This window comes from Carassius carassius, chromosome 2 (assembly GCF_963082965.1).
Source record: "Carassius carassius chromosome 2, fCarCar2.1, whole genome shotgun sequence".
In the NCBI taxonomy this organism is placed as follows: domain Eukaryota; kingdom Metazoa; phylum Chordata; class Actinopteri; order Cypriniformes; family Cyprinidae; genus Carassius; species Carassius carassius.
Genome location: NC_081756.1, coordinates 16,881,965 through 17,026,143, shown reverse-complemented (window position 1 = coordinate 17,026,143; position 144,179 = coordinate 16,881,965). Strand labels below are relative to the sequence as shown.

The 144,179-nt window shown below is 39.6% G+C and overlaps 1 protein-coding gene across 1 annotated transcript; it reads right to left on the bottom strand.

Annotated features, from left to right (window-relative positions):
* Positions 1-51,209: 51,209 nt before the first annotated feature.
* LOC132095415 (uncharacterized) lies at positions 51,210-126,021 on the bottom strand. The gene is made up of 3 exons (XM_059500385.1): positions 125,446-126,021; positions 125,205-125,364; positions 51,210-51,405 (listed from the first exon to the last, which is right to left on the bottom strand). Exons 1-3 carry the CDS (start codon positions 125,816-125,818, stop codon positions 51,210-51,212), a joined length of 729 nt encoding a protein of 242 aa, XP_059356368.1. The 5' UTR covers positions 125,819-126,021.
* Positions 126,022-144,179: the final 18,158 nt, after the last annotated feature.

The following is a 144,179-nucleotide window of genomic DNA, read 5'->3' as shown; positions in this document are numbered from 1 at the left end:
GACAGAAAAACGGTTGGTGCACCCAGGCGCATGGTCCAATCAGAGTCTCATCTTCCATTCCCTTTAAGAGCCATTTGGGCTCGGAATTTGGCAAGTGCAGGGATAGGCAACTCCGGTCCTGTAGGGCCACTATCCTGCAGAGTTTAGCTTCAGCCCTCATAAAAACTCACCTGCCTGTATCTATCTAGTAATTCCAAAAACACTGATTGCCTTGTTCCGGTGTGTTTAATTAGGGTTGGAGCTAAACTCTGCAGGGCAGTGGCCCTCCAGGACCAAAGTTGCCTATCCCTGGCATACCTCACACGATACATATGGGAAACATAGGAACAATTGAATACAGTTTTTTTAGGTTACACCAAGTGCAAAACAGCGGTATTTGGAGAAGCTCTAAGGCATCCAAAATATCGACCCATACAAGCTCCCTGCTGCGGCCGGGACCTGAGAGACCTGGACCAGGACGCACACATATGGACATTCTGAATTATCTTGTTTTTGGTGTAAGTTACTACACAATGCAGGAGTTTAAAAGCCACAAGTCTTTGGAAAGTTACGAGGCTTTCTGCTGTGGCTGGGTCCATCTCAAGCCTCCAGGTGGTGAAAACAGCATTGTACTGGCCAAAGTAAGTTTATTTACATGCGTTTTAGCGTGTTGTAATTAGACACTTCTTGACCAAAACGACAAAGTAACTTAAATAACTGCAACTGTTTCGTAAGCACTAGATTGTAACAATATGTTCAGTGTACACAAACGTTTCCAACATGTTTTGATGTAGGCTAAAGCTGTGTATGTTTAGTTATAATTTGATTTTAGCCCAAGGACACATATTGTACCAGGTTTTTGTGTTGGGCGTTGGGGGCTGCAAAGTGGACAAACCAGCTCTAAGTTAGCTAGGGTAGTTAAATGTGTGATTGCAAGATGTAAATGTCCTGGTTAGATTAAAGCCATTAACAGCGTGAATGCAAGGTGATTTACACCGTAAACAAGATAATTCACAATGTCCATATGTGTGCATGGAGGGAATGGTCCAGGTCTCTGTGCCGCTTCAGGGAGCTCGTATGGGTCGATATTTTGGATGCCTGAGAGCTTCTCCAAACACAGCTGTTTTGCGGTTTGTGTGTTTGTTCCTGTAAGGTCCCCTTTCTTTCGCCTTATCTTTTTGCAATGCTTTACTTTCTTCCTTTTCTTTCTTGTATTCGTAGATCCATCTCTGTTCCGCCGACATAATAAATGCGCAAAATTAAAGAGCTCTGGAATGTTTAGTCGCACCTCTGTGAAGTTCTGAAGGAGTTGCCCCTGGCAACCGATAGCGTGTTCTACCATCATGGCCGACTGGCTCAGACCCCGGCACGTGACTCCTCACTCTCAATAGCCTAATTCTGATACATGTGATGACTATCCATTATGACATGTAGGCATATATATATATATATATATATTAATTAGCCTACAAAATGTTTTTTGTGCATTGCAATCCTTTAATTGTTAATATTTGGCATGTTTGTGTGCTGCTGTGCGTCCCTGTGTTTAATAAGCAGCGTGTATGTGCGTTGCGGACCCGCCTATACTAACACGCTCTTTAAATAACAAAGAAAAAACATTGCGCCAGACTTTAGACCAGGTTTGAGGTGGTATATGGCGCAGTCTATTTTCAGCTCCTTAAAATAGCAATGCGTCTGAACACAGCTCTTTTTTAGACAAGCATGCCCATGGGCGCACAAATGGGCACAAATGCATTTGCTAATTAAACAATGTGGCGCTGGATGGGAAAATGCGAACGGTGCCAGACTGAAACTAGCAAACACACTTGCGCTGCGCCTTTCGTCGCATTGCGCCCGGTGTATGATAGGGCCCAGTGAGTGCAAGCTAGATTAAAGTGATTTTAATGTTTTGAATATGGATATTTTTCTTACAAAAATGCTTTGATTCGCTACAGGAGGCCTTTGTTCACCCCCCGAATCCGCGTGAGACACTTTTTTTTATGGAAGGGCGCTTTTTATTTCATGTCTTTTGGACTGAAGCAATGCAAATCCCGCTGATTATAATGATTGAGCTTAAAAGATCAAAGACAATTTTTTATATAACTGAACCTTTTTAAGTGTACTTAAAGAGATTATGCTTTCATATGTTTTTTAACACATAAATACAATTAAAATTAAATTTTTAATCATGTTTTAATTATCTTTTGCCACGCTTTTAAGAAGTACACTTATTTTGATGTTGACTAACATACTAAAGCACTTGTAAAATACTTGATTACAATTTCAAATGTAGTCTGTTATTCAATTTTACAATTAAAGCTACTTTAATTTTTTTCTACCTTGAAATTCTGATGGTATATTCTGATTTTTCTCTTGCATGCTCCTCCCAAACGTCTGACGTTTAAATGATCTAAATTTGGTGAGAGGATACTAAATTCTGCGAAAATGTTGGATTGCCTTATGGCTATCCACTGTACTCGAGGGTGCTGCTATGGTTTCTGGGCCCCCTGAACAGCACATTGACTTGGGTCCCCTTGGCTAAGATATTATATTAAATACAACTAACTGTATTAGATTTTTCATTTAATTAATTAAATAACATGCAGGTCCTGGAAAACATTACTTTCAGTTGACATTTAGGTATATTAAAGTATTTATATCTGTAATAAGTATGCTGAAGTGTACATTTTTCACAAGGCTACAAACATCATTAATTGTTGCATTAGCATTATTTTATAAGTATTTACAAAAAAATCATAAAGTTATAAAGTTAAATTTTAATAACTGACATGCAGTATATACAAGTATTTGGTCCAACATTTTAGAACAGTTGGCTTTACTTTTCTTTAGATAAAATAAGCTAAGTCTATGAAATTGTAATGAAATAAGAACAAAACAACAGTTTAGCGATATTAAAGATAGGTAAAAATGAGGTTATTTCAACACAACATGCAAACAAAGCATAATTTGTACGCTTGAAAACCTAGGTAATTAGATTTACCCAAATTCAGGATGTTTGGTGGTCTGAAATGTTTGTTTGATCATATCAACAGTTAGCTTAAAATAGACAGCCTTCTTGCCAGTTCCTAGTTTGCTTGGCCGCTTGATTTTAGTGGACAACAGTTCATTTAGAGGTTATCTTTGCTGTTGGTCAGTGACATGGAAGCATACACAATCAGCCAAACTCCGCTAGGGAACGGAATAAACGATAGAGCTTTTTCTGTTTTATCCACTCCTTCTGCAGTCTTTCATCAGCACTGAGTGTCGAGAAAACAGCTTGATCTATCAGTTTAAACGATTACGCTGCACTAAACAAAGGCTGCTAATTGGTCTTTAAGGGACAAAACTACCCTCAGCAACAGCCAAAGTGAACAGAGAGACAGAACTATACATGGTAAAGCCTCACAGTACAACGCTGCGCTTTATCAAGGGCAACATTCCAATGAATTATGCATTATGCTTCAATATGAGTGGGCATGAGAAAAGGAGCCAGACAGCTCCTCTGAATCACAGATGCCAAGAGCCATTACTTTATGTATAAAGTATATGTCTAATAATTATCTCATGTCTCATATCTCATGCCTCTCTACACAACGAAAATAATGATGCTGAACTGAGGGGTTGAATCTGCAATTGGAGGAGAGAGATCTACAGTTAAGATTAGTTCTGGAGATTCAGATCAAAAAAACACAGCATGAGTCGTCCACTCTTGTGAACCAGAGGCAAACATGTTCTACAAGTCCCCAAAGCCTCTGTCCAACAATACCTCCTTGTATATTTAAAGGATTGCTTCACCCAAAAATCTAAACTGTGTCATTATTTTATTTTATTATTATTTATTTTAGTTACTATAATATCCAAATTACTTTTTCAAATAAGTAATGCATATTTCAAATAATTTACTAACCAATACCTCTCCCTTTCCATAATCCCTGATATGTCATAGCATACTTAAAAACAATAGAATACACAGTTGTTCAGAATAACTTCTAATGTATCTCCCAGTGTATGAAAATGCATGGAAGTAGGTAATATTTAGATTTCATACTTTTATCACAGCCAACTGTGTGTGTGGTTGTGTGTGTGTGTGTGTGTGAGTGTGTAAGTGTGTCTATGTATCAAGTCTTCTGAATTCAGTATCTACTAGAATACAGTAGCTTGCTATGGCCAACGAACACAGATTTGTTGTTTACTTGATATGTGATCTCTGAAATGGACTGCAAAATTTGTATGGACTACAAATATGGCGTCATTACTAGCATGTGCCTATGGTGGTTTCTGAAGCTTGACAGACATGATTCCTATGAACTGTCATGTGGAAAAGAGAAGTGTGAAGGTTCTTTAAAAAAATATTCAGTGTATGTTTTACAGAAGAAAACAAAACAACAACAACAACAGCATTCCGGTTTGGAATAACATGAGGGTGAGTAAATAATGGCAGAATTTAGATTTTTGTTGAACACTTTAAAAGCCTGAGGTTGTGATGGTTGAAGAATGGGGGTCAGATGCAAAGCCAGACTAGGCAGCAGAAAAAACACTTTCATGAAACACTGTGAACAAATGGGATTTAACACACAAGAGGCACTGATGGCCTATTAATTCCGCTTTGGCCTGTTTCCAGACTGAGGCAGCCTTGCTCCTAATTCATGGCTAATTTCTATCAGAGGTATCAGGAGACCTTTTTTTTCTCCCTCTCCATCCAGGAAGGATGCATCCGCATAACTTTAATGGATTCATTTGAAGGCTTGGGCACGGAGACATTGATTGGCCTGCCTCAGAGGGTCCTGTCGCCAGTCGCTTGACATAGGCAGCAAATGAAATGTGACCTCGGGTAAACAGGACTGAGCCACCAGGCCCCTGCATAATCCATTAGCACAAAACCTTTTCCAATCTCATTTAATTAATGAAGTGATTTGAAAAAGGGTTGCAATTACCAATGCTTGCATATGAAAAAAAGGGCACAATATCACAGAAAAAAATATCAAATGAGGCATAAAGGCACGGCGCCTGACACATAACAGTATGTACTTTAATCAAGTATTGAACTCAACGCTGAATGTCAAATCCTAGTTTCTGAAGCAATCCTAAGTGCAATATAAGTGGTAGTGAACAACCACAGTTAATGGATTTCAACATTTAGGTAGAAAGATAGAAAGTAAAAGATGTCCGTGTTCTGCTTCAGACAGGCATCTTGAATTAAGAACTAATGATTACTTTCAGAAAATAGTTTGTATTTTGGTATCAGCTACTAAGAGCCATCATGAAAAAAGCCCACAAAACAACCTTGAACAAACTCAGATTCACTGTTTTCCCCCTTCTGTGTTTTGTCAATGTCAACAAAAACAGTCAAAACTGTACTGCAGGTGCATGTGTTCCACCACTTATTCCTCCAAAGTGCATTCATCTATTTATTTTCAATTAATAATTTATGATGCAACACACAAAGCTATGCAAATGAACACTTTAATTTTAATGAGTTTTTAATGACCGAACTAAGAATTAGCAGCCGTTGTGATGTGCATGTAATTTGCTCTGAGTGGATTTTCAGCACTTCGGCACATTTTAAAATTCAGCCAATAACTACACACACAGAGCCACATCCTTGGACTTACAGCAGCAAGGCTGTCAAAACAGCAAAACATCTTTTCAGTGCATGACAAGTAGCGGTACAGAGCACAAACATAACCCAATAAGCAGGCCCCTCCTGTGAAATGACTTTGCATATAACAACTCCAGACAATAGGAAAGTCCGACCGCAGTGTTGAACATGTTGTAACGATTCCCATCGCTCAGGGAAAAGAGAAGGAGAGGGAGAAAAAAAAGGCCTGGTGCTGTTGGACCCAAATGGCATTTGATAATGGCTTTTTTCAGCAAACCCAAAAGACATTGTTAAGATTTACATTTTCAAATATATGCTGACCTTTTTCCCCCTCCTCTCCTCAGTTGGCTTGTCATCAGGCTGTAATTGAATCGATATATTTCCTGATCAGGCCTGAGATTGAATAAGGTCACAAGAAGCCATGTGTGGACATTAAAAATCATTATTCTACTCAAATTGAGCAGAGATGGCATAGACCATTCAGGGTTCAAAATGAAATTCTATTAGAGTCTATTACACTTTTACAATTATAGAGACATTCCAATATTACATTGGGAAATGAAGTCATAATAAAAAGCCCAGGGGTGTATTACAAAGAAATGACCGTACTATTTTTCTACTTTGAATCCTTATTAAATTGATGAAGAGAACTTGGTGACTTTCCGGTCACTGATAAGTGACCTTGTTCATGAAAAATAGAGGAGTCCATTTCAACAGCTACCTTATTTTTTTCCCATAGAGGTCCAAATGTGTTCCCCCTTCGAATTACTCTCGTTAGGTCCTGAACTGACAAACTTCTGTTCAGACGCAAGAGGAATGTCAGCATTTATATTGATTCTCCTTACAGGCACAATCCAGTTCTATTATTTGCTGCCAGGAACAATTATGTTTTCAATTACGTTTAATTAAACATTTAATTTCGGTAAAGAAATGCCAGAACCATATTGCTTCATGGACTTCTCTTAGTTGCTTAAAGGCTAATTGAATAGGAAAAGCACAATCGGTATAATGGAAGACAATGAGGAAATCGTGTTAGAGTGGCTCAACAGAAGAAAATTAAATAACAAATGTCAACAGCCAACTTTAGTTTCAACTTAAAATGAATGTCTATTGTTATCAAAGCTGACTTATTTAGATAAAATTCCACTTTAATTAGTTAGCATATTGAAATTAATCATTCTTTATCAGTAATCAACTTATCAGCTTCAGTTAAGAGAAATGAGCCCACTGAAAATGACTCCAGACTGCAGTGCTGCATGTTTTTAAAAGGAGGATCAGTACTTTGTGTTTGCTGGCTTCAAATGTGGAGTAGTAACATAAAATTGTTTAATATCTACAAATAGGCAAAAGTGAAGACTGTCTCCATCTCACTTGTTTTCACAGTGGTGCACCACTGTAAGTAATGTTCTTCTGGTCAATTAGTTGTGATGGTCACAAAGTCTGCAGTGTTCTCACGCTCCTTAAACCCAATTAAATGATGGAGAACAGAGAAATACAAGCCACATCAATGACATGGTTCTGCAACCATTATTGCCACCGCAAATGGGGCTTTCATCTTAGGTGGAAAAAAGCCATAGAGAATGTTTCGGTAGTCAGCCATTTCGGGCTTAACTCCTCAGAAAGCAAGGAATGCTAATGAAAAGAACATTTACACCTTCCTCCTCCACCCACAACTTCTTGAGGTTTTTCTACTTTCTTTTATCTGGGAGCATAAAAACCTCAGACTGGAACGTTTATGAAATACATAATGACAATCTGAATCAGTGGGTGGCTCCAATCTACAAGGATTAGTGGTTTTGATGTATTTCAATACGGGAAGGCGCGTACTTGTCGCCTTATTAAGAGCTTCAGAAGTCATCACTGAAGAAATGAGAGGGGAGGGCTTGGTGCACTCTTCCATGGCTCTCACCAAGCAAATTAGGTCCTGCGATAATCTATTCATGATGGAAAAAAAAGACAAGTAGAAGACACTCATACCGTCAAGTCTTTGGGGGGTGTGGGTGGTGGGGATGGGTGGAGGTCATGTCTCCTCACTTGTTTTTTTAACCTCAAGTGCCTTTTATCTCTTCTTCGTCCTGCCACATACCCATGATTTATTTTGTACATCAAACAACACTTCCTGTGCTATAGGGAGAATATACGAACTGTAGCTGCTCTGCTGATATTTGAGCGAACCTCATTTGCCTTTTTCAAACAATAATGAACTGAATATCAATATGCGAGTGTTCTGTATTTGTCATTACATTACAGTGACATTTTACACAAGATAAAACACCAGTCATGAGGAAGTTCCAGTTAACGTTTAGTACTGGGTTTTGTGGAGTCTGGAGTGAATCACATTACACTGTACTCGTTCAAAGCAGTCACCTACTTGGTAACAATAGCACATCTTCACTCACAGCTGGAGTGTTTAAGAGTTTCTCAGCTATGCTTCTACCATCTGACCCTCAACTTCACAGGAGAGCAACCAGCGATGTATGTCGTTTTTCCCTTTATGGAGCTCCTGCATTGGTGCAGATGAAATGAAAAACAGATTAGTAACCAGCCAGTGCCAGGAGGAGGTTTGGCTTGTTGCAATTGAGTTATGGGGTCTTTTCACACCTAATGAAACAAATTTTTGTACTGCTGCTGATTACATAGCTCAAATCACCAAACAGGACAATCTAGCAGCCACAGCTGAAAAACACTTGATTTTAATTACAACCGAGTAATTAGTAACCAAAAGGAGGTGGGGATATCAAATGTTACTCAAGATCAAGATTCTTTGACTTTGAACTGAATACATCGTTTACTTTTCAGCCTTTTTCCACATACTCTCATGAAAACATATGAGGGCATGTATGATATCATTGGATTTTGCCATGTCATATGAATTATTGCATGTTTTTCAGAGCATTTTTAAAAAGTTGAATGGTATCACAGGATTTTACATACTGTGGTGGTAAAACGCTCTCATGAGAACTTGAACTAATTTGTATGATATGGCAAATTCCAATGATACTGTTCGACTTTGACTGGGAAGAAAAACTAAAAAGTGTTTTTTTTTTTTTTTCTCCTAAAATTACAAACTTAATTTATTATTATTATTATTATTATTATGTACAGCTAAATTCATAACGTTTCATATTAATTAATTTGACTTCTAATGTTGTCCCTTTTAGCTAAGATAAAATATGATTTTACTTGGTTAATTTTACTTAATTCTGTGTTGTACCATTTAAATATGCAATGTAATGGAAGTAGCAACAAATGTTTTCTTCCATAATGTGACATTCATCGAGTAAAACAGATCATCAAAAAAAAAAAAAAGATGAAGGGCCAAGACTTCTATCCATCCATTTTTTTTTATTAAACATATGTAATAAGATATATAATACGCATTTAGAAAACAGATAGAGTTAATTCTCTTTTCATGCTAACTTTAAGACATGAACTCCAAGCAGAGGAGAGTAGTACCAGAGAGAGTAGAGACCAAAGGCTGAAGAATAAAGAGCTGGATTATATTTACAAATTGAACACATGATGTATGTCAAACAACGCAGTCACCGGAGCATGCAATTAAGACTACATCAGTGTCTCATTCATTATTTGATAATCAAGCCTAATCACTTTAACCTTCACTACAGGGCCTTTATCACAAGACACATCATATTTCTTTGGAAAATCATATTTAGCCAAGGCAAGGAATCATTTCCTGTCACTTTGTTCAATTAAATTTCAAAGCAAAACATGTCCTTTCAGGTGTAGATTGTTCAGTGAGATGTTCTGTCATCAGATCTTCTGCTCTCTGGAAATGTGACACATTAAATAGAAGGATAATGAGGTGGGTGGCCTGATGCACAAGCTCTCTGTATATAATGATGTTTCCAGAAATCTATCCATTGCTCCTGAACTGTAATTAAACTTTCACAGAATCGCTTGCTTCAACAGTTTCTCCAAACCCGTGTCAAGTACTTATCACATCATTGATTTGTCTTGTGCTGCCTCAAGCCTCGTGAGCCGTGAGCTCACATTTCCTGAAGCCTATACTGCATTTCGCAATATGTCGTTAAATCTTTGGCATAGGATTCGGGAAATGTAGAAACATTACACGTGCACACAGTGATAAACAAACATGTAAGCCATTTCAACATAATTGTTTATTGTATCAACCTGTGCTATTTTTTAATTTTAGAAAGATGTGTTTGTTCTGAACGGAAACTATGTGTTTTGCTTTTATACAATGGTTCAGTAAACAAGACATTAGTATTGTGTAAAGTCTCTAAGCAACATACAGTGGATTTAGTTTCTGAATGAATCAGTGTTGTTAAAGGAATTTTTGAGTTAATGATTTAATCACTCACTTATAAAATTATTTATTTCTTGAATTAGTGTTTTTGAACAAATCAGTTAAGTGAATGATTTAATGACTCACCAGGACATTCACTGATCTAATTTCTGAAAGAATCAGTGTTTTTGAAACATAAATGTAATAAATGTTAATATTTTATTTTAAAGACATTTGTGTGTACTTAAATCATAAAGAGTTTCGGTCACCACTTGATGGCGATCCAAACAAGTCGAAGCTAAACCAGTTGAGAATCACTGCACCATACAATGGAGCTTTTAGAACAGTCCAGTTGTACTAGCCAATTATCTCTTTTCAGGTCTCCCCCCCAAACTCTTTTTTCCCTGCTCCAGGTTCCAGTTCTTCCAAGTGCATGCACTGCTTTTCTTTGCTCTTTCATTTGAATTTGACCCCTACTTTCCGTACTTCCGAGTTGGCTTCATTAAATGCCTCTCTGCTTCTCTCTCCACACACATGCTCTCTCTCTCTCTCTCACTTAATGGGGAGAAACATTACAAAAGGTAAAGCTTCTAGTGAGGAATTCTCAGTGGAGAAGGTGACCCCAACTTTGGGAAGAGAAAGAACCTGAGAATAATAGCAAATGAAGCCAGGGCCGCATTAATGGACCAGTGTTGGCACAGAGTTCCGAGGGGCTTCCTAATCTGACTGACATGTATATTAATACTAAGCACTTTTATTGAATCAGAGAAAGAAGGAGAAATATGAATATTCATCCTCATTTATATTTCAAGGCATTTCCAATCCTACGGGAGGCCGGTGCTGGTTTTTTACCAATTTCCATTCCCATTACAGAAATGACAGCTTTCACTCCTGGGCCTTAACAGAGGTCTGGCCCGGTGCACTGGAGGTCCGGCGAGGAGGGAGACGGCGCCTGTTCCCAGCTGTCCACAAACACTCATTAACAGAGGAAAATATCCAATGGAATCTCTGTGAGAATTTTTAATCAAACAAAGGCCCTGCTAATTAGGCAGCTGATGGGGCATGGAGAGCACAAGGACGAATTCTTTAAACAAAGGACTGGAAACTTTAGGAGCTTTAATTACTCGGGCAAAGAGTTCATTTCTGAACTGGAGAGCACATCATTCCACTAATGAGACCAAGTGGCAGCACATATTAGTGAGAAGTAATGTGGAAAGTTCAATTATATTGTGCTTTTGGAGCTCCCCCTGACACCCCACGCACCCTCCCGCTCCTCCCTTCGTACGCGCATACGTGTTAGACAAAGATCCAGCTTGGGAGAAGTGGAAAGGGGGTGGACACATAATGACTGGCACCGGGTCTCCATTCTTCACATGTAGTTTGGCAGGCTTGATCGTCTTAATTGCCCATTAGAATGTTCTCCTCTTTGAAAATGAATATCATTACAGTCTCTGGTTTGGTCTCCACTGGAGACAAAGACTTATTACAATTTGTCATTCAATACTTGCTGCATGCATGTGGAATTCTAAATACACAATGGATGACTAATTTGCTGTAACTGGGCCCCAGAAAGTTATAAGAGAGAGAGAGATAATTAAGGTGCCCTCATTATTGAAAAACGAAATTATCTTTTTTATTCTACTCCGAGAGCAAATATCTATTATGAAACGAAATAAATTTGTCTCCAAGATACAGCAAACATTGGAAAACAAATCATGGGTTTCTACGCAAAACGGCTCCTTATAAAACATCACTAATGAAACCTCAAAGCTATGCACACTATGACTATTACTACTGGGAAATGTGGGCTAATGACATGTGTGTGCTCTCACTCGTCCTGTAAATACATTAAATGTGTGGTGTCATAAGGTGCAGGCAAACCACAAATTAGGACTACTTCTTGAACCATAAAACTAATACTGAACTTTTTCCATATAATCGCCTGGTAAGGATATGGGAACGGAAAAGAGTTTGACACACACAGTAATGCTTTATCCTGTTTATTTACAAAAACTAGATTCAAAGAGTGCCATGGTTCTACCATGTTTTTATTGAACATGCACAATGGTACTAACTTTTTATGTGCCTTGCAGTAGCTTCCTATGTAAATGCCATCATACTTGAATCCTGGCATACAACAGGTTGTGCGTACATAACATGCACTACTGTTCAAAAAGTGGGGTAACTGAGATTTATTTTCATTTCAAATAAATGCTCTTCTTTAATCAAATAATCCTGAAAAAATGATCACAGTTTCCAAAAAACTATTAAGCAGCAGAACTCTTTTCGAAATAATAATAAGGATAATAAGAAGTGATAATAATAAGACATAATCCTTCAGATCAAAATAGTAGAATGATTTATGCAGGATCTTGTTACACTGAAGACTGGAGTAATGGCTGCTGAAAATTCAGCTTTTCCTTCACAGGAATACCTAAATTTCAATTTAAAAACATTAAAATAGAAAAAAATATTTTAAATTGTAATAAAATGTCAGTATATAACTTTAATTTTTTTGTTCAAATAAATGTAGCCTTGGTGATTATAAGAGACTGAAACCAACCCCAGCCCTAGTGTTTTGCTCCATAAAATAACACATGCATATAAATACAGAGAATGGCAATTTGAACATTTCCCAAACATCAAATAACTGATAACATAAACATTTAAATCATTACATAAACATACAAATAATGCAATAATAATATAAGGGATACTTAACCAAACATTTAGCATGGTGTTAGCAATGCTGAGGCCTTGAGTTTAATTCCCGGAGAATCATGAACTGATAAAATATTCCCAGAGTGCAATGTAAGTCACTTTGGATAGTGTCTGCCAAATGAATCTAAGTTTTTTTTTATTTTTATAAAGTTATTTACAATAATCAAATCATGAAGTGAAATCAAGTGTTTCAGTGTGTGCAGCAAATAATGGAGAATTAAAATCTAATAATGTTTAGCTTAAAGGGTAATATAATGCATCCTTCACCTGTGTAAAAGAACACCTTCCAAATGTCCAAAGCACCCACTGCATTAGAAAAGCCCTACATACCAATTATGGCATGCAGCAAGTAAATTCTCCGTGAAATAAACGGCTAATGGAAAATAGAGGAGTGCCAGCATATTCCTGACAGCGAACAGGGCTGCAGCTGAAGAAGAGCTAGTGGCCTGGTGAAGCATAGAGGGCTGGCCTTGCCTGTGGGCTTAATGTCAGTCCTAGCACAAACGAGGGTGTATGACTAACAGATCCCTACTTTCATTGTCAGGTTTCTCTTCATTTTCCCAAGAGAAGTCTTTTGTGGGAGTAATTCCCTTGCTTTCTATGTTGGAGCAGTTCTCTTCCCTCACTGACCTCTTCTCTAATGATGTCATGTCCCTATGAAGGAAGGTCTGACTGTTAATGCCAGCTGGCAAACTACACTCATTTTCAAGCTCTTTCTTGGGGTCAGTCAAGATTCGGTCTCATTTCCACACTGTCTGCTGTACTTTTCTAATAGCTCTCGGCAGTATGGACAAATGAGAACTTTGGTTTCATTATTACATTTGTTTCGAATCTATTCAGCTCTGCGTGAAATAATAATCTAACCATTTTTGTTGTTTGTCTAAAATAAACATTTCAATATTTCAATGTAAAAAACTGGCTCAAGTTGTCCACTCACTCCCTCTATAGCTTCCAGGGCCCAATGAGAATAGTCTGATCAGAGAGGACTGAGTGGGGCAGCCATATTGATTTTCCTCCCAGGGGTACTGTCTAGCTCATGTGCTTGTTTCTTTTCACCCCTCGCACTTGCTTTATCTACAAGGAGTCAGATCGATAGAGACGCTTCTTTACTCACTTGTTCCACCTTTATAAAAACACATTTCTGTTTTAAACCCCCTTAAGCGCTCCATTGAATTGAGCCTTCATCATTCCTCCAGTGGTTCAAATAATTTGGGTTTGAATGACTGACGTGTTTAATTGGGCACAGTTACTGAAGAGAGTAAGTCCTGATAAGTATATTTGTCGAGGGGTGTCAAAAACTACAGGAAATATCTTAAGCATATCAGCCAAAATTCAGGACTGAAGAACTGACTCCCTTTCAGTATATGAATATGAAATTAATTGGCCACACTCCACAAAAACTTGTGTTGTAATCACAGGAAGAGGAATTTACCTAATTGTAATTTAAAGAAATTCAACACGCCATAAATGCATTCTGGAAAATGTAGTCCATCCATCCATCTTCGAACTAAAAGACTTAAAACACACACAAACACACACACACACACACACACACACACACACACACACACACACACACACACACACACACACACAAAACGTGGCCACCATTTAAAGTTTGTCCTTTTGCCTTGCTTTTGCAATAAAAACTACTTTTTAACTATAATACATATGTGTACTTCCTTATTAATAAAATTTAGCATCCTATTTGGTACTTAAATTCAAATTCAGGAGCTAAACTGGAATTTAAAAAGCATTCTCAACTAAATTCTGCACAAGAGTTTTTTTTATTTTTTTATGCAAGACTTCTGTGCTGCAGTGGGCTGCAAATGTGTGAAAAGTGAATGTGAACACCATACAAAGTCTTTAGCATTACACCCACTAACATGATTTATGTCTGCAATTTTGGATCATTACTTAATAATTAGGAGGTTTAAATTCTTGTTAAATGTCAGCATGGCTGTATTTTATTAAATCTACCCACAGATGGTAAAATTTACACATTCACATCAGAATTCAGTCTTTATGCATGCAGTGAAATATGGTCTGCTTTAATAAGTATTTTTACTTGTTCCTCGACTGTGAGGCCTGAAAGTTTGCTTTGTTTACAAAGCTTCAAATACTCTCCTTTTCCTCGCCCCGCTGGCTCTGTTTAGCTTTCTACACATCGAAGGCTTGGTGCTGATACACCCGTTTTCTGACAGGGGGTCCTCTACTTTGAATTAAAAGGCTCTGATTGATAAGGCAGTTGAAGGTAAATCTGCTCCCGCTAATTGTCTTTCAAATGCCCTCATTAATCAAAGCCGAGCCATTGCTGTGATGGCCGGCCCTGTCAGCCTCTCCTCGTCTGGACGCTAACCTCCCAGCATGATGCCTGCCTCCTCCCTTCTCTCCACATGAAGCCTTGCACAGCAGAGGATCATGGGCCGTTGGTCACGCACCTGCCTTCAGCAGAGACAGGTGCTGACCGCCCCTCTGCCACATTTGCCCCTGAGACCAATTTAACAAGCACTTAAAAAATTCATGGCTTTGAGAAAGGGGGAAATGGGGGCAACACATGATAACAGGAATAAACACATTTAATTAGCTCCTTATATACATTATTTATTTATCTACCTGCACTCTGATTAATTCATGTACTGTTTGCGTTTCACAAAGGAGAGAGAGAGGGGCTTTTTTGGTATTCACGGCATCTGTTGGGATGCATTTGTAGTATGCTTTGCAGAGTGCTCTCTCTCCCCCTGATTGTGGTTTGGGGGGCTGGTCCTGCACCTCCTTTACTGTCGTCCTGGGATGTGTGTGTCAGATGTGGGAAGAGCATTGGAAAGGGGGAGTCAGGGGGGATTTAGCAACTCAGCCCCACAATGAAACGGCTAGGTGGATTAGAGTTTAATGTATGCGATGTGCAGAGCTTTACATAGGCTTGTTTGTGAATTTCTTGACAGGTAGTGACTCCCCCAGTTTTCTTTGAGAGTGGGACATACATTTTCATGGAGCTGCTAATCAAAGTGAAGTAGTGGCAAGTGACGGGTGCCACACAATTTGCCCAATCAAAGAGAGAGAGATAAAAGTCTGTGCTCTTCTCTATATTTCTCTACACTGATGATGACTCTAACCCGGCCATCTTCCATCCTTTCCCTGCATTTACTACATCCGATATATACCTTCTCTCATGGTACACAGTTGTCTGCCATTTTGAGGATGTCACAGGTTACAGTCCACCATAAATATGGAAAGTAGCATACAGTCTTGACCAAATATCTTCCATTTAATCAAGACACAACGTTTATAGTTATCCTCTAAACAACTTCTTCTCAATGTCTGTGAGTCCCAATCCTAACTTTTTGCCTGAATCCCTGAGTGTCCTTGGTGCTGTCTGCACAGACATACTATCATCTGATCAAGTGCTCCTCTCCAGCCCAGGCTCTTGATGGAGGGGGAATCAGTGGTAAGGTGGGAGTTTTGCTGAGAGGGCTTGGAGTGACACGTACACTCACGCCCGCTCCCCTCTGTAATCCCTGACTCCTGAAGACCTCCAGACGCCCTCCTCTCATAATGACATGGCTATCAAACCCAATTGCTGTGGCTCAGACTCAAGGCAGTGCATTAAATGCCTTAGCGTCTGATTGCTTCTTCAGAATCAAGTGTCTGTGTACTAACTGTCATTTCCGCAGCATTCATGGCCTTTTGGAGCACTAAGGAAAGCTGACCACTAACTCCCCTATCTTGCTTATGTGCATGATACCCCTCCCCAAATAATAATCCCCATAATATAAATTTTTGTGTATTTGTGTTTTTGCTGTCAAAGTAGCATGAACGTGTCAGCACTTCCAGAGACCTGAGTTGTAGTCCCAACTAGATTCAAGATTCAAGATTTTTATTCGTCACATACAAAATTATATATCGCATATATAACCAGCAGTGAAATGTGAGTCAGGTCCGCTCCATGGACAGTGCAATTATTAAAGAAAACAACACAGATGAAAATATACATAAATATAGCTATGTAAGAATTAAATAAAAGTAAACAATAAAAATATAAGAATAAAATATAAAAAAAAAATGTATATTGTAGAATTAAATATAGAACGCAAGATAATGTGCATGAAAGTAAACTGTAGTCTTAAATATTAAAATACACAGGGATGTACAATGTGCATATGGGCATTATACTGTAGTCTTAAATATTAAGATACACAGGAATGTACAACAGGCAAATGTGCAAACAGGTTGACACTGTCAGTGTGTCAGTGTGAGGTAGTGAATGATGAATATCTTACTGATAAAGTGAACATTAAGTGGAGACATGAAGATGTTAAGAGGCTGGTTTTGAGTTTAAGAGCCTGATGGCCTGAGACTCTCGGTTTTAGTCATCAGGCTACGGAAGCGCTTACCAGATGGCAGCAAAGTGAAAAGATGGTTACTGGGGTGGATGGAGTCTTTGATGATTTTAGCAGCTCTGCTTCTGCAGCGTTTGAGATAGATGATAGATGTCCTGGTCTAATGGTCCTTCCTGATCCTGTTTCCATATCTTTTCTTGAAGTGTCCAATAAAAATAAAGGCAAAAACAGTTAGTCTTAAATATTTCAAATCATAGACCCCAAAATAAATTTGACTACTGTACATTACATACAACAAAGATATAAATGGATTGCAAGGATCACAAAGTCCTTTGTTCAGTGAATTATTGACTGCAAAGAGTGTAAAAACATAATTTTAATGTTGAATTTAAGGACAATTTATAGACTTTTGGCACTTGTAAAATCTGTTGAGGGCCACTGCTAATCCACAATTATCTTTGTAAAAGCTCCACATTTTGCTAGTAATCTGTTATATTTGGAAACATTTACAGTATGTCCTCAAGTGAAAATATGTTTTGTAGAGTTCATGAAGTTTTAAACAGACTTGGGATGGTGAAAACTTTCCTGTGTGTGTGTTTGTGTGTAAGATGGAGTGCAGTGTCAGGGTTTGGGCACGGGGTGAAAAACGGCTGTACTTACAGTGTAATCATGAACGCTGTCAGGCTCATCTACAGTGTGTGTGTGTGTAGAGGGAGACTTATGGAGATGAAGCAGGGCCGATGGGAAGATCTCTCCACCTGGATATTTATTAACCATGGTGCTGACAGTAATGAGCACTGAACAGGTGGGCTTGGACACACAGATCACAAAGTTGGGCATCGACGAGGAGGGGGGCAGAACAGAGACAATGGCAGATAGTGGAAAGAAGTTCGACCCCTTGCTGCTACAATGAGAATGAGTGCCGGGAATGAGCGTACACCCACATGCTTCAGCATTCACGGTCAAACTTAGAAACACAGACGCGTAGCGCTGCCTGTTCGGCTTTGTTCTCCCTGCACACATACACATGAACACCTGGTGCAATTAGGCAAATGTGGAGGGGAAAAATAAAAACAGTGCACTGCTCTATATAAATCACATTATGACCAAAAACATGCTATTTATGTCTGACTATATTCATAATGTATGATGCACTCGAAGACAACCCATATACACATTTGAACTGGAGGGACTGTGGATAACAAATGCGTGCTGTGTCTTGGCATATATTTCAAATAGACTGCGAGTCATTTTTGGTGTGAAGCCTCTGTGTCAGTCCAATCAGATCGTACAGAAGTCGCACGGCGAGTCGAGAGCAAATGAGATTCAGCGAATCGCCTCTGACACACCTGGAGGGGAAGATGTCATAAACAGATAATCATTACCTACAAAACTGCTGAAGCCGACACGCAGAGAAAAAAACAAACAATAACAACAATAAAACAAATGCACTCTGCCGCCCAGGTGACAAGGCCGTCTAACATTCATTCCTAATAATGAGACCTCCAAAATATGGAACCTGGACGTCGTATTAATCTGAGTCAGGATTTTCGTAATGGGATGTGGCTTGGGGACAAGCCAGAGAGCACCAATTTCAGTTTGGCGAGCAGCTGAGCTTGTCTTATTTAGATCTGAGTGAGGCTAATCAGCTGTGTCACTTAATGCAGAACAGCGGTGCACTACAAAGGAAACGACGGAGGCTTCCGCCAACCCGAGGTACATCTGCAGAGGAGGAAAAATGGAACTAGGAGGTGTGAGTGCACCAATGATTCTGATGTTGAATGAAGGCACCCTTAACAGGATCTTGACATTTAGACCCAGTGTGGGCTTAGAAGGCAAAAGAAATTGAAGACCATGTAAGACTCTCCGAGGAGCCAGATCTGGCTGTGAGTGACGGAATGACACTGACAGGACTCGGCTAAATGGCACATGGATGAATCTATCTAACAAATCCAAAGTCCCTCATGAACATCCCATCTGATGTTATTATGTTAAATAGCCATTAGGAAAGTGGATGGTTAAGGTAAAACTACAGATTTGTGGCCACTTCAGATATCCTTATCAGCTGACAAACCCCAATATGAATCATGGGTTGAGGATCATGAATCAAGCACTTAATGAGGTAGACATGACCGGTTTTAATTACCTATCACTCAAAGTTAAGAAAGCAAAGGTGTCTTATCATGTTACAGCCTAGAAATTCTCCTTTCTTTTCACACTGCACTCAAACCCAGGTTATAATCTTTTTAAACCCTGCTTTTAAAAGGACAACCCACCTAAAAAAAATGAAAATTCTGTCATCATTTACTCACCCTCATGTTATTCCAAATCTGCATGACTTTATTTGTTCTGTGGAACATAAAAGAGATAATGATGACAGAATTTTCATTTTGGGTTAACTAACTTTTTGATAAATCACATTTTACTTTTGCAAAAACAACTTTTTTTCATAACTTAAAATCATACCTTAACAATGTGTCTCTAGACCTTGTGATTTGTTTGTTTCCATTGACCTGTGTAATTAGTTTTAAAATGCAAAAACACGTCCTGTGTGAATGGTCCCACAATATAATGTCAACTCTTTAGCAATATAAACAAAATATAAAGTCATAAACTGATCAGCTCGTGTGTCATTAAATATTCATGTGTTTTGCACAATCACAGAAACCTTTACAACAGGAGACTGTTTTTTCTTTCTTACAGTTATGGTCTGAAAAATCTAGAACAAACTGGATGCTACAGTTAGGAATATATAAATCAATTTGATGTGCAAGACCATAATAATAAGATATTTTGACTGATTTTGTCAATACAAGGAAAGTTAATGGAGTTTAAAACAACACTACATACCTTTCAACACAATATATAAATTGCTGAAATTATAAGTTTGAAATGACATAACTGATGATAGAATTTTCATTTTTGGGTGAACTATCACTTTAAGTGTGAATAGAGAAGTGCTACAGAATTTTTTGTCCTGTTGCAGTGCTGTAGCTTCTCTATTAACTCACCTGTCTGATTGTTAGAACCACTCCACAAGCTTCAGGCACAGAACATTGCTCTCATTGGCCATGAAGTAAGTCGGACTTATTCCCCATCAAGCCATCAATAATGAATGACCCTGAGCAGATAGGAACCTGCCAAGTCTCTCTAACTGTACTGGAACCTGTGCTAGTGCCCTTAAGGGAAATCAAATACTCCACACACTTGCACACAAAAAACACATAATGAGGGTCTACTGGGTGTGTGGACACTAATCCTGAATAACACTTATAGTCAGTGCGTTACAAATGCTCTTAAATTACCACTAAATGAATTAAATTTTTTGGCATGAAATACTGGCTATACTTTGCAATAAGACAACTGCTCATGATGGAAAGCAGAAATTGTTGCCACATGATTACAATCCTCTTGCAATTTTTATTTTTTAAATAACTATCACAATATTTGAGGATTAAAGTTTGGTAATTTGCTGCAATGTCAAGTCTCGCTCCTGGAATTACATGCCCTTTATGTGAAAATGCCTTCTGTTATTAGCGCTTTAGCTTAGGACAGTGTGTGGTGGCACAATACTACTCCTTTAATCTTATCTCTGTGCCTTTACACAAGGACTGTACATCTGCAATCTAAATAAAATAGCAGCTAATATCAAAGTAAAGCTGACTAGCCTAATCTTTTAAATTAAAAAAGCTCATCCTCAGCATCACAGATGGGTGGTATTGGCTGCCTCAGCTAGTGTAGAATGAATCTTTAAGCATGTGGTATCGCTCAGATTAATTAGGTTTAAACTGTACATTAAACATAAATCTATATTAACACAGCGATGCTGTGCATCTTTCATGCTGTCCAAAAGCAACAAAGAAGTCAAGAAAGTAGTGTATGCTCCCTTAGTCCCTCCACTACGCTCCATAATACATGATGGACCCATCTAAAGCACTTAAAAACATATAGTAATTTGAGTGACAAAGCTCTCATCTATTTTTCAGCCACACACACTTCAGCGGGCTACCAAAAGAGACTGAGTGAGTAATCACTCCAGAGCTGCAGTCATAATTAGAAGTGTTGCTGGCCAATACAGCCTTGGATCCCTTCGCATATTAGCCTCATTTTGAGCTTGTGTATGTGAAAGTGAAAAAGAGAGAGGGAGGGAGAAATAGAGAGAGAAAGTACTCAGGTCATTTAGTTGAGTAACTTGCCCATTGCTTCATTGCCCACTAATCTCATGCATTCATGAAAGCCAATAAAATGTATGTGTGCATGTATTTCTTTTGAATTTGTATTTGGTCAAATTAAAATGTTTACATTTGATAATTAATTTGCATAGTTAGTGAACGTTACAGCATTAGTAATTTGACACATGAAGAACTGGGTCATGGAGCACATGGGGATGGACAACACACAAAAAACAGTCCACGGATGTGACATTGTGGCCCCCCAAAAAACAAAAAACAAACAAACAAACAAAAAAAAAACGTAGAATATTAGAAGAGGATTAATACAGAGGAGAACTTAGTCAAAACTGAGTAGAAAATTGCTCTAATGCTTTTCTAATGCTTCTTCACATTTGATAGTTTTAAGGAGTTTCTGATCTAAAAAAATGACCTATTGCTACAAAAGGAACAGAGTCATTACTCCAATTGTCCTGTTGATAGCTCAGATCCTGAGGCACTCTGATCACACTGCAGCGGCTCCTCAGCGATTCAAAAATGCATTATTAAAAATACTTTCATGCACTTTGCAGCATCTGCTGGAGCTTTCAGCATATAATCCAGTCATGTTATAGAATTGTATTGAGCAACTGTCAAATGAATTTGCCTAATGCAGCTTCAAAATGTATTCTGTCACTAATAATTGCCCACTTGCCAGCTGTTTGTCAGCCTTCCTCTTTGTTGTGTCACGATGAGAGGGATTCAAGCTTTAAATTAGTGCTTTGCGTGCTGTTTGCCCATAAAATATTTTCTGACAGCGCGGCACTGCATGATGCATCGTTCTCGCACTTAAAACAGCTAAAGTCGGACAACTGTCTGATGCAGTCTTAAAAAAACTTAACTTTTAAACCCATTAAGTGTTTGATATGCAAGTTTCCTCAAGGGCCATTCCTGGTGCATATGCAGACATTTTGGCTACAGAATAGAGCACTGTCCTGCTTTGAACAGAAGGTTGTCTTGTTCACACCCCCCCCCCCCCCTCTCTCTATTGATTTCTTTGGTCTTTTAATTTAGAACTTTCACTTACTATTGGTCCACGCCCGGGAGAAGAAGTCCATCTGCATATTCAGCTGTTAATGCAACAATCAGGTCCAATTAAAAATGCATAAGCTTCTTGACTGTTGCAGATAGGAGCCTTATTGGTCATTAGATAATAAGGATTGATAAAAGTTAAAGGGCACAATGTTAAAAATGGTCAGATCGATCAGAGAGCACCTTAATAATGAAAGTGGGGGCCTGAGGGACGAGAGCCATGGATCATTTTGACAAAGGGGCCTCCGATGGCTGATGAGACAGAGCGGGGACAATTAATCCCTCGAAGCTTCCATGTAGCAAATAAAGTAGTTGCAGCTCATTATTGGCTGACCTTCCTAAACAGCCTTGAGAGCACAGGTGACCTACGGGAGCTGACGAGTTTAAACCTCTGGCTGAAGGTGTGGAGAACATGGAGTGAAAAAGAGAGCCCTGGAGTAAGAAAGAATAGTAAAGTTGCAGACAACTGCACCTGAACCAGTTTAAAACAAAAATGCAATAGAGAATCAAGTTGAACTGAACCAGCATACAAGACTACAAGTCTGAATTTTAGCACCAAAAATATACAAGAATTTATCTTGGTTAGTTGTTTAGATGCCAAGCAATACATTCAAATAACCAAGTGTTGTTGTTTTTTAAGATAATTCTGAAAATCTGGAATCAGACTCACTATGAATATTTTCAGAATGAGTCTGGGACCATATTCTCAAACTTGGATTTAAATTTTGGTTTTAAATGTATTCAGCTGCAGTTTCTTCAGGGGTCATACTGTACGGGGTACATATGCAGACCTTTTTGCTTCAGAACAGAGCACTATCCTGCTTTAAACAAAATGTATTTTTGCTAAGTTCATGTTAACTATAGTAGTTAACTACTGTAAACCTATTACCTTTTTTTGTAACCTATTAAAGAAATAAAATACAAGATGATTTATTTTAAAGGTATATATATATATATATATATATATATACACATCTAACATTGCTATGTGGCAGATGTTATATATATACATATATATATATATATATAAACACACACACACACACACACACACACACACACACACACACACACACACACACACACACACACACACATACTGTATATACAGAGAGAGAGAAATATTCTCCTCACACACAGTCTAAGGTTGTTGTACATTAAATTATATATATTGTAAAGCAATCGTAATTTTTTGTGTCCTTGGCATTAAAATGTTTGAAAACACCTAAGTTTAAAGAGTTGACAGAATGACTCATGTGCCCCTGGGTGTGATTATTCAGAGGGAGAGGTGAGGAAAGTAGATACATGATGTTGGTTTATGGAGGGAACAGGAGTCATTATGCTACAACAAGAACTCGTTCAGCTCGTCTTCATTTACCAAAGCCCTGATCACCGCTCTCAAAGCATCATCCGTACAAACTGCAGCCCATTCACACAATCAAACTGATGAGTGAGTGCATACAACTATCTTCCCAATTAATCTTGGCGCCGAGCTGTGTTGTGAAAAGAGAGTGGGTCACTATATCTCTCCCAGCAAAACCTCCCCCGGGCGACAGTCTGGGGCAAAAACACGGACAGTATCACCAGCCCATATTAGGATTTCTTTGGGATCTGTGATTCATTGTGGAGACTTTGGTTATTTTAATTGTGATGATTTTGGCTCACATTTAAAGAAAAACCCACCAATTCAATATCTCAACAAATTAGAATACTTCATAAGACCAGTAAAAAAAAAAAAAAAAAAACATTTTTAGTGAATTGTTGGCCTTCTGGAAATTATGTTCATTTACATGGAGGCTGGAGGTGGCATGGAGGTGATCAGTTTGTGGCACTGCTAAGGTGGTATGAAAGCCCATTTCTCTGCATTTTTTGGTCTCTTGTTTCTCATTTTCCTCTTGACAATACCCCATACATTCTCAATGGGATTCAGGTCTGGTCAGTGAAGCACACCAACACCATGGTCATTTAACCAACTTTTGGTGCTTTTGGCAGTGTGGGCAGGTGCCAAATCCTGCTGGTCAACAGGAGAAAGCATGAAGTGCTCCAAAATTTCTTGGTAAACAGGGGCAGTGACTTTGGTTTTCAAAAAACACAATGGACCAACACCAGCAGATGACATTGCACCCTAAATCATCACATACTGTGGAAACTTAACACTGGACTTCAAGCAACTTGGGCTATGAGCTTCCCCACCCTTCCTCCAGACTCTATGATCTTATAGTTTCCAAATGAAATACAAAACTTGCTATTATCTAAAAAGAGGACATTGGACCACTGGGCAACAGTTCAGTTCTTCTTCTCCTTAGCCCAGGTAAGACGCCTCTGACGTTGTCTGTGGTTCAGCAAATTCCTTGACACGTCTGTGTGTGGTGGCTCTTGATGCCTTTACCTCAGCCTCAGTGCATTCCTTGTAAAGTTCACTCAAATTCTTGAATCGATTTTGCTTGACAGTCCTCATAAGGCTGCGGTTCTCTCGGTTAGTTGTGTATCTTTTTCTTCCACTCTTTTTCCTTCCACTCAACTTTCTGTTAACATGCTTAGATACAGTACTCTTTGAACAGCCTGTTTCTGTTTTCCAAACAGCTTCTTTGGCAATGAATGTTTATGGCTTACCCTCCTTGTGAAGGGTGTCTCAATGAGTGTCTTCTGGACAACTGTAAGATCAGCAGTCTTCCCCATGATTGTGTAGCCTAGTAAACCAAACTGAGAGACCATTTTAAAGGCTCAGGAAACCTTTGCAGGTGTTTTGAGTTGATTAGCTGATTGGCATGTCACCATATTCTAATTTGTTGATATAGTGAATTGGTGTTTTTTTTTTTTAATATGAGCCAAAATTATTACAATTAAAAGAACCAAAGACTTAAACTACTTCAGTCTGTGTGCATTGAATTTATTTAATACACAAGTTTCACAATATGAGTTACTGAAATGAACTTTTCCATGACATTCTAATTTACTGAGATGCACCTGTATATGCACACAGTCTGGACGCTGGCTCTAGCACAGAGTAGCACCACACAGTGGCTGAAAAGATGTTATTCAGAGAAAAGCCTATTATCTCCTGCAGGAGCCTCACTTTATTACACCATTATTTGGCGATTGTCTCTTCATGCTACAATGCCCAGAAACTTTAGATGCAATATTATGTGAAATCTGCAGGTTTTATGGCTATTCTATGGTCACCAGGGCATATTATTCTCTTTATATCACACAGTTACATATTTTGTGCTTAAATATAGGACATGCAAAAAACAAAAAAGTCTCTGAAATGCATTAGCACTCCTCACGCTCTTAACCATTAGCATATGTCATTGCATCATCAACAAGAGATATCAATTATTGTCCATTAGAATTAGCATAAAACCTGCCATTGATCTCATACAATCAATCACCATATAAATATAGCTACATTGTGAGAATGTACAAGTGCTAATTAATCCTTTTGATTAGTATTAGGTTACGCTGTGAAAGTGCTGAAATACTGAAGGTCAACCTGCCATTTTGATACAGGGGATGAATTTTTTATTTATTTTTGGGGGGGGGGGGGATGTCATGATTTGAATTAAGATTGTCAGATTGGCTGTAAGCTTGAATTGGTGGGCATGAGTGTCTTGTATGACCTTTTCAGGGAATTGTCATTTTCCGCCCTTGTGATGCCACCACGGCTCAGCGGCAGAGAGGGCCCGTTTCTCGCTGTGTAATTTGTACTGGGTGTTACTGTTCACACTGCACTAGCTCTAGTGATTCAGATGCACAGACCTCAATGTATCTGCAGAGCACCAGGCTGCAACTGCGGAATAACGAGAAAAGAACCGGCACTGGAGATACACTCCATGCTCCGCAGCCTGCGAGAGAGGCTCTGCCAATGACTTTGGCTGCATCTCTGTTTACTTCTGATGTGTAGGGCTGTACATTCCCAGAGTCAGTGGCATGCGTCATAGTAGGAAAGTGTATTCAAAGGTTTATCGATCAGAGAGTGCACATGGAACCCTTTATGACAAGAGGTGGTCACATTACGTTGATCCTGGAAAACCTGAACAAAGCCAGACTGCTGTAAAGAAGTGCTGCTGGGAAAAGTAAAAGAACTTGAAGTTTTTAAAAAGTATTGCATTTTCCCGGTAAGTCTGATATGTATTTGTTATTTTCTTTAATCACTTCTGAGGAAAAAATAAATAAACAAAAAAACTTTGTACATAAGAGCATTGCAAAAAGAGCTTATTAATTTCAAAGTTGGCCCATTTAAAACCCTACTGGCATACAAAACATTTAGGTAATGCTTCATGCTGGAAATTAGACCAGACCGAGCTTGTGAAAAGCCACTAAGATTAATCAAATAATTTATTCTGTTGGCAAAAAGAGTCTTCTTTCATGGCCAACATTATTCAATGATAAACCAGTAATGGAGACAACATTTGCTTTGGCAAAAATCGAGGGGTCAATTTATAATGTGAGCCATCAGACTGATAATCATTCTTTGCTCATTATTAGAGACCAATTTAATGTTAATTCAAAACAGTCGAGGCTCAGAAGCTGCTGGTTCAACCTTTCTCCACAGTAGTTGCCATATTACCTCTGAAACAATATTATCACTGAAAATCTTTCTTTTAAAGTGGTCATATGATGTTACTAAAAAGAACATAATTTTGTGTATTTGGTGTAATGAAATATGTTTATGTGATTTAAGTTAAGTTTAAAAACTAATTTTCCACATAATGTACATTATTGTTGCTCCTCTATGCCCAGCCTTCTGAAATGCACCAATTTTTACAAAGCTCATTATCCTAAAAAGTGAGGTATGCTCTGATTGGCCAGCTATCCAATGTGTTATGATTGGCTGAATACGTCAAGCGTGTGATGGCAATGTTATGCCGCTTACCATACTGTGATGCCGTGTCCCTGTGTAACGAGACAAAAACAATAAAACCCTTTACAAACAAGTGTTGTAAATACAGCTTAACCACTGATTTCTAAATGTGTCCTCTTTTGGAAGGCCAAACAAAGTATTTTCGCTTTCACAACGAAACACACAGTGTCTCAACGACATAGTGTCGGAGGCAACAATACTACAGCAAGAATAGAAGTTACGCCTTCTTTCTTAGCATAAACATTTGGGTAGATACATGGCAGCTTGTTTAAACAAGGCATTTTAGGAAAGCATGGACGAGTCTTAACTTTTAAATAGAATATCTCTTTGGATTTGAGAGTTTAGTCTTTGCAACCTTAGGGTTCTTTTCTATGCACGAACAGCTTGTAACACTCCAAAGAGAAAGGAAAACTTGAAATTGCATCATATGGCCCCTTTAAAACCCCCTGTGATCGTCACCTCTTTCCCACTGTGTTGGCAGTTCCTCCTCACTCAAGACCTCTCATGTCTCATCTTCTCACATTTAACACGGTTAAATGTCTATGCTAATGTACTGGGACTAATTAATTCCTGTTTGCTTTTTTAACCTCTTTTTTCTTGAGATGAGTTTAAAAAACATTATAAAAAATGTGTGAAAAGTTTGTGGTATATATGTGGAGAAAATCCACAGAGAGCAGGTCTTTGTATTTGTGCGTGTGTGTTTGGTCTGATGGGCATACAGAGTGCCACATCAGTGCTGCCCGTTCACAATTGTCAAGAACATAATCATGTTGTGCTCCTTTTATCTTTGTGGCTTTATCAGCCTCTCTATTGGCTGACGGGGGAACTGATCCTGGACAGTCATGTGCGACTAGACTGTGTGCGTGTGTCTGCTTGTGCATGTGTGTGTAATTAAAAGCTGTCATCCAGAACCACAGTCCTCCTCTCCATTAAAACAACTCATCAGATGGCACTCAGATAAACTGCCAGTAGGGTAGTGAATGAGTGAGTGTGTGTGTGTGTGTGTGTGTGTGTGTGTGACAGAGGAAATGGTTGTGCGCTTAGGAGCAGAGAATAGAATCATTTAAATTCTTCTGAATTTGATGGAAAAATATTTAGGAAACAGAACTGCAATTCTGTAATAATTTCAATAATAATTCTAAAACAACAAAGAACAAAAAAGCAACATTTAATACAATACCACTGACAAAAACCATGCAAATGCGTGTGGTGCTGCTCATGCAGGAGCCGGAGTTCTGACGTAGAACCTGGATGCGCTGTGCCTTGTCTTTGTAAACATGTTTTTATGAAGATTTTGATAGAGAGGATGACTTGCGATTTATTTTGCCCAGCCTTACTTATCTGAACCAGATTATACAGACGAACTAAGAGAGATGGACGTTCAATGTCAGAACATCGGCTTCTGCGTCAGCAGCATCACACACATGCATAGTGGTACTCTCATTAACATGCTGACTGACATGGAAGAGAAGAAATAATAATAAATAAAATGAATAATAATTAAAATCAGTCATATTTTTGTTTTCTTTCATGTCATCACAAAAGCCATGTAATCACAAATATGACTTTACTGGTCACACTTTTTGTTTGCACTGAATAGTAATTAATGCAGAGAACAATTTCAGCCAAATGAATGTGCAAGGACTGTAAATAAGTTAATCTCATAGAATTCATTCAGTTCTGGTACTTTGTATTTCTGGTATTTTTTTTTTTTTTTTTTTTTTAAAATAGGTTCTTGTTTCCCAGTCCTAGTTAGCTATTTAGAAAATGACAGACACAAAGAAACAATTAGTATTAGAATTGAGTATAATAACACTACTTTACTACAGTGGTGGCAAAACCATATATTTCAATGAGCTTGACAAGTCCTTTTATCATCTTAACACTGGGTGTGAATACATGCAAAAGTAAACAGCTAGAACATCTAAAATCACCAGTGGGCTAAAATACAATAAATGAAATGCACTTCTCAGAAAGTGTCCTTGAGAAACATTTCTCATAATCCTTCTATCTGGTGATGTAGGTCATGAGCAGGTGGTATGTTTAGAGCGCCTAGAGAAGGATTTCCAATAATGTTGTAATTTCTTGTGCAGATGGAAGTAGTGATCCAAGTAAGTTTGGCTCAAGAAGCAATTGCACTTGATTTTTTTTTAATGATGTTGAGCATTTGCTCACGACAGGAGAGTTGCCGTATGAGCTTCTTCCACCAACGGTCTGCCATAGAGGGAGAAATCTTTGGAAATTAATTAGAGGCAAATCCCTTCTTGCTGTTGAAGTGTGGCATTTAAATGCATTGTCCTTGTAGCTTGTGTAATGCCACCTTTCAACAACGGTTCTCTCATTCCATTTTTGCTCTGTCTCACTTACTCGAATGCTCTCTCTCTGCATTGGCTGGATAATGCTCCCTAATCCATCCTGGCAACTCCAGCCCCTGTTTTCGAGCAGAAGTCAGCCTCTAATTGCCTGGCATTATTAGGTACTTTACTTGTAAATTTGCAGAAGAGGAACATTGCTCTTCTGCATCCAAGCAGTAAATTATCCAATTTCACTTTATCTCCAACAAATGTTAGTTTCTAACGCCCCCACAGCACCCCCCCAAGTCGTTCACACCCTCACTACAAACAGCCTTTTAATTTCCCCTTCTTTCTCTTTCTCACAAGCTGATTTGTGCATTAAAAATTTAGAGTATTTCTAGTTATTTATTAAAAAAAATAAAAGGAATCAATACCGACAGAGCTGATGGTAAATATTCTATGACAACAGAACTATTGCATTTAACCTCTCAATAGGGCAGTCTGACTGAGAGAGGATATCAATAATGCAGGATCACGAGATACATTACAACCAATGTCCATTATTAGATTGGCTTTAAATATGAGGCAACTTCAAACCATACACAGTGGGAGTTTATGCTGCATTAACCTAAAAAAAAAAAAAACATTAGCTGAGTCAAAACATAAAGAATGCCCCTGAATTATTTATGGGGGTGGAAACATATTCCTACCACAAGAACTGGCTAAATCCAAGCAAGACTGATTACTCTTGTTTACATCTCTCTCTGCAATAGAAAGATTTCAACTGTTTCTTGTATCACACTAAAAAGATCATTCAGTACATTTCTTAATTCGTCTTAAACATAAAGGTTCTTTATTGGCATCTATGGTTCCATAAAGAACTTAACGTACACGGAACCTTTCCATTATATATATATAAAAGGTTCCTTATAATGGAATAAAGGTTATTTATATATTCTTCACACAAATAAAAACTAATGGGTCTTTCAAGAACGGTTAACTGAAAGGATCTTTAGGGAACCAAGAAATGTTTCTTCTGTAGCAGCACTAAAAAAATTAAAAAAAAACTTTTGGAAGTATATATTTCACAAAATATTAAAATTGCAATATTTCAATTTGAGAGTAATTTTAATTTGTTTTCTTGTATAGTAATAGTAAATATTATTAAATAGTACTCATTTTTTACTTTATCTACAAGAAATGTTTCCAACTAAATTTGCTTGCTCTATTCTTTATTTTCTTCCTGTTTGACAGCCAGTCAATTTTCTTGACAACATGTAAATAATCAAATAATAATAAATAAATAAAAATTTAAGCATCTGATCTTGATATAAGCATATTTCCAAAAGTCTAATACAACCTCTTTATTTTTTTTCTAAATAAAACTTTAAATGAAAACACATATGTGCATGATATCACATCAAGCCTACATACGGCACTGCATAACAGGAATAACAACAACAACAAAAAAAAACCAAACCAATCTGATGTGTCCTCAGTGTCCTCAGCACTGGAGATGAAACTTAACCCAATACGAAACAAAATGAAAACAACAATGGACATCCACCCCCAACTCAACTTGTACACATCTCCCTCTTTCTGTCCTCATACCCAATAAGGCCAATGCACAGCATTGCATGTTGTAAGCCATCTCTGTCAGTAAAGCACAAATCACAATGTTTCATCAGCCTGTGTCTCTCTCTATACCCTCCATAACTAAGTGAGCAGGCCTGCCATGCTGGCTCGCAGCTCTGTGTCTGAGAGATAAATGAAATGCAGATGATTGAAAAATGATACGATATACAAAAGGAAGTGTCATGTGGCTTTTGCATCCTCCTTGCTCACTGGCTTGTGGCATGCCTTGGGCGGGATGAGTGGCCGACCCGAGTTACACAGATGCTCGTTAGCTCTACATGTGTTTTGCTGACAGCGAGTGTCTGACTGACGAGAGGGAAAGGAAAGGGGGTCTTGTAACATCTTCTAACATCGAGGGCTCATCCTGAGAAAGGAAAAAAAAGTCTGTCTCTCTCTGTCTTTGCAAGTTTGCATGTGTGAGAGAGAAAGTATGTGGCTGTGTGTGCCAAACAGGTGACAGACTATCATCACAGACTGCACCGTACACCTCTAGCTGTTCCCCAGTTGCACATTTGGTCAGTGAGATGTTTATATTGATCGAAGTCACAGGGCTAACCATCGCCAGGGGAAAGCCTGGGGCAGCTGCCTTCACGGATGCTAACACTTTACTTTCACATAAATTAGTGTATTTTAGTATTTGAAGAAGTGACAGTACACAGAGTGAGGCATCAGTGAGATCAAAGGAATGCCTTCTCCCTTGCTTTCTTCAGTAAAAAGGTTTTCATTTTCATAAATTGGAAATATATGAAGGAAATGTTTTCCTTGTAATCATTAGAGAAGAGACAGTTCTCTGCATCTTATGGAGTTATCATTTAAGAGCTTTGCCTGCACTCTTAAAAATAAGGCTGCTTTATTATTTATTGGCACCTGTGCTTCTATGAAGAACTTTGATTATCCATGGAACCTTTATAAAAATGTTCTACACACAAAGAAAATATGGTTCTTTTAAGAACTTTGAGGAACCCAAAATAGTTGTTCTGTGGCAACACTGCTAGATATTTTCACTCATTTGAGTGTGACGACAGCTACGTTTGAACCCTGGTGAGTATAAATGATTTACTCACCCTCATGTCATACCAAACCAGATGTTTTATCTTCACACAGAATAAAAGGTGAATTTTTTAAACAATATTTAGTAACATTTTTATAATGGTAGTGAATTAGAACTGGAGCTGTCAAGCTTCAAAAATAAAGCAATCCTAAAAATAAAATAATCATAAAAGTGGCCCATATCACTTCTGCAGTATAAGGTGAACATATATTTGTTAATTTTTTTCTCTCTCTTCCCATCCGATGGTGTCATAACTATTGTGACCAGTCAGTGAGCTAAACTAGAGAAACATATCGGTCTAAGCGAATCATTCAGACAGGTTTTGTGAAATGGATCAACTGATTCTTTGAAAAGAAACAATGATTCATTCACAACATTGCTCCTATTCCCATGAGTGCACCAAGAAGAGTTAGCACAGAATCTATTTATTTATTTGTTTGTTTGTTTAAATTAAATTTCAGCCTATTCCTCACACAAAGTTATACAAATACATATTTTAGTCTCAATTTTACTAAATTAAAATGAGGGAACTAATGAATAAAACATGGCCACAAATGAATACGTCATTAGAACAAATTCATAATTTGAGGCCACAATATAATTTTCTTTTCTTAGACAGTTTGAAAAGGCATGAGTAAATAATAACTAACAATAATATTTTCATTTTCAGGTGAACTGATATTGTCAAAAAACTTTCAAAAGAAAGTTTGAAAAGAAAGAAAATGGAATTTAAGTGAGTTACAGACCCCTGTTTCTATTAGAGCAATAAATGAATATACATTCTCAGTTACAGTGAAACCTGGCATTTCATATGACCTCTGACCCGACAGGAATTAGTAGAAGCTGCTAATTAACATGGCAGCCTCTATTTATATTCTTTGTTGGCACTCTGCAGTGGCAACCTAGATAACAGCACTCAAGCCAGAGCTGTGACATGTAAAAGCTCTTTACGTAAAACATCAGAAATGCTCTGGCTGAAAAATACTCTTCTAAATACATAAATGAATAAATAAATAAAATGAAGAGTGGGCCCATTTCTCATCTTTTTGTGGCAGCTTAGATGCATACTGGCAGTAAGAGTATAAAAGCGCGTGTCAGGGGGGTGGGGGTGGTGTGTTTGTATGAGGGTTATGTTGAAATGTTTACTCTAATGGAGGCCATAATGAGTGCATACAGCGCAGCGCTCTGGCTCCGATAGGGGGCTGCGTGCCAGCAGGGCTTTAAAAGAAGGGCCCAAAGCTTTGGGCACTTGGCACGCCGTCTCTTCCCGCAATCTCCCAGCACACTGGGAGTGAAGGAACGGTGAGAACCTGCAGATAACTAGCCATGAAATCTGTCATCACATGCCTTTGATAACTCATCTACTACAATTTACTGTTTTTAACCCCCAACCTCAGATGCAGTAAATAAACATGATTTGCTCTTTCATAATCTTTCCCCTCCATTTCAACTCCCCCCCACCCACCTCCATCTCTCTGCTGCTATCAGGGGTCCAGACCATTTATCAGCAATGTCTTTCAAAATAAAATGGTTCCAACGATGTTCTCTAATCATTCCCTCGCTGCAACCCTGAATCCTTTTTGTGAATAAAAAAAGGGAAAAATCACACATTAGATCATCAAGTATCTAGTTGTTTGGCCATTTCCTGAAATGAATTAAAAGCTTTTTTCCCACATAACTCCAGCCAACATTGTCTCTGTGTGTACATTTAAATGGGTTTATTTAAATGAAGAGAGAGAGAGAGAGAAAGAGAGAGAGAGAGAGAGAGAGAGAGAGAGAGAGAGAGAGAGAGAGAGAGAGTTCAATTTGAATCTGTCAGTGGCTTCTTGGATTGCCGGGCACTGATGAAATAGCACATGCTGTCTTGTTGTTATTTAAAAGCAGTTGTAATCCATCTGAAAGGGGCTGTGATATAATCCATAAAATTGTTCCTCCCTTACAGCCATAATACAGAGAAAAAAATATGTATATTGAGGCTATGTAGCCTGGTGATTTAGTAATTATCTTTATTTTACCCTGGCACATTTTACCATAGATTAATTGAAGCCTTATCTGCTCCAAGTGGCAGGTCACTTACCTCAATGAACCACAATACAGTTTATCTTAATCATCACCCTCTGCTAGCTTTAACCATGGCCCGTATGAATCCGGAAAGATTATTTCGCACCAAAATCACCAACACAAACAGCAAGGTTATTACACTGTTCCCCAAGATAAAACTTTACGGTGGGGTGATTGTGTAAAATTTGTGCACAAGCTGACAAGAAGACTGTTTGCCGTTTGCTTCCTTGACACAGACAAGGCTGTTAAACGTGAAAGGAAATCGGTGAAAAGATTATCGTGATGTGTGAAATGGGAAAAGACATCTGAAAATGCCACTTAGCAGGAGACTGTCAACACCCTTCACAAGTATTCTTTCTGTCGCACACTGCTAAAGAAAGATTCCCGGAGTAAATCAGACATTGTAGATCTATTCCAGAACCTAGTGAACTACCTTACTGTCTCCACAGGAAGCTACATTTTAATGTCATGTAATCTTAAAAGTAACAAATTTGCAATGCTCTACAAAACTTTGCACACCACGTAACTATAAAAACTGATAGCAAACACAAATATTAAGTAAAATAGTCAGCTTGTAATTATAATATTTATAATAAAAAATAAAAATAAATAAATAAATAAACATAGCAGGCAAATGAACTGTTTATTGGTATATAATTAAAATATAATTAGCATTATATATTTATAAAATTATTAATATAAAAATAAACATTTCCGGTGCATGCTATATATATATATATATATATAATACAAGTATTTTATAGTTATATATTATATTTTTGTTGCAATTAATATAATATTTTAAATAAATATTAAACATAATATGATATAATAATATATAACAATTATTAAAATGTTATTTCTTAAAAATTACATTACATTTAAAAAAAAACAAATATTACATGAAATAGAAAATATTTTTTTTTACTAATCAAAGAAATGCTCCACGGATTAGTACAGCCCTATATGCATTACACTTTCATGCTCTTTTATGTAATAAAGGGCCAAAACTGATTTTGGGTTGTTAAAAAGGTCTGACTTTTACCTCATCTGAGAACTAAACACTGGCCAGAGAGTACAGCTGTGATGCATTTTTGAATTAACCACGCCAAATGTACTCCTTAATGGGCAACAGGCCAAAAGCTTCACCCTTAGAGTAATACCTCCAACAGTCCCATAAATCCACCATCTGACAGCAGCTGTATGTGTATGTACCTACACTATCCGACCTCTGACATAAGATTAATCACAGGCCTCCTATAAAAACAATGGGTGAGCGAGTGGTGTCCTAAACTCTCTGAAGCTGTAATTTACTACCTCTCCAATCACTCCCTACTGTCACTCTGATACAAGAGCGGAGTCGCCCATTTCATATAGGCCTACTACCTGATAATGTATCAAACTGAAAAGTTCTCATTGTTGCACAACACGCTACGTACACTGTCACCCATGTCATTTGTTAAGTCTCTTTCATTCCATACTGAGTTCAAATCCTTTCCCCTGACTATTATCTGGAGTGTGAGCATTTGAAGTGTAGTTGTAATCATTATGTATCTGATACTGTAGGTAGCACCAATGCTTTGCCACTTAGGGGGAATTTTTCTTTTTGCAATCCGCAGACACACAATTGCTTCAGACTACACAAACCACACCATTTTCTCTAACTGATATGCTGCGCTCATGCCCTGATGCACTAACGACAGAGTAACAGAGACGTTTCATCGGTCGAGTCTAATTTACGGATATCTGTGTGAGCTCGAAGGCTCAAGGCGACCTGTCCCGTGTCTTATGGGGGAATTGAAGTATGCATACCATGCAGACTTCAGCAGTGGGGTCGGGATAAGATTGGGCTGGGGGAGTGGTGAGCCAGCATGCCCCGTTTGTTCTCTGCTTCCTCTCTCATGTAGTGTGGGCTGATTGGGAGGAAAAGCTGAAATTGCTTTCACCGGGGCCTGGGCCGTCCGCTCCTGCAGCAGGCAATGATAACTAACAATGCCCTCAGGACCTAGTTAAAGCTGCATCACACATGCTGCAAAAGCACTTTAATGTGGCAGCATTAAGAAGCCGTCAGCTAGTCTGGAGCAAAGGAAAACCGGCTTGAATTCATAGCTGATCATGAAAACATTTGTTATAGTCACGTATAAACCAAACTTGTCCATGCTAAACATGACTCTTTTTTTCCGTGTTCGCTGATGTAGAATGAGTTTAGATGATGACAGCGAGATGTTTCTCTCTTCATGCCGTCACTCAGGTAGTGATGACCTAAATCATGTAATGTGGGAGAGTGGAGTGTCCTGTCCACATGCATATGATCAGCAGAGGTATGACAGAGACACCCTCAGGGAAAAGTGTGCTGTGGCTAGATTTACATTCTAACTATATGACTTAATATTTTTGCTAATTAGACCTGGATGCACATTCCCTCATGAGACATGCTTTTTTCCTATTTCTTTAATGAACTATTCACATTACCACAGTGTGTATGAGCACATCTGTGTATGTTTGCGCGCAAGCACGCATACATTTGTTTACCCATGCATGCAATTTGCTGTGTTTATTATGCTGAGGTCTTGTTTAATGGTTCTAATTTTGTGGTTTCAATGAATATTCAACAGGAACCAAGAGGAGCATGTTTCCGTAATAGACTTACAAGCAAGGTTGAGGATGCTTTTAAAAGAGATTACAATTGCACAATCCCACAGTTCTTCATTTCATAACAAATAACAGTAAGTTACCTCACCTGACTGTGTTACAGTGCTGTTATGATCCGCCCACATCCATTTCAATTAACACCATGCTAAAAAGAGGTCGCCATGCTGCCATATAACAGATGAACATTATAATTGGCAAGAGCTATCCATACTAAGGATGTAAACTGTCCATGTTATGCCTATCATGTTGAACAGAACATGCAGAAGTTTATTCATATTTCTGAGGAAACAAATCCTTCTTGTTACACTTATGTATTTATTTGATGATACATTTTTTCAGGTTCTTTGAGATGAATAGAGTGTTCAGTATTTATTTGAAATAGAAAACTTCTGTAACATTATAAATGTCTTCACTTTACCTTCAGTGTATATATATATATACACACACACTGAACAAAATTATAAATGCAACACTTTTTTTTAAACATAATTTATTTTGGGTAAATCTAACAGGTAATCTTTGGTCTTTATTCAATTAATCTATTTCTTCCAAGCAAGATCGTTTTTATTCCTCTTTCTGTAAAAGTATGAAGAAGTATCATACAGCTCCGGGTATCCACATACAGCGACAATGACTTTTGTCCTCCGTTGTTGTTTCCAGGGGGGCAGGGTTTCATATTTTATTGAAGCATCCCCGGGCTCCGCCATTGGCTAGTGGACCCCCACCTGCTGTTAGCATTCCATTGACTTCCATTCATTTTGGTGTCACTTTGACAGCGAATAACTTAACATCTGAGGCGTTTAAAGAATCCATTTGTTCATTTATTATTTCTAAAGAAACTCAAAAATGTATAAAAGGCTCCATTACCTTGTATCTTACATTGTGGCCCCGTAGAAGCAGTTTTTGTAAAAATAGGCTACCGATTGCATCATAACCTGCGACTCTCTGTCACACAGTAGAGAAATTACCGTATGGACAGGAGGAGAAGCTCGCAGGCAATCTTTTACTGTCTATGAGGCTATCGGGTGGACGTGGAGGCATAAAGTCTAGGGAGAAGCCAATAGAGTGTCCATAAAAGCAATGGGACAAAATTATTCAACAACGTCTGCAAGATTCGGTGGGTGATTCAGATTTCTCTTGGCACAGCGATTAGAAGACTTACAATTGTCAGACAGGTTGCTCACATGACATTTACGTCATCAAGCTCAGTTTGAGTCTGTGCAGTAACTTGCGCTTAACACTTCATTTGCATCTGGTGTGAATGCACCATTAGTGTTTTTATTAATGCCATTTATGGAAATCACATTTCCTATTTAGGGGAAGTCGTGGCCTGATGGTTAGAGAGTCTGACTCGTAACCGAAAGGTTGTGGGACTCATACTGGTAGGGATTGTAGGTGGGGGGAGTGAATGTATAGTGCTCTTTCACCTTCAATACCACTACTGAGGTGCCCTTGAGTAAGGCACTGAACTCTAACTGCTCCCTTGGCGCCGCAGCAAAAAATGGCTGCCCACTGCTCCGGATGTGTGTTCACAATGTGTGTGAGTTCACTGCTGTGTGTGCTGTATGGTCTTCCTCCAGACCTTGACTTCCAAATGATTTGCTAAATTTACTTTCATCTGAAAAGAGGACTTTGGACCACTGAGCAACAGTCCAGTTCTTTTTCTCCTTACCCCAGGTGAAACACTTCTGACATTTTTTCTGGTTCAGGTGTGGCTTGGTTCTAGCAATGTGACAGCTGTAGCTCTTTTCCTGAAAACGTCTGAGTGTGGTGACTCTTGATGAGCTGACTCCGGCTTCAGTCCACTCCTTGTGAAGCTCTCCCTAGTTCTCGAATCTGTTTTTCCTGACAATCTTCCCAAGGCTGTGGTCATCCATGTTGCTTGTGCACCTTTTCCTACCACACTTTTTCCTTCCAGTCTACTTTCTATGCATATATTTTGATACAGCACTCTGTGAACAGCCAGTCCTTTCAGCAGTGACCTTCTTTGGCTTACCCTCTTTGTGGAGGGTGTTGATGATTGTCTTCTGGACAACTGTCAAGTCAGTAGTCTTTCCCATAATTGTGGTTGCATGTTTTAAACTAGTCCAAGAGGTACCCAGTATTTATACTCAAAATTAATCAAACTAATCAAGCTCAAAATTGAATATTCAAATTTTTTGAGATACAGAATTTTTATTTTTCCTAAGCTGTAAGTCGTATCAGAATAAAAAAATAAATAAATATTGAATTATTTCAGTATGTGTGCAATGAATCTAGAATATAAGAATTAAATTACCAAAAAATAAAGACCTTTTCCATGATATTGTAATTTTAGGAGTTGCACCTGTAATTCCAAGTATGGGTTACCACTTGGTCACGTCACTTTCACTTATTTTTTTGTTGATAAAACACATAGCACTAGTCAACTAAATGAATGTAACATGGCAAAGATTAATGCACTTTTGGAAGTTGACAGTAAGAGAAATGTCATTTTGGAATTTCTGTGGTCTAATGTGATAATTTTGTTCATGTTCGTGTTCATGATGAAATTAAATTGTATTGCTCTAATATAGTTATAGCATATTGATTCAATGGATTTATTGCATTTTGGGAAAAAATAATAAAGTTTTATAATAAATCTTTGAAAAATCTAAACCTGGATTTTAAATTTTAATGTTATTATAACCATAGCACAGAAACTGCACTTGTTAAAATTACAAAAGACCTGCTTCTTGCGTCAGATCAAGGCTGCATCTTATTTCTAGTTTTACTTGATCTTAGTGCTGCGACACCATAGATCATGACATACTCATACATCGATTACAAAACTATACAGGTATTCAAGGGCAGGCTCTAAGATGGTTTAGATCCTACCTGTCTGATCGCTACCATTTTGTTTACTTAAACGGGGAGTCATCTCATTTATCATCAGTAAAATATGGAGTGCCACAAGGATCCGTTCTAGGTCCCCTTCTATTTTCAATATATATGTTGCCCCTTGGTAATATTATTAGAAAATACGGAATTAGCTTCCACTGTTATGCTGATGATACTCAGCTATATATCTCAATGAGACCAGATGAAACCTCTGAATTATCTAAGATAACAGAGTGTGTTAAAAATATAAAAGATTGGATGACCAATAATTTTCTCCAATTAAATTCGGATAAGACAGAGATATTGTACTGTTACTTCTTCTACGGTCAAAAATCTGGGTGTTATATTAGACAGCAACTTTTCTTTTGAAAATCATATTTCCCATGTTACAAAAACTGTATTCTTCCATCTTAGAAACATTGCCAAGCTACGAAACATGTTGTCTGTTTCTGATGCAGAAAAGCTAGTTCATGCATTCATGATCTCTAGACTGGACTATTGTAATGCACTTCTAGGTGGTTGTCCTGCTTCTTCAATAAACAAGCTACAGGTAGTCCAAAACGCAGCGGCTAGAGTCCTTACCAGGTCAAGAAAATATGATCATATTACCCCAATTTTACAGTCTCTCCACTGGCTACCTATTAAGTTCCGTATCAGTTACAAATTATCATTACTTACCTATAAGGCCCTAAATGGTTTAGCTCCTGTGTACCTAACTAGCCTTCTACCACGCTACAATCCATCATGCTCCCTAAGGTCACAAAACGCTGAACTTTTGGTAATTCCTAGGATAGCAAAGTCCACTAAAGGAGGTAGAGCTTTTTCACATTTGGCTCCCAAACTCCCTGGAATAGCCTTCCTGATAATGTTCGGGGTTCAGACACACTCTCTCTGTTTAAATCTAGATTAAAAACGCATCTCTTTCGCCAAGCATTTGAATAATGTATCTTAAATTGTGAGTATAGTTGTATCTGATCAAATGTGCATTCTTATTCTTTAGCTTGGGTTAAACTAATTAATTTTACTTTGTTGGAAAAGCAGATATGCTAATGATGTCTCTATTTGTTTCTATGTTTTGCCACGGGATGTAATTAGGATTTACACAAGCTCCAGTCTGGATCCAGAACACCTGAGAAGAGATGATGCTGACCCTCAGAGGACCCCAGATGATGCTAACCCTGAATCAACAACAGAACTAACAAATATTGCTACAAGTGTGACTGCATCACACATAATAATAATGACTAATTATTAATAATATTAATAATGTTCATCATCTGGCTGACTTAGACTTGTATAAATTTTTCTACAAATCCTGTCATACGTGCACAAACTGACAGTCACCACTTATAAGCTATTACTAAATATTGTAGAAACATAATTTTCTGTAAAGTTGCTTTGTAACGATTTGTATTGTAAAAAGCACTATACAAATAAACTTGAATTAAATTGAATTGAATTGAATTATAACCTAAAGATACTAAGTGAAAATTTGAAACAGAAAATAGTGTTTTTTTAATCTTGCCACATTCTTGGTAAAGAAAACAAATTTTTACTCATATTAATAAAAATGGATTTATTGCGTTTCGGAACCAAACTCTTCATAAATATATATATATATATATATATATATATATATATATATATGGCGGGGGAGGCGTGGTTCAGCGAGGTCTGCGACGGGAGAGAGAGTGAGGAGACGAGCGGTGGTAAGTGGGGCTAAGTTCACCGCTGGAGGATGCGGACAGAGCCAGCAGCTGGGGCGCGAGGCCCAACCCGGGGAATGGGATCGCTGCGCCGGGAGGGGTCCGAGGAGCCTCCTGCTGCTTCCCCACGCCAGTCACCTGACCCACTGTATAACCGGGGGACTAAGTTATGAGAATTTGCACCGGGAGATAAAGTGCTCGTGTTACTCCCAACCTCTAGCTCCAAATTATTAGCAAAGTGGCAAGGACCCTTTGAGGTCACATGGCGGATAGGAGATCTCAATTATGAAGTAGTACGAACAGATAGAGGCGACTCACGGCAAATCTACCACCTCAACCTCCTTAAAAAATGGAGCGCGGAGAGGTATAAAATTAAAGCCTTGTGTCTAAATAAGTTATGTTACAAATTTGAAGTTGATATGAAAAAAATTGAGGTTCATGTGAGATTTTATTTAGGGCGTCATACCACACACATCCACTGGGAGTCATCAAAACTATTTTGAATTTTTTTCTCTAGATTTCTCTGTGAATTTCACTTCTATCTCAAAATAACCACCAAATATGAAATCCTCAGACCTTTCCAATGATATGTTTGTTGCCAAGATTATAAAAAGTTTTGGTTCTAGAAGACCGTAATGCATAATGTTTTATGACACTTGACCCTGCCCACTAAGGGGGAGGTTATCGCCATTAGATTTTAAAGTACCATTTCCATGCTAAAGCAATGTCCGATTCCAAAATGGTTTTCACAGGATGGATCTTGGGAATCTAAGCTTTCTAATGATATATGATTCATGATGATTACTAAAAGATTTAGTAAAAGACAACAGAGAAAAAGACAAGAACAAAAAAGAGTGCCAAGCGTCCCACAGGTGGGACAGTGATAGTTATCTGGTTGATTTCTTTTACCAAGCTCCTCACCTAGTGGGTGGTGTCAGGTTTTGTATTACACAATTTATTTGAACTACTTTATTTAAAAAAATAATTTCTAATTTTGACAAAACACATATCATGAGAAAGTTCTGAGTCTTACGGTCCCATCCATGCCAACTGTTTTTTGATATTGAGACTGAAATGTATAAATTTAATACAGGAGAATGCATAAAAAAACACCCAGTGGCTATTTTTGGTACAACGCCTAAAAATCTCATGGAAAGTTACATTTTGTGATATCAAATTAAAATTTAGAACACAAATTGTTTAGACATATGACTTTGATTTGATAGTAATTTTAGAGTAAAAATTATTTTGTAAAATATATATTTTATATAAAATATTTAGAGTACATTTGATTTACAGTAAATGTAGTCATTTTTTGAAGTTACTTTTTTTTTTTAAACAAGACCAAACTTATGTCTATATCCCAAAACATTCTTAAATTACAACCATTTAAATTTAGTGTAATGTTACGTATATTCTCAATATATATATATTTATATTATATATATATATATATTTTTATACCCTAAACAGGCAACGTGACCCAGGAGTCACATACATTTCAAAACATGCTAAATAACAACATAAACAACATATGACTCATTTTTTTCTTCTTCAGCACCCTAAGACAATGTTCAGAATTAATGTTAGCAGTAATATAATTTTTTTTCCAAAAGAAAAGTAAGTTTAATATATAATTAACTACCTCAAAATCTGAATGTTCACCACCACTGGCAGCCATGTTGGATTTAGATCAGGCTGACTAATATACCACTGAAAACTTGAAGCAAATCATGTGACCAGCATACTTGAGACAGACCAGGCATTGATAAATGATGAAAGGATTTAATTAAAAAATTGTTCTTATGCCCCAAAAAAGACAATAAAAACTATGTGACTCGTGGGTCACGTTGCCTGATTTAGGGTTAAAGAAAAATCCCTCGCCCTGGCCCCGGGAGGGGATCACCTCTCGTCCTCACAGCTCACTGACATTGGGCGTTTACAGGTAGATTTTGTAGACGTGTTTTCACCCCTACCTGGTCGTACTGATCTGATTCAGCACCATATTGAGACAGAGCCGGGCGTGGTGGTTCACAGCCGGCCATGTAGAATACCTGAACACAAGAAAAAGGTGGTTCAGACCGAATTAGAGGCAATGCTGGGGATGGGAGTAATCGAGGAGTCCCACAGTGATTGGGAGAGCCCGATAGTTTTGGTGCCTAAAATGGATGACTCGGTGCGGTTTTGTGTGGACTATCGCAGGATGAACGCAGTATCAAAATTTGATGCTTATCCAATGCCGCAGATTGACGAGTTGCTCGATCGGTTAGGCACGGCTCGCTTTTACTCAACATTGGACTTAACAAAGGGATATTGGCAGATCAGATATTGGCGTCTCATGGATCGAGTGCTGCGACCCCATGCTGCATATGCCGCGGCCTACCTGGATGATATCATCATCTACAGTGGGGACTGGCAGCGGCATATGGAGCATGCGTGGGCTGTCCTCGGGGGGCTGAGACGGGCGGGGCTAACGGCCAACCCGAAGAAGTGAGCAGTTGGGCGGGTGGAGGTAAGGTATCTAGGCTTCCACTTGGGCCACGGGCAGGTGCGTCCCCAAATTGATAAGATGGCAGCAATTGCGACCTGCCCAAGGCCCAAGACCAAAAAGGAGGTGAGGCAGTTCCTGGGGCTGGCGGGATATTACAGGAGGTTTATTCCTCGTTATTCGGACCTCACCAGCCCGCTGACTGACCTCACTAAAAAGGAGGTACCAGATACGGTCCAGTGGACGGAGCAGTGCCAACAAGCCTTTACCCAGGTTAAGGCTGCCTTGTGTGGCGGACCGCTCCTGCACTCTCCTAACTTTTCTCTCCCCTTTCTGTTGCAGACCGACTTGTCGGACAGGGGGTTGGGCGCGGTCCTGTCCCAGGAGGTGGAGGGGGAGGACCGTCCGGTGCTGTACATTAGTCCGAAGCTCTCGAAGAGAGAGACTAGGTGCAGCACCATAGAGAAGGAGTGTGAACGATACCAACGCGCGAATCTCCCGTTGGTATCTCGCTTTACAGCCGTTTAAGTTCAAGGTGATTCATAGGCCGGGGGCGCAGATGGCTGTGGCCGACTTCCTCTCCAGGAATGGGGGGGGGGGGCTGCAGGCTGGATGGCTCCCCGGCCTGAGTCGGGCGGTGGGGGTATGTGGCAAGGGGAGGCGTGGTTCAGCGAGGTCTGCGATGGGAGAGAGAGTGAGGAGACGAGCGGTGGTAAGTGGGGCAAGTGAAAAACGATTAACACCTGGATCTCGTTGCAGTGATTGGCGTAGGGAACCGGTATTTAAGCCGGCTGAGGACCGCCGAGAAGCGAGAGAGCTGGGGACTCGTGGGAGTGAGAAGCTGTAGAGCTACAAACCCAAAGATACGAAGACTACAGTAGTGCGAAGTAGAGAAATACTGTTAAGTGGATGTGCATGTGGCGTGATTGTTTATTTGTTTTCTTATTGTCGAATAAAATATCCCACGAGCCTCAGCATGCCGACCCCGGTCTCCTTCCTCTTTACAAGAAAGAACTTTGTTACTATATATATATATATATATATATAGAAACAAAGTTCTTTTCTTCATATGTATATACAATTCTGGTGAACAGAATTTATAGCATGCTATCATACATTTGCTCATTCAGAACAGAAATGCACAGAATACAAAGTAAAGGGAAGAGAGACAGATAATATGAGACAAAATAAAGTCATGTAAGTCTAAACTCCTCTCACCCTCTTTGGAGATGTCAGACCATCTTCTACACAGATGAGACACAGCCCTCTGTTAAATGCCTTCTCCTTTAAGATGCTTTACTGAGTATCTGAAGTCCTTAGCCATTAAATACACATTCTGAGAGTATCCCGTCAAGCACAGATTTGAATCAATACTATTCTGGAGTGGCTCGTTAAACTTGAATCAGCTTTGGAAGAGGTGCATGCCTGGCTCACAGCTGCTGTCATTAGCCAGTGGCCCAGAGATTATTGTGTGTGAGAGAGTGCAGAAACATCATTCTGCCTCACATGCATCTAGTTTAATGTATTATATCACATCCAGGAAAGTTAAGATTATTGTGTATGACAGTGCAACCAAACTTGATAAAATGTAATAGTTGTACAAGTATGACACTAGAGCTCTGTGGTCTGTGGAAAATGGTTTAACATTATGATTTTCTGGTAAAGTACACAGTATATTATATATTGTGTAGGGATGTATTATAAATCAGTACCATATTGTTTACTGGCCAATATTAGAAATTATGTTTTTACATTTATTTTTGGTATCTTTAAACATCATATTGATGTATTTAAATATTGTCAATATACTTACGAATTTATATAATTTAATGAAATAGTTCATTCAAAAATGAGTGTTTTCTTAAAATATTTAGCCAATTTGTAGATTTGTAGATTTCTTTATTAAATACATTCTCATTTTTCTTTATTTTTACAACCGTATTGGCCATTTATTGATTGGAACAAATAATTTTTGGTTTATTGGTATCAGCCAAATTTCCGTGCATCCCAACTATTATGTAAAAATTTATGTAATCTTATATAATTTTAAATGACAAAACAGTTTACCTGTGTCTTCTCGTTAAAAAAAAAAAAGTAAAAGACTTCTCCTGCAGTACCAAGGATATTTGCGGTCAGTGATCACCTAGCATTGTGACCTGATTAATCTAAGCAATATGTGTGTTTGTGTGTGTACGGCGAGCCGGCAGTACAGGGGTTAACTCTGACAAGAACATTAATAAAAGTGCAGTCAGACGTGTGAGGTAATTAGTCAGTCCACTCTCCAATATTTATCCAGTTAATTATTTGTGAGTTTTACTCCTGTCTTCCCCTCAGAATGCTGCTGCTGTTGTTTTTTCCACACCATTTGTCACAATCTAAGGACCCGGTAAACTCCAAATGAAGTTTGTTTTAATTCTTCTTTTGGGGGCATAAAGAAGTTCGAAAAGGCTGAGCGACGGTATACTGTTTTCGAACATTCCGACACCCCAGCGCTGCTGGAGGCGGGGTGTAGATTAATGTAAACATGACTCGCGACGCGACGCATGATGTGAAAAAAAGAAATAAAATTGGAGTCAGTTTGTTACTTTATTTTATTAGTTTTTATTTATTTTATTAAACTGGATAAATTGTTACACCTTTTTTGTTTTTATGTGGTGTCATGATTTACTTTTGATAAAAACAAAGGTTTATTATCGTATGTTCGTTTGGCATTTCATTTATTGTATACCCTTTAAATTTGCTTATTTAAAGAAAAGCAGCAGCAGTATGGTGTAGCATTTATTTGAAACACATGTATTTGGTAATTGCTACCTTATACAGGTGCTGGTCATATAATTAGAATATCATCAAACAGTTGATTTATTTGACTAATTCCATTCAGAAAGTGGAACTTGTATATTATATTCCTTCATTACACACAGACTGATATATTTCAAATGTTTATTTCTTTTAATTTTGATGATTATAACTAACAACTAAGGAAAATCCCAAATTCAGTATCTCAGAAAATTAGAATATTACTTTAGACCAATACAAAGAAAGGATTTTTAGAAATCTTGGCCAACTGAAAAGTATGAACATGAAAAGTATGAGCATGTACAGCACTCAATTCGCTTGTTAAATCTGACGTCACGTAGCAGCGTTTCCGTGTCCAAACGCTCTATCAGTTACCACGAGAAAACAACAAAAGGAGCTAACATAAACTCACAATGTGACAGAATACTAGCGAAAAAGTTATAATATTAACCTTTAACTCCATACCGAAGTCTCAGATAGCCAGACAATTAAAATATAAATATAAAAAATATATATAAAAATTGTTTGTGTTTGGGACGCTGTGAGCACGGAGACTGTAGTGTATACCGTAAGTTTGAAAGCATTTAGCTTAAATTATTAATATGAATAAACAGTGCTCATAATCGGCTCCTGAGGTCATATTTTCAAGTGAAGCCAATTGAGGCTTGGACCCGGAAACAGCGCTTCTTACGTCATCACTTAACAACAGGATACTTAGTTGGGGCTCCTTTTGCCTGAATTACTGCAGCAATGCGGCATGGCATGAAGTCGATCAGTTTGTGGCACTGCTCAGGTGTTATGAGAGCCCAGGTTGCTCTGATAGTGGCCTTCAGCCCTTCTGCATTGTTGGGTCTGGCATATCGCATCTTCCTCTTCACAATACCCCATAGATTTTCTATGGGGTTAAGGTCAGGCGAGTTTGCTGGCCAATTAAGAACAGGGATAACATGGTCCTTAAACCAGGTACTGGTAGCTTTGGCACTGCGTGCAGGTGCCAAGTCCTGTTGGAAAATGAAATCTGCATCTCCATAAAGTTGGTCAGCAGCAGGAAGCATGAAGTGCTCTAAAACTTCCTGGTATATGGCTGCGTTGACCTTGGACCTCAGAAAACACAGTGGACCAACACCAGCAGATGACATGACACCCCAAACCAATCACTGACTGTGGAAACTTTACACTGGTCCTCAAGCAACGTGGATTGTGTACCTCTCCTCTCTTCCTCCAGACTCTGGGACCCTGATTTCCAAAGGAAATGCAAAATTTACTTTCATCAGAGAACATAACTGTGGACCACTCAGCAGCAGTCCAGTCCTTTTTTATGTCTTTTGTTCAAGAGTGGCTTGACACAAGGAATGTGACAGCTGAAACCCATGTATTGCATACGTCTGTGCGTAGTAGTTCTTGAAGCACTGACTCCAGCTGCAGTCCATTCTTTGTGAATCTCCCCCACATTTTTGAATGGGTTCTGTTTCACAATCCTCTCCAGGGTGCGGATATCCCTATTGCTTGTACACTTTTTTCTACCACATCTTTTCCTTCCCTTCACCTCTCTATTAATGTGCTTGGACACAGCTCTGTGAACAGCCAATGACCTTTTGTGTCTTGCCCTCCTTGTGCAAGATGTCAATGGTCGTCTTTTGGACAACTGTCAAGTCAGAAGTCTTCCCCATGATTGTGTAGCCTACAGAACTAGAATGAGAAACCATTTAGGGGCCGTTTACACCTGGCCACTTCATGCGTTTTCTCAGATTGGATAGCTATCCGATCGTGAAAAGACCAGGTGTAAATGCCCTCCGAAAATGCATTTGAGACGGATTTGAATCCGATTGCTCAAACCACTTTAGGAGGTGGTCTGGGCCGCATTCCAGACAAAACTAGACAAGCGTAAATGCATCTGGTTGTTAAAACCACATATGTAAATTGTACTCCTCCCCAAAATGCTAAAAAAATAAACGTGTGAGGGCGTGTTATAGGCTATATGTAATGTTATAGCCAGATATGACGACGCTACTGGAACACGCACCACCAGATGAGAAGCTGAGCATATATTCATTAAATCAACGTGCAAACTATCGCAAATCAAAGTGAAAGTAAGTCGCGAACGCTTAACACACAATCATCATCATTAATAGTAGAGAAACGAAATGATCTTACCAGTGCTGTTGCCACTCTCTTATATATAAGTCTTTGATTTTGAAATTTTAGCTGATGATCAATAAAATGCAGCTCATATCTGTTGCTTTCGGTGACGTGCACTCCATTAAATCTGCATATAGCACGGGAATTGAAGATCAGATTTAAATCCGTTTCGCAAAAACACATTCATGTGACCAGGTGTAAATGGAACCGTTTTGATAAATCAGATAGCTATCCGATCTGAGAAAACGCATGAAGTGGCCAGGTGTAAACAGCCCCTTAAAGGCCTTTAGCTGATTAATCAGTTAATTAGCTGATGTGTGTGAGTGTGGCACCAGCTGTTTTCAATATTGAACCTTTTCACAATATTCTAATTTTCTGAGATACTGAATTTGGGATTTTCCTTAGTTGTCAGTTATAATCATCAAATTTAAAAGAAATAAATATTTAAAATATATCAGTCTGTGTGTAATGAATTAATATAATATACAAGTTTCACTTTTTGAATGGAATTAGTGAAATAAATCAACTTTTTGATGATATTCTAATTATATGACCAGCACCTGTATTTGTGCCAGCTCAGCTATTCGACGCTCCAGTGTATTCATGTTGCTAGTGACTAGGCCAGAGATATTGTTCTTTCTTGCCTGACCTCCAATGAATGAGAAACGAACTGGGGAAAAAACTTTTCAGTGATCACTTTTGAACTTTGTATGTTTCCCGCCTCTTGCGTAAACCCTCACAACTAGCTGTGAATCCTGAGGCAGTGTACTGTACAATGTTCAGCAGTCATTGCTCATTCTAAAGGAATAATGTGGCCAATATGGACATCCACCACCAGCAGTCTTTAATTAAAAATCTCATACTAAAACACAAAGTAGTTCTGTGTGGTGTGGGGGGTAGAGGCAGAGGGGTTTGGAGATGATAGAGTGTGTGCGCGTGTGTGTTTGCGTCTTTGCGAACATGGGCAAACCAGTAATTATTTCATTATGCCATGACAGCAATAATATTATAGTTGTGCAAGTGTGTGTGTAAGTGTGTGAAATGCTCTTATCTTGGGAACAAATGAGCCTCTCTCCCAGGAGAGAGGGCGGCACAGCAGGCCTGGGGTTGGCCTGCATTACTCTTCCTTCGCATAGCCACCTTTTTAATATTCTTCCTCACGCCGTGCACTGCAATTATTTTGAAAATAAATTTAGCACAGATAAAAATTGTGCCTCTTGGGTCAGGTAAATGACTTCCTTGTTTTTATTGAGAAGACAAGGTGTTTATTAGCAGCCTTGTTGGCTTCTTGTGGGGAGGTTTTCTGAGTTTGAGTAATTGTCCAATTAAATGTAATTTGGGGATGAGCGCTAACCCAGCCGAATGTACGGCGCAAGTGAGACTGCTGCTGGGACGTGCATTAATGAATCCCACTGAGACCTCAAAAAAGCAGCACAGGAGCTCATGTACGTCTACCTTAGTTTTGTTTCTCAAAATGTAGGCCTTATAATAGGGATTCATAGAAAAAGCAGGCATTTCCCTCTCATTCTGTTTTTACTCTGTACCCTCCTTATTTTCTCATCCCTTTCTTCATATCTCTGCTCTCCAACACAAATTATACACAATAATTCATCATTCATGTAATTTCAGCGTGCTGAGAAATGGCCTCTTATTCAAACAGAAAGGTTACCTTAATTGTTATGTAGCTCAGCTATTTATTCCCGTGCCTAAAAATGCATGGGTGCTGCTTTGGAGAAAGGTCAGCCATTACAACGAAAGTAACTGTTTTCACCTTATCCTTCTTTATACTCTTGACACACATAGTCTCTTTTTGTAAATATTGTGCTCTTTAAACTGTGAGATGGGATGAGGTGAAGTGACAGGGTGGGACCATCAACAAATCCTTTTCCCTTTTCCAACAAGGTCTCAAACTGTTTGCCAAGGTTTCCCAAGCCACTAAAAATTTGTATTATCAAATTCAAGAACAATTTAAGCAATATTATCAACATTAATTGTATACTGTAGCTATAAAAGCAGAGATGTACATAAAAACTACAACAACTACAAAAGATCAAACTCTAAACTATAAAATGTGTCTCTGGCAATATTATTGTACCATGACTTCTGCTCCTGGTGGGGGTAGGGAGGTCCCACAATGTGCCAGGATCAGCCTGTTCAACACACTCTCATGGCAAATTCATATGATCTCATTTGTACAGTATGTTTTTGAATAATCTGCATACACCCAACTAAGGGTCAGGTTTAGGGGTGGACCTTGATGTATAATTTTTCTGGTATGAATTCTTGAGAGTTTACGACAAAACTATGTTTTATTAACAACATTCAGAAGGAGCACATCCGATACTTAGCCTAGTTAGCACAGGTTGAGCGAACTCAAGTTAATCAACACCATGGTATAAATACAGCTGACTTACCTCTATCCGTTGATGGTTTATCAGCACTCGATTTGTTTCTTTTGGCATTATATCTCAGACTCAGCTTCTCCCATCTAGACGACGAGATCTATACTGAATATTTTTTATTTCTCCAGCCAATCTGCCAGCCCCAGGATCGCTCCTTCTCCACCAGACACCGCCACAGAGCTCCAGGCTTCATCACGGCCGCTGCTCTCTGCTCGATCAGCCACACGCTCTCCATGACGCCAAGGCTTAACCTCGCCTCTACGAGCGTCACTTCCAATTTTTCCCTGGCATCCTCTTATCTTTCGGCTGTGCCTAAAATTCCTCCAATCGGAAAGTGGACTGTATTTAAGCTTGAGGCAAACTGATGAATTCCGACGCACTGTCCTCACAATCTAAGTTATTCATCTCCCAGCAATCAGCCAAACCTCACTCCTAAATCCACTCCAACAGGGCAGCCAATATTTCGAGCAAAGTTTGCAAGGCCCCGAACTCACCTTGCTCGACACCACCATTCTGTCAGATTTTGCTAACTCCCATTAAAACAGTGGGTAGTACAATTCGACAACAAAAGATGCTACTGCAAAGTTATGGTTTATTAACATCTACACCCACCACAACCCTAAAAATACCCTTACAGTAATGGAAATACAGTAATTATGTGTCATATTGGCGGTTGTAGCTAGAAGGGATACAGCTATAGGAAACCAACAATAATTTAAAAAAATTTTTTTACCAATTAGATTGTGTTTTTATTAAAGTCTACACCAGTGGTGGTTCTACACGGAGGCCTAGGGAGGCCCGTGCCTCTGTAGACATGTCCCTGGCCACCACTGTGGCCATCCCCGTGCTGAAAAAAAAAAAGTAATATGATTTTCTTTTACTGTCTATGGATTTTACACGCGAGCGCCAAAAGCGGAACTAATGTGACGCAACGTTCTACACGGGTAAATTAGTGCAGAGCACCCAAACACTTAGGAACTTAATCATGTTCAGGGATGCAAACATCGCGCTTTTCGGCGCCTCCCACACATCAGTTTGGGTGACTTGGGTCTGATTATAATTTCTCAAAGTCATCTGAAGCAATTCCATAGCTTAATGTTATGGACAGAAGACTATTTACATCATTAAATTAAAGTTTACGGAAACCTTGTTTTCCCTCCTCTGCGGCTGTCAATCATTCTCCATTCAGAATTCAAATAGCGCGCACCTCGTGCATTTACAGCAGGATGCATGGTAAAACTTTCTCCAATATTATATACTCACATTATAATGCTTGATCTGTAGATAAAAAGGCTGTGGATTTGTATAAAATTACTTTATTTTGTGTATTTGTATTTTATGTTTGTTGCTGTTTTTAAAAGACTCGCTTGTGCCTGTTAGATCACACACATGTTTTAAAAGCCGTAGACTTTTAAAATCACTTTGTGAGCTCAGTTTTGAAGATTTCATATTATCATGGTTTTGCGCACTGAAAGATTATTAAAAGCTTATCATATTTTTAGCCTGCACAATACATTTAAAATAAGCATAATTTAATTGTATATTATTTATGTGTAGTGTAGTGTAAGCATTATAAATATATACACTTCTGAATTCTTGACATTCATATATAAATATTAAATTGTGAAATGTATGATTGCCTGATTGAATTTTATAAGAGTACTAATAGTAATTTGTTTTTATTAACATGTTTAGATTGTGTAAAATTACTGTGTAGATTTTTTCAAGAATTACTTTTTGTATTTATTTGCATTACATTTAAATAAAATATGTTGCCATTTTTAATGTGCCCCTCTGGTTAAACACTGGCCCCTCCTTGGCCCCCCTAGTAAAAATTTGTCTAGAGCCGCCACTGGTCTACTCCTACCTCAACTCTAAACCTACCTTTACAGTAATGCAGATAGATTAAATATTGTTGTTTAGCATGAGAAAAAGGACGCAGTATTGATGTGCGCATGCACAGTAAACTTGGGTAGGAAAATCTGATGGGTAGGATAAAATGTCAGGACACCGGTTCTCTTTAAGCGCTGGGTCACACCAGCAGGCTTCCAATGATCCTGTATGTGTGTTTCCTGCGAATCGAACCCACAACATTTTGCACTGCTAATGCAATGCTCTACCACTGAGCCACGGGAACATCATGATAATTACATTTTAAACGATAATACTAATTGTCAGGACATCGTGAAATTAGTAATCCCTAGGTAAGACACACCAGTTTGCAATCAAAATGAGCTGTTTTGTACAGCTAAACATAGCTGGAAGCAAATGACACTTGAAGCCAGACCCATAAAATTTACAAATGGCCACGCCTGGTCTTATGGGAAAAATAAGACATACAGCAACACTACCATATAAAGAACCTGTCCTTCAGTGGTTCATTGGGGTAGTTAAGGTGTTAGATAGCACCATAGTTCTTTAAAGATTCTCTATCTCTCACTTTTAGTCTTGTAGTTTAGTTGAAGAAAGGATTAAAAAGACAATGTGGTTCTCAATCTTTTTGCCCCCAAAACCCTCTATAAGGAAATATATACCAAGGGCCCCACAAGAGACCTCAGAAAATGCATAAAAGTGATTCTATACTTTTGCCATTGTAGTAAATTCCCATTCATAGCAAGAATATGAGAGTGGAGTTCTTAACAAATCTAAAATCTGAGGAGGAAAATGGGGTTCCTCTTATGGTTCTACATAGTACCATTTGATGAAGGCGCTTTATAGCACCTTTAAAGATAGGTGCTATAAAGCGCTAAAAGTGGTCCCCCAAAGATTACAAGCCAATGAACCACTTTTATTTAGCACCTTTTTTATTTAGAGTTACAGCTGAATGAAATAAAACTACAAAAATGTCAGTGGTAAGAAAGCAGAAGTTAGGAAAGCATCTGATTATAGCAATGTGGATGTTTGCAAAAGTTACTCTTTGTTACTCTAGTAAATGTTTGTTTATATAGCGCTTTATACAATAGATTGCCTTAAATCAAGCAGCTTTACAGTATTTAACACAAAAAATAGCGTCAGTGTCGCTTTCGGTTAGAATTACAGCTCATTCTATTCTCATATTCTCATAGAGCATACTCATTCAGAGCTAGCTAATTCTAGAATCTTTTTATGAGTTCAAACCAACCCCAAAATGTATTACATTGAAGTTTTTGTTGTTTTTGTTGTTGTTGTTTTACAGAATTGAAAACTTGATATAGCTCAGGACTGTTTTGAATATTGTAACCATATAAGGTATTTTTTTAATATTTTATCCAAACATAAAACATTGTATCACTTTCCTTTATGGTACTTTGTTGCATATCTATATGACTTACAAAAGGAGATGTTAGGCTGTGTCACTCTTTTTCATTAAGCTGATTAAATGGTAAATGAGAATGTGTCTTGTCTGTCATAATTTTTTGTGTGTCAAATGTACTGTATTAATTTGCATCATTAAAAATATTAGTATAATAATTGTAATTACATAATATTAATATTATTTTCAAAAGCTGAAGTGATTAACTTATTTTATACATTGTATAACTCAATAATATGTATATATAATATGTAACTCAATATTTTAACTAATTGCAAAAGCTGAATCAAATAAAAGTTTGTTGCAGCCCTAGTAAATATTAAAATGCAAACCTGCAAAAAACTTATATGCTCGAATCATTTAAAATTTGTGACATTCAGTCAGTCTAAACACTAGTGTTTTTGTAATTTTGTCCACCTCAATATACAACTACAGGGGACATGTATTGTTAAGAGAGAGAATATGATGGCTTAAAGGTCTGTAGATGAAGAATGTGCTCTAAATCCTCAAGTGTTTACAGAGCAATTCTTTCTAGACATACCGTCAGATAACAGTAGTTACAGTGTGTCTGCAAAAAAAAAGAACAAGTACTTGAGAGCAAGAGACCAAGAAGTAAGTATTGTTCTGGAGATAACTACGATCAATTTTCTCAACATTTCTGTTGAGTGGTTATGTTATGTTTATGGAGAAGGCATGCATCTAAGAGATGCATAAATATGTCCAAACACTTATAACCAGGACAAGCACTTATACCCCCTACACACAAACACCAAAAACCGGCACAATGATGTAATCCAACTTTTAGTTCACAAGAGGGTTGAATCCATACCCACAAATTCCTACACACACTTTCTTATATTTCTCTTCTCACATTAGAGGCTGGCACTGTCACCACCACACCACACCACTACCACCCACAGCTCATCTTCACACTAAACCTTGTCCCTCTTCAAAGCTTAAGTCTCTGTGTTCACCCAAAAAGCCATTCCAGGGGATTAATGAATCAGTAACCGACATGTAAGCGCAACCATCACGGGACGTGGGACTGATAGGGAATGGCATTTAAATGGGAAGGAGAAGTCAAAATAAAATCAGGTTTACTTGATCCAGTTAAACAGCGTTGCTGCTGGAAGGCGCTCTGGCTGAGAATCCATACGACATGTAAAGTGGAGAAACCGCTTCAAATTCCTAATGAACATGGATGGGAGTGTTTATGCCTTTTGAAAAATAATCAACTACGTTCGGCATTTAAAAATTTTGGGTGTGGGGCGGGGGGATTACTTAAATACAACCTGGAATGGTGCTGGGATGGGCATTCTCTTTCTCGGTCTTTGTGGAGGATACGATAATGTGTTTATTTTAGATGTATGGGTCCTGGACCTTTATTTTTAGTTCATACTGTCTTAAAATGGATTATCTGCAACACCTAGGCCTGATTTAAATATGAATAGGTGAGAATTTATTTTGTGGTGCTCAATTCCCCATACAAATCCCCCTTCCCCACCGCCCAAGCTCCATAATCCAATTCCAGCAGAACTCAAGTAGAAAAAAAAATGAAGTGAAATCTCATATATTTCCTTTTATGTTAGCTTGTCTTCTGAATTCAATATTTGATTGTTTACTTACTGGTCTTGGATGAATGAATATGTTAAGGCAGCACCTATGTGAATTTCATTAATATCTAAATGTTAGGGAAAAGAAATTCATCTTGTGGACTTAATTTATTTGAAATACCCAAACAATCTCTTTTCTTGTTTACGACATCTGAAACACTGAATTCTTCTGTGATTGAATATGTGTTGTATGAAATAAGATTGCATTGCTGAGTTGCAGGCTAATTCCGGACAGCACACTACCTTGCATGGACTGATAGAATGTAGCATGAGCAAAGTTTCTGCAAATGAGGCTCTGTGCTGTAATATAACATTGGTTAATCTTGACAATTATAATAAGAATAAGTGTTATGAAAAGATTGTCTTTGATCTTCATTGAATGTACAGCGTGCTGGCTATATAGGGGGTCGAGTCATGGCAATGAATGACAAGACCTTGAAGTCAGCCACACTTCAGTAGGTCAACTGCCCCCCCTTGGGGCACTATCCCATCCTCCATCTTCCATGGCCAAATTAACAAAGCTACTGTCACTCTCCCCTGCCAAAGAAAAATAATTGGGTTTCTTTAGGAACACATAGAAATGCTTCAGACTGCCATCAATGTTTCACAGCGTTCCATCAGCCCGCTTGAACCCATTATATTTGATAACCATTCACACTGATTGATCCACCGGCAGACATGGTATTGATAAATAATTAAAAAACTTTCCATTTAATTTGGCTGTGAAGGAAAGGAGAGTGAGATTGGACAGAAGGGAAAAGCAATTAGGCCCCTGTTTGGTGTAATGAGGCCCACAGTCATGCTGCAGGAGCGCTCGCGGACCCTATAACGCCTGCATTTTCAACAGCACCCCCTACACATGCTCTCCCGGAGGACATCACCAGCTGAATTAGTCTGCCATATTTACAAGAATCACTGCAATCCGGTTTGAAAGAAAATCAATAAGATATGTCCATTTATGCTTCCAAGTGAAGGAACAAGGCCAGAGGAGGCCCAGTATGCTGAACAAAACAAGATTTAATAGGACAAATTTCCCTTCCTCCTTTGTTGTCTTTACAACAAATTGAAAGATTTGCTGTAGTTTTCCATCCAAACAATCCCTCTTTTCCTTAATACTAGATTGTTTATTTTCACAGCTTGTTTCACACCATGTTTCTTCTGTTAACATACCAGAAGAATAATTGATAAATGTGTTTATTTTGATATTTGCTGTAGAAAGTTATAATTAAATCAAAATGGAATGTCACTGTTTTTCATGCTGAAAAATGTTAAAGGGGTCATATGATGCGATTTTAAGTTTTCCTTTCTCTTTGGAGTGTTACAAGCTCTTGGTACATAAAGAATACCTGTAAAGTTGCAAAGACTAAAGTCTCAAACCCAAAGAGATATTTTTTTTATAAAAGTTAATACTCGTCCACGCCCCCCTAAAACGGCTTATTCTTACACGCCCCCGCATGTCTACATCAGGATGTGGGAAGATTTGCATAACACTGCCCAAAAGTTCATGCAAAGAAAGAAGGCATAACTTTTTTTCTCGCTGTTGCCACCAGTGCCATGTCATGGAGAAGCTGTGTTTTTCGTTCTGAAAGCAAAACTACTTTAATTGGCCTTCCAAAAGAGAACACAACTAGAAATCAGTGGATAAGTTGTATTTAAAACTGTTCCAGAACAGTTCAACCCAAATATGTGTGCAACATATTTTGTGGAGAATGAGGACTGTTTCCTGTGATAGTACCCTACAAACATCAACATGATGTTTTATTAACAATTTTTGTGAGGACCATCAACAGATAATCAACAGGGCCAATTCACTATCAATAACCACACCATCTATTCAACCACCACGAAAAAGAACCACGAGCAGATAATCAACGTGGCCAATTCACAATCAGTAATCACATACTCTATCCAACCACCATGAGAGAGAACCACTATAGATAATCATAGCAGCCTTACCTTCATTATCTCAGTCTTTCAGCATCCCTCCATCACCCCGACTCCTCACTGCCGACCCATTCCGGGGGGAGCGCTCAGCGTTAGGGCCAAGCCGAGCTTGGAGCACTCTCCCTGGGCAGTAGGCCAACTCTGCAAGCTATTCTTCTCAATTTATTATATGCAAGGCGAACTCGTGAAACCGGTGACTGTTTCTATAAAGTGGGATAGTTCCATATTAGCAAGGACTGTCCGGGGCTTCTGATTCACAGTATGTATGTTTACATATGTAAAGGATTTGCCACTGATGATTCAAATGTGAGTTTTGAGCAGATCACAAATGCAGACATGGTTTTATGTTTACGCAACATGTAATAAGACAGTGTAAGTCATTATAATCAGTATTTATGGATGCAACAAATGCCTTGTTTGTAATGGGTTTTATTGTTTTTGTCTTGTCGTTGCCGGGACACAAGTCATCACAGTATGGTGAGGGGCATAACATTTCCATAACAAGATTGAGGCATTCATCCAATCACAACTCACGGGATAGCTGGCCAATCAGAGCACACCTTGCTTTTCAGACCGATGAGCTTTGTAAAAAAAACGCTGAATGTTTCAGAAGGCAGGGCATAGAGGATAAACAATAATGTACAGTATGTGGAAAATAATGTGTTTTTTGAACCTTAAACCACATAACCACATTTCATTACACCAAATACACAAAATATTTTTTAGCAACGTGACCCCTTTAATTTGTTCACAATGTACAATTTATATTGACAATTTATACATCCCAAAACAGTACAAATGTATTAGTATATGTAAAATTAAGCTTAACTAAGATTTAAAAAAAGCTAGATCATGAAACCTAATGGATCAACTAACATAAAAAAATTAATGTTATTGTATAGCGTTTTGGGGAGGCAAAGTGGTGAGAAACTTCCAGACACTTTCCAAATTTCCAAAAACATTCCAAAAGTTGGTGTAAATTCCTGAAACTTTCCAAAATTTCCCAGACAATATCTTTTTGCTTGATTTTTTGCATGCATAATCATTTAGCAGATCCTGGTTTAGATCCTAGTTTTGATTTTGATCCTAGTTATTATCTGGGTTTGATTTTGTTTATTTTTTTTTATCTACATCGTTTATACCAGCAATAAGCAAAAAAGAAGTTGCTTTTGGATAAAAGCATTTTGTATGCTATATCACCATGTGTATGTATGTAGCATATACAGTATATCATCATGTGGTGGCAGGGAGGTGCATGTTGCTGCAAACAACTCTCAAAAGATATTTTGTACACCACCCACCCAAGTTGTTAACATGCACTTTTCCTCTGCATTGACAATGATACTTTCGCAGTGTAAAGTTACCAGCTTGACATGTTATCGCCCCCTGTGTGTCGAGTGTCAGCACATTGGCTGGTATAATGTGTCATTGAGTCCTGCACTGAAGGTGGCTGAGGTGTTGAGATGGAGGTTAATCAGCTCATGTGTCATGTAGCATGGAGATGACGTGTGGCACAGAGAGACCAACAAGACCTTAGTGAATCCCCCAGCTGCTTGGCCCAGCCAGTTAACACCACACATTCAGGTCATGGCCCGCCAGTGAGGGACACGCAGCCCCAGATGTGTGATATGAGCAGGGGATGCATGTGATAAGATGCAGCCCACACACCAGCTAAAGTTGCGCGGTGACAAGGCGAGCGATGGTTGTCCTTGAGCACATCAGGTAAAGATAATATCGGCCCAAAGTGGAGAGAATTGCGAATAATTTGTGAATTAATCTGAGCACTGAATAAAAAAAATACTGTGCAACGTCACATTTCTTAATGTTGATATCTGTCTAATTGATGACTTTGTGTCACATCAATCCATTATGCATAATTTATTTTGGATCAAGTCCCACATTATCATAATCACCCACTGGATATGCTACTCAATGTGACACATCAGCAAGTGGCAAAGCCGAGACTCTGGTAGGAGTGGAGAGCAAGAGCATTTGAGAGAGAGTGCGAAAGAGAGAGAGAGAGAGAGAGAGAGAGAGAGAGAGAGAGAGAGAGAGAGAGAGAGAGAGAGAGAGAGAGAGAGAGAGAGAGAGAGACATACCCAGCGGCTGGCTAATACATTTCCCTTAGCAGACTACTCTGTGATGTACGGATGTTAAAATGTCAGCCCCTCATTCACTAAAGCTGATAACTGCAGTCAGAAGTGTGACTGTGCTCAGTGTGTGTGTGTGTGTGTGCAGACTGGCACGGAACAGGTTACCCGTCTGCCTGCCTGCTCAAATGCTGCCGTTTGCAATCACTAAGCAGCTTTAGTGTCTCCTACCACAGTCCTGATTTAAAATTCATAAATGCTAATCCTTCATAATTTACAGTTTAAAAAGCAGCCCTGCACGTGGGCCCTGTGGCCATGGCTCAGTCAGAGTAATTATCCCAAGGAGCTGGGAACGGACTACTCACTGAGACTTTTAACAGTCAAGGAAATCCCCTCCACTGGCACCGAACCCAATTACTCCAAATAAGTAAACAGATTAGCAAGTCATTTTCCCATGCAATCTGGACAAAGAGGCCAAATCGCAGCCTTGCACAGAGTCAGGTGGGTAAACAGTCTTAAAGTAGGGCCTGTGTGCTCTTTATGAGGTGTGTGATCTGCCAAGTAATTTTATTAGCCATTTCATTTCATTTGTAAAGAGGATGTAAAGGATGATTGTCTTGCATGGAACAAACATGCTCTCTTGATGGAGTTGGAAGGTTATTTGTTGCATGCGCTCTGATGTAGGTGATGTCCTCACAGCGTGTGGCCTCGCAGTGGCTTTTTTTAAAGCTTCAGCTGATCTGTGTTTGTGTTGTAGAGAGTGGATTATTCTATCTACTGTGAATGTTGCTAATGCTGGTTGACAACATCCATTTGGAACTGACCTGGTTTTTCAATTTCCTTTAATGGCTCCGCTGGTTTCACAGGGGGCTTTGGTTTTGATGGGGTTGCATTAAAAAAAAAAAAAAATGAATGCAAAGGCCAGCGTATATGGATTCAAAATGAGCTGAGGTCAGTTACAAATATTCAGACTGTGTATTAACACTGAAGCTGTTTCTTTCCTCATATTAATTGCAAATCACTCAACATGTCATCATCTAAAACATTCATTGACCAAATACATACTCTAAAGTGCCACCTTTTGATGTAATTCAAGTCTAGAAGAGGCTGGAAAGTCTGGATTGATCTTGACAGCTTTATAGTGAATATATTCGAATAGATAGAATCTTCCATTAAATTAGTGGAGACATAAAATAAATGGTCAATGGTAATGTGGAATTCTGACAAACAAATCATATTGTATCTCCACAAAATCTTGTAACTAAACAATTTAAGATATTTTAGATGAAAACCGGGAGTCTTGTGACTTTCCGATTGACTGCCAAGTAAATTACATTGTCAAGGCCCAGAAAAGTTTAAAAGAAATCTCCAGAATAGTCCATCTGCCATCAGTGGCTTAATCTAAATTTTATGAAGCGACTAGAATAATTTTTGTATGCGAATAAAACAAAAATATTTACTTTATTCAACAAATAATCTCATCTGTGCCTCTGCATCACTGTAGTGCCATTTTGGAGAACATCCACTGTACGCAAGCAGCATTGAAAACGTAATTTACTTGGCAGTCAATGGGAAAGTCACAAGCCTCCCGGTTTTCATCCAAAATATCTCAAATTGTGTTCCAAATTTAATATATATATATATATATATATATATATATATATATATATATATATATATATATATATATATATATATATATGTATGTGTGTGTGTGTGTGTGTATTAAACTCTGATTTAGTCTTATTTAGTCTAACTGATGCTGCATTTCATTTATGCCAGCTAAACAGCATTAGAGTTGCTTCTGAAGCTAGGGGCTGAGCTGACATGTGTGTGTGTGTGTGTGTGTGTGTGTGTATTAGACTCTGATTTAGTCTAACTAATGCTGTATTTCATTAATGTAAGCAAAACAGCATCAGAGCTGCTTTTGAAGCCAGGGACTGAGCGGGCATATTTCATTATGGCTTTAATGCAGCACTGGGCCTTATACAGAATTTGGAGCCAACACAGAGCCTGTTCAGAGCACCTTTAACTCGCCTATAAAGACAATGGTAGATCAGCTACATCAGCTAGTAGAATGGCAGAATACAAATGAATGCCAACACAAAGTAAATTGTCAATAAGACAACATAAATGCAATACAACCACACAATATCATTACTTCCCCAGAGGCAAATCACAACAACTTATCGACTCACAAGACATTAATGTATACCTTTGTACAGCTAAGAGTACCATATCTGAAAGCCATTAAACATGTTCTGAGTCTGTTGTTGCTTGTTTACTCTAGTCATTGAATAATCACCTGTCTTTCAAGCTCTCCTTCCCACAAGTCTTAGTCATCATACATGACGGTAATGGATTCTGAAAAGGCACCATGACTGAAATCAGTTCACTCCAAGATGATGAATCCATCAGTTCCACATTCATAAACACAATCTTTTGTTTCCTACGCATTTATTGAGAGAGATGACAGAATCTGTATGCAGGCATAGGAAATGTGAGACTGAATGTTTTGAACTGTTATAATGAGCAAATAGTACAGGCTGAGATATTAAGAGGATAGGACAACTGTCCAACTATCTATCTATCTATCTATCTATCTATCTATCTATCTATCTATCTATCTATCTATCTATCTATCTATCTATCTAGATTTAATTGTATAGATACAATATATTTATATGTATTATTTTTGTAACAGTATGCTTCAAAATAACATTAGTTAATGAATTAGGTACAATATAAAAATATTGATTAAAACAACATAAATAATTGGAAAATACAGTATATAAAATGTTTTAAATGGTTACATTTGTATATTAAATTAATTGTTTATTTGGTAATATAGGTTAGATGGTTAATGTTATAAATTTAGTATTGGTCAATCTTAATTCATGTTCATTCAAAATGTATGAACTAATGTTAATTTATAACTTTAGATGTTAAAAATCTATTATTATATGTGGAAATTAACACTAACCTATATGCTGTAAAAATATTGTTCATTGAAAGTTTATTAAACCTAATGAATAAACTAATGTTAATGTTACTAATGTTACTAATGTTAAGCCTTATTGTGATGCGTTACCATTTTGCTAAATTAATTGAATAACTGAACTAAATAACCCAAAATGTTTTGTATGATTACTGAATCCGTCAATTGTTATTACATGCTGAAAGCGATTCCCTATTTAAAAAAAAAAAAAAAAAAAAAAAGAAAAACACATAATTCCTTCTTATACCACCAGATCTCTCAAAGCTCTCCAGCAGAGGATTTAACACCTCCATCATCACCACGGCCCAGTGTTGATGCAGAATGTGATGCAATTATGAGAAATGAAAATCAAAATTAAATCAATAACTTACAACTCTACCCTGCCGTCAGCATGGTATTTCATTTTAAAGAATTGTTATAAGTCACTTTGTCAAGAAATCTCCAAGCCTGGCAATTGCCAAATTCATATCTAATCCTACCACTCAGCAGTGTTTAAAGCCTGAGAGGCTGGGGGAGATTAATGATGTAGATGTGGGTATTATATTGTGAGTGAGTTGCCAGAGAAAACAGCGAGAAAAATCCTGGTGTTTGAAAAGTTTCCAGCAAGGCTCAGGTTACTGCCTGTTCATCACACCAGGCAGCATGAAGTCAGTCTTGAATCCAACTCACATAAGCAAAGCAGAAGAATTATATGGTCTTAGATCTTTCTGCACCCTCAAAAATGTCATGGTGTGCTGTTAACACTTACGCCTAAAAACATAAGGCTTACACAGTTGATTCGGATCTAAGCAGTCATAGGTTTCCTCAGTGATGTTGACTGCATTTGTTGCTTGAGTGAGATGCACAGAATCTATGCAGACTCCATTATCACAGACACATTATGGTGATATTTGGTTGGATGGTAGTTGTGAGAAGCACAGAGGAATGCTGGGTAATGAAGACAGAGCGGAGACAGCTGTGTGCCACCATCCCTCCCTCCCTCCCATTTATTGTGTCTTCCTATGAATCCTTAATGGACCCCTCAGTATTAAAAAAGGGAAACTGAGATGCATTTCAATAAAAGTGATTGGTTCTTCTTGTGTATTTGTGTGAGCCTTTATATGGTGGCTAGCTCACACAAGCACATGCACATACTACACACTCTTTTTTAGCCCCTCAGATGAATGCAGTGTAATTACTGTGGCTGTGAGACCCGCTCTGTTTCTCCCCCATCTCTAGTATGATTATTCTTTTCTGTCAGTGTTATCTGCGAGGCTAGCGTGTGCTGCAGCACAAGGTCTGGCTGACAACTGAGGTACAGAGGCCCATATGCCTACAGTTTTTTTTCAATTCAATTCAAGTTTATTTGTATAGCGCTTTTTACAATACAAATTGTTACAAAGCAACTTTACAGAAAATTATGTTTCTACAATATTTAGTAGTAGCTTATAAGTGGTGACTGTCAGTTTGTGCACGTATGACAGGATTTGTAGAAAAATTTATACAAGTCGTAGTCAGCCAGATGATGAACATTATTAATATTATTAATAATTAATAATTATTATTAAATGATGCAGTCACACTTGTAGCATTATTTGTTAGTTCTGTTGTTGATTCAGGGTTAGCATCATCTGGGGTCCTCTGAGGATCAGCATCATCTCTTCTCAGGTGTTCTGGATCCAGACTGGAGCTTGTGTAAATCCTAGTTACCACGGGATGTAAATCCTGTGGCAAAACATAGAAACAAATAGAGACATCATTAGCATAGTTGCTGTTCCAACAAAGTAAAATTAATTAGTTTAACCCAAGCTAAAGAATAAGAATGCACATTTGATCAGATACAACTATACTCACAATTTAAGATACATTATTCAAATGCTTGGCGAAAGAGATGCGTTTTTAATCTAGATTTAAACAGAGAGAGTGTGTTTGAACCCCGAACATTATCAGGAAGGCTATTCCAGAGTTTGGGAGCCAAATGTGAAAAAGCTCTACCTCCTTTAGTGGACTTTGCTATCCTAGGAACTACCAAAAGTCCAGCGTTTTGTGACCTTAGGGAGCGTGATGGATTGTAGCGTGATAGAAGGCTAGTTAGGTACACAGGAGCTAAACCATTTAGGGCCTTATAGGTAAGTAATGATAATTTGTAACTGATACGGAACTTAATAGGTAGCCAGTGCAGAGACTGTAAAATTGGGGTAATATGATCATATTTTCTTGACCTGGTAAGGACTCTAGCCGCTGCATTTTGGACTACCTATAGCTTGTTTATTGAAGAAGCAGGACAACCACCTAGAAGTGCATTACAATAATCCAGTCTAGAGGTCATGAATGCATGAACTAGCTTTTCTGCATCAGAAACAGACAACATGTTTCGTAGCTTGGCAATGTTTCTAAGATGGAAGAATGCAGTTTTTGTAACATGGGAAATAAGATTTTCAAATCAAAGTTGCTGTCTAATATAACACCCAGATTTTTGACTGTAGAAGAAGTAACAGTACATCCGTCTAGTTGCAGATTGTTATCTACAAGATTCTGTGTAGTGTTTTTTGGTCCAATAATTAATATCTCTGTCTTATTCGAATTTAATTGGAGAAAATTATTGGTCATCCAATCTTTTACATTTTTAACACACTCTGTTAGCTTAGATAATTTAGAGGTTTCATCTGGTCTCGTTGAGATATATAGCTGCGTATCATCAGCATAACAGTGGAAGCTAATTCCGTATTTGCTAATAATATTACCAAGGGGCAACGTGTATATTGAAAATTGAAGGGGACCTAGGACGGATCCTTGTGGCACTCCATATTTTACTGATGATAAATGAGATGACTCCCCATTTAAGTAAACAAAATGGTAGCGATCGGGCAGGTTGGATCTAAACCATCTTAGAGCCTGCCCTTGAATACCTGTATAGGTTTGTAATCGATCTATGAGTATGTCATGATCTATGGTGTCGAACGCAGCACTAAGATCAAGTAAAACTAGAAATGAGATGATTCTTCTGCACAATCTGACTTTGCTGCAGCCTGGAATTGAACTACTGGTTTTGTCTGGTCAGAGGAGAACTGGCCCCCCAACTGAGCCTGGTTTCTCCCAAGGTTTTTGTCTCCATTCTGTCACCGATGGAGTTTCGGTTCCTTGCCGCTGTCGCCTCTGGCTTGCTTAGTTGGGGACACTTCATCTACAGCGATATCGTTGACTTGATTGCAAATAAATGCACAGACACTATTTAATTGAACAGAGATGACATAACTGAATTCAATGATGAACTGCCTTTAACTATCATTTTTTCATTATTGACACTGTTTTCCTAATAATGATGTTGTTCAGTTGCTTTGACGCAATGTATTTTGTTTAAAGCGCTATATAAATAAAGGTGACTTTGACTTTGACTTTATGAGATGCAGCCTTGATCTGACGCAAGAAGCAGGTCATTTGTAATTTTAACAAGTGCAGTTTTTTTTGCTATGGTGGGGCCTGAAACCTGACTGAAATACTTCATACAGATCATTTTTGTGCAGGAAGGTGCTCAATTGAGCAGACACAACATTTTCTAAAATTTTAGACATAAATGGAAGATTTGAAATAGGCCTATAATTTGCCAGTTCAGTAGGATCTTGTTTTGGTTTCTTAATAAGAGGCTTAATAACCGCCAGCTTGAATGGTTTTGGGACGTGACCTAAAGATAACGACCAGTTAATAATATTGAGAAGCGGTTCTTCGGCTACAGGTAACAACTCTTTCAGTAATTTAGTGGGTACAGGATCTAATAAACATGTTGTTGGTTTAGATACAGTGATAAGTTTATTTAGCTCTTCCTGTCCTATATTTGTAAAGCACTGCAGTTTATCTTTGGGTGCGATGGATGAAACTGAAGTGTTAGACGCTGTTGAATCTACATTCGCTATTGTATTTCTAATGTTATCTATTTTATCAGTGAAGAAATTCATAAAGTCATTACTATTTAATGTTGGTGGAATATTTGAATCAGGTGGCGTCTGGTAATTTGTTAATTTAGCCACTGTACTAAATAAAAACCTTGGATTGTTTTGGTTATTTTCTATGAGTTTGTGGATATGCTCTGCCCTAGCAGTTTTTAGAGCCTGTCTATAGCTGGACATACTGTATTTCCATGCAATTCTAAAAACTTTCAAGTTAGTTTTTCTCCATTTGCGTTCAAGACTACGAGTTACTTTCTTGAGAGAGTGAGTATTACTGTTATACCATGGCACAGTACGTTTTTCTCTAACCTTTTTCAATTTGATGGGGGCAACAGCTTCTAATGTATTAGAGAAAATAGTGCCCATGTTGTCAGTCATTTCGTCTAATTCATGTGTATTTTTGGGTACAAATAGCAGTTGAGATAGATCAGGCAGGTTATTTGCGAATCTGTCTTTGGTGACTGGAATAATAGTTCTGCCCAGACGGTAACGCTGAGACATATAGTTAATATCAGTGATATGCAGCATGCACGATACAAGGAAATGGTCTGTAATATCATCACATTGAGGTACGATATCTACAGCAGTAAGATCGATTCCATGCGATATAATTAAATCTAGTGTATGATTAAAACGATGAGTGGGCCTGGTGACATTTTGCTTGACTCCAAAAGAGTTTATTAGGTCAGTAAACGCAAGTCCTAATGCATCATTTGTATTATCAACGTGAATATTAAAATCTCCCATGATTAGCGCCTTATCAACTGTAACCAGAAGGTCTGAGAGGAAATCTGCAAATTCTTTTAGGAATTCTGTATACGGCCCTGGTGGTCTATACACAGTAGCCAGAGCAAGAGATACATTAGATTTCTTTTGCATGTCTGACAGTGTAACATTAAGCAGAAGTATTTTGAATGAGTTAAACCTGTATCCCGTTTTCTGGGTAACATTGAGAATATCACTATATATTGTTGCAACACCTCCGCCAAGACCAGTCTGACGGGGCTCATGCTTATAACAGTAGTTTGGTGGAGTCGACTCATTTAGACCAAAATAATCATTTGGTTTTAGCCAGGTTTCAGTCAAGCAGAGTACATCAAAACTATTATCTGTGATCATTTCATTTACAATAACTGCTTTGGTTGTGAGTGATCTAATATTTATGAGCCCAAACTTTAAAGATTGTTTTTGTTCATTTACTTTACATGTTTCTGGTTTAATCACAATAAGATTTTTTTTAGATCCTACATTAAATTTATATTTTGACCTCACTATTCTCGGAACAGACACAGTCTTAATAGATTCTTAATAGATTGATTTTTATAATTTAAACGGGTAGAACAAAAGTCATCATAATAGTTATTTGAGAATTGTCTTACTAGTCACATGGAGCGAAGTGTCCTGGAGATGTTGTCAGAGAGCAGCTCCGCTCCGACTCTGCTGGGGTGCAAGCCATCAGCACGAAACAGCCTAGGACGCTCCCAGAAAAGATTCCAGTTATTAACAAATAGCAGTTTCTGTTCTTTACACCATGACAACAACCATTCATTTAAAGCAAAAAGTCTACTGAACTTTTCGTGTCCTCGTCTATACGTGGGCAGTGGTCCTGACACGATGATCGTCGCCACTTTACCTTCGGCTAACGTAGCACGGACGTGTCGGACGATGGAGTCTCCGATGATCACAGCGTCGCGTCCTGTCTTCCGGAGGGGAGCGAAGCTGTTCCGTGTGGAGATCTCGAAGACCGGAGGGGGAGAAGTCGTCGCCAGGGGCCTGGCTTGCGTCCTCCGTTGTGGATGCACCCAGGGTCCGTGGTGTCCCGGCGCCGGAGTGAAGGACATCTGGGAAGATCACGTCCTGGGTGCACCGGGCCTGTGCAGAGAAACACACGGAGTAGACGTGGTGGGACTGTTAACAGCACGCTGTATACTTACCCCAGACATGTGAGCGTCAGCCCGGGATGATTCCAGCGCGGCTCTCCGCTCTCTCAGCTGGGCCTGCCTCACCTCCAGGTCACGAATCTGCTTCCCCACGGCCTCGAGCTCGAGCTGCACCGAATGCAGCTCGAACGTGTCCTTGCCTGCAATCAAAGGTAGACATTAATCCGCCATTAAAGCAAGTAACAGTGAGTACAGCAGTGGTAATGTGTGTGAATAGAGTATTAACAATGTAAGCGCAGTTAGCAGCAACCACGCCGCTAATGCTAACGGGCTATAAGCTAATAGCGGACCCAGGAGCTCAAAATAAAACTAGTGATAATGAGGCGCTCTGATTGTTTTTGTTGTAGAATACAATAGAGGATATATTCACACGTATATAAACGGAAACGATGGTGGATAAAATAGATTTTTAAGATGCAAATAGTCGATAAAAAGAATATAGTGACGGAGCTCAAACGCAATAAGGGCGCCAACAACAAACAGGAAGTGAGTGCATAGAAATCTGGGCTAAATTGAGAGGAATTCTGGTTAATGTAGTATCAGGCTGTTAGTGGAGAAGAGACCAGTGGTCATGATTTATAGCGCACAGTTTTATGGAGTCGGATTCAGGTCGGTTTAGTGTGGTCAAGAGCTTGGTAAGTGCATTATATAGTGTGGATGGCTTTTACGCTGTTACCTTATTACTAGATATACCTCCTCACTGTACTAAAGTGCAGCCTCTTTGATGATAAGAGGGGGAGAGAAAGCACTGATAACAGGCAACAGCGGCCTATGTGAGTCCGGTCTGCTGGAGCCAGTGGAGGTTTAATTGCTTGGTGGAACCCTGTTGAAGAAGGCACACTTTCCTGTCAGAGTGGAGAGACATTATGAAATGCTCCCACAACGCCTCCAGTTGATTCAATTAATTTATTTTGCTTCTAAGTGATGGAAATACTGCCTCTTTTCCAATAAAAGCCAAGACAGTTTCAGCACCCTGTCACCACTTGCCCTGTCAAAGTTTAGCAGAATTAATAGCGGATGATTTTCACCCCCCATCTCCGGCTCTGTGTGCACATGCGGCCGCTTTGAGTAGCAAGAAATCACGGCTCTCCAGAGGTGCGATCAGGGTTCAAGTATTTGTGTTTAGCAGTTATGACTTCACTGTTCTTGATCGTGGTTGGTAGCCACTGTAGTAAAGTATGTTTTCATTATGCTAAACAATAACCAATGATACTTATTAAAACACATTAGTATACTGTACCATATCATCATTTCAACCTGTCCTAAAACCAATATGCTCGTATAGGTAGTTTGTCCAAATCCCTGAAATACGACCCATCAGAGCTTATACTACAATTGCGCCCCTATCGGCAAAAGGTTGTTTTCATATTAATGTTTTGTACTCTTTTATTTGCACTCTGATTTGTGTTTCGTGTAGCTCAGTTTGTAGATTATTGCGTTATACCTTGATATGTAATCATGCTATCATGGGTTCGATCCCAGAGAACGGACGTGCAGGTAAAATGTATATGCTCAATAAATCATAATTTAGCATGATTTCTGTGAGGGTTAGGTTTAGGGGTGGGGTTAGGTGTGGTCATTCGAACGATAAAGCCACCTAGTAAAATATGTACGAATTACTGTGAGATCGGTGTAAAAAGTCCACACATAGCATTTAAATAAACGTGCTTTTTGATTGGTAATGACGTTATACGTAATTTCATGATGACAGACGCAACACGATACTATATGGTCATTTTTTGTTGGAGGACAGGCTCCATCATTTATTACAAAAAACTCTTATATTACACATTGTTTAATTACACAAAATATGATGCATAATTATTATATAAAATAATACTTATAAGCTGTTGAATGCTTGATTTTGATTGGCTGCCAAAAATTCTAAGTTGTGCAATCAGTTTTCAGGAACCGCAAAGCACATTTACAATAGTTACAGGCAGGTCTTGACTGCATTAAAGTTCCATATCACTTCACCAAATTAACTGTTATTTCAAAGGTACTTACAGCCTTCAACAGCAAACTGCAAAAGACACTGACCAATCCAATGACTATAACAAACAATAGGATAAAAATGTCAAACTATTTACACATTTTTCCAATTAAATTCTGTTTTATTATCACTGGAAAGTAGGCTTTCTTTTTCCACACTCTCGTACAAATTCACACAAATGCAGTACAGCCACACGGAAACGTATACGTGCACAGACACTTCTTGTCAGCGCTGCCCCGTGATACTACCAATAAACTGTTTTCCCAGCTGAAAAGCTACATGACATTTCTCAGTAGCAAGGTTATAATCTAGCTGTTCTTGAAGCTGTAAAACATATTGCTATTAGTAGAGATGCTGCTGCTAAACACTGTTGAGAGACGCAAAGATTCATGTAATTCACACAGCTAAAATTATTTTCTCTCTCTAATGTATGAGTGTATATATGAGTGACATAAAGGTTAGAATTTTAATGCTCTATCACTGAAGTACACATAATAGTACAGTTCCAGGTTCATTTTGAATCAAACATAACCAAAAAATGTATTTTGAGAAAAATTAGTTAACTGTGACTTTGAATGACTGACCAAATTAATGAATCTGACTCAAACCACTAATTCATGAGTGAATGCAAGACTGTAGGTGGGACACACATACTTATACACGATTCTATGCCATGGGAATATTAATAGTCTGAGTAGTGTGTCGAATAAAGTGTAAGTACTGATAGCATGTCTGGCGAAAAGACAGGTCAGCCAAAAATTAGTGACTATCATGTAACATAGCTGCCAACTCTCACGCATTCAGCGTGAGACTCACGCAATTGACCCAATTCTCATGCTCTCACGCCACACCCCCATATTCTCACGCAGACTCGTGCAGCAGTGAGGAAAAAAATTGCGCCGCATGATCTCGCAAAGCAACTCGCAGAGAGACCAGGCAGACAGTTTATTTTTTTTTGTGACAATTGTGAGGGAAATACACAATTTATTCCCATAAACTGTGTAGTCAGCCGTTCTCCCTCCCATCTGAACCATGTGAATTGTGAACGCTGGCAGGTCAGTGAGTTACAGGGTGCTTCTTGTCTCCGTCCAGTTTAGGCTAGTAACTAATAGGCCTATGTGGTTATATACTGTAGTTTATATAGAATTAAGTTAGCATTAGCAGAGTTGTTTGTTGCAGCAGCACTGAGCAGTTATTTTACATAACTTTATCATAAAAAACAGTATCTGGACATGCCTAGTAACGTTAGGGCTGTCAAAAAAAAAAAAAAAAAAAAAAAAAAAAAAAGATTTTCGAATATTCGTCAAATTTTAAATAAAAATCCACATTTTAGGTGTGCGTTAAGGAGGCTGCTTTAAGGCCCTGCCCGGGTATACTTCACATTCCAAGCTTTCCAAAGGCGGATGAGCTCAACACGCAGTACCACTTCTGTCTCATCATTCACCTCGTGCATGCACTGTTGTACGTCTCATAAATTGCCTGCAAGCGGGCGGGGTGTGCAGCTGTCCGCGAGCCCTCTTGATGATGAAAATGACATATTGCAGCGTGGATGCGGACGGCCCAAGTATATTTTGGCCTTTATCAGTGCAGCTCGAGATGCGATGACAATGTAAGTTTCATTGCATTATAATTTTCTTTTTAGCCTTTCCAGTTAAAGCCACTAGATGCAGTGCTGCAGCGACGTTCTTTCAAAATATTGCGGAAAAAAAGAACAACAATGTGGAGAAGACGTTGTTTACATCAAAACTAAATCAAGCTGTTCACATAGAACGCATTTCGCACACTCGCGTCTTTCACAAGAGAGCCGGATATTTAGAAAGCCATGATAAATTAAAATATACTTTTTAAATACTTATCTCGAGAATTTATGGTGGGTTTTTCCCATCCCACTGCATCTCATGTTTTTAAATGTAAAATGGACTCTGTGATTGGCTTTCTGCGCTCTGTATTAAACTATGCATGTATACATGATGCTGTTTTGTTTATAGTTGTTTAAGCAACTTAATCATAATTGGTTTATAAACATTTTTTTTAAATATTATTCACTTAATAGTCATGTATTCTAATGCATTTATTAAACGTGCATTAGTAATATTTTGCTCGATACGCCCTCTTGTGGCATCAGGATAGAAGCAAAAAGCTTCTCTTCACCCTAACTGAAATTATGCATTTTAAATTCGAATATAATTAGAATTTTGATAATATACAATTAAAAAATTCGAATTTAGTTTTTCAGGCATTTTGACAGCCCTAATGTAGTAAATGTTAATTATTGTTTTCTAAGAACAGAATGTCAAGTCAACGACATCCCATATTAAAATGATTTTATTTATATCAATCACAACTCATCAATCATGTCCAGATATTTGATATTTGGTGGTGTCAGTATGGATAAATTAGAATTTTCTGTTATAGGATGTTATCTAAAGTGTCAGGGACAGGCAAGAAAAGAACGCTTGTGTAATGATAAAAACCTTCATATTCATCCGGAAGAAGGAGGCGGGAACCGGCGGACAATCAAAATGAAACTTTAATAATTCAAAATAAACACAAAACAGCGCACCAGCCCCTCACGAACGACTGATGTGCACAAAATAAAACCAAAACCTAAAATAACGCCCAGGCCTGGTCCTCTCTCGTCCTTCACTGTCGTCGCTCCAGTTTTATATCCTTCCATCTCCTCCGTGGGCCTCGAGACCGGTGGGTCGAACAGGTGTAGCTCATCTCCAATCACTCCACCGGCCTCGCTCCCAAGTCCCTCGGCCCCGCCGCACTCGTCACATACCCCCATCGCCCCTCGCAGGCCGGGGGTAACTCCTGAGACTGCGCTCTACTCCCCCCCCCTCCCTCCGGGGGGACCGCTCACGGGGACCTGCGGGAACCTGGGGGTAGGACAGACGAGGCGAGAGAAACGGAGATGGAAGGAGGAGCGACAGAGACGAGAGAGGGGAGAGAGAAAAAAAAAAAATTCCGGTTCCCAGACGCACTGCTGCTTGGCCCTCCACCAGCTGGGTGATCTCCTCTGCGGTGCCTGGCGGTGGCACTGGACGGCCCTCGGTGGACGGCACGACACTCCTCCGCCGCCTGGTGGACGGCGACGGCTCCTCCGGTTTTGGGCAGCCGGCAGGAGTCCCCCGTTCCCTGCTCCTCCCCGTTCAGGCGGACGGCAGCAGGCTCCGGCTCTCTGGCGAACTGCGCCGACTCCTCCGCTCCCTCACGGACGGCAGCCGCCCCTCCATATAGTGGGCGGCCGGCAGCGAGCTCGCCCGTCCCCGGCAACTCACTCCAGCCCACCGCCTCGAGCGTCCATGGCGGCACACCTCCTGGCCTGCTCGATGGCACCGCGGATTCACCACAGCGGCGAGGGATCTTCAGCAGCGCGTCCCTCCTTCTCCCGGGATTCGGCACCACTGTAATGATAAAAACCTTCATATTCATCCGGAAGAAGGAGGCGGGAACCGGCGGACAATCAAAATGAAACTTTAATAATTCAAAATAAACACAAAACAGCGCACCAGCCCCTCACGGACGACTGATGCACACAAAATAAAACCAAAACCTAAAATAACGCCGAGGCCTGGTGCTCTCTCGTCCTTCACTGTCGTCACTCCAGTTTTATATTCTTCCATCTCCTCCGTGGGCCTCGAGACCGGTGGGTCGAACAGGTGTAGCTCATCTCCAATCACTCCACCGACCTCGCTCCCACGTCCCTCGGCCCCGCCCCACTCGTCACAGCTTGTATCAGCCGTCCACACTTCTGCTAATGCAAGGATTTTGTGTTTGTACTTTTTTCCATACCAAGCCACGCCCCTCCATAAGCCCCTCCCCCATAACAAAGCCACGCCCCCAGGATCTCACTCTAAGCTGAACTCAAAAGTTGGCAGCCCTGATGTAACTCAAACATCTAAAGTACAACACAGGGATTTATATGGCCCTTTATGTGAGACCCTGATCACTGTGGTTGTGGTGGGGGGCTGAAAACCTTTTATTCTTTTAACTAATCATTCATGGTTTCCCAAAGCAGCAGGTCTATGCCAAAGGCAGAACCCAATAAACTAGCAGGCAGTGCAGATTTATAAATGATTAATTAAGGAATGTCTCAGGAGAGCTGCAGATGCTATATGCAACAATATTAATTAGATGAAATGAGAATTTTAAACTAACAGGAAAACACTCTGCCAAAGCTGAAGAGCACAAGGGTGGGGTGAAGAGGTGGGGGCACAACTCTTCAAATTCTAAGATGTCAGTGGAGAGCAAAGAGGGATGGAGTGAGTTTCTATTAGCGATACTAAGAAAATGGGAGGGGAAAGAGAGGTGAAGATAAAGTAAGTTGGGAGAGGAGACAAGAATTAGAAGGAAACGTGGAGAATTGAGGACAGGGGCTAGAATGATAAGGAGGAGCAGGACAGATCGTGGGAGGTTTGGAGTGAGTAAAGATAAATATAGAGAAATGGATTGTGGGGGTCTGAAGAGAATGAGCAACACTAAAGGTGGTTTGCAAGACTTCGCACTTGATGCATAATATTTCTTTTCTGTCTGCACAGCCAACGCCTCTGGGCTTCCGTACTTTCATCTGCCTGCTCTTTACACGAATGTCAAGATGCTGAGTGGAATTCTTTATAGATTAAATGAGACGAGAGCATAGCCAGCTTAATCCAGCCAATTACTGCTTAGTGTAGCCCACTGATTCTACATTAAAATGACATACTTCATCAGTGGAATAATTATATCGCAACCACACCTGTCATTTGCTTATAACATATGCAATTAGATTTAGCTGGAATTTTAAAGGCACACTGCATCATTTTGGGAACATAAAATGGCAGGTTACTTTCTGAGAAAGAAGGATGACATATGTGCTTATCTGTTTAACTACACTTCACAAATAGTAAGCTGTGTATTTTAAAAATCAAGTAAGGTAAGTAGCATATCTGGTACCATAGCCTGACATTTTTTTCTCTGTTTATGGACATGGCATAAACATGCAAGGACAAATACCAGAAGCCTAAAATTTCCAAATCTAATTTGACAGAACTGAATATATTAAACAACATGTCAGTGCCAAGTTATTGGACAAGATTAAAGGTTCTTTTTTTGTTTAGTTTTTTTAATCTGTTGTCACTATTTTTTACATTTATACCTTTGCCGATAATGTTGATAGCCAAAACCAATTGTAGCATTTTAAATGACTAATTTTAGTTATTAGCCATAACATGAAAATAATAATTGGCTTATCAGTATCGGCCAGAATTTTACAGCGGCTGGCTCACTGGAAAATGTGCCTTTGGCAACATTTCTGCAAAAATTATATTATGTTGCTTCTTGGACATTTCGTGACACTTCAAAAGTGAAATGTCCAGTGAGTGGCACAGTTTTATATGAAACAGATGAAAATGAATTTGGCAACATTTTATTACATTGGTTTTTGTACATAACATGACAGTTTGGAAATGAAATGCCAAGTGAGTGACGTTAAGTTTAAAAAGTGCTCTATCTAATGCTCTATTTATTTTAAATGTTTTTATTTTATTGTTGTTTTTAATTTATTATGACTCATGTTTCACAGTACTTGGCATACTGTATGAATAAAATATAATTTTTTAAACATTTTATTTTTCCATTTTTTTCTTAAGCTCTAAAAATGTAATGACATGAAAAATTATTAAATTCACACATCTTTTAGCTACAGTATATAGAGCTGTTTATATGATGCAAATGTCAAGATTATTAGTTTACAAATAATGCATTATGGTAGAAGTGTTTTGAGGTCATAACATATTATTGTAGAAAAAAAAAACAACAACAATTGTGCAAAACTAAGTCAATACATAAATAAAAATTGTTGCCATTTTACTACCTCAAGTGGTAATTTTAGCTGGAAACTGCAGATAATTTTATATAAATTTAATAAAGAGATCACTTTGAGCATTTGTTTCATAAATTATTTACCAATTGCTCAGAATTCAGTGTAAAAACGCAATAAAATAAAAAACAATTCAATCCTGGGCATTGTGGGCAGCAAGCATGGAACACAATTACAGAAATATGAATTCATTTAAAAGGTCACGCATCCTTTAGATTGCCCTTCTGATGTGAGCCAACACTCGCTGGAAGTGTATTAATGGTAATGCCAACTGAAATATTATTTCAGTCAGTGAAGAATTGGTCCAAGTTTGCAGAACAGAGTGAGGAAGCAGGTTTATGAGAGTGAAGGTTATTTATGTAACGTGCTGTTCTTTTGAGACCTCGAAAGTTTTTTCGGTAACTTTGGCATGCATGACACAAAATTCATTGTGAAGTAAATAAAAAAATATTTTAAAAAGTTCTTATTTTGTGTCCACAAAGGGAGAAAGTAATACAGGTTTGGAAAGACGTGAGTCTGAGAAATTCTTTGAGACAAACAATACAGAACTGTAGTAGCTATTGTAGTTGACATTGACAGAAACAATGGTTATCATGGTAAGTATTTATTTGTATGAAAATGGAGTTTAACACTTAAACATATTTCTAACTTGCAGGTCCAAATTAGCCAATAAAAGACGGTTGAGCTTTACAAAGAAAACATCACTTGCAATTATAATTCCATTAATTTGCTACAACACTGACACACTATTGAGTTCCCATGGGTTGTTAAAATCATACTGTGAGAACAATAGAAATCTGATGAGGTTCTGGGTCCCATGTTCTAATTACCTGTGTACATTCCCACAACAGTCTCTGCATCCTACATGGAACAAACAGGTCAACATGGAAACAGGATGGGATATAATTTTCTCATCTTCCAGACGAAGAACTAATAGATCAACAGACAGGCTCATACTCTGGACTAGATGAGTGTGCTTTGTCCTCTATTGACATCTACGATTATCATATCAACATTTTTGTTAGTTCTTTGGCTGCATTGTGGACTAGACTTCATAATATGGCCTAGTTTATTACTTCACATGTCTGAAAGAGTGGAGATGGGTTAATATTTTCTGCAAACAGATTCATATCTTGAATGACTCTGTGAAACATTGAAATTCTCTGTTTGAAAAGCTGTGAATAATTAGACAAAGAGTCAGCTCCTCTACAAAAGATTGAACTCGGAGTGTATGCATTGCACTTAGCTGTGCAGGTCTACAAATGTGCTTTCCTGTGTGCAGCCAAATTGGTCCCTTTGCTGACTCAGTAATAAGGGAATGGGTTAAATGCATTGCTTCGGCATTAATTGACCTCAGCAATCCCCACTTGAGTATTTCATTATCCAAATGCTGGAGACGGATGTTGCTAGTAACAAACAATCTACAGTCCTCACTATGCACAGAAAGAACTGTGCACTGATTATAAATTTCCTCTCTGTGCTCAACTGCAGGTAGGAGCAACAGCTTGAAGAGCTAAAAACAAACCTAGGCAATAATTGAAATGTAGCATGAAATTACCCTGTAAATAACCAGCAGCCATTACAAGAACACATTCTTTCTCTTTTCCATTAACACCAGCCTGCATCCGCCTGCAAACAAGTATGCACATGACTGCACGCGCTCACACACACACACACATGCACGCATGCAGGGTATGTGGGAGAAAGGTTTGGAGGATTGCACAATTGCACATTTATCCTCAAAATTAAAAATGGTGATTGATCCATGGAATATTAACGGTCAACCGTGTTTTTCATTAAGTTGTGAAGGGGAGCGGAGGAAGAAAAAAAGCTACAAGGGAAAATAAAGAGGAAAAAAGGGCCCCTCTGTTCAACGTTGATCCTATATAGTGAATAACCCTAAGAGAAATGTAAATATCCGACTCCAATAACGCAACAGCACACTAATCATATTTACAAACTATATTAAATCTGTCCATTGTGCTTGCCGCTGCTAAGGATTGGCTCCCCGTGTAATTGCCATTGTAACCGATGTTGGCTTATGGGGAGGGAGAATTTAACTGCAGTGATATAAGGTGACTGGTAGGCTTATTATTACTGTATTATGACCCAGTATATGTTTATTAAAACAATTTGTCATGCAGAACAGGACTGGGGAAATGGAAACATTAAATCCCGGCATACTTCGGCCGCTGAAATGAGTTACAATAAAATTAATGGTGGCGAAGCCCGGGCTGACACCCCAGTGCGGTGTAATAACCCACCGCTCCATTTCATTTGCTGATCATTTCCTGTCTGGGCCCTTGTCATTAAACATACATGTTGAGGATTATTGAAATTGGCCCAAAAAAGGTACCATAGAGAGAGCAGAGTGGCAAAGGTGGTATGTAGTGGATTCCTAAAAAGTGATACTGTTGGGTCAGCAGATACTATATAAAATAAATTAGCAGCGGAGGAATATACATCACATTTCACAAAAGACTAAGACTGGTCTGATTAGTTTAATTGCGTATCTCTGATTTGACTGATGCTGCTATGGGGAATTGATCACATGAAGCACAAGCACACTGCATATGTAATAAAAGTAATCCAACTTGAAAGAGAGCAATGGATCTACAAGAGGGAATGCCAAAAAAAAGAAAAAAAAGAATGCACCATGTAGATCAAAGGAAAAGATAATTCACCCCCCGGGGATTCATAAAGTAACTATATGATATTGTATCATTACCATATGTTTGATTCATAGATCTTTCATTGTAATGATATTGGGTGCACGCAGAGGAAGTCGGTTGTACATGATATTTTTTGCAGGGTAATTTTCCAGGAGCCTCATATTAGGTTATCAACACCCCCTCTGATGCCAACACTCTCTATCAAGCAGTGGTTCATGAAGCTGATTTAGTGACCTGCTTACGCCCATCAGCACATCCACAAAAAGCCCTGGTCCTTCTGATCACTGCACAGAGTGTCATTTCCATTTCTCAAATTGCTCCATCAGTGCGAAATGTGTCTTTCAACAGTAAATTGATTCTGGGAAAGAAATACAGGCACTAAGATGTATGTTTTTAAACATTTACTAAAGCCCCATCCACTGATGTTGTTATTGTATAGCTTCTGCCAAACAAATTGATTGCAGGTTGGATTGAGGACCTCAATTCTCTGGCTGGAATTTGCTGTTTTTGTTTTTTAGTAGAAACAGGAATTGGTCATGGTAGGCCCTAGGCACATGATGGGACCTGCCAGAATTGTTTATCTATATTTCAAAATGGTTTTAATCAAATGGGAGGTATGTGCATGGGAGAGTATTGTGTTGCATTTTTGATGTCACCGGCCCCTGGGCCTCTGTTTTCTCAGATGAATTTCCTGATTACATAGAAAACATAAATAAACGGATGCTACCAGCTAATTCCAACATAATAAAAAATTAAGGGAGGGGATTCATTCAAAATTGCATCTCGCTGCTGCCACGGCTCTACTTTTTAATGCAGTTTATATACTACATTTGTTGCTGAACAAATCAGATTAAAGGTTCCATGCACTAACAATACAATTGCTACTGATATTTATGAAATATTACCACAGCAAGTGAATACTTCATTCTTGCAAGGGTGTGCAAAATTCAGAATTTAAGAATTAGTGGCTGGATCCAGAATTTTAGAACTAGTTTTCTTTTAATTCATGAGTTCGAACTTTTGAGGTAAATTGGCCACAAACTTACAAGCAGTTTAATCGGAATTTCAATTGAAATTATAGGAATTCTTTACATAATCGTAAAATAACTTCAGCAATGGTAATGCATGTGGGAATTTACATTTTTAAGTTCATCCAACCTGGTCCAGAGAACTTAATAGATATATGATATGATATGATATGTTCTATTCTTTACTTCAATGCTCTTTAAACTTTTTTTCTAAACTTTCTAAGGCTTTGGGTGTCATCATTTAATGTTTGTCTTGACTTTTGTAGTTAAAAATTACAGTAAAATTAATTTATTCATTTCAAATCAAAGTCAGGAAATAGACTGGGATTTAAAATGCATTGAATGGCACACAACCCTGCTGTCTGTGTCCAGTCCAGTCCAGCTATTCATTTCTTTGCTTCTTAACATGGACAAAAGAGTTACTACAGGATAGCGGTGTATCATAGAGAATTTTTACAATTTTAAACACACCCACTAGCGGTGCTCCAGTGCAGTAGATTAAAGATGAATACAATATCAGAGACCTGACAACAGCCCCTCAAAGTGATTTCACATCATCTTAACCACAGTCTGACTGTACGCTATCTTTTTTTGTTTAGTCCATGCTTTTCTTGTCTGTAAAAGCAAGACTATTATTAGAAAAGGCAATTAAACATAAGTGAGGTCACTTTGAGTTAGACCATCCCACCTCACACCCATAAGCCTCCTTCCTGTACAGACCCTCTTAGCGGCACATTAATACAACTAATTACCATGTCAATCACAAGTAATGCTTATTAATTACTTCTTAGAAAAAGGCCCATTTTAGACAGCAAGTAGTCCCCTTTTAAAAGCCCACTAAAAAACGGACTGCAGGGAAAACCTGTGTGTGAGCGAGAGCCATGTTTCGGTCCCACTTATGGCATTAGTCAATGTGCTGTCCAGATGTCTTACACAGGTGACAGCTGCAATAGCCTAACAAGCAAATTAATCATGGGGCTTTTGTGGCACTTTTTTCTCGGGAAACTCATTTCGCTTCATAAAAGGCTTCATCTCATGTGAAAAGTGACAAATTGCGGGTGCTGTGTGAAAGGGAAAGGCCCGAGCAAAGAGTGTGTGTGTGTTGCCTGAGAGGTATAGTCAGGCAGGATAACTCAGGCCAAGCCTGGCTCAGATATAATGAAGTCCTACTGCTGCCATGCCAAGCGCAACTTCTGACGCCTCTCACAGGTGGTGCGCCCAGATTAAAAGCCACCCTGCCTCTGAAGCCGGCCACACGGCTAGGCCTTTTAAGCCAGGAAAAAATGCTTACCGCTGTGTGCTAATTACTCATTATCTGTGTATATGAACAAGGAAGTGGGGATATGAACGGGCACAATCTCAAAACAGGCCCTTAGGAATCTGTTAAACTTGCCATTTGACTTTGATAACAAGGCCGAAGGGCAAAATTCACATATGACCTCTCGGGTTTGAGACACGGGAGCTCGCTGCTGACGTTTTGCCAGTTAGGCGTTTTAAAAGAATGAGGCGTATGTTGGGAAAAAAGACCCATTTCAAACTTTCAGACCCAAATGGGTTGTCTGTAAATAGAGCCGTGGTGTCTCATGCTGATTTCAGAGTTGCAATGAAAAAAGAAAATTTGTGGAAAAACTTTTCAGCTCAGCCATAATAGAAAAGAGAGTGCTTCGAGGGAAACACAAAAAAAGGAAGTACATAATGACTTTATATTTCAAAAAGGAAATATGGGCAATTGAAAATGAATAATGACAATAGACGTAACAAAGCATAAAACTTTCAGATTTAGTTGAAGTGGGAAAGTTAATAATACAAAATAGAGTAGATAAGTCCTTGAAAGACGTCCAAGACAAAACTGTAATTATCATTGTTACAATTAAAGAAGAAAGGGTTTGCAAGGCAAAGTCTTCTTTTAAAGAGGATTACACTGCTTCATACGAGAGGAAGCACTCACTATACATCTCTCTTCATTTTTCTCGAGACGTTTGACAGATGTCAGATGACAGATGTCATTATTTTGAACACAATTATTGGAATCCTCTGTATTCATACATGCAAAACTCCTCTCAAGTAACTGCTTTATGCCACATGTGGATTCTGCTTCCTTACTGCATTACATATACACCATACAAATGCACAATTCTAGTTCACGTGTTGCACGGAAACTACACGTTTTCAGAGGTAATTCAATATGTCAACACAGCACCTTGCGTTTTATGTCCTCTTATCTGTGGAATGATAGATAGAGAGTCATCCTTGTGGCTGTTTGCTCTCGGTAAACACCTCAATCACTGCAATAGATTTAGTTTAATTTTCTGTGTAATTAATGTCAGGGACAGGGTGCTCAGACTTGCGTCGATTTTCAGTGGCTCATCACAGTTATGGATGGCAAACTTAAGTAATGACCTTATTTATAAATCACAGGTCCATCAGGCGGAGGACAGACGTAGCCAACAAGACCCCTGCCTCTAAAGGACCGAGATAAAGCCAACCTCTGACTCTCCTTCACTGTCCCATTGCCAGATAGCCCCTTATCGTGACAGTCCGTGCAATATATCTTCCCGCACTACGAGCTGTGATAGGCAAGCTGGTTCTCTCATCCAAATGTCTACTTTACATGTTTTAATGAATTATGACTGGGTTGTTGAACAGCCTATTACCACAGCAGGCAGTTAGTGACAGGTATTTGCCCATGCATCAACTGAGGATGGGCTGCTGGAAAGAGATGGTGACATGGCATGAAGAGAGAGACTCCAGGTAGGTTTGTCTTCTCTGTTTGTTGGATTGGAGTAGACTATTGTTCTAATACCACCAGGTGAGGAAACAAATATGATCATGTGATTATTTGATGTTTACAGAGTGAAAAGGCAGCAGCATTTCTAACATTATGGCTCTCTGTCAAAAATGCATTTGTCCTCTACATAAACCAAAAACAGACGTGTCTTAACATGTCTCGCTCTACCTCGGATTTCATCTGAAAATTTCTGCATTCTATGTCAGCCACCCATTTCACACAGTCTGCTGAGTTTTTGGCTAAAGTGCTGGCTGTGGTGTGGTTAAAGTTGAAGCTGAGTTTGAGAAATTGAGAAATGGACCACTGAGTGCACTCCTATGTGTGCGCAATCTGCTAATCACTGACATATACAAGACTATAATAATCCCAAAAATTTAAAAATTAAAAATTTCATTAAAGAAAAAAAAAAACAAATTTTTTTTTTGGTAGTTATGATCAGTAATGATACTGGTAAAAAGTTAGTGAACATTGGGGGAAAAATATTAATATATAATATTTTTATTATAATATTATATAATCTTGTATACTATTTTGTGTATTGGGTGTAAAAGAATATGTTAGTATGCTTTAATGTAAAAAAAAAAAAAAAAATTCACATACTGTACATTACTGCAGCTCCTCTATGCCCATCTACAAAGGCCCTCTCCTTCCGTAAAGCTCAGTGTGCTCTGATTGGCCAGCTGACCCAGTGCGTTGTGATTGGCTGAACATCTCAAGCGCATACTGTATATGAAATGTATTGTAACTCCCCTTACCATAAAAGGGACCAGTGTTGGGCAAGTTACTCTGAAAATTTAATCAAATTACTGATTACTCCTTTTAAAAGTAATCACGTTACTGTTCTGATTACTTTATTTCAAAAGTAATTAGTAATTAGTTACATTACTAGTTACATTGCTTTTTATCCATGAAATCCCAGCACATACATTGCATGCATTGCTCAACGCTGCAATCGTGTTATAGCCTAAATAGAAACTCTTCATACGATTGCACCTGTAAATCGTTTATATTTTTAGTTCATGTTGCTTTTGTGCATTAAATGAATAACAATTTATTTGTTTTAGATATTTTATGTTTAGATATTTCTATTTTGCAGGATTCCCGTGAATAATTTTATTCTCCCGCATCCCTGCACACATGTGTTACCCGCCCACACCAGCACTTACCCATCTTGTCCCTTGCCGTGCTCTGTTGTGTCGGGTCTCGCTGGAGCAGGTTTTTAATCCACTGGAATTTGACTCGACAGTGCATGTGCTACATCCTTTTTACAATCTCTAGATTATAAAAAATGCATTCTGTCAGCAATGTAACACGGCAGTAACATATAGAGACCTCGGCTTGTAACTATACTCCTAATTACTATTTTGAAAATTATAACGTGTTAAATTACTCCATTACGTAATTAAATTACTGTAATGCGTTACTAAGTAATGTGTTACTGCCAAACACTGATCGTGACCTTCAGTTTCTCAAAAAAATTACAAAGGCAGTTAATGATATAATCAGTTTTACCATTTCAGATCAAGCCTGAGTCATTTTCTGAAAATGCAGAAAACCAAGCCAAATGATTGGAACCAACTTTGCAATCATGACTTAAACCGAAAGTATCAAAGTAGGAAGCCTGCACAATGGGCACTTGCTGCTTTTATGTTTGTAAACATAAATCCATCTTTTGATTGTAAGATTGACAAACAATATATGCTACTTTACACAATTAACCGAACTCTGCATTTCAACAGTCAATAGTGAATACATTTATGTACAGGATTTAATTCAAAAATTAGGAATTGCCCCAAATTGTTTTTTTTTTGTTTTTTTTTTAGAAACAGCCTTTGTTCATAGACTTAATTCACCAAGGTTCAGGAAACTGTCCTCCGTAAAATGCACTGCACAAACTCAAACATTTGGGTTGTACTGTTCTGGAACAGCATTGTAAACAAAACTGAACCACTGATTCTTAATTGCGTCTACTTTTGGAAGGCCAAATAAAGTGCCAATAAAAGGCCAAACACAAGTGTCTCCACAACATGGTGGCAACAGCACTATTGTGAGACCTGAAACGATGCATTTGGGCAACATTACAGTAGCCCTTCACTGCGGAACACAAGATCCAGGGAGGTGTGGTTGGATCCACATATATGGGTGGAGATTGGTAGGTTTAGGGGTGGAGATGGGTGGGTTTAGTGGGTAGAGCTGGGTAGGTTTAGGTATATGTCAGGTGGGAGGAGTTGGATCTGCATCCAACCATGTTCTGAGGTGAGGACCATCGCCAGCATCATGCAAATATTTTCACATAGTGACATAGATATATGAGGAAGAGTTTGATCGGGCAATTTTCAGCAGGCTTTCTCTTTTAGATACAAAATAATAATAATAATCCTTTTGTGGGAGATTTTGAGCTTTGTAACTTTGCATATTTTAAACATGCAGATTTTTAAACAGCTACATAACACAAAAGGAACACATGAAAACACATCACATGACCCCTTTAACTAAATATTGTGGCAAAAAAAGGTTTATGGCCAAATAAATTGCCTGTAAGGTATTGGTGAGTCTTTTAATACTGTATATGACAGAGAGGGTAAATTTTAGGAGAACACTTTCGATTACCATATCAGTTCGCTTGACTATGAAGTAGCATGTAAAATTCAATGTGACACAAAAACAGTGAAGTAACATCATATAATGCTACTCACTGGAGGAAAAACTGAGCTACTGTCATACTACTGAAAAATTAGTTACTGCAAGTTAGTTACTCCCCCATCCAGCCAACTTTCTCTTTCAGACTGAGGCTTTAATTTGTTTATTTAAAAAATGAATATATCATAGATAAACACTGGCTCACAGATAAACACTGGAACTTATTACCCTGCTCAATTACACTTTCCACAGTCTCACAAAAAAGCCTCCCTTCAGAAGCACTTCCTGTGCATCACCAAAATGGCCTTTTCACCCTCATTTTGGAGGATTCCATAAATGCTCTGGATTTTTTAAATATCTATATTTTTTAAACACAAAGACATAACATATAGTACAGAGGAAGTTTGCATTATGCTGCCACAGAACAAAATGACCGTAGAAAGTATTAAAACTCATAATTATTATTCAAATTAATCTTTCTGCAAGTTACATCATTCCATCAGTAGATTCTGTTAGCTACAATTGACTGTTTAATTGAGTGAATCATTAATCATCCATTCAACCGATTCATTCATTCAGGAAAGACACACATAACAGGTTCACTCAAAAACATTGCTATCAGGATCAAAGTAAGCTGAGTCACTGAATTGTTTATTGTTTAACTTATTTGTTCAAAAACAATGATTCATTCAGAAACAAAACATTTTTCTTTATGACTAGTTGTTGTTTTTGAACAAATTGGTTGAATGAATGATATGCTACGTTCACACTGCAGGGCTTAATGCTCAATTCCGATTTTTTGAAAAAAATCGATTTTTTTGCAAGGCCTTTCACATTTTCAATTAAATGCGACCTTTTGTGATCTCCTGTGTGAACGTGAAATGACCCAGAAGTGATCCGCATGCGCAGAAGAGTACTCAACGGCCAACGACGTCGCTCGTTGTTTTTGCGGAAGTAGCTAAACATGGATGTCATAACAACAGTGTAGTCAACAGCGGAGCTCGTTTAACAATATTAAAGTTATTAAGCAGCATCGTCCGCCATGGTTGTTGTTTATCTTCTCATTCCCGCATACTTCAACGCAGAATTATGACGTTTGTAGCGTATCAATGACGTACGGGTCGGATACATGTGGCCTGGCCGTTCAGACGGAGGTCGCATTTCAAAAGATCGGATACGTATCGGATTTAGGACCACATACCCAAGTGGCCTGGGTCGCATTTGAAAAGATCGGATCTGTGTCGTTCAGACTGTCATTAAAAGATCAGTTACAGGTCGCATAGGGGCAAAAAAATCGGAATTGGGTCGTTTCAGAATGCAGTGTGAACGTAGCCATACACTGATTCATTTTGAAAGAAAGCATACTGCATGCGACACAGCATCTATAGACACAGCAAAATTAATTCACATTTGCATGTCGCATGCAGTATGCTTTCTTTCAAAATAAATTTAACATGGTTTTCAATTTCTTAACCAATATTTTTGGGAATTATATACACATCTGTATTATTTTAATTTATTTATATACTATTAATTATCTTATCATTTATTTTCAGTTTTCATTTTAAATTTAGTTTCAGAATTGTATGTGCTTTTATCACTTTAACTAGTTTTTAAATATATTTATATTTAATGTTAATTTATTTTTATTTGAGTTTTGGTTTTTATAATTTTTGGTACTTCAACATAAATGCATTTTTTTCAGTAAGCGGTCATGCCAACATTTCTAATTTGTTTTATGTTTTCGTCTAAAACTATTTATTTTTCTGCTTTATTTCAATTTCTAAAAATTAATTTTAATACACTGAAAAAAATGGTGTAGGACTTACTTTGAAACTAAATTCTCTCAGAAATTGCTAGTAAATTTGACAAATGATTACAAAGAATCACCAAGTAACAGTGAAAATAACCATGAAATTTTGAATTGGAAAGACTTGAATAGTATTTTCTTGTAAAATATATTCCAATACACTTTGTTTTATTTACAACTTTGAAAAATCTTTTTTTTTTCTTTTTTGTCAGTTCATCAAATATTCCATTGTCTACAAGCAAATTCAGAAAAGAAAGTCTAGCAGGGCATTTTCCATTCTGTTATGTATCCCTTGATATATGACACAAGTACTCTGCTTAGTTTCCAATATTGGTGTTGGTAATGATACAAAACAGAAATGTCAAACGATTTGATGTCAATGTCAATGTCACCTTTATTTATATAGCGCTTTAAACAAAATACATTGCGTCAAAGCAACTGAACAACATTCATTAGGAAAACAGTGTCAATAATGCAAAAATGATAGTTAAAGGCAGTTCATCATTGGATTCAGTTTTGTCATCTCTGTTCAGTTAAATAGTGTCTGTGCATTTATTTGCAATCAAGTCAACGATATCGCAAGTGACCCCAACTAAGCGAGCCAGTGGCGACAGCGGCAAGGAACCGAAACTCCATCGGTGACAGAATGGAGAAAAAAACCTTGGGAGAAACCAGGCTCAGTTGGGGGGCCAGTTCTCCTCTGACCAGACGAAACCAGTAGTTCAATTCCAGGCTGCAGCAAAGTCAGATTGTGCAGAAGAATCATCTGTTTCCTGTGGTCTTGTCCTGGTGCTCCTCTGAGACAAGGTCTTTACAGGGGATCTGTATCTGGGGCTCTAGTTGTCCTGGTCTCCACTGTCTTTCAGGGATGTAGAGGTCCTTTCTAGGTGCTGATCCAGCATCTGGTCTGGATACGTACTGGATCCGGGTGACTGCAGTGACCCTCTGATCTGGACACAGACTGGATCTGGTGGCCACGGTGACCTCGGAACAAGAGAGAAACAGACAAATATTAGCGTAGATGCCATTCTTCTAATGATGTAGCAAGTACATAGGGTGTTATGGGAAGTGTTTCCGGTTCCGGTTTACCTAATTAATGCAGCCTAAAAATCCTTTAACGGATTTGGATAATAAAAGCATATTAGTATGTTATGTGTATGCCAGGTTAAAGAGATGGGTCTTTAATCTAGATTTAAACTGCAAGAGTGTGTCTGCCTCCCGAACAATGTTAGGTAGGTTATTCCAGAGTTTGGGCGCCAAATAGGAAAAGGATCTGCCGCCTGCAGTTGATTTTGATATTCTAGGTATTATCAAATTGCCTGAGTTTTGAGAACGTAGCGGACGTAGAGGATTATAATGTAAAAGGAGCTCATTCAAATACTGAGGTGCTAAACCATTCAGGGCTTTATAAGTAATAAGCAATATTTTAAAATCTATGCGATGCTTGATAGGGAGCCAGTGCAGTGTTGACAGGACCGGGCTAATATGGTCATACTTCCTGGTTCTAGTAAGAACTCTTGCTGCTGCATTTTGGACTAGCTGTAGTTTGTTTACTAAGCGTGCAGAACAACCACCCAATAAAGCATTACAATAATCTAACCTTGAGGTCATAAATGCATGGATTAACATTTCTGCATTTGACATTGAGAGCATAGGCCGTAATTTAGATATATTTTTGAGATGGAAAAATGCAGTTTTACAAATGCTAGAAACGTGGCTTTCTAAGGAAAGATTGCGATCAAATAGCACACCTAGGTTCCTTACTGATGACGAAGAATTGACAGAGCAACCATCAAGTCTTAGACAGTGTTCTAGGTTATTATTGATGACACTACTGTCTTAGCTGAATTTTTTAATTAGCAAATTGTCATTAAAAGCACATCACCGTCTGCCAGTCATGGTTCCATTTTAACACAAGGAAAGTTGCTTGAAAGTTCCACAGAATGTTTTCCTCAGGTCAGCCCCTTTCTCAACTCAGCACTATATGCATACAATAATGATGATGTAGCCTCTCTTACACATTGAAGTCTGCTCAGTCTCAAATTGATATTTATCAGATGCGGATGAGTCAACTTGTTTTCTGCCCTGACTGAGTGTGATAGTCTTTTGAAAATGGCTCAGGTTTCTATGAGCCTAAGTGTCTTTTAACACCCCCAAAGACAATATTGCCCAGGCGCCAGGAAAGCAATATTCAAGCCATTCCATCACTCTAATCCACTCCCAACACATCCATATTTCATCCTACATCGGCCTTAATGAAAGCAATGGCAAAGTTAACATTGAGTCTTGTTACAGAGCTAAAACTGAAAATTAAAAAGTGAAAATATGTTGGCCTTCATACAAACTGGGAAGAAGGGTGTGTAGGGCCAGACGCTGAGAGTGCAAAAAATTAAAAAAGAAAAATTTGAGCACAAAAAGTGGGAAAGAGAGAGCAATAGAAGGATTGAGAAAGTCCTCTGAACTCTGAGACAGCAGAAAGAGGCTGGTAATCTCTATCCCCAGTTACCCCTTCTAATCCAGTTCTCTAACCAAGAAAAGACAAGCATCTGTTTATTCCAATGCCCTTCAGCTGACATTAGTGTAGGTCTCTTGTCCAATGCAGTCATCTTCCGTTGTCCTGAATATGTGACATTTTTTAATTTTTGGCTGTGTTAAGCGTCTTTTTCCTCTAGATATTTCCAGTAAAGGATTATTCATTTGCCATTTGTGTGCGTGTATGTTTTGGGTTTCAAGGGCACTTGTTTCCATGCTTGGTACTTGTACCTGTAAACACATGCATAGAGGATGGTCCTCCATGGGCTTCCAGCTGAAAAGGAAGGAAGAGCAATGTGTGCCTTCCCATGAGCCACTGTAGGATGTTGCACAGGTTTGAAGGAGAACATTGAAAATCTGTGTACGTCAATTTTCCCATTTGTCCCACTGAAAGCAGAAAGCTCATAGGCTTGGCTTAAACAATAATCCTGTATGGACAAGGTATTACATCCGATATTACATTTCATCCTACAGGGATCCTGACAATAATTTAAAGGAAATAAGGTTGAGTTTTGGTCTGTTTACCTCTCACAACATCAATCAATTAAATACATTGAATTATGTAAATAAGTGATTACTATACCTATACATCTGAGCTGAGGGAATAATCAAACACACTTTTTCTTATTGGGAGCATTGGGAAGTTTGATTTATTTTAGTAAACTGGTTCATCTTAAACCATTCTCCCCATCATACAGAATGTATGCTAATTTTTGAACAAAATTAATTTATTCAGCAAGGAATCATTAAATTGATAGAAACAGAATGATTTCCAAAAGACTGTGTGACACTGAAGACTGGAGTAATGGCTGCTGAAAATTCAGCTTTCTTATCACAGGTAGAAAGTATAAACTATTTTAAAGGGGTCAAGAATTGAGAAATCAACTTTTACTTGAACTTTTGATATATAAGAGGTCAACGTACTTGTAGTACACAGACTCTTGTAGATTACAATTTGCAACTAGACGGATGTACTGTTACTTTATCTACAGTCAAAAATCTGGGTGTTATATTAGACAGCAACTTGTTTTTTGAATATCATATTTCCCATGTTACAAAAACAGCATTCGTCCATCTTAGAAACATTGCTAAGCTACGAAACATTTTATCTGTTTCTGATACAGAAAAGCTAGTTCATGCATTCATGACCTCTAGACTGGATTATTGTAATGCACTTCTAGGTGGTTGTCCTGCATCTTCAATAAACAAGCTACAGGTAGTCCAAAATGCAGCAGCTAGAGTCCTAACCAGGTCAAGAAAATATGATCATATTACCCCAATTTTACAGTCTATGCACTGGCTACCTATTAAGTTCCGTATCAGTTACAAATGATCATTACTTACCTATATGGCCCTAAATGGTTTAGCTCCTGTGTACCTAACTAGCCTTATACCACGTTACAATCCATCATGCTCCCTAAAATCACAAAACGCTGGACTTTTGGTAGTTCCTAGGATAGCAAATTTCACTAAAGGAGGTAGAGCTTTTTCACATTTGGCTCCCAAACTCTGGAATAGCCTTCCTGATAATGTTTGGGGTCCAGACACACTCTCTCTGTTTAAATCCAGATTAAAAACGCATCTCTTTCACAATTTAAATTGTGAGTCTAGTTGCATCTGATCAAATGCGCATTATTATTCTTTAGCTTGGGTTAAAGTAATTAATTTTACTTTGTTGGAACAGCAGCTATGCTAATGATGTCTCTGTTTGTTTCTATGTATTGTAACTAGGATTTACACAAGCTCCAGTCTGGATCCAGAAGACCTGATAAGAGATGATGCTGACCCTCAGAGGACCCCAGATGATGCTAACCCTGAATCAACAACAGAACTAACAAATATTGCTACAAGTGTGACTGCATCATATAATAATTGCTGTTAATAATGTTCATCGTCTGGCTGACTACGTCTTGTATTAATTTTTCTGAACAATCCAGTCATACATGCACAAACTGATAGTCACCACTTATAAGCTACTACTAAATATTATAGAAATTCAATTTTCTGTAAAGGTTGCTTTGTAACGATTTGTATTGTAAAAAGCACTATACAAATAATCTTGAATTGATTTGAATTGAACTTAAAGAATATCCTGTAAGTTTCAGAGCTGAAAACATCCTTGTTACTGAAATAAAAGCTTTTATTGACACCAGGCCCAGTGAACACCAGATCCTGGAATGTGCCTATTATAGGTTAAACACCATCTTCTCAGAAGAACATCAACGCCTAATTCTGTATCCCCGAACACTAACTCATGTATGACATAGTAGGCAGTGATGTGCGGGTCAATGTATAAGCAACCCGCACCCGACCGACATTTTCAACTAACCCGCCCACAACTCAGACCGCAAAAAAGAAAAAGAAAATATTGTACCGGACCCGCTTCCTGACCTGCATTTTTTTAAAGTAGTAAATTTTTTTCCATTTTTCCATTTTTTCATCTCAGAAATATATCTAAATTACGGCCTATACTCTCAATGTCAAATGCAGAAATGTTAATCCATGCATTTATGACCTCAAGGTTAGATTATTGTAATGCTTTATTGGGTGGTTGTTCTGCACGCTTAGTAAACAAACTACAGCTAGTCCAAAATGCAGCAGCAAGAGTTCTTACTAGAACCAGGAAGTATGACCATATTAGCCCGGTCCTGTCAACACTGCACTGGCTCCCTATCAAACATCGTATAGATTTTAAAATATTGCTTATTACTTATAAAGCCCTGAATGGTTTTGCACCTCAGTATTTGAACGAGCTCCTTTTACATTATAATCCTCTACGTCCGCTACGTTCTCAAAACTCAGGCAATTTGATAATACCTAGAATATCAAAATCAACTGCGGGCGGCAGATCCTTTTCCTATTTGGCGCCTAAACTCTGGAATAACCTACCTAACATTGTTCAGGAGGCAGACACACTCTTGCAGTTTAAATCTAGATTAAAGACCCATCTCTTTAACCTGGCTTACACATAACATACTAATATGATTTTATTATCCAAATCCGTTAAAGGATTTTTAGGCTGCATTAATTAGGTAAACCGGAACCGGAAACACTTCCCATAACACCCTATGTACTTGCTACATCATTAGAAGAATGGCATCTATGCTAATATTTGTCTGTTTCTCTCTTATTCCGAGGTCACCGTAGCCACCAGATCCAGTCTGTATCCAGATCAGAGGGTCACTGTAGTCACCCGGATCCAGTAAGTATCCAGACCAGATGGTGGATCAGCACCTAGAAAGGACCTCTACTGCCCTGAAAGACAGTGGAGACCAGGACAACTAGAGCCCCAGATACAGATCCCCTGTAAAGACCTTGTCTCAGAGGACCACCAGGACAAGACCACAGGAAACAGATGATTCTTCTGCACAATCTGACTTTGCTGCAGCCTGGAATTGAACTACTGGTTTCGTCTGGTCAGAGGAGAACTGGCCCCCCAACTGAGCCTGGTTTCTCCCAAGGTTTTTTTCTCCATTCTGTCACCGATGGAGTTTTGGTTCCTTGCCGCTGTCGCCTCTGGCTCGGTTAGTTGGGGTCACTTCATCTACAGCGATATCATTGACTTGATTGCAAATAAATGCACAGACACTATTTAACTGAACAGAGATGACATCACTGAATTCAGTGATGAACTGCCTTTAACTATCATTTTGCATTATTGACACACTGTTTTCCTAATGAATGTTGTTCAGTTGCTTTGACGCAATGTATTTTGTTTAAAGCGCTATATAAATAAAGGTGACTTGACTTGACTTGACTTGACTAAATGCTCATCGTAGCGTCATTGGGCCATAGACGTAGGAACTAGGCAAAAAAAAAATGTAATAAAAAAAGGCAAAATATCATTAACTTAATATAACGTAATTCCTCAAATAAACACCGGTAGTCAAATAAACACCGGGCCTCTTATAGTGGGCGTGGTCAACACGGACAAATAAAGGCCGGTCTTAAATAAAGGCCGGGGAGAAATTTGTGCAGCAGAGCCAGATAACGAACGTACACGCCCACTGCTGGAGCGTTTCTTGTTCTCGAGTCAAGAACCGGTTGCATCAGTTTTCAGATCACCAGTACATTGAACCGAGAAGCATTTCTGTTGGACGTGTCCGATTCGAGAACCGAGGAGCTGATGATACTGCGCATGTGTGATTCAGCGTGAAGCAGACTGACTCACAGAGCGTCTGAACAGAACTAGTTCTTTTGGTGATTGATTCTGAACTGATTCTGTGCTAGTGTTATGATCTCTGTCCAATGGAACGCTATCGCTTTTAATTTAAAATGGGTTATTTAAAACAATTACTTATCAAACAGATGGAATAAGAAATAAAGTCCTGCCTCTAATAAAAGTCTGCTTCAAATAAAAGCCTGTTACCTTCTGCAGTTCAGGTAAATAAAGGCCCCAGCTTTTATTTGAGGAATTACGGTATTCTAATTTTGTCAAGAATCATAAACAATCGTCATTAAGCTCATAATTTGTACTAAAATAGTCTAGTCTGGCTATGTCTATTTTGATGTTTCTGCAAGTTCAGCAGACAGTGAGGTTCGGGTTTGTTCCGATCAGAGCTCATGTGCGGAGAGCGCATTTCTGAATATTCTGCTCCGCTTACTCCGTGGGGTCGCTCGCTCAACCCAGAATGGCCTGCTGGTTCGAAAATATGTGGAATAAGGGCTGCCTCTGACTAATGCACATTTCATATGGATTACATAATAAGAGAGTAGCCTATTAATTTTGGTTTTAATATTTTTGTTTAAAAGTAGACATTTCAAGCTTTCTGTAATATATAGCCTATATTTCTTAAATCTGTGAGGCACAAGCTGAGTTTCGGCACCCTCCAGTTCACATGCAATGCAAGTGATCATGCCGGCACCTTATTACATTTTCTGCTATATATTTGCTTCTTATTTATTAAATACGGGCAATTGATTGATAAAACATTGATCAAAATTAAGATACAATTTATAAAAAATGAAAATATTTTAAAAGAGTTTTCTATAAAACAACCCACTAAAAACTGGGCGTCGGATAGACGTGCAGATCATGTCTATATTAGGTCCGTCGGTCCATGACCATTTCTAAACATCTATTCGACGTACAAACTAGGTCTACTATTTGGACGTCCAACCATGATCCAACTTGGACGTCATCTTGACGTTCAACATTTGATCTTTGAACTGGGTAATTTTTTTGGACGTCATTTGGACCGAATTTGGACGTCCAAAAATTACATGAAAAAGACGTCACTCCGATGGTGCACTGCACAGTGGGAAAACTTAATGAAGTCGTCAAAATCATGTTTTACCAAAAACAGCGTCGTTGCTCCCAAGTCTTCACCTTTTCTCTTGCCGCCTCCATCTCTACCTGCAGACTGAGCTTGTGCGTCATGTTCGCGCCAGTTATTCAGCCAATAAAGTGTAGGCCTATGTATTACTAAATTGTGTCTATTACTATATAAATTACAAAGTTTTAATTGTCATCTGTTCATATTTCAATTGTCATATTTCAAATGACCCGACCGACTGCGACCCGAATATCATTAAAAATATTTTTGGATGACTCGTAACCGTGGGTAACCACGGGTTACCGCAGGCACCCGGTCATTTTGGATCGCATCACTGATAGTAGGGAAACAACTTAAAGGAGTAGTTCACTTTTAAATAAAAATTTCCTGATTGTTTACTCAAACTCATGTCTTTTAAGATGTTCATGTCTATTTTTCTTCAGTCGAAAAGAAATGAAGGTTATTAAGGAAAACATTCCAGGATTTTTGTCCATATAATGGACTTCTACAGTTTCCAAACAGTTCAAGATCCAAACTGCAGTTTCAGTGCACCTTCAAAGGGCTTTACACCATCCCAGCCGAGGAACAAGGGTCTTATCTAGCCAAACCATTGGTCATTTTCCTAAAACAATAAACATTTATATACTTTTTCACCACAAATGCTCATCTTGCTCTAGCTCTGCTTGTGCATGCGCGTCTTCACGTAATACGTAATCCCATTGGAAAGGTCAAGTATGGTTAGCTCTTTGTCTGTGTACTCTGGTTCAGAAAGGTAGGGTAGGGAGAAAAAATTTATATAATTTTCTCCTCTAACTTCAAAATCGAAAACAATGTTGTTTTATCTTTTTTTTAAAAGGCCTTTGACTTTCTTTGAGTATCAGGAATGAAGCGAACTCTTGACGGGATGCCGGAAGTATGGCTTTGAGACGCAGCGTCTCGTTCCCTTCGGGGAACCATGGTTACATACGTAACCTGGGACAAGTGAGCCTTGACTCCCAGTGGTGAGGGGAGATCATAGGACTCAAGAGGATTTTAGGATAGCATCCTGATCAACCACTTAGCATAAGCTTCTTCTGGCTGGAGGCCTCAGTCTCAGTGCACCGCAGAGGAAACATGTAACCAGAGGGTGTCTGCCCACTGAATGGTCACGAAGAGGGGCGTGGTAGGCTGTAATGGCCACCACGTAGACCCTCAGTGTGGAGTGGGTCAACCCTGCAGAGAGAAGGGCCTGCAGGAACTCCAGAACTGTCCCAACTGGGCAAATAACTGGGTTGAGCTGGCAGTCTTCGCATCAGGAGGTGAAAGGTTTCCACCTCAAGGTGTACAGTTTCCTCATGGAGGGAGTTCTGGATTGGAGGATGATCTCAGCAACCTCGGTTGAGAGACCAAAATCTACGAGATGTGCCCCCTCAGGGGCCACTCCCATAACTTCAATAGCTCCTGGGAGCAGAGCAATCGGGGGAAAAGTGTACAGACAAAGCCTCGGCCAAGTCTGCACCATGGCATCCAGCCCCAGTGGAGCCGGATGTGTCAGAGAAAATCAAAGGGGACAGTGCGATGTCATCTGAGTCGCAAACAGATCCACCTGACTAAATATTCTCCAAATCTGCTTCACCACCTCTGGGTGAAGCTTCCATTCCCTGGGCCTCGGCCCCTGCCTCAACAGCCTCCCATATTCAGATTCCCAGGAATGTGAACTGCTCACAGCAAGAGGAGTTTTCCCTGGGACCACATAAAGATCTGGTAGTTTGTACAAAGCACAGACCCCTTGGTGGTTGATATAAGGGAACACCGCTGTGTTGTCGGTGCACACATCACATTGTGACCTCTTAGGTCTGGGAGAAAGTAAAGTAGTGCTCAAAGCACAGCTAGCATCTTCAGGCAGTTGATATGTTATGACAGATGGCGGTCACTCCACAGACCGTGGGCAGGGTGGCCACTCATGACCACACCCCAGCCGGTGAGGGACGCATCTGTCGCTAGCATTAAGCGGCGACAAGGAGCTCTAAGCACTGGGCCCTGAGACAAGAATCAAAATCTCCTCCTCATGTCTAAGGCACGTAGGACCTCCGTGTGACCTTGAGCATGTGAAGCGGGTTTGCCCTAAGGGAGAACCCCTTGGTCTTGAGCCACCACTGTAGGGGTCTCATGTACAGCAGGCCAGCAGGCCAAGTCGCACTTCTGCACCATGCATTAACATATACTTTGTTGGCTTAATATTTACAGGTACTAGTCCATATCATGATTTGATGTAAGTGCAATGAACTACTTTTGATTAATTCATTAAAAAATTGACAAATTCTGTCACATTCCACATTAAACTGTAAATTCCGTTTTTATGACTGGATTCCACGATTCCGTCCATGTTTTCTGCATCGCGGAAATCATAGGGCCCTACAATCATATATCAATTTAAAGAAATATTAACATACAGTAATAATGATTAAATATTTTGATTGGGACTTGAGTGGACTCAGGAATAAGTCCAATTCCTAATATGTTTGAGTCCGAGTCAATAACGAGTCAAAATGCACACGAGTCCATGACAAGACCAAGACCATTAAAATACGGTCTCGAGACCGAGTTCAAGACCGAGTCCGAGTCTTGAGTACTCAACACTGTAACCTACTGCTAGCCGTTCCAGCATTGGAACATACTGTAGTTTGAGCTCCCTCTTTCGTTGAGAACTGGGTGTGTTGCTCCCTCAGCTAAGTAAATTACTGCTAGCTGTTCATGCGGAAAGTTGAGCTCCCCTCTCCTTTGAGAGCTGAGTGTTTGCTAGGGTTGTGCTGATACACGATAGTATTGTGTATTGACGATAGTCAGAGATATCTACGATAGCAGATGTCTCTGTCGATAAATCAAGACAATATTAGGCTCATTCTCCTATTAATGTATTAAATTATAATAATAATAATAATTATTATTTTTATTTTTATTGGGCGGCCTATTATAATTTGGCTATCAAACTGCCCAGCTATTTCACTTCAGCACTGCATTTCACACATGCGTGCACGCAAATGAGGAGAAGAGCCTGTAGCCGGTGAAGGAGTCTCCATCCACAAACAGACGTACATCGTATGCAGATATACAGTAAGGTATTTCACTGATGCATAAGTTCAGTTGATCTTTACTCCAAATATATGAACTTACCTATTTTGAATACTTTATATTTAATGTGTTCATTTTTGTCCAACATTAATGTTAAACTCTTGGACTTTGAATGAAAACTACTATCAATTTTCACCAATGACTGATTTTGCAGAAAATTTAGACTGATAACTTCCATGCGGCAGTTGCGACAGTTGCGTCCGACTATATATGAACTAGCTGTTTTAAATACAGTATTTTTATATTTAACGTTAGTCTATCAGTATGTTTGAAAATATATTTTTTCTTTGTTGGTGATTCCATAGGCTCTCTCTCATGCACCTGCATGGTTTAATACACTAAATAGTTATGCTATGACAAGAACAAATAGTCTCTCTCTTGCCCCACCCATGCACAATTATATTGTGTATCGTCGATCTGGCGGGCTGATGATACCATATCACCCAACACTAGTGTTTGCCCCTCTCCTCAGCTAGATATTTACTGCTAGCCACTCCAGCATTATACTATTGATTGAGTTGATGACTTTCAAACATATTGGTTTTGGGATGTACCATTCCATCTATGAGCTTCTTTTTCAGAGTGCCATGAGAGCCCCTTAGAACGGTATCCTAAAGTCCATCCACACTGTGGTAAGTTTGCATGCTAGTACTCTGCGTTCTTTTCTAAAAACCTATATGGTAAGGGCTTTGCACAGTTGCTTTGTGCCCTTTCTTTAGCTGGTAAAAGCCTGTTCATCTTGGGTGCCACTCCACCTATGTATCCTCAGGATACCTATTTAAACAGGGTGTTGCTACATGGGATCTGTTGAGACAGTTCCTTCAGCATATGCAAGAACAAGCGATAGCACCTGTGTGACAGGCCAAGACTTACTGTAGTATGATGCTAGGCTCTTGGTTGTATCCCTTTAAAGAAATCTATTCTTGACTCCAAGCCTTGAGCTCTACCCCGGGCCCAGGAGACTGGTCCTAACAGGTGAATTTCGGTATGTAGCCTAGGCCTTTGACTGTAAGGGATAGTATCTAACGTCCCAGGGGCAACTCCCATGGAAATGGTAGAGTTGGTACTTAGTGCTCGCCATGGTTCTGGCCTGGACTCCCCTCAGGATGGTGGCATGGGTATACTGTTCCCCATAGCGACCCCTAGCGGATGCCATTTGAAGTTCCCTTAAAAGAGAATGACTCAGGTTACTTATGTTACCATGGTTCCCTGAGTAGGTCTGCATCCTGTAGCTTCCTACCATGCTTCGGACGCAAACTTCAGACGAAGAAGTGGATGACGTGTTCGCCTATTTATACTATAATCACACCGGTAGTGATGTCATGGGCTGTCACCGGCCAATGTGTTGTTGGTGTTTTTCAATGTATGCTTCAGACACGGGTCACAACAAGGTGAACTACTCAGAGAACCAGTGTTGGGGGTAACGAGTTACAAAGTAATGGATTACAGTAACTATATTACTTTTTGGGGTAACGAAGTAAAGTAACGCATTACACTAATAATATTGGTAACTACACTACTTTACTAGACTATAGGAACGCGCTTTCCTGCGTTACACATGTCGTGTTTGCCTGTGTGTAAAGTTCTGGCTGGGGTTTCCCGATAACGATTGATCTTAGCGCTTAACCCTCAAAGACTCATTATGGATATTCAGAGGCGCCGTAGTGTATGTGATTACGTCATCGCATTTTGACAACATTGATTCGTCAGAAGAAACCAATGCTTTTGTTCCTCTGAGCCAAACAGAAATGATTGTTGACGCTTAGTCCCACCCCCGTGCGCAGATTGGTTCAAACTCTCCCATATTAAACCAATAAGTAGTCTTTTGAACGAATGTAGTCTACTTCTTAACATAGCCTATTGCTTTGGAAAATGAACGAAAACAAAGTGAAAGTAAAGTCTGTCGTGTGTGCATGAATACAAACACACAATAACACATTTGCATGAGAAACTCTCAGAAAAAGCACAAAAAACACTCGACAGAGTACTTTGACATAAAACAAAACAAAAACAAGGATGAAACACATCTGATAAAGCACTGGGATTTATGTCTTGGGTCGTTAGGCGATGTCCCAGTAAAATCGATTCTGACACAGATTACAGCCAACGAATCGATCATTTATAATATGTATATTATGTATACTAAGTAAATCATTATATAATTATACAGTTCATAAAGATAGTTGCACTATTTTTTTCTGTTGCACTCTGAATATTTCTCACTCATTTTGTGTGTAGTTTGCAGTGTTGGGAAGGTTACTTTGGAAATGTAATAGGTTACAGATTACAAGTTACCCTATTTAAAATGTAATAGTAGTGTAACTTTTTAAATTACTTTAATAAAGTAATGTAACTAATTACTTTTGAGTACATTTTGATTACTTTTATAAATTTCTAATGAATGTTAATTTGCAACTGTTAATCATCTTCAACCATTTTACACCATGCAGGTTTAACCTTACAGTAGTGCTCAATGTCAGACTTTCACCATCCTTCATCACTTAAATTAAGATGATCACATTTGTACACATCCACCACACAATCAGACTTTAGTAGTGCCTTTTACTTAGAGATTGATCTGAAGTTCAAAGCAGATTTAAAATCAAAAGAACTAGTTTATAGATACTGTTTTTAAACCAAATATTTGCATAACTACAGGCATCTAACTGCATCTAACAATGGTTTGGGGAAAAATAGTTAATAAAAAAATAAAAGCATATACATCAACTCAAGTACGGTTATCTAATAAGCATGTGTCCTATTTTGTGTACTAAACTCCTGAAACATTGGTGTCTTTTTGAAACACTGCTGTCTCTTTGTATATGATATGATGATAGTTTCTCAAAATAAGTAAAAAATGCTCATGAAGTGACTATTCTAGAGATTAATTTCCATGAGGGGCGGACTGGGAAAAAAATAGGCTGGGAAATCTCCCACTCATACACCCACAACCCATTCTGAAACATGGACAACCCTATTATTATTTTTTTGGACCTGACATGAAAAAATGTGAATCCTTAGGTTGGGGGACTTGCAACGTAATTAAGAGTTCTCTCCTGAACTGCACCTTCACTTCCATTATCCATCTCTCTCATGACTTTAATACTGAAGGTTTTTATTTGACTTTTACCATGTTTTGTAAGTGCAATTTTGTTTTTTTGGCAAATGAATTACCACTTGTATTTATTTTTACTACAAATTCCATAGTTAAACCACGGTTAGTGCCATACCATAGGCTACATTAATTTTCCTAAGGGTTGTGTTTTTGTATCCACTAGCTCCCCCTAAACCTATGATAAAATATGATGATTTGTCTGCTAACTTACTACTGTAACATTACAATAGATAATAATGACGTCGTTTATACAGTATTTTGAGTGATTTCGAGCAATGTGCTGCTGCTGCTTGACTAAGTAAACAAAGACAAAACTACATTAGCATCGTTACAGATGAAACTGACCTGCACCTGAAACCCTGAACAGAAGTGTCGCTTCTCTGCTCCAGCTGTGCGCTTACACAGTTCACTCCGGTCTCTCTCTCTCGCATTGATTACTCGGAGTCTGATCCAAACCGTTCGGCGGAGGCGCGGAGAGCGCGCAAGCCCAACCATTGCCAGTCACGACTAACCGATTCATGATTTATTAGAGATTTAATTATCGAATGGCGGATTCGGAAATAATCGCTTTAGTATATTCGGCCTGCAATTATACAATAACAATATTAAAGTAGAAGGCCAAATCGTCTGCCAGGCCACCGGGAATAGTCCCGGTTCTCCCGATGTCCAGTCAGCGCCTGATTTCCACAGACACGCAGAACGTGCAGGATTCATATTCAGTCTTTTTGCGGATTAATATTCACAGACATCAGTCCATTTCGGGTTTTGATTCAAGTGTACTGACCTACTTTTGATTTATTCGTCCAAAATGTGGCATATTGCGTCCGCGTTATAGGCTGAATTCCATTTTTATGACTGGATTCTACGAATGTGTTTTCCGCGTCTCGGTGATTATGGGTCATATGTCTTAGTGCAATTTGGGAAAGAAATAAGCTGTATGTGGATGTGTGTAAATATTCAAATGTAATCCTCTTTGTAATCGTTACAATTTTCATAAGTAACTGTAATTTAATTACTCATTTTTTCTTAGTAACTGTAACTGATTACTGTTACATTTATTTTGTAATTAAATTACGTAACGCCGTTACATGTAACTAGTTACTCCCCAACACTGGTAGTTTGTGAATCATTTGCACTGTTATTGCACTGTATTGTTGAAGACAATTTGTGCAATTGTTTTTAATATATGCTGCATAGTTTGTGTTTATTGTTCATACTCAGATTCAAAATATATTTCTCAGAAGAAGAAAAAAGAAATGCAATTGATCTTTCAAATAAAATCTAAATTTGTTTTGTTTAATGCCTTCATTTGATAACCAGAAAAATGTAAATACACAACAGAATTTCTGAGGGGAAAAAACATTTCATAAGGCTATTTTAAGAAAATAATAATAAATAAAGTTGTTTTTATGCATTTAAATAATTACACATGCTAAAAAAAAATAAAACATATGGTGAAGAAAAAATAAAACATTTCATAGGGCCCTGAACATTTAATTTTTGTTAAACTTTTAATAAATTGCTGTGAAAATGTATGTGTTATGAATTAAATGAATTAGACATGCTTTTTGATGAATACAATTAAATGTAACCATTAAAAAGGAGTTGAGAAAAATAAAAAGTAAAGTAATAAGTAGTGAAGTTACTTTTCAAATGCAGTAACTAGTAAAGTCATCTCATTACAATTTACAGAAGTAACTAGTAACTAGTAACTAATTACATTTTTTGAGTAACTACCCCAACACTGCAGGGAACCATGGTTACATAAGTAACCTGAGACATTTTTTTTAACCTTAAACCGCATAAACACATTGAACCAAATACAAAAAAGAATGTTCTTTTTAGCAACGTCATATGACCCCTTTAACATCCCAGCACGAGCAGAACCTTTCCTCTCTGGAGAAGTGTTCAGTCTTTGCTCTTGCAAATTCTGCCATGCAAATAGCGAGTCCGCCATAGTGGAAGCGCAGCTGGCTTTTAAAGGGAATGTGAGATGAGACTCTGATTGGTTTATGGCACGTTATGCCCAAAACACACACATTACTCATTTCATGAGTTCAAACTAACATATAATTGGATTGAGCATAATTTAAGCATATTTGGTGTGCTGTCCAGAGGGAGGGCTTTGAGCTGGGAATATGGCCAAAACCCACAGAACTCCCCCATCCCTAATATGGGATGAGAATTGTTTTAGAGTGAGGAGTTGGGGTGGAGGAGGGATGTGGGACAGAGGTAAGTTGGCTGTATAAATACACATATTGTGCTAGTTAAAATGATTAACTTAAAGAGCTTCACTTGTGCTGAACTGGGGTGCAATTCCCCAAAGCATAGTTGCTAACTAAGTTAGCAACTTTGTTGGTTGCAATACAAAATCTCAGTTTGTGTTCTCCTGAAGAAACAAAGTCACCTACATCTTGGATGCCCTTGGGGTAAGCAGATAAACATCACATTTTTATTTTGGGGTGAACTATCCCTTTAACTCCACACTTCATATCTCAAAGTTTATTTAGTGAATCTCAAACAATATCATTATATCTGTGGTGTAACACAGAAACAACTGTGGATATGCAAAAAATAATAATAGTAATGTAAAATTAAATTAAACTAAAATTATTAAACAATTTATTTCTGTGTTAAAAATGCCCCATGTTAAGTGCCTGTTGTTATGAGGACTTTTATTCTGACAGGGTGGAAGGGGAAAAAAGGGAAGAAGTGGGGAGTTTGTGAACCAGAGAATAAAGTGGGAAATAAGAGCTTGTCAGTATTCGAGGGTTCCCCATCGAGGGAGAGACGATGCGTCGATAACGCTTTGGGAACGCATTCTGCGTGAGTGCGTCTGAAGCATCCATGTCAACTAGTCCAATGGCGAGAGTGAGCGTCAGGAGTGACGTCACGACCAGGAATTGATAAAAACCCCAACCGGAGCAACCGGTGTTAGCTTTCTGTGCCTCAGCAAGCGATCTGTGTCAAACCTGTCTGTCATATTTACTGTTGTCTTGTTCAAAGTTTATATATCATGGCGAAGCAACTATTCAAACCGTGTGCTTCTCCCTGCCCGCGTTATTTAACGGGTGGGGATACACACGAGCTTTGTGTAGTTTGTTTGGGAGTGGAGCATGCGGTATCAGCCTTCGAGGAGACTGATTGCCCGCATTGTGAGAAGCTTTCGCTTCGCATGCTCCGCTCCCGCTTGTCACTCTTTGATGAGAAGAGCGGCGAGCCTCGCGCTCCTCAGGGTGCAGGACCCGCTTCTGCCGAGGCAGAACGGAGAATGCATTCCTGGGGTTCGCAAATGGATCTCTCAGCAGGGTTGGAGACGGGTCCGAGGGCTCTTTCTCCTCCCTTACCTGGGAGATCCATAGCTCAAACTCCGGTGTCGGAAGCCCGCCCCGCGGCTTCTTCCGCCCGGGGGGAGAGCTCATTGCTTCGTTGCTCTAGCTCCGAAGATGTATCTGATGTATTAACACGAGCTGTAGATAAGTTACATATATCTTGGCCATCTGATAAACAGACCGCTCGTCCTAAAAGCAAATTAGACAAGCGTTTTCTGTCTTTTAAAACATCTCCTACATCACGGGGTCTCCCTTTTTTCCCTGATCTTCACAGTGAGCTGTCTAGATCGTGGAATAAGCCATATTCATCACGTCTTTTCAGCCCTCAAGTGCACATTTATTCTGATATAAGAGGGCTGAAAGAAAATGGTTATGAAGCGATGCCCCGGGCGGAACAGACGGTCGCGAGCTATCTTTCCCCTGGTTCAGCGTCATCTATTAAGAACCCGACTTTGCCCACGAAGCCTTTAAAGATCACATCTAATTTAGTGGGTAAAGCTTACACAGCAGCAGGTCAGGCTGGAGCTTGCCTTCACTCGATGGCTTTGCTTCAGGCTTATCAGGCTGAGCTGCTGGGGGAGTTAGATAACAGTGAGGGAGTCAGCCGTGACGAAATTCGCGAACTTCGTCGGGCTACGGATTTATCTCTCAAGGCAACTAAAGAAACAGCACGTACTATTGGTAGATCTATGGCTGCTTTGGTTTCTACAGAAAGACACCTTTGGCTTAATCTTTCAGATATTAAAGATAAAGATAGATCTTTTCTTTTAGACGCTCCCATTTCTCATGAAGGTCTGTTTGGTGATGCTGTGAATGAAGTGGTTGAAAGATTTCAAGAAAATAAAAAGCAATCTGAAGCTTTTAAAAGTTTTCTCCCTCGCCGATCTAATCCTGATGCTGCTGGGCGTGCAAGGCAGCCCCAGCCTTCATGCTCCTCATATCGTGTTTTTCAAAAAGAGAGTGTTGTGTCTCGCGCTCCTCCTCAAAAATCACGGGGACCGAGCCAGCACTCACAGCCAAAGCAATCTAAGCAGAAGCCGGATCTGAGGACCGTTCTTCTCGCTAAGAAAGCTTCGGCTCAGAAGAAAAGGTCCTGACGCCAAATGGGTCAGACCTGTGAGGGCAGCCCCAATCGAGACGGTGCGGTGTACACCTCAGTATACGGTGCCCGTCCGGTTTCGGTGCTCTCACGGGGCCGTCCTGCCAACCCCGCCACCCTTGGTGCCTCGGGCGCAGCGGTCTCCAGCGGGTCTCTGGCGCTGTGTCTCTCAGACGCTGCGTCGGGCTCGTTCCCTCTGAGGGGGGTTCAAGAGCAGTTAGCTCGGGTGGTTCCTGCGTTTCGGCTTCAGGTCCCCGCACTAGCTGTTCAAATTACACCAGAGGCCAGCCTCGAGAGGCTGGTTCCCTTAGTAGAGTGTCTGACAGAATGGAGAAGTCTGCCGAATATATCTCAATGGGTCCTGCAGATAGTAGAGAAGGGTTACAGAATCCAGTTCGGTTCTCGTCCCCCTCGCTACAACGGGGTGTTGCTCACAGTAGCGCATCCCGAGCAGGCTCTGGTCATGGAGCAAGAAGTAAAATCTCTTTAAGCAAAAAATGCTATAGAGCAGGTGTATCCTCCCGACAGGGTATCGGGTTTTTACAGCCATTATTTCATTGTTCCAAAAAAGGATGGAGGGCTGCGTCCCATTTTAGATCTTCGTCTGTTGAATCGTACAGTTCAGAAATTAAAATTCAAGATGCTGACACTCAAACAGATCGTGACTCAAATCAGATCCGAGGACTGGTTCGTCACGATAGACCTAAAAGATGCGTACTTCCATATCTCCATCCTCCCTCAGCACAGGAAGTTCCTAAGGTTTTCTTTCGGGGGCAAAGAATACCAGTATCGGGTACTTCCCTTCGGTCTAGCTCTCTCACCCCGCACATTCACGAAATGCGTAGATGCAGCTCTGGCCCCGCTCAGGCTGCAGGGCATACGTATTCTGAATTACTTGGACGACTGGTTGATTTTAGCGGAATCAAAACAGTTGGCGGTTCGGCATCGAGATGTCGTCCTCGCTCATATGCAGAAGTTGGGTTTGAGGCTCAATACCAAGAAGAGTGTGCTATCTCCATTACAGAGGACCACTTTTCTAGGGGGGGTATGGGATTCGGTCACGATGCGAGCCGCTCTTTCGCACTCTCGTCAAAGTCAAAGTCAAAGTCAACTTTATTTATATAGCTCTTTAAACAAAATACATTGCGTCAAAGCAACTGAACAACATTCATTAGGAAAACCGTGTCAATAATGCAAAAATGATAGTTAAAGGCAGTTCATCATTGGATTCAGTTATGTCATCTCTGTTCAGTTAAATAGTGTCTGTGCATTTATTTGCAATCAAGTCAACGATATCGCTGTAGATGAAGTGTCCCCAACTAAGCAAGCCAGAGGCGACAGCGGCAAGGAACCGAAACTCCATCGGTGACAGAATGGAGAAAAAAACCTTGGGAGAAACCAGGCTCAGTTGGGGGGCCAGTTCTCCTCTGACCAGACGAAACCAGTAGTTCAATTCCAGGCTGCAGCAAAGTCAGATTGTGCAGAAGAATCATCTGTTTCCTGTGGTCTTGTCCTGGTGCTCCTCTGAGACAAGGTCTTTACAGGGGATCTGTATCTGGGGCTCTAGTTGTCCTTGTCTCCACTGTCTTTCAGGGATGTAGAGGTCCTTTCTAGGTGCTGATCCAGCATCTGGTCTGGATACGTACTGGATCCGGGTGACTGCAGTGACCCTCTGATCTGGACACAGACTGGATCTGGTGGCCACGGTGACCTCGGAACAAGAGAGAAACAGACAAATATTAGCGTAGATGCCATTCTTCTAATGGTGTAGCAAGTACATAGGGTGTTATGGGAAGTGTTTCCGGTTCCGGTTTACCTAATTAATGCAGCCTAAAAATCCTTTAACGGATTTGGATAATAAAAGCATATTAGTATGTTATGTGTATGCCAGGTTAAAGAGATGGGTCTTTAATCTAGATTTAAACTGCAAGAGTGTGTCTGCCTCCCGAACAATGTTAGGTAGGTTATTCCAGAGTTTAGGCGCCAAATAGGAAAAGGATCTGCCGCCTGCAGTTGATTTTGATATTCTAGGTATTATCAAATTGCCTGAGTTTTGAGAACGTAGCGGACGTAGAGGATTATAATGTAAAAGGAGCTCATTCAAATACTGAGGTGCTAAACCATTCAGGGCTTTATAAGTAATAAGCAATATTTTAAAATCTATGCGATACTTGATAGGGAGCCAGTGCAGTGTTGACAGGACCGTGCTAATATGGTCATACTTCCTGGTTCTAGTAAGAACTCTTGCTGCTGCATTTTGGACTAGCTGTAGTTTGTTTACTAAGCGTGCAGAACAACCACCCAATAAAGCATTACAATAATCTAACCTTGAGGTCATAAATGCATGGATTAACATTTCTGCATTTGACATTGAGAGCATTGGCCGTAATTTAGATATATTTTTGAGATGGAAAAATGCAGTTTTACAAATGCTAGAAATGTGGCTTTATAAGGAAAGATTGCGATCAAATAGCACACCTAGGTTCCTAACTGATGACGAAGAATTGACAGAGCAACCATCAAGTCTTAGACAGTGTTCTAGGTTATTACAAGCGGAGTTTTTAGGTCCTATAATTAACACCTCTGTTTTTTCAGAATTTAGCAGTAAGAAATTACTCGTCATCCAGTTTTTTATATCGACTATGCAATCCATTCGTTTTTCAAATTGGTGTGTTTCACCGGGCTGCGAAGAAATAAACAGCTGAGTATCATCAGCATAACAGTGAAAGCTAACACCATGTTTCCTGATGATATCTCCCAAGGGTAACATATAAAGCGTGAAGAGTAGCGGCCCTAGTACTGAGCCTTGAGGTACTCCATACTGCACTTGTGATTGATAGGATACATCTTCATTCACTGCTACGAACTGATGGCGGTCATATAAGTACGATTTAAACCATGCTAATGCACTTCCACTGATGCCAACAAAGTGTTCAAGTCTATGCAAAAGAATGTTGTGGTCAATTGTGTCAAACGCAGCACTAAGATCCAATAAAACTAATAGAGAGATACACCCACAGTCAGATGATAAGAGCAGATCATTTGTAACTCTAAGGAGAGCAGTCTCAGTACTATGATACGGTCTAAATCCTGACTGGAAATCCTCACATATACCATTTTTCTCTAAGAAGGAATATAATTGTGTGGATACCACCTTTTCTAGTATCTTGGACAGAAAAGGGAGATTCGAGATTGGTCTATAATTAACTAGTTCTTTGGGGTCAAGTTGTGGTTTTTTGATGAGAGGCTTAATAACAGCCAGTTTGGAGGTTTTGGGGACATATCCTAATGACAATGAGGAATTAATAATAGTCAGAAGAGGATCTATGACTTCTGGAAGCACCTCTTTTAGGAGCTTAGATGGTATAGGGTCTAACATACATGTTGTTGGTTTAGATGATTTAACAAGTTTATACAATTCTTCCTCTCCTATGGTAGAGAATGAGTGGAACTGTTCCTTAGGGGGTCTATAGTGCACTGTCTGATGTGATACTGTAGCTGACGGCTGAATGGTTGCAATTTTATCTCTAATAGTATCGATTTTAGAAGTAAAGTAGTTCATAAAGTCATTACTGCTGTGGTGTTGGGAAATGTCAACACTTGTTGAGGCTTTATTTTTCGTTAATTTAGCCACTGTATTGAATAAATACCTGGGGTTATGTTTGTTTTCTTCTAAAAGAGAAGAAAAGTAATCGGATCTAGCAGTTTTTAATGCTTTTCTGTAGGATATGTTACTTTCCCGCCAAGCAATACGAAATACCTCTAGTTTTGTTTTCCTCCAGTTGCGCTCCATTTTTCGGGCTGCTCTCTTTAGGGTGAGAGTATGCTCATTATACCATGGTGTCAAACTGTTTTCCTTAACCTTCCTTAAGCGTAAAGGAGCAACTTTATTTAAAGTGCTAGAAAAGAGAGAGTCCATAGTTTCTGTTACATCATCAAGTTGTTCTGAGGTTTTGGATATGCTAAGGAATTTGGATACATCAGGAAGATAACTTAAAAAGCAGTCTTTTGTGTTAGAAGTGATGGTTCTTCCATACTTGTAACAAGAAGTAGAATTTACAATTATGGTTATATGAATTTTGCAAAGAACTAAATAATGATCTGAGATATCATCACTTGACTGAATAATTTCAACACCATCAACATCAATTCCATGTGACAGTATTAAATCTAGAGTATGATTTCGACAATGAGTAGGTCCTGAAACGTGTTGTCTAACACCAATAGAGTTCAGAATGTCTATAAATGCTGATCCCAATGCATCGTTTTCATTATCAACATGGATATTAAAATCACCAACTATTAAAACTTTATCTGCAGCCAGAACTAACTCGGATGTAAAATCACCAAACTCTTTAATAAAGTCTGTATGGTGCCCTGGTGGCCTGTATACAGTAGCCAGTACAAACATAACAGGGGATTTATCATTAACATTTGTTTCTCTGGATAATGTTATATGAAGCACCATTACTTCAAACGAGTTATACTTGTAGCCTGCCCTCTGAGAAATCCTGAAAACATTGTTATAAATTGAAGCAACACCTCCACCTTTGCCTTTAGGCGTGGCTCATGTTTATAACAGTAATCTTGGGGGATGGACTCATTTAAAATAATGTAATCATCAGGTTTTAGCCAGGTTTCTGTCAAACAGAGTACATCTATATTATGAGCAGTGATAGCTCATGTAGCCAACATCCTCACAGCCACATCAGAGCTAAAGCTAGGCCAGTCACGCACTGTAAAACAGTTCGAGAGATTGTTGGGTCTCATGGCAGCAGCGTCCAATGTGATCCCCTTTGGCCTGCTAGGCATGAGACCTTTACAGTGGTGGCTCAGGACCAGAGGGTTCTCCCCGAGGGGAAATGTAGGGGAATGTAGGCTTCACCCCGAGGTGGTGGAGCTCATATGGGAATCTTATGGCCAAGCAGAAGTGGATCTGTTTGCGTCTCAGTACACGACGCACTGTCCACTATGGTTCTCCCTTACTCATCCAGCCCCCCTGGGGTTGGACGCTATGGTACAGACGTGGCCGAGGCTACGTCTGTACGCCTTTCCCCCTGTTGCTCTGCTCCCAGGAGTTCTGGAGAGAGTCCGCCAGGACGGAGTAAGTCTACTTCTCGTAGCTCCACACTGGCCGAGGTTTGCGGACCTGATTCATCTCCTCGACGGTCCTCCCTTGGAGATCCCGATCAGGAAAGACCTTCTATCTCAGGCCGGGGGCACTATATTTCACCCCCGGCCAGAGATTTGGAAGCTTTGGGTGTGGCCTCTGAGGGGGCGCAACTCATAGAGAGTGGTCTCTCAACTGAGGTTGTGGAGACCATTCTTAGCTCCAGAGCTCCAGCTACGAGGAAACTTTATAGACTCAAATGGAATGTTTTTTCTTCTTGGTGTTACCAACATCAGTGTGACCCCGTCCACGAGTTTTTACTAGACCGCTTCACTTCTGGTCTATGTCCATCCACCTTAAAAGTTTACGTGGCGGCCATTTCGGCTTTCCACGCCCCAGTGGGTGATGCATCTCTGGGTCGTGACCCTCTTATCTCTCGTTTCCTTCGTGGCACCTTGAGGCTGAGACCTGCAACTCATACTAGAGTGCCGGCCTGGGACCTGGCTATAGTTTTAGAAGGCCTATCTAGGGCTCCTTTTGAACCCCTAGATTCTGTCTCTGAGAAGTTTCTTTCATTTAAGACTATTTTTCTCCTTGCTATTTCGTCCCTAAAAAGAGTCGGAGACCTTCAGGCTCTCTCGGTTTCTCCCACCTGCCTTGAATTTGCACCTGGGATGGTCAAAGCATTTCTCTACCCTAAGCAGGGATACGTCCCTAAGGTACCGACCGTTGTTCCGAGACCTATTGTTCTGCAGGCTTTCTGTCCTCCCCCGTTTGCATCATCGGACCAGGAAAAGTCTAACCTCTTGTACCCGGTGCGAGCATTGGACACTTATGTTCATCGGACTTCATCGGAAATCCAATCAGCTGTTTGTTTGTTTCGGGTCACCTAAGATAGGTCTTCCCGCCACTAAACAGACACTTAGTAAGTGGATAGTTGGGGCTATCCTTCTTGCCTATGAGTCTTCTGACCTACCGTGCCCATTGGGGGTCAGAGCTCATTCTACTAGGAGTATGGCGGCCTCTAGAGCCTTATTATCTGGGGCCTCTCTTCAGGATGTTTGCGATGCGGCAGGCTGGTCCTCGCCACTCACATTCGTCAGGTTTTATAGCCTAGACCTGGACGCTACTCCCGGGTCTCAGGTTTTTAATTCTTGAGCCGTTGGTTTTTCTGGCTGACACTCAGGCACTTGTAATATGGCGGTTTGGGTATTCTCGTTCCCAAAGCGTTATCGACGCATCGTCTCTCCCTCGATGGGGAACGTCTCGGTTACGTCTGTAACCTCGGTTCCCCGAGAAGGGAACGAGACCATGCGTCTCCCTGCCATACTTCCTTCGTTCCTGTGATCGACTTGCTTCGGCACTGTCGAAGCTAACACCGGTTGCTCCGGTTGGGGTTTTTATCAATTCCTGGTCGTGACGTCACTCCTAACGCTCACTCTCGCCATTGGACTAGTTGACATGGATGTTTCAGACGCACTCACGCAGAATGCGTTCCTAAAGCGTTATCGACGCATCGTCTCGTTCCCTTCTCGGGGAACCGAGGTTACAGACGTAACCGAGACGTTTTATTTCTATAAACATTCAATTAAAGCCCCGAAAACACCCACAAGCGCTCAAACAAGCCTTACAATAATTTGATGACTATCTTACAGCAATAAAAACTAAAAAAAAAAAAAGAAAAAAAAATGACCTGGTCTTCCATGAATAACTATCTCCCTGGTTACATTCCCCACATCCAGACTAGGCTCTGCTCTGATTAACACCTCCAGACACTAGATTAATGTGAGCTCTAAATTATGCCATCATTGTCCATTGATTATTTCTAAGTAATTAAACCCAAACACGTGAAGCAGGGTGGCATGCAGCTGCTGTAAATTCAGGATTCGCCCTCTTGGACAAACAACACAACACAAAAATTTATGGAATATGCTTGAAGATAATAAAATACACAGGGATGAAAAGATTAGTCGTCCTGTTTTTTAAAACTTTATTTTGCATAATGGGGGAAGTGAAGGGAAGGGTAAGAAAAGTTGTGAAAACATGCTAGGCTTATATTGGAGAGAGTGCTTCCTATTACAGTGCATAATGACTCTATTTGCACTCCATTAGGTTGCACGAACTCTGGTACTCATGACACACTGCGCTCAAGCCTGCTGCTCTGCCGAAATTGAATGTGTTATGCAACCATTCCACAGTCTAGCATCTGCAGGTTAAACATCTCCACTGGTGTTCTCTGAAACAAATGCATCAAAGAGGCTGAATAAATGGTCTAAGAGTGAAGGTAAACTAACCGGATTACTCCATTATCCTATTAAGTTCACTCTAATACACAGAGAGATAGCGAACAGTCAAAAGCCATCAGAGGACATTAAATGGGTTTTGGAACCTCTCATGACTGCTCACTAGTGTTTCTGAAATTGAGCAGAGCCCTTGCAGTGACGTGTCCGAGGCAAGATTACCACACCAGGTTCAGAGAAAGCTGTGCTGATGGCAGCAGCTTTGACGGAAAATCAAATAAATAAACTGCTACCAAAGAGGCCCGTTTCATTGTGTACGCCTGCCTGAATGAAATATCAACAAAACCTCTTGAAGCACAAACAAATGAATCACTCAAAATGAAAAAGAAATATTTAGATAATGGTTATTAAAGGTAAACATCACCAAAGTATGACATTTGAAAAGGATTTCTGGCCCCTTATCAAAAGGTCTTGATGTGATTTGAACATCCAAAGGCAACTGGATTTTCTGGATTGACACCATTATTCACAACTTCACAAGCAGAAGGGTATGTGTGTATGTGTGTGTATAAGAAAGCCACTAAAGATTACTGCCGATCCCTGCAACCAGACACCCCCATACCACAAGCTCACCATCCGTTAGCAGCGAGTTTAGATGTCACACGGAGGCACGGAACTCCATGTGCCGACATGCATCTCCAGGAAACACTATGCTTTCACGCTGATTCATTCCACTTTGTTATGCCCTTGCTATTCACAAGCAAATTGTTTCTAAAAGCAACGTGAGGCAGGAAATGGCTGCCATGGATAGGTGAAGACTTACACATGATGACACTGTGTTTAATGAATTTGAACTCTGAATGTGAGGCCGTGGAGGGAGAAGAAAGAGGACAAACTATAGAGAGGAAAAAGAGCAATGCCTGCAAATGGAAGCAAGAGAACGAAAGAGAGCCAGCCAGTGCTGCAATCCCCTTAAGCAGCCTCCTGAAAGAAGCAGTCTCAGCATAAGGTATTCCCACTCCAGATAAAGGACTTCCTCCCCGCTCATAATCAACACATAATGCATTATTTTCCACAGATAACATGAAAAGAATTAGTTCAAATTATTTTAAGTTTTCTTAATTACTTTTGCTGCCTGAAGCTGTTCTCTGCTGCAACTCAAGTCTTGCTGCTGTTAAACTTAATGCTGAGTTTACATACTCTTCCATTAGCGTTAGCCTAATTCATGCACTTATCTTCCAATTGTAAAGTAATGGTTTATGAAGCATTCTGGTCTTTATCTATATGTACACCTCCAATGCAATCATGGCCCTTAAATGATATTTCCACTAACACTCATCCCTAAAATTAAAGAAAAGCACTGGGCGTGCGTTTCAGTGAACAAGCTAATATCCCAGATCCCAATGGGGCATTTACAGGTGGGTTTATAACTCTAATTATCATACACAATTACAGTATATCAACTTTTAGTAGCCCATTGTACGCCTGTAATACATCATGTAGACATGTGCCTCGGCTACAGAGTATTTGTCTTGCGTTAGACTAAAAAAAAAGTTCACAGAGATGTATTGCCCTATCCGTGGGTGATAATGAGGAAGGCACATTGCGATTTTAATCGCAACAAGATGTTGCGACAATAAGGAGCAATAGAGCATGTCTGTTTTAATACAGTAAGTCACAGTAAGGCGGGACAGAGACATTCCATTATTTTTTAATAACGCTGAATGTTTCTTCAGTTAAAACATGATTAGGTCAAGTGTATATGAATATATAAATATATACGGGGGGAAAATCGTATGCGTAAACTTGAATGATTCAGCTCCTTCAGAACCAGATCCATTGATTGAGTCAAAAGGGATTTTGAGCTTAACTTGAGGAATTAAAGCTTAATTTGAGTTTAGCTTGAGGAACTGCCAGAAAAATCAACCTAGACCTAGTTCTTAGCAAGCTGCTCTGTAGTAAGACTGGTTTCAGCCCTTAACAAAGCTGTTAATGTTCTGCAAAGAATGTGCAAATTGCAAAGTGCCAGTCTGCAGTACGAAGCTGAAAAACACTCCTGCTACTTAGAGCCAGTGATGGAACAAATTTGGTCAAATTGGTAAAGTGCCCAAACGGAGAAGGGAGACATTCCACGGAAAACCAATTCCAAGCTTGGGTGAGCCCAGCATTGTTTGGAAACTCTCCAATATGAGAGGCCCAGCATTGAGTGTTAGGCATAGACTGTTAAATAAGATTAGAACAATGAGCCGTCAGAGCAACCCCCAATACTAGAGAGAGGGGGTTTCTGTAGTAAAGTCTCCTTGTGCACCTGTCATTATAACATTGTGAAAATGTTTGTGCATCGAAAAGCAGAATGTTGCTAAGTGGCCATTGGACGATACAGATTTAGAGGCTGCTTTGTGGATGCTGTTCGGAGAGCATCCGGTTTCCTGCTTTGATATATTCCTAGTAGCACCAATTAAGCTTAGCCAATTCCTACAAGAGATGAAGAGAGGGCTGATGGATCTGTCACGGGACTGTATGATCAAAGCACACAGAGTGAAGAGAAAGGGGGAAAACACATCACATGCAATTTCACATTTATTAGGTACTTTAAGAGGCTTGTTGTGCGCCGTGTAGCTGGTATGAAAACAGTGCTGTTTAAATCATAGAGAACACAGCATAATTGAGACCTTGGAATAACATGGCAAAGCGGACATGTGCACTTTCCTAAGATAATGGAAGAGAGAGAGCCTTCAAGCCTCTAGATTACCCATGATGCCACTTCTACCAAACCTCTCAACTACCCCCTCCTACTTCCTGTCCATCTCATGTGAATATAGCTTCTGATTCATAAAATGATTATTAAATCCCAAGGTTGTGTAAAAAGCCTGCTGCTTTGAAAGGATATGTTTTAAGCAGTGATAAGCCAAAGGAAGTTTTCATTGTGAGTCAAAATGCAAAAGCATGAACATAATTTGGCCACATGCTGTGAGCATTAAGCTAAAACATTCTCAATGACAGTGAAGCAGCTTCAAACTGCCATAACTAATGAATCCATATACGGCTTTGTCAACCTTTTCAGTTCCACATTACCATTCAAAAGTTTGGGCTGGAAACATTTATTAAAATGTTTTTGAAATAAGTCTCTCGTGCTCACCATGGCTGCATTTATTTGATCTAAATACAGTAAATATAATTATATTGTGAAATAATATTATAATTAAAATTCTATTTTTATTTTTATATATATTAAAATGTTTATTCCTGTGATGGCAAAGCTGAATTTTCAGCAGCCATTACTCCAGTCTTTAGTGTCACATGATCTTTCAGAAATCATTCTAATATAGCCTACTGATTTGGTGCTCAAGAAACATTTAATATAATTACTGCAAGTCCTTCTCAGACAGGGTGCGATCACGAAAACAGATATTTTTCCTGTTTTATTGTGCTTGAATGGTCAAATACGCACGCAGTAATGTCATAATGCCTGTCGTGTGGAGTATTCCCGTAAACTCAGTCAGTTATGTGTTAAATAAATGTAGACAGGTTACAACCGATGCGTTTCAAATAGCCTTCTTTACCTCTTGCTGTCTGTCAATATTAATGTTAATCATGTTTGACTGATACAGTGATGAATATGCAGTGTTTTATTTGTACACTTTTTTCAATTTCTGTAATATTTCTTACTACATGTTAAATAAACCTAGCCTAATGTAGCTAAGTAAATTAAAGTTTAAAAAATATATATTTATTTGTTCTGTTGTGCTTGCAATTTACTTCTTTTTCTTAAAAATAGCTATATCAATGTATATATCATTATCATGAAATTAAATTTCAACTAAGATTTTGCTCTTATCACCCACCCTTATAAAGGCCTTTAGTAAAGTGTTATCTTGTCGGTTATAAACTAACTTTAATTGTATGGACAACATTAAAAAAAAATATTTGTTTTAAAAAAATAATAATATTTATTATTCCACAGAAGAAAGTCATATAGTCATACAGTTTTTGAACAGCATTAGGCTGAGTAAATAATGACACTATCCCTTTAATTAAAATGGCAGAAATGTAAAAACTCAGAATAATATGAATGCAGAATGCTAATGCGTTCTATGTCTGCTAAACTAAAGAGAGACCCATACTGAACCAGACCATAGCGTTAGTCCTGCTCTCTGTCCTGGCTTGCCTGGCTGGGACGGATGGGGAAGGTAAATCAAGGCAGCTGAGTGGAGAGCGCTGGTGACAGTGCATTAAGGCCCTCTCCTAGTGAACTGTCACAACTGAATGTTGGGGGTGGGTGGGGAGTTTGATCATACGTGGCTGCCGTCCTGTCAGACATCCTTAAAAGCAAATGGGGCCTAAGTGCAGTTCAGCACTCGCACTGAGATGACTGCCACTGTGTACAGGAGCATCTGCACTCCCCCCTCTCCACCCTTCCTCTTCATCCCACTCCTCCTCCTCTTCCTCTGTACATTACTCACAGAGGACAATGAGGTGAGAAGTGATGGCGGAACTGTCTCTGTGCACTTTTACCCAGTGCCCATAAAAGCCTCTGACAAAGTGTCAGTCTTCAACATCATCATCATCCACAGCACCGTCATTAAGAGCCAGAAGAACTTTTATGCTGTCTTTGCAGACCGTCAGACGTCCAGGCCACTTTTTACTCTCTAGCCAGTACATTTTCGTGCCAACATTGGGAAATCTAATTGGAAAAAGGTACTATTTTATTCATCAATATGGTGGAGCTTCAGGGGCCTAGCTGTCAGAGATAAGGTCTGTGTGAGTGCTGCAGTGTGCTTGCAGGCCAGACACATCCTGTATGCTTGCACATACAGTACATGGACGTCTGTGGAGGTCTTCAGGGGTTAGATGATCCTGGTTAATCGTACAACATCATGCTTCAAATATATATATATATATATATATATATATATATATATATATATATATATATATATATATATATATATATATATTAAAGAAAACAATAGGAAAGTATTTCTTTCTTACAATTATAGTATGCATAGTGATTTAAGTGGAATAAATGAGAAGTTGTGTGAGTGTGTTGCTAGAATTAAAATATATATATCAAAGCAGCAAAATAAGAAGTAATGTAGATAATAAACTGAGGAAGGCAATTTGTCTTTAGGGCTTCTGCATATCTTGCACTTGTTATGGTAATAACTGTATAAATTCCAGAGACATCAAACAACATAAAGTCGGCCCAGGCCACCTAACAGGATAACTCCAAAATGTGCCATATTATAAACAAATCTCTTACATGAGAGCAGATGTACAAATGGCTCCCCAACAAGTCCACCCACTCCATTTTTAATGAGTGTCTAAGACCACACACCAATGAGAGGAACATGTTTAAAGAACTGCAGTCCTCCTCCTCCAAGTAGCTCCATGGTGTATGCTACTATGCTACTCATCCAGGTGGATGCTGCACACTGGTGGTGGATGAGGAGATACCCCATGACTGTGTAAAGCGCTTTGAGTGCCTAGAAAAGCGCTATATAAATGTAATGAATTATTATTATTATGTCACAGTGTCTGGGTTGTGTTCCCTGGGTTTCCACTAGATGTCTCCCTTTCCCACGGTGTCTGTCACTTTATGAACCTTCAGTTCCCTTATTTGGTCACCTTCCTCCTTGTTTGGGTTAATTGATTAGTCCCCACCTGTCTCCAGTTCCCTCATTACCTTCTGTGTATTTATACCCGGTCTCTCTGAGTATGTGTCATGGAGTCCTTGTTGAATGTTTAATTCATGTCCATCAGCTCTTGTCCTTGCCTTGTGTTCGTGTCTTGTTTATGTTTGGATGGATGTTTTGGTCTCGACCCCTGCCTGGACTGTTTACTCTATTTGGATTACCCTTTAATAAAAGATTTTCCTGCTATTGGTTCTCTCTCCTTGTGGTTTCCTTGTATCACCGGTTGTGACAGAAGGACTCCGTCAACACGAGAACCAGCGGTATGTCTGCCTATGTCTCATCCCCAGCCACAGAGCGGGAGAGAGGCGGTTTTGAGGGAACTCGTCTGGTGGTTTTCCGGGGGACCAGGGGAGGTCGCCGAGGAGGGAGTGGTCGAAAGGAGACTCAGCATCGCTCTCAACCATGGCCTCCCTTTGACCCAGGGCTCATGTGGAATAGGTCAGAGCCAACATCTCACCATGGCGGACGGAGAGGTGAGAAGAAGCGCAAACCCGCCATGGTGGTGCCACTGCCCATGATGGCCGCTAGATCAGCGCCAAGAGGCAGGATGGACGCCAGCACAGCGCCACAACCCAAGATGGCCGCTCGTCTAGAGTCCGGGCCCAAGATGGGCGCCAATCCAGCGCCACCACACAAGATGGCCGCCAGCCCCACGCCACAGCACAAGATGGCCGCCAACCCAGCGCCGCTGCGGTGCATGGCCACCAACCCCGCACCACGAGGCAAGATGGAAGCCAGCCTCACACCACAGTACAAGATGGCCGCCAGCTCAGCGCCACGAGGCAACATGGCTGCCAACCCAGCGCCATGAGGCAGTATGGACGCCAGCACAGCGCCACAGCACAAAGTGGTCACCAATCCAGTGCCACGATGCAGGATGGCCGCCAGCCCAGCGCCGACGCCCAAGATGGCCGCTGACTCATTCTTAGAGTATTTCTCCAAGCTGTCAAAGATCCTAGAAATTCCCAAGACTGTTCACGTCACGGTTGCTGAGCCAGCACCACAACCCAAGATGGCCGCCAATCCAGCGCCACAGCACAAGATGGCTGCCAGCCCAGTGCCACAGCGCAAGATGGCCACTCACCCAGCGCCAATGCCCAAGTTGACCACCGGTCCAGAGTCATGGCCCAAGATGGCTGCTTGCCCAATGCTGCTGCAGAGGATGACAGTCACAGCGGACCCTCCAGAGTCGAGTCAGGTTCCAGTGAACCCTCCAGACTCGAGTCCGGTTCCAGTGAACCCTCCCGAGTCGAGTTAGGTTCCAGTTGACCCTCCAGAGTCGAGTCAGGTTCCAGTTGACCCTCCAGAGTCGAGTCAGGTTCCAGTTGACCCTCCAGAGTCGAGTCAGGTTCCAGTTGACCCTCCAGAGTCGAGTCAGGTTCCAGTTGACCCTCCAGAGTCGAGTCAGGTTCCAGTTGACCCTCCAGAGTCAGGGCTAGTCACCGCTGACCCTCCAGAGTCAGGGCTAGTCACCGCTGACCCTCCAGAGTCAGGGCTAGTCACCGCTGACCCTCCAGAATCAGGGCTAGTCACCGCTGACCCTCCAGAGTCAGGGCTAGTCACCGCTGACCCTCCAGAGTCAGGGCTAGTCACCGCTGACCCTCCAGAGTCAGGGCTAGTCACCGATGACCCTCCAGAGCCAGGGCTAGTCACCGATGACCTTCCAGAGCCAGGGCTAGTCACCGATGACCTTCCAGAGTCATGTCAAGTCACGGGTGATCTTCAAGGACTGTGTCAAGTCACGGGTGATCTTCAAGGACTGTGTCAAGTCACGGGTGATCTTCAAGGACTGTGTCAAGTCACGGGTGATCTTCAAGGACTGTGTCAAGTCACGGGTGATCTTCAAGGACTGTGTCAAGTCACGGGTGATCTTCTAGGACTGTGTCAAGTCACGGGTGATCTTCTAGGACTGTGTCAAGTCACGGGTGATCTTCAAGGACTGTGTCAAGTCACGGGTGATCTTCAAGGACTGAGTCAAGTCACGGGTGATCTTCTAGGACTGTGTCAAGTCACGGGTGATCTTCAAGGACTGAGTCAAGTCACGGGTGATCTTCAAGGACTGAGTCAAGTCACTGGTGATCTTCAAGGACTGAGTCAAGTCATGGGTCATTTTCAAGGACTGAGTCAAGTCACGGGTCATTTTCAAGGACTGAGTCAAGTCACGGGTCATTTTCAAGGACTGAGTCAAGTCACGGGTGATCTTCTAGGACTGAGTCAAGTCACTGGAGATCTTCATGTTAAAATGCCAGTCACCAATGATCTTCGCGAGCAGAGTCAGGCCAGCACCGATCTTCTGGAGTCCAGTAAAGACACCAGGGGATTACCAGAGTTTCGTCGTCCCGTTGGTCCGGCCGCACGGAGGTCTGCTCCGCCTTGGGGGGCTCTCGTCCTGACCACATGGCTGTGGTGGTCTTCTGCTTCGCCCTGGGGGACTTCCGCCCTGACCACACTGTTGTGGTGGTCTTCTGCTCCGCACTGGGGGGTTTCCGCCTTGACCACTCCAGAATCAGGGCTAGTCACCCTGATTCTTCAAGGACTGAGTCAAGTCACTGGTGATCTTCAAGGACTGAGTCAAGTCATGGGTCATTTTCAAGGACTGAGTCAAGTCACGGGTCATTTTCAAGGACTGAGTCAAGTCACGGGTCATTTTCAAGGACTGAGTCAAGTCACGGGTGATCTTCTAGGACTGAGTCAAGTCACTGGAGATCTTCATGTTAAAATGCCAGTCACCAATGATCTTCGCGAGCAGAGTCAGGCCAGCACCGATCTTCTGGAGTCCAGTAAAGACACCAGGGGATTACCAGAGTTTCGTCGTCCCGTTGGTCCGGCCGCACGGAGGTCTGCTCCGCCTTGGGGGGCTCTCGTCCTGACCACATGGCTGTGGTGGTCTTCTGCTTCGCCCTGGGGGACTTCCGCCCTGACCACACTGTTGTGGTGGTCTTCTGCTCCGCACTGGGGGGTTTCCGCCTTGACCACAGGGGTGTGGTGGTCTTCCGCTCCACCCTGGAGGACTCTGGCTTCGACCACTAGGACGTGGTGGTCTTCTGCTCTGCCCTGGGGGGCTTCATGTTGTTTTTTGTTTTTGTGTTCACTCCTGTCCCTGTTCCTCTCTGTTAGTCTGGCCCTCCATCCCTCCCCCTGAGCCTCCACCTGTCCGCCTCCCTCCTGGTCTGTTTTGTGTCTTGTGGTGGAGCGTCTGGGAGCCGCTCCATAGAGGGGGGGTACTGTCACAGTGTCTGGGTTGTGTTCCCTGGGTTTCCACTAGATGTCTCCCTTTCCCACGGTGTCTGTCACTTTATGAACCTTCTGTTCCCTTATTTGGTCACCTTCCTCCTTGTTTGGGTTAATTGATTAGTCCCCACCTGTCTCCAGTTCCCTCATTACCTTCTGTGTATTTATACCCGGTCTGTCTGAGTATGTGTCACGGAGTCCTTGTTGAATGTTTAATTCATGTCCGTCAGCTCTTGTCCTTGCCTTGTGTTCGTGTCTTGTTTATGTTTGGGTGGATGTTTTGGTCTCGACCCCTGCCTGGACTGTTTACTCTATTTGGATTACCCTTTAATAAAAGACTTTCCTGCTATTGGTTCTCTCTCCGTGGTTTCCTTGTATCACCGGTCGTGACATATTATTATTACTTTACTCTTCCATTTGGCCCAGTGTGAGGATGACTATGCCCACTGTTTAGCCTGACTCAGAGGTGATTTACATTTACATTTAATCATTTAGCAGACGCTTTTATCCAAAGCGACTTACAAATGAGAACAATAGAAGCAGTCAGGTCAACAAGAGAACAACTACAGTATACAAGTGCCATGACAAGTCTCAATTAGTCTAGTATAGAACGCATAGCCAGGTTTTTTTTTTTTATAAATGAAAAGACAAGAAAAGGAAAAGTGCTAGTGTTAGTTGGTTAAGTGCAGGCGAAAAGGATGAGTCTTTAGATGTTTCTTGAAAATGAGTAAAGACTCAGCTGTACGAATTGAGATTGGGAGGTCATTCCACCAGCTGGGCACAGTCCAGGAAAAGATCCGTGAGAGTGATTTTGAACTTCTTTGGGATGGCACCACAAGGCGTCATTCACTTGCAGAGCGCAAACTTCTGGAGGGCACATAAGATTTAACCAGTGAGTTTAGGTAAGTTGGTGACGTTCCAGAGGTCGTCTTGTAGGCAAGCATCAGTACCTTGAATTTGATGCGAGCGGCTACTGGTAGCCAGTGTAACCTGATGAGGAGAGGAGTAACGTGAGCTTTTTTTGGCTCATTGAAGACAACCCTCGCTGCTGCATTCTGGATCAACTGCAGAGGCTTGACAGTACATGCAGGAAGGCCCGCCAGGAGAGCATTACAATAGTCCAGTCTGGAGAGAACAAAAGCTTGGACAAGAAGTTGGGTTGCTTGCTCTGACAGGAAGGGTCTAATCTTCCTAATGTTGTATAAGGCAAACCTGCAGGACCGGGTCGTTGTAGCAATGTGGTCTGTGAAGCTTAACTGATGATCCATCACAACTCCTAGGTTTCTGGCTGTCCTCGAAGGAGTAATGGTTGATGAGCCCAGCTGTATAGAGAAGTTGTGATGAAGCAATGGGTTAGATGAAATCACCAGGAGTTCTGTCTTCGTAAGGTTAAGCTGAAGGTGATGGACATTCATCCAGCTAGAAATGTCACTCAGACAGGCTGAAATGCCTGAAACATCACCCCTCCAAGACACACTGAAGGATATGTCAGAGAGGTAGGACTTAACCCACAGGAGTGCAGTTCCAGAGATGCCCATCTTTCTGAGGGTGGAGAGGAGAATCTGGTGATTAACAGTGTCAAAAGCAGCAGACAGGTCCAGTAAGATGAGTACCGAGGATTTTGAAGCTGCTTTTGCTAGTCGCAGGGCTTCAGTAACCGAGAGCAGAGCAGTCTCAGTTGAGTGGCCACTTTTGAAGCCAGATTGGTTGCTGTCCAGGAGGTTGTTCTGTACAAGGAACATAGAAAGCTGGTTGAACACACCTCGCTCAAGTGTCTTTGCAATGAATGGAAGAAGGGATACCGGTCTGTAGTTTTCAAGAAGCGCTGGATTTAGAGATGGTTTCTTGAGCAGTGGGCTTACCCGAGCCTGCTTGAATGCTGAGGGAAATGTTCCAGAGTGAAGAGAGGAGTTGATAATGTGAGTAAGCGAAGGTATGACTGAAGAAGAGATCGCTTGAAGGAGGTGAGTGGGGATCGGATCAAGTGGACAAGAAGTAGGATGATTGGACAGGAGAAGTTTGGAGACATCCATCTCTGAGAGTGGGGAGAAGGAGGAGAAAGAGTGTGCATCAGTCATTGTGAAGTTGTCCTCAGTCTGCGGTGTGGAGAATTGGTCACTGATGGATCTTGTCTTATTTGTGAAGAAAGCTGCAAAGTCGTCCGCTGTAAGAGTCGATGGAGGAGGTGGTGGCGGCGGATTAAGAAGAGAAGAGAAAGTCTTGAAGAGTGTCCAAGCGTCACAACAGTTGTTAATTTTGTTGTGGTAGTAGGATGTTTTAGCCGTGAAGACATTTGCAGAGAAGGAACAGAGGAGAGACTGATACACACTGAGGTCGACAGAGTTTCTTGATTTCTGCCATTTCCTCTATGCAGCCCTGAGTTTAGAGCGATGTTCACAGAGAACCTCGGACAGCCAGGGGCAGATGGGGTGGTGCGTGCTGGTCTAGACAACAGTGGGCAAAAGTTGTCCAAGCAAGATGTTAAAGTGGAGCAAAGAGTGTCCGTAGCGCTGTTCGTGTCCAGAGCAGAAAACTGAGAGAGTGCAGGAAGTGAGGATGAAACCACAGAAGATAGGCAAGATGGAGAGAGTGAGCATAGGTTCCGTCGAAAGGTGACCTGCGTTGGAGTGTGAGGCACTTCAGGAGTAAGTGCTAGGTTAGCAGTAATGAGGAAGTGGTCTGAGGTGTGCAGTGGAGCAACTGTTGTCCACAGAGAAACAGCGCGTGTAGATGAGGTCCAGTTGGTTGCCTGATTTGTGAGTCTTTGTAGTTGACACTAGCTTGAGATCAAATGAGGTGAGCAGAGTTTTGAAGTCAGCAGCCTGGGGCTTATCTAGGTGGATGTTGAAGTCCCCAAGCAGTACCAGAGGAGTACCATCTTCAGGAAAGTTTGATAGCAGCACATCCAACTCCTCCAAGAAGTTTCCCAATTGACCTGGAGGACGATAAATGACCACAAAGTGGATTTTAACAGGGTGGGTTAAAGTAATGGCATGAGATTCAAATGAACCAGTACCTGTAGGTGATGGCTGAAGATCAAATTTCCATTCTTTTGATATAAGGAGACCCGTACCTCCACCCCTCCCAGTGGTACGAGGAGTGTGGGAACAAGTGAAATTAGTGGAGAGGGCTGCAGGGGTGGCAGTATCTTCAGGTTTGATCCAAGTCTCTGTCAGTGCCATGAGGTTGAGACCGGAATGAGTAGCAATAGAAGAAATGAAGTCTGCTTTGTTAACTGCAGACTGGCAGTTCCAGAGACCAACTGGAATAGAAAGCGTAGTAGTAGAGGTCAGAGGGACAGGCCGTAGGTTTGTCAGACAGGCCTTCCTGCGACGTACATAGCGTGCTCTCCGAGTGTTAGTAGTGATAGTAGAGATCTGAAAGCACATAGTGACTACAAGTGTAAGAGATATTTGAGAACAAGGTATACAAAAAGTAAAGAAAGAGGAGAAAAGCAATACTCAAGTGCCCTGTCGGTGTCCTTGCTCGGTGGAGTTGCGCAGGTAGAGTCGATTGTCTTTACACTCGTCTGTCTTCACACGAGGAGGGATCACACGAGGGCTGCCACGACCGCTGCCGCGGTGAAACCTAACGCTTTTGTATTTGACTTATTACCTGTGATTGAGTTTTAATTAGTCTTAATTCACAACATATTTCTGATATTATCGATCAATCTTATCAGATTAACTTTGATCGTTCACTTTTATTTTATTTCCGTGAGTGCAGTACACCTGCAAAGCGTTAGCACTCGTTAGCTTGTCATTAGCGTCTTCATTCGAACCTATCGCTGTTTTCTTTTCTCCTCTCCCTCGCTCCAGTTTTTCACAAGTTCATCAAACAACCGCAGTAAGAATTTTCATCAAGCACGGTGAGTAATGGCTTCTCCTATCATTGTTTCTTGCACCTCTTGCCACATGTACAGTTTATCTATCTCTGTCGCTGATGAGGGATTCACATGTGATAAATGCAGGGAAATAGTTAGGCTGACAGAGAAGATTTCAGAATTAGAGACACGCATCCAAACTTTAATTGAGGACAGTAAGAATGTTAGGGCTCTAGATACGGCTTTGGATGCGTCTAGCTCAGGGATTCCTATACATTGTTCGGTTCCGGAAACAGAGCCCCAGCAGCAGGGCAACTGGGTGACGGTGAGGCAGCGTAGTCGTGGGTCAAAACACCGCTCTTCTGTTCTGATCAAAACATTAAACAGGTTCTCCCCACTCAGTGATGCACCCACTGAGAAACCTGATGAAAGTGCTCTAGTTATTGGTGATTCTATTGTACGGAACGTGAATATAGAGACACCAGCCACCATAGTCAAATGTTTACCGGGAGCCAGAGCGCCTGACATCTTGGCAAATTTAAAAGTGCTGGCTAATGCTAAACGTAAATACAGTAAGATTGTTATTCATGCCGGCGCTAATGATGTTCGACTTCGCCAGTCGGAGATCACTAAAAATAACATTAAAGAGGTGTGTGAACTTGCAAGCACGATGTCAGACACTGTAATATGCTCTGGTCCCCTCCCTGCTTACCGTGGTGATGAGATGCATAGCAGATTGTCATCACTCAATGGCTGGATGTCTAAGTGGTGCCCACAGAATAACATAGGTTTCATAGACAATTGGACGAGCTTTTGGGGCAGACCTGACCTGTTTAAAAGAGATGGTCTTCATCCCTCCTGGGGTGGCGCCACTCTTCTCTCTAGAAATATGGCAAATAGTCTTAGTGTTTATACTTGACTAACTGGGGCCCAGGTCAGGAAGCAGACAGACTGGCTAAACCGACCGTCTGCTAGCTGCCTCCCGTCACAGAGGTCAGTTAATTCTCAGCACATAGAGACTCTTTCACCTAGATATCACACTATAGAGACTGTGTCTGTTCCCCGAACTAGTAAAAACAAAAAACGTCCAAACCTGGTTAAGATTAACAATTTAATTGAGCTTCAACAAATAAAAAACAGAAGCAATATGGATAAACAAATGATAAAGCTTGGCTTATTGAATATCAGATCCCTTTCTACGAAAACACTTTTTGTAAATAATATGATCACTGATCATAATATAGATGTACTCTGTTTGACAGAAACCTGGCTAAAACCTGATGATTACATTATTTTAAATGAGTCCACCCCCCAAGATTACTGTTATAAACATGAGCCACGTCTAAAAGGCAAAGGTGGAGGTGTTGCTTCAATTTATAACAACGTTTTCAGGATTTCTCAGAGGGCAGGCTACAAGTATAACTCGTTTGAAGTAATGGTACTTCATATAACATTATCCAAAGAAACAAATGTTAATGATAAATCCCCTGTTATGTTTGTACTGGCTACTGTATACAGGCCACCAGGGCACCATACAGACTTTATTAAAGAGTTTGGTGATTTTACATCTGAGTTAGTTCTGGCTGCAGATAAAGTTTTAATAGTTGGTGATTTTAATATCAGAAGTTTTAATAGTTGGTGATTTTAATATCCATGTTGATAATGAAAACGATGCATTGGGATCAGCATTTATAGACATTCTGAACTCTATTGGTGTTAGACAACACGTTTCAGGACCTACTCATTGTCGAAATCATACTCTAGATTTAATACTGTCACATGGAATTGATGCTGATGGTGTTGAAATTATTCAGCCAAGTGATGATATCTCAGATCATTATTTAGTTCTTTGCAAAATTCATATAGCCAAAATTGTAAATTCTACTTCTTGTTACAAGTATGGAAGAACCATCACTTCTAACACAAAAGACTGCTTTTTAAGTTATCTTCCTGATGTATCCAAATTCCTTAGCATATCCAAAACCTCAGAACAACTTGATGATGTAACAGAAACTATGGACTCTCTCTTTTCTAGCACTTTAAATAAAGTTGCTCCTTTACGCTTAAGGAAGGTTAAGGAAAACAGTTTGACACCATGGTATAATGAGCATACTCGCACCCTAAAGAGAGCAGCCCGAAAAATGGAGCGCAGCTGGAGGAAAACAAAACTAGAGGTATTTCGTATTGCTTGGCGGGAAAGTAACATATCCTACAGAAAAGCATTAAAAACTGCTAGATCCGATTACTTTTCTTCTCTTTTAGAAGAAAACAAACATAACCCCAGGTATTTATTCAATACAGTGGCTAAATTAACGAAAAATAAAGCATCAACAAGTGTTGACATTTCCCAACACCACAGCAGTAATGACTTTATGAACTACTTTACTTCTAAAATCGATACTATTAGAGATAAAATTGCAACCATTCAGCCGTCAGCTACAGTATCACATCAGACAGTGCACTATAGACCCCCTGAGGAACAGTTCCACTCATTCTCTACCATAGGAGAGGAAGAATTGTATAAACTTGTTAAATCATCTAAACCAACAACATGTATGTTAGACCCTATACCATCTAAGCTCCTGAAAGAGGTGCTTCCAGAAGTCATAGATCCTCTTCTGACTATTATTAATTCCTCATTGTCATTAGGACATGTCCCCAAAACCTTCAAACTGGCTGTTATTAAGCCTCTCATCAAAAAACCACAACTTGACCCCAAAGAACTAGTTAATTATAGACCAATCTCGAATCTCCCTTTTCTGTCCAAGATACTAGAAAAGGTGGTATCCACACAATTATATTCCTTCTTAGAGAAAAATGGTATATGTGAGGATTTCCAGTCAGGATTTAGACCGTATCATAGTACTGAGACTGCTCTTCTTAGAGTTACAAATGATCTGCTCTTATCATCTGATCGTGGGTGTATCTCTCTATTAGTTTTATTGGATCTTAGTGCTGCGTTTGACACAATTGACCACAACATTCTTTTGCATAGACTTGAATACTTTGTTGGCATCAGTGGAAGTGCATTAGCATGGTTTAAATCGTACTTATATGACCGCCATCAGTTCGTAGCAGTGAATGAAGATGTATCCTATCGATCACAAGTGCAGTATGGAGTACCTCAAGGCTCAGTACTAGGGCCGCTACTCTTCACGCTTTATATGTTACCCTTGGGAGATATCATCAGGAAACATGGTGTTAGCTTTCACTGTTATGCTGATGATACTCAGCTCTATATTTCTTCGCAGCCCGGTGAAACACACCAATTTGAAAAACTAATGGATTGCATAGTCGATATAAAAAACTGGATGACGAGTAATTTCTTACTGCTAAATTCTGAAAAAACAGAGGTGTTAATTATAGGGCCTAAAAACTCTGCTTGTAATAACCTAGAACACTGTCTAAGACTTGATGGTTGCTTTGTCAATTCTTCGTCATCAGTTAGGAACCTAGGTGTGCTACTTGATCGCAATCTTTCCTTAGAAAGCCACGTTTCTAGCATTTGTAAAACTGCATTTTTCCATCTCAAAAATATATCTAAATTACGGCCTATGCTCTCAATGTCAAATGCAGAAATGTTAATCCATGCATTTATGACCTCAAGGTTAGATTATTGTAATGCTTTATTGGGCGGTTGTTCTGCACGCTTAGTAAACAAACTACAGCTAGTCCAAAATGCAGCAGCAAGAGTTCTTACTAGAACCAGGAAGTATGACCATATTAGCCCGGTCCTGTCAACACTGCACTGGCTCCCTATCAAGCATCGCATAGATTTTAAAATATTGCTTATTACTTATAAAGCCCTGAATGGTTTAGCACCTCAGTATTTGAATGAGCTCCTTTTACATTATAATCCTCTACGTCCGCTACGTTCTCAAAACTCAGGCAATTTGATAATACCTAGAATATCAAAATCAACTGCAGGCGGCAGATCCTTTTCCTATTTGGCGCCCAAACTCTGGAATAACCTACCTAACATTGTTCGGGAGGCAGACACACTCTTGCAGTTTAAATCTAGATTAAAGACCCATCTCTTTAACCTGGCATACACATAACATACTAATATGCTTTTATTATCCAAATCCGTTAAAGGATTTTTAGGCTGCATTAATTAGGTAAACCGGAACCGGAAACACTTCCCATAAAAACCTATGTACTTGCTACATCATTAGAAGAATGGCATCTACGCTAATATTTGTCTGTTTCTCTCTTGTTCCGAGGTCACCGTGGCCACCAGATCCAGTCTGTGTCCAGATCAGAGGGTCACTGCAGTCACCCGGATCCAGTACGTATCCAGACCAGATGCTGGATCAGCACCTAGAAAGGACCTCTACATCCCTGAAAGACAGCGGAGACCAGGACAACTAGAGCCCCAGATACAGATCCCCTGTAAAGACCTTGTCTCAGAGGACCACCAGGACCACACCACAGGAAACAGATGATTCTTCTGCACAATCTGACTTTGCTGCAGCCTGGAATTGAACTGCTGGTTTCGTCTGGTCAGAGGAGAACTGGCCCCCCAACTGAGCCTGGTTTCTCCCAAGGTTTTTTTCTCCATTCTGTCACCGATGGAGTTTCGGTTCCTTGCCGCTGTCGCCTCTGGCTTGCTTAGTTGGGGACACTTCATCTACAGCGATATCGTTGACTTGATTGCAAATAAATGCACAGACACTATTTAACTGAACAGAGATGACATAACTGAATCCAATGATGAACTGCCTTTAACTATCATTTTTGCATTATTGACACTGTTTTCCTAATGAATGTTGTTCAGTTGCTTTGACGCAATGTATTTTGTTTAAAGCGCTATATAAATAAAGGTGACATTGACATTGACATTGACATTGAAGTCAGCTGGCCACGCCTCACTATTTAGCAGATCGAAACTGGGCAGTCCCGCGATAGGCAAACGCAAAACCAAGCGCCACTTTCAGCACATATTTACCAGGGTAAGACACACACAATTTAAACCAAAAACTTTCCTAGCAATGATGATCACACAGTAGTCTAATGAGAAAACGACACAAAACACTCACAAGCTGCTGTGATCATAGCTGGATGCATAGCTGTTGATCATAGCTGGATGCAGCCGATTCCCGCATCTGGTTGAAATCCACTTTCCTCCTGTCCCTTGTGGACCTCTACCTTATCCAGGATGCAAAAACACACTCCTGTAAGTGCCCACCACAGATGAGGAACACAGGAATATTCAAACATAAATTGAACTTTGTTGTTCTCCATCAGTTTGTTTAGTGGGGGGTAGCGAGCAAATGGGTTGTTTTTTAAAGTGAGAGTTTAGATGCTAAAAAATTTACTAGATGTATGTGTAACTCTTGTACATTGAGCATGGGATCATCATTAAGACATTAAAAATGCACACCATTCCAGAGGCCATTTAGCATCCTGGTGAGCACATTTTTTAGGTCTACCTGAGGGCCCTGGGGGATGTGAGATCTGTTAGGATGAGATCACGGGACAGAAATTTCAGAGAAGTACAAAGCTGCAGGTTTAGAGATGCTCAAAAAATGTTATGCACAAAAACAAAATGTTTCCAGAATGTAACCTCGAGCCTGGTTTAAATTTGTAGCTGCTGTTTGGCTTGTACCATCTAATCATGAAGCTATGTAATGCCGAACATCCCTCAGAGTTTCATCTCTAAATGAAAGCCATCATATCGAAAGCCTTTCTAGACACTCGAGGTTGGTATGTGGCACTTTAACCATACTGTATATCTAAGCAACAGCCATTAGGTAGAATTCAACTGGATGGAGTGCTAGACGGGTCCAAAATTCAGTGAAAGATTCAAAGAGTCATTATATGCTATAAAATGCTACATTGCCACTTAAAGGTTACACTGCCTTACACTGAAGACTCTGTACTCTGCTTGTCTTGATTGTGATTTTAAAAGTGCTTTTATCTAATTGTGAGCTATCATTATCCATTCACTAATTCTAATTAAAATCAATGTAAAATTTGTGGTTTGAAACGGAATAGATTGACCTAAACATTTAAATCCATGAGAATAAAATAAAGAGTTGCTAAGTAACACGGCTTGTACATCTGTACACCATTGCTACAGTCCTGTTAGTTGATAATGCACATCAGTGTTGCCTTGTTCAGGGTACCATTTCGATAGTGGCAGGTCTAATCATGGCATCTGTTACTTCATTTTCTCAATGTCAATATGAAGCCTTATCAAAACAAGTAGCCCACGACTAGATAATCCTAATTCTTTGAAGAAAAAAAAATAAACATCTTGTTGCAAAGAAGCAACTTGCATGTTGTCTTATTCTTACACTATATCCCCCTCCAACTTCCATCCTCTCTCTCCCCCTGTTTTTTTCTGAAAGCCACCAAAGAAGAGATTAATCATGAAGGGAAAACTCAACTTCACCCTCTAGCTTCAGGTCACAGTTCTTATTTCGTGTGGAATTGGCTTTCGGAAAGCAGAAGGCCTGCCTGGGGGGCAGGGACCTGATATGAGAGGAATTTGAGAATGAGGCAGAGGGGATTGATTAGCCCACTTCATATCCCCATACTCGCTAAGCACACTCCAGCTGCAATCTAACACACCGCTGAGCTGAATAGACAAGAGAAATTGGATTCCTTCCTAATATTTAACCTTCAAGTCAGCTCTAACAGCTGTTGATGGGTTGCTTTCCCAGGTAGTTACAGAGCAGACTTTTTTTTTTCTTTCCGTGTTGCTGCAGAGAAGGCGAAAAGGATGTGCAGGGTTTTTTTTTTGTGTGTGTGGGTAAGTTATTCAATTAAAGCTGTGCAAGGATCGAGAGCTACTCTAAGGTTAGGGCAGCTGTATTTCAGCAACTTATGATCTAATGTAATGATTCTTATTCACTCACACACACAATCAGATGACAAAAGATGTGACCTCTAATGGACGGACACAATGGTGTTGCTGACCCTGAAACACAGCTCAATTTTATTTCAGGCTGCAGAAAAATATATCCAGTAATGCCACATTCCAACCAATCATCAGATGACGCTGACAGATCTCAGAACAAAGGCCACTGGCATCAATCTGCTCACTCACCCATCTGAAGTCAATCCGTACGGTCATCAGTTTTTTCAGAAAGCCTTCATAACTGTGACTTTGCGCTGGAATCCAACTCAATTAGCCTGATGGGGAATGCAATTAGAAATCTTCTTGGTATATGGTAAAATATAGAACTCCATTCACTGCACTGGCAGGAACTTGTATGAACGCTCAAAAGAGGCACTTTCTATTCATATGCCAATCACCAGGCTTTTAAAAGGTTGACGGCAGTGGCCAGGATTGATGTGCTCTCAAATACTTAGCGGTAAAGAAAGGGACAATTTATTTCCCAGCACAGCCGCTCATTTGACATGGCTAAATTGTGAGCACGTTTAGGATAATTTGATGCTTAGATTTGCAGAATATTAAGAGGGTCTCATTAGCAGATTCACGCGTTTTTCTATTATCACCATTGGGCCCGCTCTGGGCCCGCCTAAAGACACCCACACAAGCACCGACTGTGGCCAGCACCTGCATAAACTCATATCTAATGGCAGTGACAATCTATTCTATACTTGATTCACAAGTACTCTTGACGCATCTGAGTACATTTTAATCAGGAGTTAATAGATTTTCTTCCCCTTTCGAGCCTGGCAAAAAGAAAAACAACAAAGTGGCACTATACTGTAGATTTTTCTTGTGCAAATCTATCTATATCTAAATGCCGCTTCACTTTGAAGTGCTGTTTAGAATTCAACTCTGCTTCTTTGTTTGATTAGGGTCTCTGAGTTGCTTTTATACATCTTTTTTTTATCATTGATTGATGCTTGAGAAGCATTTCTCAATTACAAGATTGTTTTATGTCCAAGAAGTAGTCTGGTCTTGCATTTCAACGGGCCCTCTGATTATTGTATTATAGAAACTCATGGAGTTGAATTCTAGAGGAAATAACCTGATTGCCTGAATCAAAGGGTCGAAATAACTAAAATGTCCTGCAGCTTCAGTCATTTTCAATATAGCAAAAAACAGCAAAAAAAACAAACAGAACTTATCGTTGACGCCAATGTGAAATCTATATGCTACATTGTTGAACTCTGCCTGTGTCAGAAACTTGAACTTTGTATGTTTAGTTATTACATCTACGGTGACGTCAAAACACTGAAAAACACATCACCTTGAGTTCTAATGCCCCAGAAATTAAGTGCAATCGAATAAATACACAAATATCTAACCTCAAGGGAGCTGGCGACAAGAAAAGTGTCTCACAACACCAATTAACTGTGAAGAAAATGAAATAATTATTTCATTCCCTGAAGATAGCCTTTCATCTTATAAATAGTGAATTTTTTTCTGCTTAAACAACATGGCAATGCCAATAATACAGTAAGTTCAGCTAGTCTCTTGGGAATGGCAACATAAAGGCCTTTTTGAGCACACTGTGGGTCTCAACATGAACTGAGACTGTGGCACACCTCACCTAGAAACCTTCGCAATTTGCATTCCTTGTGTCTTAACACCACACTGCCTCATCCCAAAGAAGCCACTCGGAGGAATGCATAATTATACTTCCTTACTTCCCCTCTCTTCCCTCATCTGCACTCATGCTCATGCTCCAGTTCAAACAGAGGAGAAATCCACATTCAACTTTCAAGTTACTCCCTTCTAATTACTTTTGCTATTTACTTTTTCCTGAGGCTGATGGGTAAATCAGAGTGTCCTCTTTTATGTTTAGATACATATGTTTGGGTTCGGGCAGTATGTAGAAAACAAAAAGTGAAGTCACGTTGACGTTAACTGGGGTTATTTCTATTTCCGCTATGGCTGGTGTTTATGAGTTTACAGCCACTGCATGTTCTGCAGCTGTGAGATTTACATCTGAATACATGGTGATCTAAGAATTGAATGCAAATGCAAATTAATTTGCAGTGTTCTGCCTCAGGACTTTACTCTAAACTGCAGTCTCACTTTCTGGTGTTCCTGTCCATGAGACATCTCTCTCTTTCTCTCGTGTAGACGTCTCACTATCTCACTTCCACCTATTCATTTTTCTCCTTGTGTAACCGGCTATACCAATCACCATCTTTTTTCCTTGTTCTAATTAAATATGTTTTCTGAGCCCTTTTAAAAATCCAGTTTCATCCAAATACACATCTAATTTTTCATTTGCTTTTGTAGATGATATAAGACATCAACTCAATAATTTATAAAATTACTTTTCCCATTCATTTCCTTCTATCTATAATTGATCTTCTCAGTTGAAATTTCTGTTCCTCTCACTCAGCCTGACTCGCAGAGGGGCTGGTTGACATAACTGCACAGGGCTAAGGAGTGTGGGTCGATACCCACCTCAAGACCAGATCTTTCTCTCTCTGACACACTCAGTGCTATCTCTCACACCCCTCCACCACAACATGTGCCAGTGAGGTCTTCTGATATATCAGATGACTGAGGTCTGTAGTTGGTGAAGCATTCAATGTCTTCAAACACTAAAGGTGCTAAATAAAATTTCCAAAATTAACTACTTGGTTCAAATAACTTTTCTGTGTCCGCCCTTGGTCAGCCACATATACTCATGCTGTTATGTTGCTATGCTGCAGAAATCAAACAATGTTATCATGTTGCCTTTACTGACTTCACATTGTTCTACTTATTACAAGTCTACTACACAACAGATTAATGTGGCAATGAAAATGTAACATTGATTTATTATCAATTTAACTTTTATAATTCTATATAATATTTTATTATTTTACCTGTCCATTACTATTTATAAAACAATTACAGTAGCATGAAACAAGGTGACAACAATATTAATACTAATACTACTACTAATAATAATTCATTACATTTATATAGTGCTTTTCTAGACACTCAAAGCACTTTACATTGTCAGGGGGATCTCCTCATCCATCCCCAGTGTGCAGCATCCACCTGGATGATGGATGGCAGCCATATTGCGCCAGAACGCCCACCACACACCAGCTTATTGGTGGAGAGGAGACAGAGTGATGAAGCCAATCAGAAGATATGTGGATGATTAGTAGGCCATGATGGTCAGATGCCAATGGGCAAATTTGGCCAGGATGCCGGGGTTACACCCCTACTCTTTTTCGAAAGGGGTTTTTAATAGCCACAGAGAGTCAGGGCCATGGTTTAACATCTCATCCGAAGGACGGTGCTTGTTGACAGTATAGTGTCCCCATCACTATACTGGGATGCTAGGACCCACACAGACCAGAGAAATTATTGTTTTTGGTCCCCTGAAATTGAGAAACGGGCTTATTAAGGAACTTGGCAATCATTTCCCCTCAGTTTCTTCTCAGGTCAGGAACCTAGGTGTCATCTTGGACTCTGAATTATGCTTAACCAAGCAAATAAATTCGATTGTTAAAAATAGTTTTCATCAACTACGGATTATTTCTAAATTTGGAGAAGGTCATTCATGCTTTTATCACATCGCGTTTAGATTTTTGCAACTCCTTGTATTTGGGCCTTCCTCAGTCAACCATTTCTTGCCACTGGATATTCACCTTGCACCTTCTATTATCATTTTTAAAAAGAGGCTGAGAACATATCTTTTCTCCCAGGCGTTTAAATCTAATCTTAGTACTGTGTTTTTTAGTATAATGTCTTCCATGTTGTTTTATTCTTATTTTATTTTTTATTTATTTATTATAATTTTTTAAATACTCTGTTCAGCACTTTGGTCAGCTACGCTGTGTTTAAATGTGCTATATAAATAAAATGTACTTACTTACAGTGTTAAATGGCTGTTAACAGGGTGATATGGCTCCCGAGATATGGTGATATGGCTGCTTACTAGTAATAGTAATACTTTAGGTTTATAGGTCATATTTACTACAATAGATATATTTGTACAAAACAAGTAAGAGTGTGTATGCAGTGTGATACGAGAGACATGAAAGTAATGCCAGTTAAGCATTAAGCACAACTTCAGTTAAGGCCTTTCACACTGAAGGCAGCAAGCAATGAAGCCTCCATGCCAATGCTTTCCTCATGTCTCTCTTTAGGGCTTTTCACACTGCGCTTAACCCCGGTTTATTATCATCGTTCTAAACACTGCTTTTAACTTTTGGTAAAAGAACATTTCAAGTGGGGTTAGCAATGTTTTTACCCTAGGTTATGGAACCCTGCTCAAGAGCAGTGGATGTGGTGAAAGAACAGGGCACGCCAAAAGGTAGGGGGCATGGATAAATGTTAAGGTTAGGGTTACACAGTGTACAAAATCACATACTTCCCTACTATATAGCATGCGAAAACAAGTTTTTTTGTGTCTGTCCCCTTTAAATGAAAATGAGCTGGGCCTCCAACCTCCCTTTTCAGAAGAGTGCGGAGCTTGTGGTGACCGTGTTACTGATCCTCACAATGCTTCCAAATGCAATTTTTAACTACCACATTCCTATTTATGATCATTCTGGTAGCATGTGAAGGCAGCATTAGTGAAAACAGGCAGAGACAATGGTTTAGCAACATTATCCTTAAAGAGAGCCAAGAAGCTCTTTTGGAAAACAAAATATGAGGCATGATGCTTACTTTGATTGGAGTCTGGATGTTTGTGCACGAAGCATTGGTATCGATCCCCCTTTGGAAGCAATCTTTGCACAACTCCAGGAAAATAGAGAAATCTGGAACTGCTAGTTTGTAGAGACAATTTATGATTTATTAGGATTATAAAACAATGAGTGGGTGGATTTTTACCATGATAGTCTGGTTGTTTTCACACACTGCGGCCACACAACTGTGTTCAAACACCTTATAAAAGTGATTTTTGCATTCTATGTGTCACGATCATTAGCTGGAGTGCCCATGAACTTCAGTAGAGGGCACTCCACTCAGGACCATTCCACCCATCAACCACCAGATGTCACCATATCATCACTTGGACACTAGCACCTCTCATACTGTTGCACCACACCCAAACTACATCTCCCATGAGGCACTGCATCACTATCACTTTGCCACACCTGCACCTCATTCAACAGCTAATCTCCTTGACACACCTGCACCTCATTTACACACTCATATAAGCAGCACTCACACACAGTCACTTTGCGAAGTCTTGATTTGCTAGTCAGTCTTTTCCAAGCGTTTTCTCCCTGTCTCCTGGTTCTCCTTCTAGTTTCCTGTTTGGCTCCCCGACCCTGGACTGTGTACCCCGTTTATGATCGTTCTCTGCCTGCCTCGACCCTAGCCTAGATATTGTTTCTGCCTCAGCCTAAGCCCTGTGTTTTGTCATTGCTTTTGTCATTCCGGCTAATAAAAACCTGCGAATGGATCCGCATGCCTCTGATTCTCTCTGCGTAACACTATGGCACCTTTAAATTTTGGCGCCATTGTGATGACGCATGACACGTGACAACATCAACATGGCAATGTAGTCACCCGAATTCCATACATACTACCCATATTCATATTACATAGAACATACTTTTTCAACAGTCGGGAAGTATGTTCAAATTCAAATGTAGTACCTACTCAAGCAGTATGCAATTTCGAATGCAGCATATCGTCCCCTTGGGATTACTAGGTACTATCTGACATTTTTGTCAAAATTTAGTTATTCCCATATTGTTATTCTGTGACAATTTATTAACATTATGAGATATTTTTTTATGTTGTATACATTATGGGATTTTTATTTAAAAAAACAATAAGGTTCTATCTACACAGTCGAATATGGCTTGGGCCATGTTGATGGCCTCATGAATGTAAACATTCAGCAAGTTGAACGAGAAGAAGCAGAGTTCGGAGAAAGAAAAAAGATGTTGTGGGATTTACAGGGATACCCCAAATAGGGATACCAGGGACCGGTATGTGGACAAAAAATCGACACTATTAACAGTTTGGATCCATATAAAAAATTCCAAACAAAGAGTGGAGCACCGACGACGACTTGCTGCCGCACTTTTGCATTACAGATATCTTCAGCTACCTTGTTTGTTTTGTGAGCGCCTACACTTCAGAATAGTTCCGAAGCTACAAGTCATTGGAGTCTCATGTGCAGTTCACAAATGGAGCTGCAGATCATAAAGCCAGCAAACAGTATACAGTAATCCGGACAAAGGTAAGCTGAGCTCCACCTAGCTGCTAGTTAAGTAACTGTTAGTGCTAACAACCACTCACAAATGTACTTTTAACTATGCGTTTCAAAAGTGTAGTTAGTAACTGTCAACCCTCCCATTTTTTCTGGGGTTCTCACGTATTTGAGCTCTTTTCCCGCTGTCTTCCGTTTTAGTATTTTCCTGTAAAATATCCTGTTATTCCCTCCAGCGTTGGCTTTTTAAAGATATAAGCGTGGTTGTTACGAGAGCATGAATTCATGCCAATCTGTAAGCAAAGTCACATTAGATCTAGCTTCAAAACTGGCTTAGTTAATGCAGCAGTTTTGTAGTACGAATTTTTGCTGTCAGCAGAGGGATAGCAACAGAAAGATGAATGTTGAAATTTTCCCGTATTTTGGATGATTAACCTGGGAAGTTTCCCTTATTTCCAATGTTCAATGTTGAAAGGGAGTACGTCTAAACACTGTGCAGTAAAGGAGGCCATCAACATGGCGGACACGCCAAGTAATGACGTCACGACATCCAAGCCCTATGGAATGCAAAAACTTTGAAGCTCAATATCTCAAAACTACTCGGAATGCAGATAGAACCTTATAATTCCAAGGGGACGATATTATATTAGTTTCTGTTGTACCTTTGCCACGCCCAACACAGTGTTAGAATGTTATGGCTAGACGCTTAGCAACAGACATCCAATCGTGTGCCTTATTCACGTGCATTGGAACTTTTCTGCTTTGAGGGGAAAAATGTCAAATGGTGATGCAAAACAAATAGAGCGTGGAGTGATGGAGATGGAGTGGAAAAAAGGAGTTTATTTTTTTTACATTTATAGTCCGAAAAGTAGGAAAAACTTGATGCAGTTGTCAAAATCAGTGTTGGGGAAAGTTACTTTTAAAAGTAATGCATTACAAAATTGCGTTACTTCCTATAAAAAGTAACTACAATTACGTAATTACATTACGTAGTTACTTTTTATTGAAAGTAATGCATGATATTACTTTTGCATTACTTTTTAAAACTGGGCTGGGCTTGCTTGTTTGCTTTTAATATAAAAAGTAAAATTTTTGGCAAATGTAAAAGCTCTTTCACACCAAAAGCCTCAGGCTGAAGGAAATGTAAATTCATGTTTGTACAGTAGAACACAGAAGAAGAAAGTTCAACACTCTTCAGCAATAAAAAAAGATGAAGAAATGTTAGTTTATCTTGTGTAATTTTTGCTTAGTATGGTTGAATTTGAGCATCAAAGGTCAGCAGTAAATTGGTTAATAAAAATGGATTCAATACATGAGACGATTTTGCGATTTTTTTTTTTCTTCCTTTTTTTATGTTTAGGAGTGTTACAAGCTCTTGGTGCATAATGAAGATCTGTAAAGTTGCAAAGACTAAAGTCTCAAATCTTCCAAATAAATATTCTTTATCAAAGTTAAGACTCTGCCACACAACCCTAAAATGGCTCATTTAAACACGCCCCCACATATCACTATGTGGAAATATTTGCCCAAATCTTTACGCAAAGAACAAAGGCGTGGTTTCAGTAACCGCAGTTAGTGTTGAAGCAGGCCTTCCGAAAGTAGATGAATCTATGAATCTTTAAGAATCTTTAACAGAACAGCATCGTATTTTATGGACGATTGTTTTGTGAACCTAGGAGAAGAGATCATTCTGACTTTGCTACGACAATCTGGTGCTTCTGAATCAGCTACTGGAAGTACTATATGTTTTGTTATTAGTTTAAGTATTTGCTGTTGACTGTTCAAATGCAGAGTTTTGCATGTCGCGTTTGTGTGTGTGTGTGTGTGTGTGTGTGTGTGAGAGAGAGAGAGAGAGAGAGAGAGAGAGAGAGAGAGAGAAAGAGAGAGAGGGGGTCACACAGTGGAGTCAGCTGTCTTAACCATCTGTGGCTTGTGTACTGCAAACACATACAAGCTTCATCACTGTGTCTGTCACGCCACTCTGTTCCTCTTTCGGGTTTGAACTGATGGTAAAACTAAGGACATTATTAACTGTCTTTACATTTATTTTAAAAGAAGAAGCTAGTGATTATGGAAAGGGGCGTTACATTTCCGAGTGCTTGCACTGGGTCAGTTGGCCAATCAGAGCAGACTGCGCTTGTCGGAAGGAGGGACTTTGTATAAAACAATGCGTTTGAGAGAGGCGGGGCATAGAGGACCTACAATAATGTACAGTATTTTCAAAATAATGTGTTTTTTGAACATTAAAACATGTCAACATATTCTATTACACCAAATACACAAAATAATGATCTTGAAAATAGCATTATATGACCCCTTTAATATATTTAATTATTGAAGCTTTGAGTCCTATTCTGAGTTGCTTTTAATTGTTTTTATACATTTTGAGGAAAACTAAATCTGATTTTTTTTTATTTTCTTTTTTTTTTGTGAGTGCATGAGATGAATTAATGCATGTTCACATTTAGTCTCGAACTAAAGTAACATCTTACTCCCAATTTCTCTCAACAAGAGGACAGGAGATCTTTCAATCAATAAAAAGGAAAATGTAGAACTTGTATACAACCCATGTTTTGTTTTAAGTTTATGTTTGTTCTGTTTAAATTGTTTACTTTAAACATTGTTAACTATTTTTTTTTTTTTTTTTTTTTTTTTTCATATCCTTGTAACTTTGGACATATTTTTCTTTGGAATTGATCATACACGTAAGGATGTGTGAATGTTATGATCCCCTGTAAAGGGTATTGTATCGGTGTGGAAGTAATTGTTGTAAATGGGGATCTGAAGAACATTCAAAATAAAAAAGAAGTAACTAAAAAGGAAAATGTAACTGGCGTTACTTATTTGAGAAAGTAACTCAGATATTTTCTTGTAAATTAAAAAAAAAGTTACTTAACTAGTTACTTGAAAAAAAGTAATCTGATTACGTAACTCACGTTATTTGTAATGCGTTACCCCAAATGCTGGTCAATATAGATATGATAAGAGGATGCGCTATGCTAGAGCCTTTAACATAAAGTCACATAGGCCTACTGAGTTCATCCAATCAGTGATGCTGACACCACAAACATGCAAATAAGAATTTTAACCCGGGGTTTAGTAAGGTACAATGTGAAACTTCAATGTATGAATACCCAGGATTAGTAGTTAACTTCAGGTAAAGTATAAGCAGTGTAAAACGTGAAACAAGATAATCCCAGATTCTGTTTACCTGGGGTTTAGAATGACCCAGGGTTAACTTTTTTAAGTGAATATCAGGAAATATCTGACCGCTAAACGAGTGTGAGCGTGATATGGCGTGAGCGAGCAGTCAGAAACTAGTATTATAGCAAGACATGTTAAAATGTTTAACCTATTTTGAACATTTGAAACCATATCACTGTCAGTACAAAAATGTTTTACCTGCTGCCGTCCTTATTACCATCAACAATAAGGTATTCTGGAAAAAATTATATGTTTAGTTCTATTGCTGCTTCTCATTCAATGCAGTAATCAAAATAGATGATTTGTGTACCTATCAGATAATTTTATGTGATAAGACCTTTAAAAAAAAGGCAAAAGGCAAAAGGTTGTATAAACATTGAAGGTGTGTGACTTAATGGGTTCTATTTAGTTCTCAAACACTGGATAATGACAGAACAAAATATTTTATGAAATAATCACTCTGGTTTGTACGAAAGCATAGAGAATTAAGCTCTTTTCTTGATCTTCTTTTCAGCAACTCACGCTGAGTGACTGTGAAGAAGAGGAAAGAATAATAAGTCCAAAAGAGAAAGATGAACAAAGAAGGGGAAAAAATAACAGTCTTGGCAAATTGAACCATAATTAAATGCTTACAAAATTCCATGCTTAGCTCGTTTCAAAATCACGTGGCTCTCTTAGGCAATTTCCTTTCTTTAATTACAATTTCCTGTGTGGTTTGACATTTCCAATGCAATCTTCTAGGAAGACCCGTTTATGATTTATTATTCATGCCTCTATCACAATGTCAGTCTGCAGAAATGAGTTTATAAAGAAAGAGCTCAAATAATTATGGCCTTTGACCAATAAAGCAGGCTCATTATTGCAGGCCACAGGAAAGATTAACATTTCTGACAACCAGATCCTGAAAGATTAGTGGGGGAGGGGGATTGTTTCAGTTTCTATTAAGTAAGCAGTTGTTCTTATTCAAAACTTGATCTTCTTACAAAGACTGAAAGAAAATACAGAAGGAGGTTGTATAAATCTTACCAAGATTTCATAGGAATCCAAGCAAGCCAAGTCTAATAACTATAGTCTTTATAACTTGAAAATGCAGCTGCTTTTTGGAGCACAGAAATACATGAAAAGACAGACTCATAGATTTTCCTTCGGCAACACATAAGTCAAGTTAAAAAAGAATTACTCTTTATTTCTCTGGCAACTGTCTGACATCTTTTTGCTGATACTGCTTTTTAGGTTTCACCATATAACAGACACACTTTCCGAAACACATTACAATCAGGGGAATACAAAAGATGTCTCTCTTCCCCAAACTGAGCAACATTCCCTTGGGAATAAAACTATATTTGCAGTAAAAGAAAAAAATGTACATCTCTTCATAGGTCTTAGGCAAATTGAGATTAGTACTGGTGTCTGATGCCTACAATCACTTCCTAGTCAATGGATCATGTTTTAACACCATCCCTGATCCATCACCATGCTGGGAGTCATATCAATACTTAGCCATTTTCCCATTTGTGGAAGATGAACAGATCAATTCATTTATAGCTATCTTTGCCTGACATCTGTTTGGGAGATTAGAACTTATTGGCAGCTTGTCTGATAGAAGGCACAAGGTTCATTAAGTCAATGGAATCCTTAATCAATTGAAAAACTTCAAGTAGCTCTCTCACC

What these genes read in the sequence shown, in the direction of transcription:
- LOC132095415 (XM_059500385.1), bottom strand. Translation starts at nt 125,818, where the DNA reads ATGTGCTTTCAGATCTCTACTATCACTACTAACACTCGGAGAGCACGC. An exon ending in TCTTCAGCCATCACCTACAG is followed by an intron (nt 125,365 to 125,445) that starts GTACTGGTTCAT and finishes ATCGTCCTCCAG; the next exon opens with GTCAATTGGGAAACTTCTTG. An exon ending in TCATTTGATCTCAAGCTAGT is followed by an intron (nt 51,406 to 125,204) that starts GTCAACTACAAA and finishes GAGGAATTTTAG; the next exon opens with GCACAGCCGAAAGATAAGAG.